Source organism: Gobio gobio (genome assembly GCF_949357685.1).
Source record: "Gobio gobio genome assembly, chromosome: 25".
In the NCBI taxonomy this organism is placed as follows: Eukaryota; Metazoa; Chordata; class Actinopteri; order Cypriniformes; family Gobionidae; genus Gobio; species Gobio gobio.
In genome coordinates this window covers 1-143,756 of record NC_137121.1, presented here as the reverse complement: position 1 = coordinate 143,756, position 143,756 = coordinate 1, and the positions used below count along the sequence as shown (strand labels likewise).

Below are 143,756 nucleotides of genomic sequence, written 5' to 3'. Positions count from 1 at the left end.
AGGGAGATTATTGATTTATGTTAAAATTTGTCATCTGATGCTTTATAAATATATTCACAGTGCCATTACACACCTTGACAAAAAATATAATTACTGATTAATGTGATTTAATATAATATTATGAAGCATTTATAGCTTATTTTTGTTAATGTCCCACACCTGTGGTCTCAATGTTGAGATGCATAAAATGAGCTAATTTAATTACAATTTGACATGATTTCAAATGGAATTGTTTAATATACAGATTCAGCAGCATCTTAAAAATCTTTGTATTATTTACTGATCATATTGATTTTTTTTAACTAAATGTGCCTGTTCCACACTTTTGAGTGCTTACCGCAACAATGAACAAAAGCTTTTATTATGAAATTATCAAACACAAACAAGTCTAGTTTCTATGGAAACAGAAATGACTGGGGCACATTACCTCACTCACAAGATACCAAAAAAATAAGCTCAACATCATCTTTTCTGCTCTAGTATTTATTGTGCATCCTTTAATAAATGTGTATTTTGAACTACATTTGAAAAATAAATCTATATTACTGTTGAATTCATGTATATTAAGATGCCAAGAGTCAAAACTAATATAGTAGCCAATTAGCTAAAATATTAGCAAAAATGTAATTACCGAAACATGTCTATTTCTATTTTTTTTTTTTTTTTACATTTTCATTTGCAAAAAAATATTTTAACACTTCAGATGAGATGATTTACACATTGAAATCGCAACATCTGAAATGTTTTATTTTGTGTGTATGGAAACTATCTAAGGTTACAGTAAAATGTTTACATGTCATAGAAAAAAAACATGAAATTTTGTATATAATTTTTTTTATATCACTACTTACAAAACTGCATAAAATTTGAAAAATCCATTTAAATATATTATTGAAATTAATAAAGAAAAATGTATCAAATAAGGATTTTTTTTAAGATAACCAATAAACATGTTCCAGATTAAAATCCTAAAGACTGCGTTCAATTTTGTGTAGATTTGTATATGTATTACAGACTGTGATGGTACAATTTAAATTCATAGAGGTTGATTTTTTAAATTGTGATAGTCAAAAGTGCCTGTAGTTGCAGAAACTCAATAACACAACACATGTAATAGTCTCTTATTGTTCTGATTAACCAGAAAGCAGTTATAATCATACAGACTCTTCATGTTTGATGGTATTAGATGATTTGCTCATTGTGTTTAATACATTAGGTAGAGGGTTTAGTATCATCTGTGTTTCCAGTGTTCTGACCAGGGGTCCAGACAGACTCGATGGAAAGGGAAAACTGAACATAAAGCAGTTCTCAAGCTCTTCACAAGCTCTTCAGTGCTTCCTGTCTGTCTGCAGGATGATTTTAATAAACAATGCAACGGGCCATTAAAGGAAAAGTGCAACAGTTCAGGTGTATTGAGTGTGTTAGGAATACACTAAAGTAATAAACCTCTGATCAGGCCTCATTTATAAAACTGTGTGTAGGATCTCTACTAAAAGTTTACGTGCACCGAAAAGCCAAAAATGGCGTACGCCAAAAAATATTCCGATTTATAAAACCGATTCAGTTAAAATACTTTTCAAACATCAATTCGCCAACATTCATCATGGCTTTACTGTGGTAACACCTGTAACCGTGGTCATTTGTCAGAAATGTAGGTTAATATCTCATTTTATTTAATTTGTAATGTAGACATGTATTAAATGAGGCCAAATTGCAGACTTTTTGTCATAAACGTGCAGTTTTGTGCATTTGTATTTATATGTTTATAGACTATACCTTTAGCCATTCTAGATATAGAAATATATATATATATATATATATATATATATATATATATATATATATATATATATATATTACTGTTTGCCTTGTGCACTGCAAAACATGCTGTCATTTATTAATTTTCTTGTCTTGTTTTAGTCTAAATATATCTAAAAATTCTTAAATCAAGATGCATTTACTAGATCAGTTAAATGACATTAGATATTTTTTCTTGTTTTCTGGAAAATAAAATGAAATTGAAGCGAGTTTTTGTCTAAAACAAGCAAATATATCTGCCAATGGGGTGAGAACAATAATGTGTCTGTTTGGAATCTTTATTGTTTATTGTGTCCCAAACAGAAACAAGATTATTTTTCTAATCCATTAGCAGATCATTTAGTTTGTTTTAAGCAAAAACTCAATTCATTTTGATTTTTTCCCCCAGGAATAAAAAAAAATATGTAATTTTCCTTAGTAAAAGCATCTTGATTTAAGAATTATTTGATATTTGGACTGGAAAAAAGACAGAAATACCAAGTAAGAAAAGCATTCTTTTGCAGTGTGGTTTTACCTAAATAGAGCACTTATTAAATGTAAAAAAAATAGAGTTCTAACTCAGTAATATATATATATATATATATATATATATATATATATATATATATATATATATATATATATATATATATATATATATATATATATTTCCCCTAATAAAAGATGGGGCCTTTATTTACCTGAACTGCAGAAGGTCACAGGCTTTTATTAGGGGCAGGCCTGTATTTCGAATTCCATCTATTTGAAAAATAATTGTTTTAAATAAACCGTTTTAAATGAAAAGCGATAGCGTTCCAGAGGATAGATAGCCTATCATCAGGGGCGTGGGAAGGGGTGGTTCCAAAGGATTTCAAATGCAATGCAAATTTGTTCATTTTATTCATTTTTAGAATTTAATAATTTATTTGTAATAAACATTTTAAGTGGCCCATTAAAACGTATTATTTATAAGTTGAATTGTGTTTTTAAACATATATGAGGTCATATTGTGTTGCGGTGTTTGCGTTTCTGGAGATTCAGCCCATTTCTGAAGCTCATTCCACTCAGCACCACCACTCTACCCAGAACTCCCTCTGGACATGCTGGAGCAAATATAGGGTATCTGAAATAAATAGTTAGGGCTGCCCCTGACTAAAGTTTTTTTTTTTTTTTTCTATAGTTGTTTATTTAAGCCGTTGATCACGCTGCGCCGCCGCCTCCATGTCATTGTCTGTTTAGGGTAGGTCATTGGCTATTTGCTTATTATTTATTAAATCATTAGATACAATTTATACAAAACGAAATTCACTTTAAAGAAAGGCTTTTCTGATATATTTGTTGTTCTTTCGTGACTCGATGTAAACACTATAATTTCGCTATTTTTCTAACCCAACTAATGTGCTTTCTATATTCCACGTGAGGGAAAAAAGCTTCCTTCCACTTAAGTCCACTTGTGTTCCTTTAAGCACTTTTTATTTTAATATATATTATATATATATTTTCTACTTAAACCCCCCCCCCCCCCCACCATAACTATTTTTCTAACTCAACTAATGCGTGCACTTTTCTCAATCCATTCTGGAGCTATTCAATTTTGATTTTGCATATTGTTTTTTAAACGTTTGTTCGTGTAGTTCAAATGACCACTTTACAATATTTTAATAACATAATTTTATTTTGAAGCCTATGCTGTTTTCTTGTACAAAATAAAATAATTAAGATAAATGCAGAGTAAGATGTGTAAAAAAGACAAGAGGCTATGAGATTGTCAAGATCATTATTTGTGTAGCAAAAGCAGAGTGGAATCGGAAAAGCAAACCGAGCCGAGCTGTACCAGTCGAAAAGCGCCATTAATAAATCTAAAAAGTGTGTTAATTGCAGCAAAAGCGGCGCAGCATGGCACGCGAGCACCACAGTGGAGATTCAGCTCCTAAAACCAAAACATCTCTGAGTCCTTGATGAGGAGGGAGTTCACCAGCAGGGGAACGTTAAGCCACTACAGAATCCCACTTTTGTTCCGTTCTGAAGTGAGGCGCGTGCCGTTCCTCCAGTCGCTCTTCTGGTGTTTACACGTTATCCAGCTGGACTAGCATGACGAGTTAGCGTTAGCTTGTTAATAACAGCAGTAAAGCAGGGGTGTTTACAAGACTAAAGACACGTTTCTATTCACTTGCCTTTTTTGGCCCATTCATTTTTCAATCTGTTGCTATGTTCATTACGTTGACCAATAATTGGTCAATATTTTAATCAACAATATTTTTCACAGACAAAAATCAAAACCAGCTTTGAATGACAAAAACTATTGTCATTTTCGGTCTTAAAGTGACAGCAGTCCATTAACCTGCTTCCATTTGTGCTCTTAATATTAATCAAACAACAAAAGACAGAGAAAATCACCTCTTTAGTTTTAATAAGGATTCATTATATTTATTATACATTAATTATTTAATCCATATTTAATCTATAAGGAATGTTGTTATAAAGAATGCATATCAATCATTATGTTCTTCTTTAGGAGGAGTAGTTTTATTTAATTGCTACATAATATTTGTTTATACGTCACAGCAGTTAAATCTGTGTCTGTATTGCATGTTTAAACTTTAATATCATTCATATTAATAGGTTAATACAGTAGATGATGTTTCTCCAGGAGTATATCATGGGTTTGGACATTTTAGAGAAATTCTTAATGCATTAATTTAACTAAACCCATTAAGTGTTGTTTGTTTGTGTGTGCATCTGAGTGTAGTGTAGAGAGCAAGTTCTAACATCCTGTTAAGTTTTCTGATTAGTATTTTTCTTTATAAAAAAAATAAAAAAAAAGATGTATAGATTTATTGTAGCAACCTGTGCACTTTCTGAAGATTTTGTGCACTGAATTTGCACTGTCAGTTCTGTTTTTGAATAAAAGATTGGACATTAAAAAAAAAAAATCCAATTCATTGATTAATCGAAAAAAATAATCAACAGATTAATCGATTATTAAAATGATCGTTAATTGCAGCCCTATCGTCAACTGTGTCAGTGGGACAGAACGGACAGTTGCAGAATTAAAGAAAAAATGGTCCGACCTGAAGGTATACCAATTTTTTTACCAACATATTACATTTGTGTTTTATTAGGCTATATATATATATATATATATATATATATATATATAAATACCAATATTGATTTTCAAAAAGTTTTATTTACATGTGCTGACAGTATGAAAAATATGTGAAATAAAGATTCTCATTCATTCAAGGTGGAGGCAAAGAGAAAACTGTCCTCCCACCGCCAGAGCGTGGCTGCAACTGTACAGCTGATCTCACATCAGTGGACATCAGGAGGGAGAGGAATACCGTTCCTCAGTGCAATATGTGCAAAACACCACACGCCTGACAATCTTGCACACTTTTGCTGGATGGTATAAAAGTCCCGAGGCATCCAGAGCACACATCTGCATTTCAGGATGGCGATGGCATGAGTGGACCTCATTATCATGAGTTTCCTCCAGAGGAGCAGCGTCTCAGGGGGGAGCCACTGTCACCTGCAGGTTATAATTATATTAGAAACTACATTTTTACATTTTCTACTTCTTAATATTGTTAACCCTCTGGGGTTCTTCATTTATGGGTCACACAGGACCTTCGGCTCAAAAATAACCCGGAACGTGGGATTAAGATAAAAAAGATTTGAGTAAAATCAATGAACTATATTTTTGTTCAATAATATTTTCTCTTTTTTGGTGTTTTGAAGATCATTTTATGATTTATAATTAATATTTATGCAATAATGATGACCCATTTTTTCCCATTGAATATAATACATATATATATATACATATTTTTATTTTTTTTTTAAACTGTATTTCATTTTAGAGTCAAACCTAGGCCTCATGAAAGCAATTTTTTTAATATGATCGGTGCCATCCGGTGGACACATTGAGCATTTTTATCACACAATAGCACATTTTTACCACTATTGTGGATCTTGTGTTTTATAAAAACCTTCGGATCCAAAATGACCCTCATAGGAAATGAGTGGGAAATTGGCAAACATATGAAAATACAGTTTTTTTGTGCATACAATCTACGAATCAGCCAGGATGCAGAAAAAAAGACTCAACAGTGAAGGAGTGAATCTCTAAAACATCAAGAGTGCAGAACAGACACACACACACACACACACACACACACACAATGTACCGTGGTTTTGCACAAATTCTCCAAAGAACATTATACCATGGTCTTAAAAACTTTCCTAATTTCCAGTAGTAGGCTAAAGCATAATCGAGTGATTCTGGTAAGCCCTATAAAAGCATTGTCGCATAAGTTTTGTAGTATCGCTAAAAAAATCTGCCGATTCCACATAATTTAACTTTTAGCAAATTATCTCAAATTATCTTTCGTGTCCTAAATATTTGTCAAATTTAGAGATTAATGAGAAGGTTGAAATGTGCTTACTATTTTCAGAATAATAGGATTATTACTAACTGATGAGATATGAGTCAGAAGATGATGGAGAAGTGACAGGACTGTAATAACTGCACCCGTTTCTGAATATTGTTTAAATATTGATCTAATCAGTGTTTATAATGAAGTAAAAAAACATGACGCTTATTAATAAATATTTTATGTATAGGGCCTACAACTTAATATAATATCGTTTTGTTTCAAAATGGATGCCATAATTAAATGCCATAATTACGATTTCATGGGCAGGATCTGCTACTTGACCAATCAAAATCACAAACATCACATGTTAATAAAATAATTTATAAATACAATTTATGTAAAATAATTATCTAAAAACTAATAAATAAATAAAAATTGTTGAATGGAAAAAGCTCTAAGTGGATTTTAGGATTAAAAAATTTACAAAGTGAAATATAGGCTCCACAAATAAAAGTGTGTGTTCCAGCTGCATCTCTGAGGAAAAGAATGATCAGCAATTTGATGTTTCTGATGGATTTGATGTTATTGAACTGAATATCTTTGTTTGGTTTGAATGATCTGAATATGTTCTCGGTCAAACCGTGACGAGCTTGACTGCATGTTCAAAGATTGTTGCTAAATGACCAAACATTTTACTGGACCAATCTTTATATGGATAGTAAATGTTGCAAACAGGACAGTTGAGCTGCTCTGTGTCCCGAGCCGGATTAAATAAATGGACTACACTTGTCAGGGTTCTGTCACTTCGGTCTAATTTACTCTTGGTTTGTGACAGAGCCCTGACACTCCTGTATTGTTTGTCTTGTCTTGTGTGAGCGCGCAGCTTTGAGCATGCTCGAGCTGCGTGCTCTTCTGTCCTTGTGTTTTGTGTGCGGGCGTGGTGTTCGGATCCCAGCACTTCAGTCTAGTTTGGGTTTCAGTTTTGTGTTGGGATTCGGACATTCATGCTCCGCGTGTTTGTTTTGTCATGTGAGCGTGTGCTCTTCTGTCTGTGTAGCACACGGTTCATGTTTACATCGGCCGTGTGCTTTCATGTTTTGTCTTATGTTGTGTAGCACGTGGTTGGTGTTTTTCACTGGCTACGTGCTACGTCATGTCATGTTTTGTGTGAACATGCAGCTGGTGAGTTCTCATTAGCTGCATGTTCATGTCATGTTTGGTGTGAGCACATGTCTTGTTAAGCGTTTCTTTGTGCCATGTGCTCGAGTCCATTGTCTAACCCCGCCCACCTTGTTTCCTGATTATTGGTTCATTTGCCCCACCTGTCTTCCCTCGTTACCCTCTTTTGTTTGTTCCCTATTTAATCTCCTTGTGTTTGCAGTCCAGTGCTTAATCGTCGTCGTATGTACCTCCTGTTTCCCTGCTCCCATCAAGTCAAGTCAAGTCAAGTCAAGTCAAGTCAAGTCAAGTCAAGTCAAGTCAAGTCAAGTCAAGTCAAGTCAAGTCAAGTCAAGTCAAGTCAAGTCAAGTCAAGTCAAGTCAAGTCAAGTCAAGTCAAGCCAAGTCAAGTCTGTTTTTCCCCCTCGGGGTAGTTTGTTTTGTCTTGTTTTTTTGTTTTATTATTATCATTAAAAGCCCATATCCTCTGCATCTGAGTCCTCACTCCTTTCCCTTCACCAACCCTGACTACACTAGGCAGGCTGCATTTTTTGGGCCCCCCTCCATCGATGTTATTTATGAATTGAAATCTGAAACTTACCAAAGTTACTAATAAAAGTGAATTCACATTTTACATAGCCTAGTCTTTGGTTACAAATTGTTGTATATTAAACAGTCCATCAGACTATTTTTTTGATATTCATTATTTATACGTCATTACACGGCTCTATTAAATGCTATTAAATGATCCTCATCCATTGGGGGTGTCATTGTTAAGGCAGTAGTACCAGTAAATAACCAATAGGTATCAGTAAACTATGTAAACAGAGCAAATAAGTTTATCTTATTTGCTCTGTTTACATTTAATCAACACATTTAATTAAGATTTTCTGCAAAATGCAATAGCTTACAACATTTATAAATGTTGTAATTAAGATTTTCTGCAAAATACAATAGCTTACAACATTTATAAATGTTGTAATTAACAACAAGAAGGCAAACATGACCCCTTCACATTCATCAAGACCATTTAGAAACTGTCTAACAATAAATAATAATAAATATAAGGATGGAGGATTTAAACTATGGAAAACTAAAGGTATTCAGACTATTAAAGACTTGTATATGGATGGTATACTTCTTACATTTCAAGAATTGTGTGATAAACACCAGATTCCCTCAAAACATTTAAAAAAAAAATATTCACAGCTTAAAAGTTTTATGTCTTCCAGGTCTACAGATATTATGTACATTCCCAAACTGTCATTAATTGAGGAAATAATTGAAAAAAGAGGTGAAAAGGGCCAATTGTCAAAATATTATAATTTAATAATGTCTAACTATAAAGAGTCTGCTGTAGACAAATTAAACGCATGGAGGAAAGCCATTCAAGAATAAATAGAGGAATTTGAATGGACTGAAGCATGTTTAAAAGCGCAAAAACAAATCATAAACACGCGGCTTAAATTATTACAGTATAAATGGTTGACAAGGGTTTATATAACACCTGAAAAACTCAATCATATGTCTAGCAATATTCCTGATATATGTACAAAATGCCAAAATTATAAAGGAACTCTAATTCACTGTCTATGGGAATGTTCTGATATACAGAACTTCTGGAAGGATGTCATAAAATGTTTGTCAAAACGGTTTAATCTTAAAATACCACATTGTGCCAAACTTTGTGTACTGGGAATATCCTACAGGTTTCTCACAAACAAAGAAACACACTAGACTATTGGACTTTGGATTGTTACAAGCCAGAAGAGCCATTGCTGAACTGGAAGAGCATGGAAGCACCTTCTATAAAACAATGGATAAAAGAACTTTCAGAGTGCATTGGACTGGAAAGGCTGACTTATATCTCCAAGAGTAAAATAAAGGACTTTGTACAATTATGGGAGCCATACATGATGATTATTATATCATATGTAAAGTAGGGCCATGCCATTATTCTTTTATTGATTTATTTCTTTTTTTACATTTGTTTTTATCTTTTATTATCATTTTGAATTAGATTTTCTTGTAACGTATGCTGCCTTCACGTGCTCTCGGAATTATCGTAAATACGAGTTTCCTAGGTAAACATTGCACATGAACGCCCTCACATTTTGAATCTTGAATGCAATGCGCTCGTAATCACGACTTCAGAAGTCGGAATCATCAAATTTCCGATAGCACGTGAATGCAGCATTAATGCTGCGTTCCGCGCGAAACGCGCCTTCCGCGCCGCGGGACCTCCAGACGGGCGTTAACGCGCCTTTCCATTGACTTAACATTGAAATCACTCGCGCCCAGGGGCGGGGCCAGAGGGGGGCCTGGGGTGGCACGGGCCACCCCCAAAATGTAATTGGCCACCCCAAGTGCCCCCCCACCCATCAGAGTCGGAAGGTAATATGTTGTTGGACTTGTCAGTATTAATTCTTTACAAGTAGTTACAGCGGTTTTCTTAACTAAAACTAATATTTTACAGAGCATTGATTTATTTATATTTTATTGTATGCATGCAAGTGGCCACTGCACTCATCCCCCTGTTGTTGTTGTGGTTGTGGAGCGCCTCTGCACTGGAGAGGAACCACTCTACCGTCACGTGTTGTTATCGGAGTAAATAGTGGGCGCAAACGCACGGCGAAGTGCGGTGGTTGGTTTCTCTACTTTAAAGCTTATAAAAAAAACATTTGAGCACAAAAATAAACTAAAACTAAGCCAATTCAGGAGCTAGAAGACGCGAATGAGAAGTTGTGCGCGCTGTGAGAAGAGTGTGTGTGTGTGTGTGTGTGTGTGTGTGTGTGTGTGTGCTCATCTGAAGCGCGCAAACCCGCGTCTCAGATAGCGAGCAAATATTGAGTTCTCTTTAAAGTCTTCCGCCTAAACGGACAAATTCACACAAAAATTGTCAACATGATCGTCTTGAGTATTCTAGCAAACTAATATTCCTGCTGTCTGTGTTTTTAATGTTAATCAAACTACAAAAGACAAGGAAATCACTCACTGCTTTAGCTTTTATAACTTTAATAACAGTCTTTAATTTATACAGTCAAATAGGCTATGCAATTTTACATTTGATTACTGATATTCCATTTCTGAGAACTAATGTTAGATCTACCAGAAAAACCTGAAAAGCACTGTTTATTTTATAAGTATCTTTGCTCTGATTGTATTTATCTGTGCTTTTGTATAGTTAGATTATTTGTTTTTATTTTCTTTATTTTTATTTGACAGTAGTTATTTTTTCCCTGAATATAGCACATACAGACTGAACCATGAGTAATTTGAACAGTTAGACCCTATAGCCTAAATATTCACATAATAAATATGTATTACAGGCCCCCACTAATTATTCTAGAAATAAGTTAATTCAGTGAAGGTAACCTCTTTTGCTGTATATTTTTGATGGTTTGAATGCATACTCTCCATGTTTTACCATTTATGAACTATCATTTATGTGCCCTATACCATCACCATTCATATCTATGCAACCAATAAATAAATTACTACTAAAGTACAAAATTGTTTACAAAAAACACATTTCTTTATGGATCTAGTCACTTAATTTTTCTCTCAAAATGCACCAGATTTATGCATTTAAATTTAAAATGAACAATTTTCTTTTGGGGAGCAACCCCTAGCCTAGAGGGACCAATGTCTACCCAGCATAGTCTCAAAAAATCCTGTGGGAAACAAATATAATATATTTATAATGTAATATAAATATGAATAAACACTGCTACAGCTTCTTGTTGAGCTCAAAAGCCTTTCTACTCTTGTCAATTATGTTGGTCCATCTTGTTTACAACTATATACAATTATGATGGAAAAAAATCATGCTTGCATTGCATTTACCACAACCCATGTTCTTCTACTACTGTTGAGTTATTTGTTATTTCATATCAAATTTGAAGTTACTCATTTTTAATTCATTTTCACTCATTATAATACGTTTTGTTATCAATAATATACAGTATTATTATTACCTCCAGTGTAGGGCTATTTATACTGGTTCACTGTTTACATGTATTTAAATGTGCCACCCCTCTCTGAGTCTGTGCCCCAGCCTGGCCCCCCCACGAAAAATTGTCTAGACCCGCCCCTGCTCGCGCCAGACGCTCTATTCGCGTTTGGTGCGAACGCAGCATAAAACTTGACACGGAAATGATGTTTTACTTATTTTCCGCCGCATCTTCCACCGCGTCTTCGGGCCGTGTCTCCGGGCATGGCTCGGCCTCTGGCTCTGCTGACTCGAGCAGGTTCACAGCTGCCCGACAGAAACTTCTATAAAGCCCCCCGCTGACTGTCTCTTCTTTTGTTCCTCTTCATTTTTTTTCTTTTTACGTTTTGCCGCACCCGAAAGCATCTTGAATGTTAGCCTACTCAAAACACCTGCCTGCTAGCTTTGTTGTCCCGCTCTGACCTGATTATAATAAATACAGGCAGGGCCGGCCCGTGGCATAGGCGGAATAGGCAAATGCTAGGGGCGCCACTCATCCATAGGGGCGCCAAAATGTATTATTGATACTATTTTATTCATATTAATTTGAAATATGACCAAATAAAGCGCAAAAAACCTTAACTAAGTCCCCCGCCTCTTCCCGGTCCGCCTCATCGATCTCCCCCGCCGAGCTACTTGAAGTGCGTCAGAAATATAACGCGTGATCAGTTTAACTTATGGAATTTGTTGTGTCGCGTCGCCTCTCGCCGCATCTAATGTAGACAGGATTGATTTCATTTTTTAAGGGTGTTGGCCGCTCGCTCCAGGTGTAGACACGGTGAAAGTTGCCTGATAATTTATGACGGATTGCCGAAATGTAGTGTCATAAAAAACAGAAGCCATCTGATGCAGGCAAGATAAGGGAAACACTGCAAAAATGCTCTTCTTATGTAGTATTTTTGTCTTGTTTCTAGTCTAAATATCTAAAAATTCTTAAACCAAGATGCATTTACTAGATAAGTAAAATAATATTTTTTCTTAAGTGAGTTCATGCTTAAAACAAGCTAAATTATCTGCCAATGGGGTGAGAAAAATAATCTTGTTTCTGATTAAAATCTTATTTCTGTCCCAAACAGAAATAAGATAATTCTTCTCACCCCATTTGGCAGATAATTGTGCTAGTTTTAAGCTAAAACTCACTTCATTTTGATTTCCCCCCCCAGAAAACAAGGACAAAATTATCTAATGTCATTTTACTAGTAAATACATCTTGATTTAAGAATTTTTTGATGTTTAGACTGGACACAAGAAAAAAAAAACGAAATAAGAAGAAATTTTTTTGCAGTGTAAAGACAGAGGTAAAGTGATGTGATGAATGAACAGTTTATTTAATTGTATAGTAGTAAAATACTAATGTACGCTAATTAATTCCAGTTTTACCTTAAGTTTTCTGGGTTCTCCAGTGGCCACAGATAGTGTATTTTGTCAAAAAAAAATTATATCTGATTGTTAAACGCATGTAAAATCACTTTTTTAATAGCCTAATGTTTTCATTCTACAGTTGTGCAGTTTTAAGGGGACATATGGACAATTTAAAAAGTATTTGCCGAAATTAGTAATGATATTTATATACAGGTTTATTTAAAATAGCAACATTTTATGTAAATTTCACATTAAATATCTAAATTTCTCAGTTTAATTCATGGTGAAAACATGAATGTGCATATTAGTGGAAGTTTGCTGCCATCTACTGGAAAACAAACACTTTTGCTAGTTCTCAATAGTCTGTGCATGAATGCTAGATGCAATTACTTGTTATTTGTGTTTAGGCTGTAATGTGGCGTAGATGCTATTTTTGTATAGTTTAACCATCATCAGCCTTTTAAAAAAATTAAATAATAATAATATCATGAACATAATGACGGGGTAGAATGGACTGGACATCATATAAAACAACAACAATAAAAATGAAAAAACATCAATGCATTAAAAAAATAAAAGTACCAGTGTTTCCGCAACTTAGACTGATAACGTGTAGTGCTAAACCTTGATACAAGGGGCACCAAGTAAAATCTTGCCAAGGGCAGCAAATTGGTCAGGGCCGGCCCTGTAAGCGCTGCCCAGTTCAGTTTGTGATTCAGAGTGAAGACGCTATCATTGTAAAATCATACAGGGACACATTACAATAATTAAAATATTTTTACAATGCTAATAAAGTTGTGACTGCTGATGTGTATATTTAATGCTATATGCTAGTTATGGTTTAGGCTGAAGTTCTGTATGGACGTAATGATTGTGCAGGTTCCTAATTAAAATAAAGACTTAACTCACCATTCAGAAGCGTTCATTTCCAATCTCAAAACATGTTGTTCCTCAAAATCTGCATCTTCATCAGAAACAGCTCAAACATATAAGGTTGAATGCCTAATCTCTCCATCGTCAAGATGGTCAGCTATCATTAAGCCGCAGTGAAACAGCCAATCAGAGCAGAACTCTGCATTAATATTCATGAGCCTTCCAAATAAGGCAAAAACGGAAGATTTCTAGAGTTGTAAATGGTCCTGTAAAACCGTATCTGGACAATTATTGACCTTAAATAAGCCATATACCCTCTATGTAGATACCAGAGAACAATTTCAAATGTTGTTTCAAATCATTCTAGGGCACCTTTAACATCATTTGTCCAACAGAGATTGTAGTTATTTTGGCCTTGATTTATTGTATTCTATTATCTATGTAAATAAACCTTATGTTGCAAAACCTCACCAACCTACTATGTCCTCCACTTTTTGTCACGGCTTTGAGCCGGTCGTGACATATGGGGCTCGTCCAGCCAATTTGTTAAAAGGTTTGTTCATTATTTGACGATTATGTGGACTGGTCCGACAAATATAAATACATGTCCGTGTTAACTGATAAATGTTTGTTTGGTTGGTTTGATTAGGTCTATGTTTAAACTTTTTCTGTTTGGTAAGAAACTAATTTGGGCATTAAATTGCTCCGGTTTAATGTGATTTGGAAAGAAGTTGCTTTGCTTATATTTCGTTAATTTACTCATTCATTCGTTCAATTTGTTTTTCTTTGATAATATTCAAAATATTTCTGGAGGTTTATAGTGGTTGGTTGTTGTTTGTTTCGTGGGAGTTTGAGCTCAAGTATGGTAAGTATGGCTACTCTTTGTATATTTGAGGGAAGGGTTGTTTTGGATTAGACTTCTCCATGGTTAGGTTTAGCGGTAATCCTTAACCGGATACTCCAATCTTTTTTTATTTTAGTTTGTGTTTGTATGGTGAAAGCAGTTGGAGCATTTGCCTCGGGAACACATCCGTGTTTTGTAATGGTGACTCATTAATCGGTTGCTTTTGCAAACGCTGGTTTATAGTGTATAAAAACCCACTGCAAGTAACTGTACGAAGATTAGGGGTGAGTTTAGGTAGTTTCTAAATTTAGTTAGAGGGAATTGTCCAATTTCTTCACCTCAAATATTTTTTCCCCTCACATTCTCCCGTCAAATGTTTTTTATAGATCACCACCTTTGTGTGGGAAGTGGCCCTGTTTTGTGTGCACGCTTTATAAATGAGACCCCAGGTGCAGTAAGAGTTGTGTTCCTGTAGCTACACCAGCTTTAAATACATAGGAAACCAGTCTCTGATTCGTCTGTTTCTGCTCTGTGTTTTTTTGATTTCATTATGATAAGTTGATCATTTACTGTGGGATATGTTTTGGTGTTATGTACGCATCTACAGTGGACACACATTTCTTCTCGAGGACAAATAAAAGCAAACATATCAATAATAATCCTCATACTAATTATGTCTCACACATTTGTAAATGAAACCCCACGAGTAACTTTCAGCTTTGTCGATCAATTGAACCACTAATTCTTTTATCATTGTTGTGGTGAGCTTGAAGAATTGAACTAAACCTTGTGAAAGTGCTGCAGGGTTGATAATTTCACCCTCTCTCTATGTTTCTGACCATCAAGAGCACTGTGTGTTTTGTGGGAAGAGATGAAGGTTTACATGCTCTAATTCATGCATGTCAAAAACATAATCATTTCTCAGTGTTTTAATACTAATGTCTGGTTGAAGTTATGCAGGCTATCACATGAGAAAGCAATAGGAGATTCTGTGAGTTTACAGCTGTGACAAAGACACTCCAGCACAGTAGGTGGCGCTGTGAACCTTTGATTGTTTGCCTCCCGTCAGCAAACACAAAAGAAGAAACACAGATGAAGAACAAGAGAGAAACAATGGAGCATCTGGTGTCAAAGGTCTTTACTTACGGCCAGAGGAATGGCCTTCAGGGCCGGTACCATGATGGCAGTTTAATAAACTCAGGGTTACAGGATTAGTTTCGAAACCAATCTATTCAGGCTTTGTTGGTCCCATGATACTGATCATCTTTCTCTGTCAACTCAGGCTTTGATCCTGAGTTTAGCTGTGACGTCATCAGTGAACAGCCAATCACACGCTGTGGATCAATGAAACTGAGATTCACTTCTCGCGATTCATCTCTCTCTTCTGCAGAATATTACATGATTGAAAAATATTAAGAATGAAAACAAATTTACACAGGAAGAAGAAAAGATCTGTCTATGAAAGTGGACAACTTTAAGAAAAATCTTTCTTAGTCTGTGCAAGTAAACGTTCTAAAGTTAGTTTAGTTGATATATAGAGAGAATTGAACATGTAAGCTCACATGTAGTCATTTTTATAGCTTTATTAATTGATTTTAAAGCTTATTTGTATGACCTTTATATAGACTATTTATATTAATTTTAACTATGAGCCTATTAATGATTGATTAACTAAAATGATACATGTGTAATTGATTATGGGTATTATTACATAAATAATATCTAAATCATTCAAAATTATTATAATAAATAAGCATTGTTAAAAGCCAGACACTTTAGTCTTTAATAGCCATTTGCTAAGTAGTGACCTTTAATGTGGAGTAGAAACAGGGGGCGTGGCTTCATTGCATCAGAGGTGTGTCACTTTGCTCACAGCTGATTGGTCTACTTTCAGTTTGAGCTCTTATCCAGAAAGCTAGCCTTGGAGTGTAAGTTACTATGGAGATGAACAGTAAAGCCAAACCACTTTCATGGTACCAAAAACCCAGGATTGGCACAAACTAAGCTTAAACACATCTGGCTAGCCAGCTAAACCGGCTTCATGGTACAGGCCCCAGGTCTCCTTCGTTAGCCAGGGCCGGACTGGACCGGCCCACATGTCAAGGTAACACATCTAGAGATGAATTTGCTCAACTTTGAGAGTTTCTCCACAGCTGCTGTTTCTGTGAGTTTACAAAGACACTCCAGCACAGTAGGTGGCGCTGTGATCCTAGAACCTTTGATTGTTTGCCTCCCGCCAGTAAACACATAAAAGAAGAAACACAGACGAAGAACAAGAGAGAAACAATTTACTCTTATGGTCAGAGGAAGGGCCTGAGAGAGTGTTTCGTTCACCAGGGCCGGACAGGCCCGGCACATTGTGCAAGGTAACACATCTAATGAGGAAGTCTCAACTTTGAGTTTTTGGTTCGACCACAGACTCAGACTGGATGGATTTTCTATGAAAAATGGACACACATGGACAAAATGGATCAAATCTTCTTCTTTTTGTGTTTGTGTACTTGCAAAAATATACACACGTACCTATTAAGGAATACATGGGTAAAAGTTCAGTATTACTCAAGTATTTTATTGGTCAAACTGGTTTAAAAGTGAAGTATGCATTAGAAAAACCTTGAAGACATTGATCTAAACATGACCTTTAAGCTCATGCCATACAGTGAACCTTCTGTATGCGTGCTCCTCCAGTTCTCCTCTGGCCAATCAACACACAGAGTGTGATTATGATTCAGGCAACATTACAGGTCAGAGGTCAGATTTGATCAGAATATTTATCCAGTTCCAGCTGATTGAGTATCGGACTCAACCCGCCGGAGACGGGCTTGCTCCAGCAGCTGGAGTTTGTTTATTGAGCGAGCATCACAATAATCTAGAGCTCATGAACACATGGACGAACTGCTCCACACTTTGCCTTGAGAGCATGTGTCAGAGTTTGGATATATTTCTAAGATGGAAGAAAGCGGTTTTACAGATGTTAGAAACGTGTCTTTCAAACGAGAGATTGGTATCACTGACCACGAGGACTGGACATTTCTAGTCATCCAATTCTTTATATCGGCTATGCATTCTGTTAATCTCGTGAATTGGTAAGTTTTGAAGAAATATCTAATATCTACTCTAACTTGAATTCAGAATAAGGTTTAGCTTATTACCTCCAGAGGAAATACTGTTCATCTTTCCATAAGATAACTCTCATAGTAACATCAACTCAATCTCTTGCTTTCGTCAGTCTTTGTGCACTTTATCCATTCTGGAGTTGTTGGTTAATCTCGTCTATCCTTTTGTTAATTAAATCCTTTTATTACACTAATACAGTAAGAGGCTCTACAAGTTAACAATATCATAAATCCTTCAGATTGGTCAGATGACAACTTCCTACAGTTTATAATTGTAATTCAGTCAGTCTCCCATGATTGTTATTTATTGTCACGGTGAAATTCCTTGGCTGGTGTCCTGTAATAGAGGACGGGATCCTCTCCGTAGGGGACGTCTGACCAAAAACTCAATATTAACATTCATATTTAAGACCATACGTTACAATCTTCATGAGGTCTGGAGGATCTGCTGTGACGGACGTCTCTCATCTTTCTCTCTGTTAGATTAGAGTCAGGGTTAAGATTGGGGAGGAACAACATTTGCTGTTAACCAGGGTCTCTCAATAGTACCTGTGGAGAAGGATTGTGTGTCGTTTTAATAAAATCAACCTTCTATACTCTGGCTTCTAGTTCATTTAATTGAACCACCTGTGTTTAGAAAATATCCTGATTAGGGTATCCCCCCCCCATCCTGTAAAAGTGGGGATAGCGTAGTCTATTTGGTCGACATCCTTAAACCGCCATAAAGTCGGTAACAATGAGGTCTGGAGGATCTGCTGTGACTGATGTCTTCCTCCTTCTTCATCATCTTTTTCTGTTAGATTCACGGTACGGGTCCGGCTCGGGGAGGAGGATTCCCGCCAGTGTTCATTTCACAGCAGATTCTGATTTAGTTTTAGTCATATTTTAGTCACCTGAATTGTTTTTAGTTTTAGTCTAGTTTTAGATCTACAGTATTTAGTCTCCTAAAATCTAATGAGTTTAGTTAAATTGTAATACATTAAGCATTTGTATTGCACTAAATATCCAAATAAATTAATTATTAAACTAAATTACTGATCTAAAGCCCACACTGCCACTGTATGATAATTGAAATGAGCTGATGACATCACCGTTTTCTCCAGAACGGCTGAATAAAATTATGTGTTATTATTTTCCTGTTTAACTCTGTAAAGCTGCTCTGAGACAATCTACATTGTTAAAAGCGCTATATAAATAAAGTTGACTTGACATTTAAGTATTACATAACTGACTGACACTTGAACTGACATAATTTTGTTTTTGACATTAAAAATACACGAAAGAGCTCAATTCACTTTTGTGTTTTTAAAAACATCTCTATAGTTTTTATAACTTTATTTCGGTTTTAGTCAGTATATCATGTTAAGCTAAAGCTTCAAATAAGTTTTTTAATTTTTTTAATTTCAAGTAATGAAGTTTTTTAATGATTTTAGTGAACTATTATAACCCTGATACTTTATTGAATATGTGTCGAATACTGGTCTTTCCTCCTGACTATGAATTAAATGGGAATTAAATTAAATACAGTTTATTTTGTGAGCAAAAACGAATATATAATGCGTGACTTTTAATGATAAAGCAGCTGGAAACACACCGGGACTCTTATTTTGAAATGTCTACGCCTCTATTGCAGTTGCAGGAGCTCATTCAAGTTCAGATGAGGAGATCAAATATGCATTATTACAACCGTCTAAAACACATTACTATATAAACATGGTAAAGTAAACACTCATTACTCATTAGCATTAGCTCATAAACAATGGTCTGGCATAAGTGTGTGTGATTGATTGAGCCGCTCTGGAGCTGGATTGGGGGGGTGTGTGCCTGTAGGCCGTGTGTTCTCCAGCGGTTAGATCAGCTCATCTGATACACAGGACATCAGTTCTGACCCCATCTCTGCCCTAATCCACCCTCACTAACATTATCCTCTCGCTTTTATTTGTTGACGAAAATGACAGTAAGTTTTCCTCATAGTTTGTCATCCAACACTAGTTTTTATTTAGTTATCGTCTCGTTTTCTTCACTGAAAAAATGTTGATGAAAATTATTTGTCAACGAAATGAACACTAGTTCCCGGAGGGCGTGGGACTCAGTAAGAAGGCGGTGAGAGAAGCACTGACACCACAGAATCGTTGACTCAAACCTCTTTCAGCGGTCGGGACGAGTAGAGCACAGCCTGGACAGTTTACAGTTGCAGATGTCCTGATCACAGCAGGCACATGACGATGGACAGATATCATAGTCCCATATTCCCTTTCAATTGAGTTGGTGATATTTATAAAGAGAGTCCTCTCCCAGCACAGGTGTAATGCACGTTTTGAGAGTTGGGTCAGTCTTCCGCTCTTTACCGTAGACACAACGTACTGTATATTTATGCTGCTTTGGCATAGCAGTCACTGGAATATACACAGCCTCAAGTTTTCAGAGGATAGATCGATAAGCAGACAGTTTGCCTCGTGCATTCAGTTTAACAGCAAGCCAAAAGAGGGCAAGGTTTCAACTGAACTAAACACTTCTAGCTCTGTCCACGCACGTTCTTAAATGAGAGGTTTTCTAGCTCATTAAACTTGGCATGAATCAAATCTAAATTCAGAGCTGTATATTAATATTTACAAGATACATATTCACGAAGATACAACTCATAATTCTCAACTTAATAGCACGCAAATATTTTCCTTAATAATTCCTAAAAGATCTCGTCACATGATCTGATGGAGAGTTTGTCTGGGTCCTAGAGACCAATCAGAGGACTGGCAGGGCTGCAGGCTCCGCCCCTCTACAGCCTGCAAATGTTTGCGTGCGCTCGTGGGGAGGAGCTCACCTTTACCTTCTTGGAGGAAACGCCCCCCCCATTCACGGAGGTACACACACGCATGGATCTCATCTCACTGTGTCTTCACAGTCACATAGATCACATGTCACACACCTGTCTCTTCTCACAGTCTCTGTTTCAGGCACACACACACACACACACACACACACACACAGAGATCAGTCACTTCATAATCAGATCATATGGCCGGGATACAATGCAAGGACTTGTTGAACATCAGTTTATGCCCATTTGGCAATAAGTCGCCCTTGCAAAAGTTAATAAATGGTGTAAAACTATATATAGTTAGTTCATGCAGTATCTACTGTCATCAAATGATTCCTTTATTGTGAAGTGTTACAGATGCTTTTTAATTGCGTCATCACAAAGATCGCTTTGAAGACTGAAGACTTTGCTACTACTAGACAACTGCTAGTGTATAATGATGTGTATAAAACAATTATTGATATATTTAAAGCCCTTTTGTGAGATCAGCTAATCACATGGTGACCCCAAAAGGAAGCGTCCCCAGAGGAAAGAGGAAGAATGAGCTCTAGCTGCTCCAGCAGAGGTGTGTCTGCTCCACTGAAAGAACCTCAGGCAATCAAAGTCAAGCTTCCATGCATTACCAAGGAGGACTAGAATTACATTTACTTTATCATCATGGGATGGATTATGGCATTCTGTTTATTATGAGCGTGAACTGAAGTTGTTGCCCGTCTTAAACACTCAAGCTCTTTAAAATCAGGTGGCTTCTGATTGGCTGTCCATATTGAGGTTTTGCGCCAATTCTGGACAAGATTCAAAGCCAGAATTGTCACTTTAATAATAGTGATTTGATTTAATCGGGAGAAATAATAAAACAGGAGGGGGATTGGTGTGAAATACAGGAGAGAGTTGACAGGTGTGATTAGTCCTGAACTCTGGGGAAAGTTATGCCACTACAATAATGATTCACATGAGCCAAACCTGTTGGCAAAGGCAAGCTTGTGTTACATGTATTATAATAAACTTATTCATTTTGATGGCCTAAAACATCATTTCATTTGTCTTTACATTTCTTCACTGAGCACAAAGATGTGTTTGTCCTTCAGAAAGTCATTGTGTGTAACCCTTGCATGTCACAGCCTGTTCTGTAAATGTGTATCTGATCAAATAATGTGTTTTTCTTTTACTGATTTGCAGTGGGATGAAATGGACGGACCCCTGGGATCCAAACAATCATTCTTCCCAGAATAAGGATCATGTCCCCGTCCATGTGTCTGTTTATTCTGATTTCATGAATGAATTGTGCTGCTTTTTCAGAAAACATTTGCTTGGTCAAAAGATGTGAGTAGAGCTGCTCAATGATCTGGGATCAGTGTTGATCACACTCACGCTGGAGTCTCTTATATTGGAAAACATGTGTGATGAAAGTCTGAACTTCCTCAAAACATAAAGAGACGCATCTCTACTGAATCCACAAAACACACTAAGCAGAGCCCTAAAAATAACACCACCTTTCAGACTCTTTTCCTTCATTCATCTTCTCTTTCTTCAAACACACATTGACTCTCATTCCTCCATCACACTCTCAGACTCTTTTCTCTTCCAGTCAGAAACAAGTGGAGCTTTTCTAACGTCTCTCACTGATGTCAAACACCTGCCCGCACTGATTAAGCACTGTTCCTCAGGTGCATGTGCCAAAATACATTTCTTTTTGTTTTAGTCTGAGGCCAAACTTTTCTTCATGTAGATTGTTAGCTGGACAAAAACTCTTGAGCTAATGGGTAAGAGACTCAAAATGGTTGTGTAAAAGGTTTCCCCCATAATCAGCCCAACATAGAGACCCAAACTGATAAAAACCCAGCACAACAAAAAGCCCAGAAGAGACTGGAGCTGAAAGAAGGAAACATTATATTACCATACCGCAGGGAGGAAAATCAGAGAGATAGAGAGATCTGAGCGAGCGTCAGAGAGACACTGACTCACCACAAGAGCTTTTCAAAGCTTCTGTACCCCCTTGCAGCTGTGATCAATGAGTCTTCCAGCGTTCTGATTGGAGGAGGAGGACGAGTGGGAGGAGCCGAGAGTAATTAGGCCTTGAGTGAGTGATCAATGAGTCTTCCAGCATTCTGATTGGAGGAGGAGGATGAGTGGGAGGAGCCGGGAGTAATCAGGCCTTGAGTGAGTGATCAGCTCCTTTACTGTCTCTCTCTCTCTGAAGCCAATAAATCAATCAGTAAAAAAAATACATGAATAAATTTTTTTAATCAAGAAAATAATTAAGACAATAAAATACATAATAATAATAACAATAATAACAAGCAGCATTTATCGGGGTTCAAGCAAGGCTTTTAAGCACATATGCATAAACAGATATTATGTTTTATTTAGCAAGCATGTAACCACTTTGAAAACCAAAAGTAACTTATAAACGATCATATAAGAGATTCAAAGGGTACAGCCAACAGAACTGGGAGGAAGGAGCAATGGGAGGTCAATTGCAAATTACGAATTTAAGTAATGAAAATTAATAGGAAAAAGAAAATAATGTTTTATGTTGCTTTAAAATAAGTGAATGTTAATATGATCAATAAGTTTGCTAATGGTTCTTAGCAAAGTGTTGGAAACAATAGTTTGTGAGCAAATGTAAGTCTTTAGTAATTTTCAGCAGGACCTCAACACGAACATCATTAACACAGATGACAGATGATTGCTTAGCACAGATTGAGGAAAATAAATTAGGAGCAGTATTGTTATATTTTATTTCACAATTACTTTTCATACTGTACATTGATTTGAAAGTGATCTGTTTAATAGGGTATTATATTGGAAGTTTTCAGTTGTGAAAGAGTTGCAATGTGGTGTACCTCAAGGAAGTTGACCATTACTATTTTCTATTTTACCAGTAAACTTCCTCTTGTTTTAAAGTGTGCATGGACAGTCACGGACAGTGTGTTTTTTACTGGTTGGGACCTCAGGAAGAGTAACCACTGCCTAGGGATTGGCTAATGGGGATCCAAAGAAATAAATAAACTTAGATCATAGATGAAAAAAGATAATTTACAGCCAATTTACCAAGGAATACTTTTTTAATGAACGTTTTTAAAAGTTTTTTGGCAGTTATAGCACCACGTCTTGCCCAATCTCCACTACTTTTTAAAGTGTCCTCAGAGTGTGTCCATACATCTGTGTGTCAAATTTGTTATAAATATCTCACTTAATTTTGAGGTTATAGACCAGGGGTGTCCAAAGTCGGTCCTCGAGGGCCACTGTCCTGCAGAGTCTAGCTCCAAGTTGCCTCAACACCCCTGTCTGAGAGTCTCTAGTATGCCTAATAAGACCTGTTTAATTGGAGTTGGAGCTAAACTCTGCAGGACAGTGGCCCTCCAGGAGCAGAATTGGACACCCCATTATTATAGACACTTACAGTATATTTATGAGAGCATAAAAATGACCCTTGGGCATCATTGATTGGATTTCACTTCCTATCATAGTTTTGACATTTGGACATTGTTTAGCTATTGACCTATGTTATCAAATTTCCTGTGATGATTTTGTCTCAATTGGACTAGCAGTTTCGAAGATAATAGCAAAAGTTTTTAAAGGTTAAATACACTGTTACACAAACCATAAAGAAAAACCTGCCATGTTTGGTATTGTTGGACTCAGCAAGGATTCAGGAGTCTAAGGAGGTGACTTTTGTGAAAAACATTGGCTTGAAACTTCTTAGGCTCCTTCAAGGCATTGTGCCGATATGCAAACTGAGTTTTTTGAGATACGCCAATGTTCTCAGACTATCATGGCACCCTGGACAAAGACACTGCATGCCAATTATTATCAGACTAATGGTTGGGTGTGGTTATAGCCATTTTCATGACAATTTTTTCTTCTTACAGCGCCACCAAGTGGCCAATCATCACAATTTTTTAAAAGTAATTGAAGTTTGAGCTCATAGACATGTGACCCGAGTTATAGTCATTTTAGTAAAAGTGGCCCCTGACACGTTGAACATTTTGGATCCCCTTAGCGACTATGAATTGAAAAATTATTATTTTTTCAAAATTATTAATAGTCTCTCTCCAAAGAACATTCCTACAGTGGTTTGGTTCTGATCAGGGAAAAAATGTGGGAGTAGTTGGCAAAAAGTAGGTTTTTAAAAAAACTCAAAATTTCTCGAAAGTGGCGCCTGAAGGGCGAGCCAATCCGAGGCATGCATGTTGTCCGCCTTGAGCCAAGGATTCCAAGGATATAAGACACTTGAGCCCACGCCTAAGGGTTTAGGAGTTATAAGCCATTTTGTACTTTTGCTTGCTGTAGCGCCCCCGTCAGGCCGGTCGGGGCGTGCCTCGGTGACGCTGGTAGTCGTTGTGAGTACTACCAGCCCTGAAAGTTTCATGTCTCTACGACTTACGGTTTGGTCTGCCCGATCAGTTTTAGATGGAGAATGATGCATCATGGGAGAATTAACAATTACAATAGGGTTTCAGCCTTTCAGGCTTGAACCCCTAATAAAAGAGGGCATAAAAAGGGCCTTCAAAAGCCTATAAAAAATAAAGTATAGGGTCTCAGAGCTTGATTTTTGAGCTGCTGGTTACAAAAACTTTATCAAGCGTTTCGACATGCGCATCGGAGAGGTCAGAGGTCGATTTTCGCATTTTCAGCTCATTTATCATGGAAATGCTGTGTTTTTTTAAAACCTTTTAAACTGTAGTACCTCTACTGGTGGCCCGATCTCCACAAAAGTTTGCACGCTTCTTTAGAATAATATGGCGCACGTGCTCAGCTAGTTTTGCGCAGAGCAGACCCTTTTTCAGTCATTTAATGGTCATTTTTCATTGGATCATATAGAGCATTTTTTCACCTTTATAGGAGTTAAACCACCATTAATGGCCATAACAGTTTGCAAGCTTCTTTGGGATCACGTGATGCATGTGCATGCCCGATTTGGTGAAGGTGTATGCAAATCAGGCCGGAAGAGGGCCGCTTTCAGCCATATAATGGGATTTTCCAATTAAATACATAATTTTGACCCCTCTTTAACCGTTATAGCGCCACCAAGTGGCCAGTCGCTGCGTCCTTTTTCACGCAACCACAAAATGAGCTCATACATAGGCATGCTGAGTTTGGTGAAAATATCTCGTTCCGTTGACGAGTTATGGCCAGTGAAGTAAAAGTGGCTCCTCCCACCTCAAGCGTTTTGGCGGCCCTTAGGGACCATGAACCCAAATTTGCACTTTTTTTGATAACTTTTGACATTCAGACTCCAGAGAATCTTGCTGCACTGGTTTGGTTCCGGTCGGACCAAAAACCTAGGACTAGTTCGCAAAAGTAGGTTTTTGGAAAAAGCCAAAATACCCAACATTTTTCCAAGGGTGATGAGCCAATCCGAGGCATACATGTTGTCCGCCTTGAGCCAAGGATTCCAAGGATATAAGACACTTGAGCCCACGCCTAACGGTTTAGGAGTTATAAGCCATTTTGTACTTTTGCTTGCAGTAGCGCCCCCGTCAGGCCGGTCAGGGCGTGCCTCGGTGACGCTGGTAGTCGTTGTGAGTACTACCAGCCCTGAAAGTTTCATGTCTCTATGACTTACGGTTTGGTCTGCCCGATCAGTTTTAGATGGAGAATGATGCATCATGGGAAAATTTCTGACTTTAGTTTTGTCCACTGGCAGTTTACTTCAGTTTACTTTTAGGACAACCTTGTCTGACTCCTCGTTTTTGGTAGAAAAATTCTCTCTCTCTCTGAACTTCAGTTTCAGGTTAAAGAATTTTCATAGGCTATGTTCAGACTGCTAGCTAAAGACTGGACAGTGAAAAACACACAGTTGTATTTAACATACAGTTGAAGTGTGTTTGAAAGAGCAGCTCTTCAAACCCTTCTGGGGCTTAAAAACTATCCGTTCAACAGTCTCCTTCACCATAGCCGTTTGGCTTTTGGGTGAATATCCACCACCGTGACCAACATTTGAGGGAATTCACCAGGCAAATAAGAAAGCAGCTCAATATCATGGCCACACGAGTTCTCCCTTCAATAACTGAACTGCAGCACTAATGTAGACACAAACGCCTCCTCCTTGACTTTCACCTGGAATAAGTCAAGTCAAAAGAGGAATAAACGTCCATGTTAATACACCAAATTACATGTTGTTTTGACTTCATCTGTCACACTCCAGGGGCCCGTTTCAGAAAGGAGGTTAAGTGAAAACTCTGAGTAGGTTAACCCTGAAATAAGGGAAACTCTGGGTTTTCTGTTTCAGAATAGGAGGTATGTCAAACCCGAGAAAGCAGGGTAAGCCAAGACCGTTTCTGAAAGAGAGGTAACTTATACTCAGAGTCAGTTACCAGGGTCACTCTTACTCTGTGAACCTAACCTGGTCAGAAGCAGGTTTTCTTTGGTAAACCCAGAGTTTGTTTCGTTCTCCTCCCCTTTTTAAAGCACCAGCAGTGTTTAAATACTTTATTCATTCATTCAAACGCCACAAATGCTTTTCTTACTGAGTATTTTGGTCGTATTTCAAGTATAAATATAAAACAAATTATAAATTTAATCTAAATCTAAAGTAAGCAAAGTTTACTTAAAACAAATTAAATTATCTGACACTTGACAAAAATACAAAGTAATAAAAGCATTCTTTGCAGGAACATTCATTGCTCATATTTTCATCATGAGGACACTGTCAAAGTGACAAAAATGGCATGTCCTTTTATTCAGGATCCTGACGTTCACTTGATAATCCTCTAGAAGTATCCTAATAATTAGAATTTCCTTTAGGATTTCCAGTGGTTGGACGCATTTATGACACTCATATACCCATCATCACACTTTCTGAAAACGGATTATTGTATGGAATGGATTCAATGGAAGGATGCTGCCAGATGGTAGTACAAGATAACCACCACCACAGCTGTTAAATACATTTATTTACATTTTTATAGTCATCTTTATTTCCTATAAATACTTTATTCTTTTTCCTGTTGGATGTTAATATTCTTCCTCCATCTCCTCTTCATCTGTCAGTGGTGCTGGTGTAGAAGTCAAATGTTAATGTCATTACCCTGATTAATAAATGTAACAGGTGGGATTAACATTTCATTATGTGAAAGAGCACAGACCCTTTTCACATTTCTGGGTTTCCGAAGCTGAAGTTGTCATAGTTGGGTTAACTCTTATAGCGGTGAATGAGAGAATACATTAAATATATATTTTTGTGTCTCCATTTGCTCAGATAGCAAAAGAAAAACTCCACAATAGTGATTTCACAACTTTCAAAAAGATGGAAAAATTAAAGTGAGATTGATAACTGCAGTGAAAAGAGAGAAAGATGTTAATTTTAACTATCACTCCCATAGACGCTGTATTAGAAACACTCTCACAGCAGCGGTAACTTGATTTTTGTAATTTGATGCAAAAGTAATATAATACAAAGTATTAGTGTTATAAATGTACATACATAATTTTTTTTTACAAAAAACGTTGCAGGATTTACGATATTGATGACCATTAAAACACGTCATCACTGTGAAAAGGGTCTGTGTGGGAAAAGCTGCTGCTCATTGGACACTGAATGATATTTATTAATATGTCAAATGTATGTAAAGTCATTAAACCCACACCCATGAACATTTTATGCTTAAAGCTTTTCCTGATTGAATTATGTTTTTATTATTTATATTTTTAGCTGCTGCCACATTCTTTGTTTGCCTTTTGGATACCATGAAAATTAAACTTAATTAAAATAATTAAGAATTAAACTTGTGTATTGACCCGGAAGTATGCAAACGTCTTTTTGTTGGGTGCTGTTGCCATGGTGAATCGTAATTTCGGAGCTCCATTGATCGTGGCTTTTCATAGTTTGAGTGCATGAGCTTAACTCAGAGTCAGTCTACTCAGAGTTGATTGAACTGCCTCAATTCAGCTGTTCAGAAACCCAAAACTCAGAGTTTCCCATCTCAGAGTAAGTCAACTCAGAGTTCAGGTTTAAACTCAGAGTTGGTTGAACCTCCTTTCTGAAACAGGCCCCAGCACAGTAGATGTAGCTTTAATACTGATCATAATAATTGTATTGTTTGTGAATCTGAGATTAAAACAACAACTCATTTATTTTCAGCTGCTCAAACAGCAGTGGCTTTTGCTCTGACATGTTCGCTTTCACATTTCAATTAATTTTAATCACTTTACTAGAATTGACATGCACATTCAGTTGTTCTTGAGCAATATTTTTTATAATTTCAATTTATATTTCTACATTTAAGTGCCTAAAAAAAAAAAAAAAATTCTGGAATTTTTGCACCTGCTTCATATGTGTAACCAGGTCAGGAATATCCTGGTATTTGACCAAGTTCACCAGTAATTTACTCTCATGTGTGCATGAAGATGATATTTGTGCAAAAAAAAACATCCAAACATTTTGATCAGGATGGCTCACACGATGACAATAATTATTTTTATTTTGGTGGCATTGGCCAATTTACTGACACAATAACTGGTTTTGAAGCATGAATGCAGTGTTAAGTGTGAGTAACTTCATTCTGCAGATGTGCTTTAGAGTTCTGATGCTTCAGCAAACAGTTCTGACCATTGAGCTTACAGTTCAAATGGGGCACCAGGCGTGTGTGTGAGTGAGTTAGTGTTCTTAATAGAAAATCAGAGATGCAGTCTGGACCTGTGGTCTTATTGACATTGATTTGCTTAAGGACCTTGTTGATGGATTTATGGTCAATCTCTAGCCTATCAGCATCATCCATAGCAATAATATCAAGCACCATGTCACATTCAGCTGAGAAATCATGATTGTCAAACATGATAAAATAAATTCAACTAATCTGCTTTTGCCAGTTCATCTACAACATGCAAAGATTTCTAAATGTGGGTTTCATGTTGGTGGCTATTCTGACCAAGTCCCATAGTGTTTTAGTTTGGAGTTTGTCTGTAAAGTTTTTAAGTTGTAAGTGGCCATTGGTCGTAAATATCTTTTTTTTTTTTTCTGTTAATACAGTCCTTCACCTCCTTTGTGATATAAGGTTTGTTGTTGGGGTAGACGGCAGCAATCTATTTTGTAAAAAGTGCTGTATAAATGAAGGTGACGACTTTTATTTTCCATTTTGGGTTCACAGTGTCAACAGAACTTTGTGTAATCTGTGGTATCTTCTGTGGCATTATGCAGGCTTGCCTCCCTAGAGAAAATATCCCAGTCCGTGCATAAAAACAACCATTCTTTGTTTCGATGCTATCTTCTGACCATGCATTTATAGGTTTAACTGAGGGTTTATAACTCTTTAGGGCTGTCTTGTGTGTAGGGATGAGATGCACAGGATTATGGTCAGAGTTAGACAGGGGTGGTTTAGCTATGGTTGTGTACGCATGTTTTAAATGACCATAGCCTTTGTCCAAAGTCCTATTCTTGCTGGTCTCACATTTAATACTGTTCAAAGCCTGGCAATTCAGTATTTAAATTACAATGATTAAAACCTTCCATGATGAAAGTAGGGGCATTTAGTTGTAGTTGTTCATTAACACTGTGTCGCAGCCCTTGAGGCATTGCCGTTGGGTGATACATAAACAGAGCAAATGAGGACATTATCAAACTCTCAGGGTAGAACGGCCTGAGAGTTACATGTAACATATCTACATCAGGGTTACAGATTTTCTACTGGACTTTCTCTCGCACTTGTCATTTATGTACATGCAGAGCCTTTTTCCTGACAACACGCTCCTATCCATGCGAATGTGTGAGAACCCCTCTATTTCAACAGGACTATCAGGGATCTCTGGGTGTAACCAAGTCTCAGTGAAAAGCATAATACTGGACTCAAAGCATCTCCTTGTTAGGATTTAAAGTTCGTCCCTCTTATTCCTCAGCAACCTTGTGTTACTCAGGATCATAGATGAGTTCTACAGCAGAGCGATGACATCTCAGATCATTATCTAGTCTTGTGTATACTTAATTTAGCTAAGGCTGCAAAACTGACTCCCTGTTACAAATATGGTAGAACTATCACTTCGACCACTAAAGATTGCTTTTTAAATAATCATCCTCATCAGTTTCATCTCCTCAGCATCCCAGATAGCTTAAAAGAACTCAATGTTGAAACAGAAACTATTGACTCTCTCTTTTCCAGCACTTTAGACACAGTTGCTCCCCTGCGCTTAAAGAAGATTAAAGAAAATAGTCCAACATCGTTAGAGTTGGGCATCATTTTGATTTGAACGATTCTGATTCCGATTCTTACTTTCGATTTCGGTTCTTTTCGATTCCGATTCTTTGAGGGGTGGAGTCAAAACATGTCACAGGCTCATTTCACAAAGGAAATTTTTATTTTGATTCAATAATGAGTTTTAGTTTTGGCACTTTCTAGTCTTCTGTCTCACCTAAGGCACACCTTACCACTGTCCTACTGCTCTCATACATATCCTGCACCACTCTAACACTTCTCTGCCACTCCAGACCTCCTCATACAATACCACAGCTCCTCTCTTGGCACCCTGTCATATGCTTTCTCCAGATCTACAAAGACACAATGCAGCTCTTTCTGACCCTCTCTGTACTTCTCCATCAACATTCTCAAAGCAAATAATGCATCTGTAGTGCTCTTTCTTGGCATGAAACCATACTGCTGCTCACAAATGTTCACTTCTCCCCTTAGCCTTGCTTCCACTACTCTCTCACACAGCTTCATTGTTTGGCTCATCAGCTTAATACCTCTGTAGCTTTCACAGCTCTGCATATCTCCCTTGTTTTTAAAAACCGGCACCAAAACACTTCTCCTCCATTCCTCAGGCATCCTCTCACTCTCTAAGACCTCGTTGCACAACCTAGTTAAAAACTCTACTGCCATCTCTCCTAGACACTTCCATACCTCCACTGGTATGTCATCAGGACCAACTGCCTTTCCTCTCTTCATCCTCTTCAAAGCTCTCCTAACTTCACCCTTATTAATCCTTTCTACTTCCTGCTCAACAATATTTGCCTCTAAAACTCTTCTCTCCCTGTCATTTTCCTCATTCATCAGTTCCTCAAAGTACTCCTTCCATCTTTCCCTCACCCTCCTGTCTCCTGTCAACACATTTCCATCTCTATCTTTAATCACTCACATCCTTTCCATCTCTATCCCTATGCCTCGCCAACCGATACACATCCCTCTCACCTTCCTTACTATCTAACCTTGTATACATGTCCTCATAAGCTTTCTGTTTGGCCTTTGCTACCTCTATCTTAACCTCACGCTGCATCACCCTATATTCCTGTCTACTTTCCTCCATCCTCTCACTGTCCCACTTCTTCCTAGCTAACCTCTTCCTCTGGATACTCTCCTGGATTTCCTCATTCCACCACCAAGTCTCCTTGTCTTCTTTCCTCCTTCCAGATGACACACCTAGCACCTTCCTACCCGTCTCCCTGATCACTTTGGCTGTAGTAGTCCAGTCATCTGGAGGCACCTCCTGACCACCTAAAGCTTGTCTCAACTCCTCCCTGAAAATCACACAGCACTTTTCCTTTTCAACTTCCACCACTTTGTCTTCTGCACTGCCTTTGCTCTTTTCATCTTTCTCACCACCAGAGTCATCTTACACACCACCATCCTGTGCTGTCTAGCTACACTCTCACCTACCACTACTTTACAATCGCTAATCTCCATCAGATTACAGCGTCTACATAAGATATAGTCCACCTGTGGTCTCCTGCCACTACTCTTATATGTTACCCTGTGTTCCTGCCTCTTCTGAAAGTATGTGTTCACCACAGCCATCTCCATAATTTTAGCAAAGTCTACCAACCTCTGTCCTTCTGGGTTCCTTTCCTGAAGACCAAACCTGCCCATCACTTCCTCGCCCCCACTATTCCCTTCTGTCACAGTGTCTGGTTGTGTTTCCCTGGGTTGTCACTAGAGGTCCTCGTTCTCACGGTGTCTTTCACATTTTGACTACATTTCCCAGCATTCTGTCTGTCACTCATCAGTTCATTGCACTCAGCTGTTTCCCATCACCTTGTTAGATCTGTGTGTGTATATATACCCTGTCTGTTTTAGTATGTGTCACGGAGTCCTTGTTTATATCACCCCACTTCTGAGTTCTGTTCTGGCCGTTGGTTTGTTCCTGTTTATGTTTTGATTTATTTGTTGGTTATCGACCTATGCCTGGATTGACCACTGAGTTTGGATTACCCTTAATTAGTGATGGGCAGACCGAGGCTTCGTGAAGCACTGAAGCAGTTGAAGCAAATGTGCCATATTGTTTCGAAGCTTCGAATCAATCTGACACCCGTCTCTACGGCGCCATCTAGTGGTCATTTCCATGTGTTGATCTGAAATACCTTGACAATGATCCATGTAAAAAAAATGTTTTTAACATCTGTCTGACAACTATGATCTTGGTTTTGTAACCTGTAGCCTCGTCATTGTAAAGAACTATATATTTTTTGTTTGTTATACAAAATGAACATTAATAAAATAAATAAAGCCACAATGTGTCACATTTGTCACAAAACATTTTTATTCAAAAATATGAATTGCTCTGCTGTTGAAGGAGTTAGCTGACTTCTTTTTTTACATATAATTTCTCCAGCCTTTGAAAAAATCCTCTCACAAGGGACACTTGTTGCTGGCATGCACAAATATTTTTGGATGATGTAAATACATGGATGATGTATTGTTGCAGAAGGCTAGCTGCCTATCACAATACACACATCTCACTTTATTTGGTGCTTCCAAATGGAAATGCTCCCACACCACAGATGTACGGCATCTCTTGCGTGCAGCCTCCATTTTTATATATTCAATTAATATATCTATCTATATATCACCTATGAATCTATATCTATATAATTCTATATATCTAACTTATGCTGTGCTATCTATCTGTCACTATCTAACTTAGCCTATATGAATGTGTCACTATATCTATCCTAACTATATGTCACTGTCTATACCTATCAGTCAATATATCTAATTTAAATCTAGCCTAAATATAACTAACCAAAGCGCACTATAAATCTCACTGCTATCACAAAATCACTCTCCTCTCACAAAAACCCACGAGGTGAAGATGGATTTACTTCACTTTTAAACTGTGGTGAATTAGGTTTATGTGTGACTGTGTGGTTTGTTCCCGCCCCCTTTAATCAACGCAGTTTCGGAAGGCGCCACCTGATGAAACACTCAAAGCTTCATTTAGCCATAGTCACGTGACACGGGTGTTTCGAATCACAGTTCGGAGCAGTGTTTCAAAACATCTGCGCTTCGGGATCTCGGCAAAGCCCCGAAACGTCTGTTTCGCGTCTGCCATCCCTACCCTTAATAAATATTATACATACTGCATTTGGATCTTCTCTCTTTTCCGTGTGTGGGATCGTGACAGAAGGACTCCGTCAACCCTAGATCCAGCAGTATGTATTCCAACTTCTCCTCCCCGGCCACCGAGCAAGAGAGGAGAGATATGTTTGAGGGAACGCGCCTAGTCATTTTTCGTGGGACTCGGGGAGGTCGCAGAGGAGGTGGTGGTCGAGAGGAAGTCCAATACCACTTTCCACCATGGCCCCCATTCGACCCAGGGCTCGTGAAAGACGGACCGGAACCACCATCTCGCCGTTACGGACGGAGAAGAGGGACGAGGAACACGTCTGCCAATTTAGAGACTGTTCAAGTCCCGTCTGCCCAGTCAGAGACCGCTCACGTCACGTCTGCCGAGAGAGAGACTGTTCAAGTCCCGTCTGCCCAGTCAGAGACCGCTCACGTCACGTCTGCCGAGAGAGAGACTGTTCAAGTCCCGTCTGCCCAGTCAGAGACCGCTCATGTCACGTCTGCCGAGAGAGAGACTGTTCAAGTCCCGTCTGCCCAGTCAGAGACTGCTCACGTCACGTCTGCCGAGCCAGAGACTGTTCATGTCCCATCTGTCCAGTCAGAGATGGTTCAAGCCACGTCTGCCCAGTCGGAGACAGATCGGGAGATGCCCATTCTCAGGGCCGGGGGGGGCACTGCTCGGCTATTTAGAGCGTTTAGCTCGGATCCTGGAGACACCCTTCAAACCTTCAGGGTTGTCTGTTCCCGAGCCGGAGCCAGTGTCTGTTCCCGAGCCGGAGCCAGTGTCTGTTCCCGAGCCGGAGCCAGTGTCTGTTCCCGAGCCGGAGCCAGTGTCTGTTCCCGAGCCGGAGCCAGTGTCTGTTCCCGAGCCGGAGCCAGTGTCTGTTCCCGAGCCGGAGCCAGTGTCTGTTCCCGAGCCGGGGCCAGTGTCTGTTCCCGAGCCGGGGCCAGTGTCTGTTCCCGAGCCGGGGCCAGTGTCTGTTCCTGAGCCGGGGCCAGTGTCTGTTCCTGAGCCGGGGCCAGTGTCTGTTCCTGTTCCAGTTCCTGAGCCGGAGCCAGTGCCTGTTTCTGTTCCAGTTCCTGAGCCGGAGCCAGTGCCTGTTCCTGAGCCAGAGCCAGTGTCTGTGTCTGTTCCAGTTCCTGAGCCGGAGCCAGTGTCTGTTCCTGAGCCAGTGTCTGTTCCTGAGCCTGAGCCAGTGTCTGTTGCTGAGCCGGAGCCAGATCGGGAGATGCCCATTCTCATGGCCGGGGGGGCACTGATCGGTTATTTAGAGCGTTTAGCTCGGATCCTGGAGACGCCCTTCAAACCTTTAGTGTTGTCTGTTCCTGAGCCGGAGCCAGTGTCTGTTCCTGAACCAGAGCCAGTGTCTGTGTCTGTTCCAGTTCCTGAACCAGAGCCAGAGCCAGTGTCTGTGTCTGTTCCAGTTCCTGAGCCGGAGCCAGTGTCTGTTCCTGAGCCGGAGCCAGTGTCAGTTCCTGAGTCTGTGCCTGTGCTTGTGTCTGTTTCTGTGTCTGTTTCTGAGCCGGTGATGTCTGTTCCTGAGCCGGAGCCGGAGGCGTCTGTTCCTGAGGCCTCAGTGACCGCGACACTGGCCATTATGGCCACAGCCATGTGGTGTGTGTGGGCCACGCACACACTTGGACCGGTGGTGTCTGTTCCTGGACCGGTGGTGCCAGTTCCAGTTCCCGAGCCGGTGGTGCCAGTTCCAGTTCCCGAGCCGGTGGTGCCAGTTCCAGTGCCCGAGCCGGCGGTGCCAGTTCCAGTGCCTGAGCCGGCGGTGCCAGTTCCAGTGCCCGAGCCGGTGGTGCCAGTTCCAGTGCCTGAGCCGGCGGTGCCTGTTCCTGAGCCTGAGCCGGTGGTGTCTGTGTCTGAGCCGGTGGTGTCTGTTCCTGGACCGGTGGTGCCAGTTCCAGTTCCCGAGCCGGTGGTGCCAGTTCCAGTTCCCGAGCCGGTGGTGCCAGTTCCAGTTCCCGAGCCGGTGGTGCCAGTTCCAGTGCCCGAGCCGGTGGTGCCAGTTCCAGTGCCTGAGCCGGCGGTGCCTGTTCCTGAGCCTGAGCCGGTGGTGTCTGTGTCTGAGCCGGTGGTGTCTGTTCCAGTGCCTGAGCCGGTGGTGTTTGTTCCAGTGCCTGAGCCGGTGGTGTCTGTTCCAGTGCCTGAGCCGGTGGTGTCTGTTCCAGTGCCTGAGCCGGTGGTGTCTGTTCCAGTGCCTGAGCCGGTGTCGGTTCCAGTGCCGTGGCTGCCTGAACTCCGCGGGCCGCTCTGGCCGCCTGAACTCCGCGGGCCGCCCTGGCCGCCTGAACTTTTTGTTTCCCCGTTCCCTTCCTGGTCTGTTTCCCCCTTCCCTTCCTGGTCTGTTTCCCCCTTCCCTTCCTGGTCTCTTTCCCCGTTCTGCCCTGGCCGCCTGAAGGGTCGTCTGCTCCGCCCTGGCCGCCAGATGAACTGTCATCTCCATCCTGGCCGCCAGTTAAGCCATTACCCCCTGTCCTGGTTCCTCGCCATGGACCTGGCCCACCATCCCTCCCCCTGATCCTCCACCTTTCCACCTCCCTCCTGAACTCTTTGTGTTGTGTGTAGTTACGTCTTGGAGCGTCTGGTAGCCGCTCCGTAGGGAGGGGGTACTGTCACAGTGTCTGGTTGTGTTTCCCTGGGTTGTCACTAGAGGTCCTCGTTCTCACGGTGTCTTTCACATTTTGACTACATTTCCCAGCATTCTGTCTGTCACTCATCAGTTCATTGCACTCAGCTGTTTCCCATCACCTTGTTAGATCTGTGTGTGTATATATACCCTGTCTGTTTTAGTATGTGTCACGGAGTCCTTGTTTGTATCACCCCACTTCTGAGTTCTGTTCTGGCCGTTGGTTTGTTCCTGTTTATGTTTTGATTTATTTGTTGGTTATCGACCTATGCCTGGATTGACCACTGAGTTTGGATTACCCTTAATAAATATTATACATACTGCATTTGGATCTTCTCTCTTTTCCGTGTGTGGGATCGTGACACCTTCACCAACATGTCCATTAAAATCTGCCCCTATCACCACTCTCTCATGGATCACCTGGAAGTCGTACTCTACCAGTTTTTCCAGCCAGCGAGCGAGCGAGCTGGCCCTCAGGCTCCCTCATCTGAGTCAACCAGTGCAGGCTGCTGTGGTCAGTCCGTATGATGAATGATCTCCCCAGCAGGTACTGCCAGAAAGGAGAGGTGAACTAGACAGCTGCCAGAAGTTCTCATCTGGTGGTGCAATAGTTTTGCTCAGTGGCTGGCAATCTCCTACTCACATAGGCGAGTAATCTCTCCTCACCTTTTTGCACTTGGGAAAGTACTGCTCCGATTCCCCAGTCTCTAGCGTCTGTGTCGAGGAGAAACTTGCCACTGTCGAGGGGATAGCCCAGCACATGTGCGGATGTCAGCTGGCTTTTCAGTTGTTCAAAAGCCTCCTGGCATTCGTCCATCCAGTTAAAGCGTGCATACTTTTTGGTGAGTTCATGGAGGGGCTTCGCAACGGAGGCGAAATCTTTAAAAGATCCAAAAGGTGGCTGGGTGGCCCGCACCCCAAAATATATCTGAAGTGCGTCAGTTTGTAGGCCTGGCTTCGTATTACAGATGCTTTGACAAAGCATCTGTAATACGAAGCCAGGCCTACAAACTGACGCACTTCAGATATATTTTGGGGTGCGGGCCACCCAGCCACCTTTTGGATCTTTTGGGGGTTGGTGGTGACACCTTTGGCGGAGACGATGTGCCCCAAGTAAGCCACTTGCTCTCGGAACAGGACACACTTAGACGGTTTAAGTTTCAGCAGCATGACGAAGGTGGGCGGTGCCAGGTGCTACATACTCAAAAAAAATTATGAAATAATGTTGGTGATCTCATGTTTTTTTGTTCTTACTGAGAATCATCCATAAAAAAGTAAGCTACATTTTTATTTTGCAGGGTATAAAGTGGAATAACATTCATAGCATAATACTCACTACTCACTACTCTTGAGTACTTTTAAAAGGGATACTTTTTATTCCTACTTTGAGTAGTATTTAGGACAGGTACTTTTACTCTACTAGCACTACATTTTTTGACAAGTAACAGTACTTTTACTTGAGTATGCTTTTTCAGTACTCTTTCCATCACTGGTGAGATTCAACAAAGCAGACTCAGTACTATGTAGCTCTCTAAAACCGGACTGGAATCTGTCAAAAATACTAAAAAGCACTCAGATACAAATAAATCTGAGAGTAGACAACTTTTTCCAAAACCTTGGATATAAAGGATGATTTAGAAATGGGTCTGTAATTATTCATGTCATGCTGATCTAAATAAGTATTTTTTTTATTTTTATTTTTACAACGGCTGTACAGTAGCATGTTTGAACTTGGTAGGTACCATCCCATTGACTAATGAACTATTAATAATAGTAGTTAGAACTGCACTAAGAGCTGAAATAACCTATTTAAAAATGTGTGACGCAAAAAAAAACGGAAGGGCCAACAGAAGATTTCATACAAAAAGTTGTGAGGGCAACACTGGTTGAAAAAAAAGAAAGAGCACTATCACAAGGGGGCATTTCTAGAGATGAAAAACTATGAGATTAAATATTATAGAAGGAATATGCTCAACTGTATGAATAAAATGTGTTTAAATTGATCACACAGGTCAGTAGAAGCATAAGATGGAGCACTAGAAGAGGGATTTAGAAGAGCATTAATTGTGATAAAAAGAACCTTTGGCCTGTGAGAATTTTGTGAAATTAAAGCTCCCTAACAGCTTTCTGATACTGCTCCCTGAAAATTTCATAAGAAATGTGAAGTTTGTCCCCCCCCACCTGCGTTCAGCATGCCTACACTCTTGTCTGAGGGCACGAGTTTAACCATTTAGCCAGGGCTAAACTTTCTTTTCTAAAGGTTCACAAACCATGTGATCATATGAACCCCAAATGTGTTTGAGAACTTTAAGGGTATTGGTGGAAGAGTGGAGTAACTGGCAGATCCTTTGTTTCTAGCATCTGTTAAACTGTATTCTTCCATCTTAAAAATATACATAAATATATCTGAGCTGTAGATTATTGTAATGCTCTACTGGGTGGTTGCCCTGCTCGCTTAATAAATAAACTCCAGCTGGTCCAAAACGCAGCAGCTCCAGTTCTTACTGGAACCAGGAAGTATGACCATATTAGCCCAGTTCTGTCAACACTGCACTGGCTGCCTATTAAACATCGCATACATTTTAAAATCTTTCTTATTACTTACTAAGCACATCCTTATCCAGAGATTACCGCAACCACAATGCAGCCCTGAAGTGTCAGCGAGTCAACTAGACTCTCTCCTGTGAAGGCCTCATCTACATTAGAGCCAGTGGCACAGATCCTCAGCAGAGACACAAGAACCGCACAGACCCTATGGCTAGCTTTAGCTCCATACCGGTACTATGAATCTGATCTTCAAGCAAAAGGAACTGGATGAATATTTGAATGCTACCGATCCCGACATAATCTCTGACCTGTAATTGCATTTAATAATTATTTAATAGACTCTACAAAGTCTTTGGTTCAGAAATTACCTAAATTAAATGATTTAGTCACATCTATACATTTGAATGCTCCAATTTAGAATTTTAGAGAATTGACTAATTCTAAAGTACATATGATTATTTAATCTCTTAATAGTTCAAAGGCAAAGGATGTATATGGGATGGATACAATGTATATCAAAACTTGTAAAGAGGCACTTATTCCTTGCATTAAAAAAATTGTTAATTGGTCTATAAATGAAGGAGCGTTTCCATGTGTTTGGAAAACTGCAATAATTACACCAGTGTTCAAATCAGGGGATCACATGGCTATAGCAATTATAGACCAATTAATATCCTACTAGCAGTACTAAAATAGCAGAAAAATGGATTTCTGAACAAATATTTCTTTTGAATAGTACTCCATTATCATTACATCCAATGCGATTTGGGTTTTTGAAAGTATCACAGAAACTGAAAATTGTTTTTGTTTAGAAAATCTAAAATTGGACAAAGGTGTGGTGGGAATTGTCTATCTAGATTTAAAGAGAGCCTTTGATACAGTGAATCATGAGATTTTAATGAATACGTTATCAAATTATAATTTCTCACCAGAGGTAATTAAATGGGTAAGATCATATCTTGCTGATAGAAAACAGTGTGACCGGGTAAGCAATAAGACTTCATGAATAGTTTTGTTGGTGTGCCCCAGGGTTCAATATTGGGTCCGTTGTTGTTCATTTTGTACATTAAGGACCTGCCGGACGGAAAGGCAAAAGGCAAGCTGCAGAACAATTATCAGCTGCAATGGCCAATGTCTCTAATTGGTTAATAAATTCATGTTTACATCTTAATGTTAGTAAAACTGCATGTATGTTTTTATCAATGTCTGCAAATAGAGATCCAGATCCAGGCATTATAGTAGCAGGAAGGAAATTATCAATCATCCATGAGTATAGATATTTAGGCATAATAATATATTCACAACTTACATTTAAAAAAACAAGTTAAAAAAGTTGGGAATAGAATTAAACTAAATCTGGTCAATTTTAGACACATCAGAAATAATTGAACCACTGAGGCCTCAAAGTTATATATTAATGGCATGATCTTTTCACATATGAATTACTGTATAACGAGCTGGACGCAGACTGGGGGGACTGCATTACAAACAATAGAAAGACTCTATAAGCAGGCTTTGAAAATACTGGATAAAAGGTCTAATTTATATCATCATTGTAACATTTTAAGTAAATATTATAAAATAAAATAAATCTGATTAAATTAGCAGATATTTTACTTGTGTATAAGACCTTGAATGGTATGGCCTCACCTCCACTTCATGAGTTTATGAGACAAACTCATAGGCCTAACTCATCTACTAGAGCCACTACGAGAGGGGATTGTGCTCATAGAAGAAGTTATTTTGGCCAGCCAGCCCTTTCTTATAGAGCTGCACATACCTAACCCTATACCTACAAAAGTAAGAAATATTACATATTTTACTTCCTTTCTGCATCGATAAAACAGTGTTTTTTGGATAACCAATCATGTCCTCCAAAAACAAAAATCATAATCCCAGACTGTGTGTCCGTTGGCCAGAGGAGAACTGAGCGACTGAGTCTGGTTTCTCCCGAGGGTTTTCCTCCGTTCTGTCACTGATGGAGTTTGGGTTCTAGCCACTGTCTCCTCTGGCTATCTTAGGAGCTTATTATTCAACAGTATTATAGATATGACTGTAGTGATGATGTTGTATGAGAACTAACCTGGGCTGCGTTTCCCAAAAGCATCGTAAGCCTAAGTTGATCGTAAAAACGATCGTACGAATGATCTTAATATTAAGGTCTGTTTCCCAAAAGCATCGTAACTTAAGTAGCACTTGAAAATGATCGTAGATCTACGAGTGCTCTGGAGTAATCGTAAAGCTCTAAGTGTATCGTAAGAAGACAGAGTTATGAGGTCACCTACAGGACAACCGGCAGATTACACCATTAACTCTATTAAGTGCATTGTGATAATACTATAAGGTTTTGATTGTACTTTATTGTACACTTTTTTATTATTATTTTTATTTTAATATTCTCATTATTATCAATGTTGATAAAAAAAAAACAGTTCTGCTGCTTAATATTTTTGTGGAAACTGACTTTATGATCACTGGATTTTTTTTTTTTTTTTTTGAGGGCAGGTAACAAACAAAAAAATTATAATTACACATCTGAATTAAATGAGGATATTTATTTTGTCTTTTTGAAATGTATCTTTTCGTGTTTTTTTTTTGTTCTGCCATTTTGTCAGTGCCTCAGCCTGTAGGTAGTTGCTTTATATAGCCTAGACGTGTTTTGATTGCTAATCCACATCAGATGACAATTATTAGGTGAAACGTTCAGAGGAAACGATTCCATATAAGGTTATATTTCAGCACTTCGCAAATGGACAGCGACTCTTAAGTAGCACTTAGACCGCGTTTTCGCGCGTTCATGTTAAGTACATTTTTGGGAAACGCACGTGGAATTGCTGCGAGTGATCGTAACTTCGCTAGTAGAATGCGCTCTTTAGAGCTAAGATACATCGTTATTGGGAAACCCGGCCCTGATCTGGACGGTGACATCAGATTTTGATAGAACTGCTGTATAGAGGAAATGGGAATCAACACTGAACTGACTTTAGCTGAACAACAGCCAAAATACTTTTTTTCTTTATCATGTAAATCTACTTTGATACAATATGTATATTGTATAAAGCACTATATAAATAAAGGTGATTTGACTTGATCAACCTCCAGTTTCTTTAAAGCAGACACTGCTACTAACCCATATGCCATACATCCATAATCAATATTACAGCTAATGATTCCCCCAGATATCATCATTAATATATCCCTATTTTCTCTCTGATCAGTTCCAACTAAACACCATATAGTGATGACTTCCTTACATTTTTAAAGTATTTGATCTATATGTACCCTCCATGTGAATCATCTATGTGTGATATAATGTAATATAACATGCTGTAATATATTACACTGTAACAACGGATTCATAAATGACCAGCAGATGGAGCCGTGACTCAAGAAAACACACTTTAGATAAAACTGAGACACGTGTTGATTCATTATATATGGCATATGATATCATATCATAAATGTGTGTGTGTGTGTATATATATATATATATATATATATATATATATATATATATATATATATATATATATATATATATATATATATATATATAAGCAGGGTATTTTGTCATTGTTTACTTGGAAACATTTACTTTATGTGAGCATAGATCTTTCTTAATATTAATGCCAATAACTCTTTAACTCATGTTTGATATGAGAAGTGTTTGCTTTTGAAGAACATTGATATACTGTATTTGATTTGACGCTCATGCCAACATTGAGTTTTTCCCTGTTCTGAAAGGAAATTTAAATTGCATTGATGCTGATTTAGTGAAGACTTCGGCATGATTACTTTGTGGCAGCATGTTTGTCTTTTTCATGAGCAACAGTTCAACTACACAATATTCTCCAAAATGGCCCTAAAAAAAGAAAAATCAAACAAAACAATATGAACGAATGTGACATCATCATTTTCAAGCAAAATCACGCCACATGTTGTAAATTTAGATGAGTTATTATCTGTGTGTAAAATATCAATAATGGTTCAAAATCTTTCCTTCAAAGCAAAATAAGCATGATTGAAGGTCATGTTTTTGACCGATTTCTTCAGTGAAAATGAAGCTTATGAGCCTGTTTGCCCTGTTCTGATTATCTGGAAACATTTCTGTATCTGTCAACGTCCATGAGACTCATCAGCATCAGGGCGGAGACATGAAAGATTGCACAACAGAACACAATGTGCTTTCTCTTTCATTTGTTGACATGATATAGTTCAGTTATAATGGCCGATATTATTTATTAGTTTGATATAATGCAATAATTGCCATATTTATAACAATTATATGTTTAAAATGTATTAAGTCAATTATTAGAAGTCAGAATCGATCTATCATTACTGGTTTATAATTAAATGTAATGAGTAGACGTGAAATAAATGAGTTTGAACTCATGAAAGTATCAGATTCAAAGTTTGTCCTGTTCTGCCAGTTTATTTTTATGAGAATCATAACCTGCATAGTTTCCTTGCGTGAGACTGAACAACAATCTTGTTCTAGGCGTTCACAAGATTCATATATTTCCTCAAAACTAAACTGTTAAGCGTCAGTCAGTGATAATGTTAGGAATGAGGATATATGAGGAGTACTGAAACATTGAGCACTCAAACAAGAGTGTCAAGAGTGTTTTTCTGTTCTGCAAGGATTCATATTTATGCTTAATCTTTCTTCAGGGGAAATTCTGTTCAATGCTACTATAAATAATGGACAGAAACAAATATAGAGCCATCAGCCACACTGTGTGATTAAACAAACTAATCGGAAGAAAAGATCATGAAGCAAGGACACAGTTCTCCTCTGGCCAATTAACAAACAGCGTATTATTATTATTATTATTCTGGCAACTTTACAGGTCAGAGGTCATAATAGATCGGAATAATCGAAGGATCGGAGTCATCTCGCTGGAGACGGGTTTATTGAGATGCCGTGTCGATGAGGCAGTTGCAGGGGGAGTCTAATCACGGTCTCTCAGACACTTCGGGGTCCTGTGTTGGTCTTCTCTGGGCGCAGGTCCAGAATCTGATCTGGATACGGCCCGGATCCAGCTGACTGCAGTAAACCTCGGGATAAAACAGAGAGACTATCATTAGCGTAGATGCCATTCTTCTGATGATGTAACGAGTACATCAGGTGTTATGGGAAGTGTTCCCGGTTCCGGCTGACCTAGTTAATGCAGCCTAACAATCATTTCATTGAAAAAGTGTTTTATGTGTATGCCACAGTAAAGAGATGTGTTTTTAGTCTAGATTTAAACTGACAGAGTGTGTCTGCTTCCCGAACAATGTTAGGAAGACTGTTACAGAGTTTAGGTGCTAAATAGGAAAAGGATCGACCGCCTGCAGTTGATTTGGATATTCTCGGTATGATCAACTGGCCAGAATTTTGAGACCGCAGTAGACGTGATGGAGTATAATATGTTAAGAGCTCGCTCAAGTATTGGGGAGCTAAACCATTTAGTGCTTTTTAAGTAATAAGCAAGATTTTAAAATGTATGCGATGTTTAATAGGCAGCCAGTGCAGTGTTGACAGAACTGGGCTAATATGGTCATACTTCCTGGTTCTAGTAAGAACTCGAGCTGCTGCGTTTTGGACCAGCTGGAGTTTATTTATTAAGCAAGCAGGGCAACCACCCAGTAGAGCATTACAATAATCTAACCTTGAGGTCATGAACACATGAACTAACTGTTCAGCATTTTGCATTGAGAGCATGTGCCGTAATTTAGATATATTTTTAAGATGGTAGAAAGCAGTTTTACAGATGCTAGAAACGTGGCTTTCAAACGAAAGATTGGTATCAAAGAGCACACCCAGGTTCCTCACTGACGACGAGGACTTGACAGAACAGCCATCAAGTGTTAGACAGTATTCTAGGTCACTACTTGTGGAGCTTTTTTGTCCAATAATTAAAAATTCAGTTTTTTCTGAATTGAGTTGCAGGAAATTACCGGTCATCCAGTGTTTTATATCAACTATGCATTCCGTTAATCTTGTGAATTGGTAAGTGTAGTAGTTTTTGGTTCATGTGGGTGTGGGAAGGAAGAAGACAAGGGTCGGCTTTCTGGGACTCGTAAGTGCTCTTTTTATTTTCTCCTTCGGTCACTCAATAAACTGTGTGCACATCGCACAAAAACATAAAACAATAATCAAACTCTCTTTTCACTTCGTCGGTTTTATCAGCAGTTCCTCTCTGCGTGGCTGTGTGCATACGAGTCCCAGTGAGTCTCTCTCTCTCTCATCTCTCTCTGTGCTGCAGCTTATAAGCAGTCTCTCCAGCCAATTACTGCAATAAGAGACAGGTGTTACTCATTTGCACTTGACCCACTTACCAACCGCTCGGCCCTGCTCTCTCTCTCCCGCTACAGACCTCGCAAAACCACGCCCCCTCCGCCACATACCCCCACCGCCCGACTCAGGCCGGGGAGCCATCCGGCCTGCAGCCCCCCCCCCCCCCCCCCCCCCCCCCCTCCTGGAGAGGAAGTCAGCCACAGCCATCTGAGCACCCGGCCTGTGGACTACCTTGAACTTAAATGGCTGTAAAGCTAGATACCAACGGGTGATCCGCGTGTTGGTATCCTTCATGCGGTGGAGCCACTGCAAGGGGGCGTGGTCCGAACAGAGGGTGAACTCCCGCCCCAGGAGGTAATAGCGAAGGGTGAGAACGGCCCACCTGATGGCCAAACACTCCTTCTCAATGGTGCTGTGCATCGTCTCTCTCTTAGAGAGCTTGCGACTGATGTACAGCACCGGCCGCTCCTCACCCTCCACCTCCTGGGACAGGACTGCGCCCAACCCTCTGTCCGAGGCGTCAGTCTGTAGAAGAAAAGGGAGAGAAAAGTTAGGAGCCTGTAAGAGCGGTCCACCACACAGAGCAGCCTTTATCTGAGTAAAAGCCTGCTGGCACCGCTCCGTCCACTGAACCGTATCTGGTACCTCTTTTTTAGTTAGATCAGTCAGCGGGCTAGCGAGGTCCGAATAATTAGGTACAAACCTCCTGTAATATCCCGCTAGCCCCAGGAACTGTCTAACCTCCTTTTTGGTCTTGGGTCTCGGACAGGCCGCAACAGCTGCGGTCTTGTCAATTTGGGGACGCACCTGCCCATGACCCAAGTGGAAGCCCAGATACTTTACTTCCACCCGCCCAATTGCACACTTCTTCGGGTTGGCGGTAAGCCCCGCCCTTCTCAGCGACTTCAGGACAGCTCGCAAGTGCTGCATATGACGCTGCCAGTCTGCACTGTAGATGATGATATCATCCAGATAGGCAGCGGCATATGCAGCATGTGGCCGGAGAATTCTGTCCATCAGACGCTGGAAGGTTGCGGGAGCCCCGAACAGGCCGAAAGGAAGGGTGACGAATTGGTGTAATCCAAACGGCGTGGTGAAAGCGGTCTTTTCTTTGGTCATTGGAGACAAGGGGATCTGCCAATAACCCTTAGTCAAGTCCAGCGTTGAATAAAAACGAGCAGTCCCTAGCCGATCAAGCAATTCGTCAATCCTTGGCATTGGATAAGCATCAAATTTCGACACCGCGTTCACCTTACGATAATCCACACAGAAACGGACCGAGCCGTCAGGTTTAGGCACTAAAACATCGGGCTCGCCCAGTCACTGTTGGATTCTTCTATCACACCCATGTCAAGCATAGCCTCTAATTCTTCCTGAACCACTTTTTTCTTATGTTCAGGCAAGCGGTACGGCCGGCTGCGAACCACAACTCCCGGCTCAGTCTCAACGTGGTGCTGGATGAGATCGGTGCGACCAGGTAGGGGCGAGAACACGTCAGCAAACTCCGCTTGTAAATGTTTTACGTCAGTGAGCTGCGAGGGCGAGAGGTGGTCTCCCCCCGGGGCCAGAGCGAGAGATTGAGGTTTTTGAACCGCCTCCGGCCCGAGATCCTCCTCTCCGCTCACCACCGTCGCGAGCATCACTGACTCCGCCTCAGACCATTTCTTTAGCAGGTTGAGGTGGTAAATTTGACGTGCCCCGTCCTTATTTGATCGAATCACCTCATAGTTGAGATCGCTAACTCGCCGTGTGACCTCAAAGGGTCCTTGCCACTTTGCAAGTAATTTCGAGCTCGACGTAGGGAGTAATACAAGTACCTTCTCTCCCGGAGTGAATTGACGAAGCCTAGCGCCTCTGTTGTATAGCTGTCTCTGTTTGTCCTGAGCCTGTAACAAATTCTCCATTGACAGCCGCCCCAAAGTGTGGAGTTTTGTTCTCAGGTCCAGGACATACTGAATTTCATTTTTACTCGCTGAAGGTCCTTCCTCCCAAGCCTCCCTAAGGACATCCAGCACCCCCCGGGGCTGGCGCCCATAGAGAAGCTATGGGAAGGTCCCGTGGAGGCTTGCGGGACCTCGCGAACAGCAAACATCAGAGGTTCTAGCCATTTATCCCAATTTTTAGCGTCCTCGTGAACGAACTTACGAATCATGGATTTCAACGTGCGATTAAACCGTTCCACCAAGCCATCTGTTTGTGGGTGATAGACGCTTGTGCGAACCCATTTAACGCCCAACAACTCGTAAAGTTCGCGAATCGTTCGTGACATGAACGCCGTGCCTTGATCAGTGAGAATCTCTTTTGGGATTCCCACCCGGGAGATTAAGGAAAACAGAGCGCTCGCAACACTTTTCGCCGAAATAGTGCGGAGCGGGACTGCTTCCGGGTATCGCGTTGCATAGTCTACCATAACTAATGCAAAGCGATGCCCGCGTGCTGACCGCTCTAATGGCCCGATGAGGTCCATACCAATTCTCTCGAAGGGGACCTGCACTAGCGGGAGAGGGCACAATGGTGCTTTTGGGGTGGCCGGTGGATTCACCAACTGACATTCACGACAAGACGCACACCATCTGCGTACATTCTCGTGAATGCCCGGCCAGAAGAAACGGGCCATTAGACGGTTGAGTGTAGCCGTTTGTCCTAAATGCCCGGCCATAGGATTAGAATGAGTTTTAGGTACTAACAACTGGGTTGTATCCTGCTTTGACTGGGTGTCTTGGGTCACGCGATACAACCTATCCTTTAAAATACAAAAATAGGGATAAGAGAGCGGCTGGTCAGGCTGGAGGAGGTGGCCGTCGATGGAACGGACCTGATTAAACGCGTTTTTCAGCGACTCATCCCGGGACTGTTCCAGGGGAAAGTCATCGCGGTCTGTGAGAACGGGCATCTCCAGACCGCTCTGTTCCCCCGGACCGGCCCCCGGAGGTCCCGAATCCACCTCTCCCGACTGAGCAACCGTCTCTTTCCCCTTTACACGTTTTCCCCAAGAAGCATCCGCACACAAATGCCCCAACAATTTATTAAATGCTGGCCAATTGGTCCCCAAAATTAGCGGATGCTGGAGGTGCGGGTTAACTGCTACCTCCACACTATGCTTTTGTCCCCGAAATTGAATATCCACGGGCAACACCGGATAATTCACCACTTCCCCGTGCACACACCTCACCTTAACCATGCGGCGGTTATCCAACACCTTAGACTGAATCAGGCTTTGATGGATGGAGGTCTGGTTACAACCCGAATCCACCAAAGCCTGATAAGTACCCCCCTCGATACTCACAGGTATCTGGTACAGGCCAGCTTGATCGGGGGCGGCTTGTGGCGCGTCGGGGACCCGGATCAGTGTCCTCACCTCCCTCACTGGACACCGATTGATGAAATAGCCGGGGTCCCCACAGCGCCAGCAAGCCGGCCCAGGCTTCCCCGCCGCCCTAGTGGCTGGAAGTGGGTCGGGGAATTGGCATGGAGAGAGTGCTGGAGAAGATGAGGAGGGGAACGGGTCGGTTGACGCTCCCCCTCCCCGGGGCGCCGGTCTGGGAGCCGCCGTGGCCTCGGGCGGAACCCCCGACCTCCACCTCAGCGCCGGTCTGGGTATCGTCCTGCGCCGCGACCTGGGAAGGGGGACAGGTTTGGGGAGAGAGGGGGAAGAAACAACAGGGGAGAGAGAGAGAGAGAGAGAGAAGCGGATGGAAGGGGTTCGCCGACCCCGGAGCACGCCACCATTTGGTCCTCCGCCAGCTGGATGGCCTGGTCTAGCAACGTCGGGCGGTGGCACTGGACCCACTGGGCAGTTGTCTTCGGTAGCCGGGCGACGAACTTTCCAGTACCACACGATCGATCATTCCCTCGACGTCACACCCATCGGCCATCAGCCATTTGCGGCAGGAGTCCCGGAGCTGTTGGGCGAAGACGAAGGGCCGGCCGGACTCTTCGAGGCCCAGGGTCCGGAACCTCTGACGGTGTTGTTCTGGGGTCCGGCCGACCCGCTGAAGGATGGCCCGCTTCAGGTCCTGATAGACCAGGAGGTTCTGGACTGGCAGTTGGTGGGCGGCTACTTGTGCCTCTCCGGACAGCAAGGGAAGTAGCCGCATTGGCCAGTCCGCGGTGGGCCACCCCCAGACCTCGGCGGACTTCTCAAATAAGTCCAAGAACGCCTCGGGGTCGTCCTGGGGACCCATCTTGGCGAGTCTCAGAGAAGCCGCCGAGTCAGATGGTGCGTGGGGGGCGGCCTCAGCCTCCCGGTCTATCCAGCTCCGGAACAGCTGGCGGTCTTCATACTGGCCCTGGAGGAGCACCTCGAACCTCTTGTCCTGCTCCTCCCTCATGGCCAGTAGCTGCTGGTGTTGCTCTTGGTGAAGACCAGCCAGCGAGTTGATAATCTGCGCAAATGGCGTTCCTGGCGGGGATTGCATGGCGGCAGCGTTCTTCTCCCTTCCCGGGTTTCGGCACCAGTGTAGTAGTTTTTGGTTCATGTGGGTGTGGGAAGGAAGAAGACAAGGGTCGGCTTTCTGGGACTCGTAAGTGCTCTTTTTATTTTCTCCTTCGGTCACTCAATAAACTGTGTGCACATCGCACATCGCACAAAAACATAAAACAATAATCAAACTCTCTTTCCACTTCGTCAGTTTTATCAGCAGTTCCTCTCTGCGTGGCTGTGTGCATACGAGTCCCAGTGAGTCTCTCTCTCTGGGACTAGCTCTGGCTCTGAATTAGCTCTGGCTCTGCTTTGGTGGAAAAGGGGTATATGATTACGAGCCAATAACCATTTTTGATGCCATATAGAACCTTTTTTTTAGAGTGTACAGTGTGTACTTTTTCCTAGTTTTCCCAAGAAAGAATGGAAGTGAAATGTGACAACATGCCCCATAGGTGGGGTCACATGACCATATGATTAAAATATTATCTGATATAATCAAAAAATATAAAAGATGAACTAAAATATTTTGTCAATAAAATACAATTATTCACTATTTTAAAATAAAATAATGGCATTTTTAAATCATTAAAAATAAACACATTTTTGAGTTTGACAACAAACAAATCGCTAAATACAGCTGAACAGCATAATTAAAAACATAATAATGAATAACTTCTGAATATTGAATCTCAGTCATTATTCACCCTTTTCTCATGTTTTTTCTCAAAATAATTAATAAAAGTATAGAATATAATAGTGTAGTTCTAATGGGGCCCAATGTAGTGCAGTGTTACAACACACCCCACCTGCACAACTGGGATTAACTCCGGCTCGTGTCTTCTGCTGTTAGATCATTAAAGAACATCTCAACTCTTAATAACTGATAGAGATTAATATAATATGAGATTTGTTTTATTTTAAATAAACACAAAAAACAGAGATGAAAAATAAGCTTAAGTACGAAATTTACTTTTGCTATGGTTAAATAAATGCTCAGTGATATCTCACAAAGATATTTTAATTTTGCTGCAATGTTTTTTCTAAATAATGTTGATATGGCAACTAGTAAATACACAAAGTTTGTTCATCCTGGCTTGTGTGGAAAGTGGTTGGTACATGTTGGTTAATACATTAAGTTAACTAATGTTAACTAATGAAACCTTATAGTAAAGTGTTACCACTTCATTTATAATATAATATTACATTAGGTTCAGCGAAATGTAACTGTTTTATTTGCTATTCAATCTTTACCTTGTTGCAGACACATTTCTTGAAATAGACCTACTAAAGATTGTGCAATGGATTAGTTGCACATATACAATATGCATGCATAACGTGACGCCTCGTGGTCTTTAACATTAGGCCACACCTTTAAATTATATAGTTATTATCACTGTCTTCACTCTTATAGGATTTACATTGGCTTTATGTATTTTATGTAATAATTCATAGTAAGCTTGGTGGATACGTTTAGTTTAAGGGGTCACTTTATCATTATAATTTATAAGCAATGCATCTAGTATCTAAACAAAGAGTCTACATTTAATTATAATTAACACAGTTTAGAAAAATATTCATTTTTAGACATCTGATTTTTTACTATATGAACTTCTTCTCCACGTGTCAAGCATTGGGCCCTCATGACTATTACATGTATTGCTTGGGCAATACAATTTTCCTTATTTATTTTTGCTGTCTGTAGAGCACACTGGCTCATTTTCTCTTGAAAACAGAAACTTGAATTTCATGATATGAAATTTCATTAATTGCACTAATCATTCACTTATATCAGCTACAAATCACTGTCCTTTATTTATTTACTTAGATGTTAATTTATATTATTTTATATGCATTCAATATTAAAACAGATAAATTACAATACATAAATTAATAAAACAACAAAGGATATTTAAGAATAATATGATATAAAAAGGATATTATTAACTGAGTAATACATAAATATTGCATACAGTGTAAGCATGGCAGCATTATATGATTATTATTGGTGTAATGCTGTAGTTGTCCAGCGGGTGACATCACAAGTCTCTCTATGATGATTGTCATTTACTCCAGAGAACTGAGGATTATGGAGTCTAATTCATTTACTTGAAGGACCAGTGTGACAATACTGTGATATTTACATTTACCTTTCCTGAAAGCTTGAAACACACAGAAAATAATATATGTATGGAGGATGAATTTCATTTTATGTTTTATTGCCAACTGTATAACAATTTACGAATTGGTTTGTATAATATGATGCAACAGAAAAACCCAGATCTGTTTTGGCTGCCTAAAGGTGAAATTATGTTTTGGTTATTTGAAAATTATTTTTTTTGTATGGCAACCTTTGTTGAGAAGGCATGGACATAAAGACAAAAGACTTTGTACCCTGAGATGAGGTGATTTAGTTGTGATTATGTCAGGATGTTGTGGCTTAATATATTGTTTTATTGTATGTATATAATACAATTTTGATGGACATCTTTCCTAATCACTGATAGTGAAGCCCATGTGGGCTGGGCACCATGAGTGCATGACACTTAAATAAAAATATTCATTCATTCATTCATATGTAATTTAGATAGGCTACATTTAAATAGACAAACATGCCATATAATATTTTCCTTCAACATAAAACGATTTAAAATGTAGGCTATAATTTAAAATAATGGAAGCCATGCTTCCAGTGAAGTTACTGCTGCTCCGAAACAGAATCTATTTGCCTTGGTGCCAGTTTGCATGGCTGATCGTCATAGTCATGGCCAGGCTCTAAACAAATAATGCAAAACTCATTGTCACATTGAGGACATTCCATGTTATTACATCCATTATTAGTGTGTTCAATCAGCATGTCACAAGATGGGCATGTACGAATTTTTGGACACTGTACTGCATTATTAAAGTATATTAAAGAGATCATTGGGCAGTCTTTCAGCAGTGTCCGGTCAATGGTGCATCCCTCATTCCCACACTGATCACCACGGATTTGAGATCCGTTCCACTCTTGTAAACAGTTCCAGCAGAACTCATAGGTTTCTCCAGTCTTTTCTGTGCAAATGGAGCACTCCACAGAGAGACTGGAAGCATTCAACCTTTCAATGAAGCTGCCACAACCAGGACACTGAACATGGACAGAGAAAACACAGACGCACAGGGTCAGAAAATCTGGGTGTAATACTTGACACATCACTAACATTATCGCCCTTATAGGTGTTTTACTACATCTGCAAGACCGAAATGTCCTTACCTCCCTGAAGTTGACTAACTTCTTAGCAGTGTTTGTCCCGAGCTTTTCCTCAAAACTGGATTTCTCTTCAATTGTGAGTTTGGCCAGTTTTCTGACTTCATTATACGGCCATTCTTCCTCACACAGCGGACATGTGAACTCAGTCTCTCCCTGAAATTACACACCAGAGCTCACCGGTTAATTTTCATAGCATTAATATGACGTAGACCTAAAAATGAAATGAAATTTGCACAGATTGACTCACATAGTCCAGTTGAGCTTTGCAACAGTCTGTCAGAGACTCAGGATCAGTGACGTGACCACAGGATAACACAGCTCTCAACACACTCGGGTCATCGTCACAATAATCTGAAAGGGTTACAAAGCTTTCACTAAAATTTGCTACATGTAGGTCACACTGAAATCTAAGTAGACCAAGCTAAGAATAGTCCACTATTATTTATTTTACATTTTCGTTTCACTTTTTATTAAGGAATATAAATTGATTATTTCTGTTCAGTCCACGGAAGCCTGGCTGTTAAGTTGGATGACTGTACCTGTTTAAAACAAACTATGGTGTTTATTATTAAAAACAACAGCCTTAACCACAGCTGTCGTTGTTGTAAATAAATTGGTGAATAAAAACGACATTTGATGCATTTAAGGTATTATTGGTATTGAATTTAAGTTACGTAATTTGACCCATTTTGATCGTGTTTGTCTCTTTGTATTGTTACGTTTATTTAACTTTTTTTTCCACAATACTGTGATTTATATGAGGAAATCTCTAGTCTTGGATTTAGAGTAGAACAAATATACATGGACAAATATACACTAGAAGGTACGTTTCACAGTGACGAACAGGAAAATAACAACCAATGATTCAAACTTTATCAAATATAAGACACATTCAGATTCAGCTGTAAAGCAGTTCTACTGAAAGCAAATGAGCCATTATTCTGATAAACTCAGATCAACTTTTGTTCTCATCTGATAGTGTCAATGCTGTCAGATCAATAATATTACTTAAATCCAAACGAATCAATCTAGAGGCGATAGTGGCAAGGAACCCAAACTAAATCAGGAGACATCAATGGAGGGAAAACAATAGCCTAAATAATAATAATAACGTTAAATTATTTATATTCATTATTCGTCATCATTCGTGTGTTTGGCTATTTGTCGGTTATTAAACAAGTTATTAATTCAGTTAACAGCAATTGATACCCTCCCTTACGAAACAAAAATATATTGCAGTATATTGGAAAATATCATGTAATACATTAGGCGATATATTCCCATATATGGGATTTAATATTTATATTTTCCAATATATTGCAATATATTGAAAGCGGCAATCATTTGTATATTTTGCAATATACTGCAATATATTACATATATTGTATATATGTACCATCAATATATTAACAATATATTATAATATATTTCAAGTAGCCTAATATATTGGTAAATATATTTTCCTTCCGTAAGGGCTATATCAAAGTCCCAAGTTAAATCAAACGTTTAAGCAAGCGTTCATGTGTTATTTGTTTACAGCCTTTTATTTTGGCGCTAATATATGAAGAAAGCGCGCACTTACCGAAATCATTTGCTTTTGACACCAGTTTAATACCTTTGTCGCGCGGGGTGAATTTCTTCATGTTTTCAGACATTTTCTGTCCTTTAACTTCCATGTTGTCAGCGTCAACTCTCAGTGTGTTTAGTAGCCTAGTACAACACAACCACTAAGTTACGTGTGAAAGGACACGTGACACCGGCTTTGTATTTTCATAGTTTACAGTCTCCGGCTATATGTAAAAGAAGGTTATTGTTTTACATTGTTTTAAGTTGTATTAGGAGTCAATAAATTACATGCTACCCCAGCTTAGGGTTACAGAGCTAGGTAAGCTATACACTGAGAAGTCGTTCTTTCTTCTTCATGAAGCCTACATTTCACGTCTGTCTATTTGAGAAATGTTGGACCTTATTCATGTTGTCTGTGACGTTGCCGAACGTTGCGCGAGCGTCACTATACGGGACGCAGAATTTTGTCAAAAAACGTGTTGATTGGGCAATAGCAGCCTCAACTAGATGACTCACAATCTGGCAGAGGAACAAAACACTGTAACCCACACAGATCATATCTGTTTTGTTTAAATTTGGATGCTTAGGTTTTGTTTACAAATTTGCCTATACTAGCTAGTTCATACTCTTTAAAACAGTGTAGCTGTTAAACCCATTCCTGAACTGTGAAATGAAACATGAAATGTTTTTTTGAAATAATGAGGTTTGTAGTTTACATGTAGCCTATCATATTGTCTAATTATACTTAGTTGGTACTTTTATTTGAAATATTGGGTGACAATTGAAAGGGACTGAAATGCATTTTCATTCTTTTTATTTTGTAATCATTTTTAGAGAATGTATACTGAAATAAAGGCAGGCACTTTTTTAATTTAAGGAAATGTTCTAAATCTGAAGGAAAAGTGCATAAAATCATTGATTTACATTGGCATTTGTTAATGTAAAGCACATTGTCAATTGTCTCATAGGTACATATTCAGAATGTGCCTTCAACTGTCTAAAATATACATTTCTAAATACTGAATAGAAATTTTCATTTTTGGGGGAGCTGGAAGGAAAGAGATAAAAGGTGGAACCTGTTGACTTAAAACAAATAAGTAAATCCAACCTATCATTTTTTTTGTGTGAAAATCAACAGTCCCTGATTGGAGATTCAGCCCTGTGGTTTTCTTCAGCAGAGATGGAATGGGAGTTTTGTTTTGGTTTAATACAGAAGATTTGAGTTGATAACTGACAGGTTAGTCTTTTCTACATAGTCTAGTTAAAGAGTCTCACAAGTTTAGCTCCACAATGAAGATCAGTTCATTCACTTTATGGAACTGATCAAATTAATCATTTTATACAAACATTCCGATTATCTAGAATTTATTCTGAACTGTGGAAAGGGACAAAATATCATACAGCATCAGTAACGTTACTCCAAGTGTAATTAAAGGGTAACTTCAGTGATTTAGCATTAAGCTTTGTATTTAAACAGGGTCATTTATGCAGTAGAAATGTGAAATTATTTTTTAATTTGGTGCCTTCTAGACTGAGAAAAGACAGAAAATGTATTTTTGCCTCATGTGGATGAAAGACAACAACTCCCAGAATGCACTTGCTTCGCTGCCCTATGAGGCCACTCCGTCGTTTTGATCTTCATAGTAATACAATCATTTCGTTCAGTTAGATAATAAACACTACAATTAAAAACTGAACATGTCTTTTCAATAAAGTGTGAGTGAGCTGAACGAAAATGAAAGTGGGTATCCATAAAATGCTTAAAGGAATGTCCCATGAGTTATTAATTCTTATCAGAGCTGTGTTAGATTGGAAATTATACGTGAAATATTCACATGCTAAATGATCTAAAAAGTCTATTTATACAGGCTGACTTATACAGACACATATCAATGAATACCACAAAACATCAAAACATTCTCTTAATGCATTGATAATACATTCTGATTTAATTTCAGAATGTCATTTCCTGGAAGATGATGAACATACTTTTTATTTTAAAGCCATTAAAAAGGACAGGGACACTGTAAATCAAAATGGGTTAGTCCTTTTTCTGCAGCAACAATGAGGTTTACATCCAGTGACCAGGCTTTACCCAGCTTAGCTTCAGTGGATGAGTCGAGTTCATGCATTTCCCGGAAATCAAACCTGTGTTCAACTGCTTGAGCTAAAGAAATGTTTAGCAACTACTAGGTTTTGTTACACTGACAGAATTAACACTGTCAAAGTAATACACGTTCTTTAAACCACTGTTAAATTAAATTCACATGCTTCTGTTAAATAACATGGACAAGAGATTATTAGTTATTACAACTAACAACAGTGAAGGTTTTTAGTCAAGATCCAAAGGGTAGTTTTATGATTTAAACAATGTGATGTATAATGAAAAATATAATGAAATATATTTGATATATGAAATCTATAATGAAAAAGTGCTTTTAAAACATTTAAATATATCATAATACCTTGTCTAACCTTTAAGATTAGACCCCCCACCCCCCAAAAACCCCCAACAAAACTGAAACTAAGTGATCAGCAACTATTCTAACAGCACTCAAATAACCCTAGAGGTTGGAAATGATGAATGGATAAGGCATGATGAAGGTAACATTTTATTGACATATTTCTACAGCTATGACGATAGTCATAGTCAACCATTTCCTTTTCCTACTATTATACACAAAGATAAAAATATATCATGCATATTATACATATGTATATACACCACAAAACATGTATTACTATATTATATTATTCTAACATTTGAGTCCCCAGTCCAAAAAGTTCCCCTTGAACATTTGTGGTGCACTTTTATTCAACATACACTGAAAAAAATGATTATGGCCCGATTAAATTAAGCATAATTAATTTGTGCTCGTTTAAATAATTTAAATTTAGTTTTTTGATTTAATTTTAAAAAAATTAATTGGTTTTATGGGAATTGCATGTGTTTTTGTTTAAATTGAGATAAAATAAATTGATTGCGACCACTTACGATAACATTTTTTAGTAAATTCAACAAATCATTTTTTTCAGTGTATCCTTTAGCAAAACATGTTTATTAATTATAATATTTTGACATTTGTTTCAGATATTGTGAATTTAAAACTTATCTGTAAACATACATTAGTATTCATCACAAAATTAGACTACAAGCATCTTCAAAAGATCTGTTTTAAATTAAGCATGAGTAAAAAGAGTAAAAAGAGAGAATTATAAACTTTCTCAAAATGTGTTGGGAACTGAGAGAAACTCCTTAGGTGTATTTTCTGGTCTTTAGAGTACATTATTTTCTGAGGCTCGAACATGAGTTGTGTAAAGTGCTGCTGTGTGACAAGGCTAAGGCTCCAGCCACAGGACATCTTCAAAGGAATCTAATAATAATAATAATAATAATAACAAAGATTAGTGTGGAACAGGGTGACGTCTTTATCAGGATATCTCTAATATTCAAGTTTAAGTTGATTTATAAAGCACATTTAAAAACAAAAAACAGTGAATCAAAGTGCTGTACAATTAGGAAAATACAGTAAAAGAAAAATAATAATAACCTGAAATAGATAAATTAACAGTAAGAGTAAGATAGAAAGATTATTTGAGAATGATCCCTCTATATTTACTGTTTTTCATTTAGCAGATGTTTTTATTCAAACTCACATGTTATGAGTTTAGATAGACAGATAAAGGAAAACTGTCCAAAAAGTAACAGCTGTATAAGCTCTGATGACGTCACAGCTGTGTCGGCTGGATTCACAGATGACTCACCTTCAGTTCAGTTCAGAACTCTGTTTTTATAACAGGAAACACTACTTTCATGTAATCCTCCTTGTATATTGTGTCATGTTATCAACATAAAACTGATAAAACAATATAGACCTACGTTTGTGATATTTAAATAGTATCTATTTACTATCTATTTGACATCACCACAAACTCAATACTAGCTGGAAACAGGGCCAGTGGGCCACATTGATTTTGTGTTAGTTTTATATTCTGACCCCCATTTCTTTGGATAGCAAAGGGTGTATTGTAGAAGTGTTGTAAAAAGAAATGTGATCTGGATCTCTCAAGATGATTATATCTCAAGGTGTAATAGCATAATGCCTAATATGCCATGATTATCTCATCATTTACTCTCCCTCATGTCTTTCAAAACCGGTATGATTTTGCAACCCGAGGGAGAGTAAATCAGAATGACAGAATGTAAATTTTTTGGTGAACTATCCCTTTAAGAGATTAAGCAATTTATGTGCATTTTGCGATGAATACTGTACCTCTTCCTCCAGGCATCCTGAGGACAACGACCAGGAGAGATAGATGTTCAATATCGCAAGATTCAAAGGTTTGATCGTCTTCAAGCTCAGTTTGACCAAATATCACCCTCAGTCTTTCTGGATCTGACAAGAAAATGAAACCAAAATTCAGACGGAGTAAATGGGTAAAATAATAGATTTTTATAACCCCTGTGAAAGAAACCTTCAACCTACCATCTACTCCAGGGAACAAACTTAATGCCTCTTCCTTTAGCTTTCCAATGGTGAAGTTCTCAAACTCTTCACTTGATGACGCCACTGATAATACATTAACCGTATTTTTATTAATCCTGACACGGACCTGAAAGGCCATTGTGGTGCTGTTCCAGGAAGGAATTCTGACTGAAACATCAAGTTATCAGACCAGGAAATATAACCACCACACCAACAGCTTTCTCTTTCATTTGCAAAAAAACTACAGGCAGGGGCGTTGACTTTTCCTTTTAATCCCTAATAGCCACAGCCATACAGGGCAAGAATACTAAACGAAAACTAGACGTAATCATATGCCACGTTGAAAATCACATTTTCTGCTTCACATTTATATATTGCTCTAATGAATTAAAGGCAACACAAAACAAATGAATATATTAATAGTCACAAATTCAAAATGCAAAACTAGAAATATTTACGCATTTGGCGGACGCTTTTATCCAAAGCGACTTACAGTGCCCGTATTTCAGGGACAATCCCCCTGGACCAACATGGAGTAAAGAGCCTTGCTCAAGGACACACTGGTGGGCTGGGCAAATATATTGTCCGTTTCACTTTCTTGCTAAATTGAATCGGTTAACTTATTTCACATTGTTTTAAGCAAATTTGTTTTAACACGTTTGAGCTTGTTGGATGGAATTTAACTTAATTTAATTGTTCATTATTAAATCATCCCCATACTTGGCCAAGCATTCCTAATTTAGCTCTTTACTGTGGAAAAGGTGTTAGTGTTGATGTTGTTGAACCCACTTCATTAGATCTCTTCTTTGAATTACAACAGTACATTTAATGCACATTTATTTAGCTATTGAAAGAATCCTGTTTGCTTTACTCAGTCAGTCATGTGGCAACAATATAATTAATAAAACAATTATAGTGTATTTATTATGAGTCAGTCAATTAAAAAAACAGAGTTAAATTTCTTACAAATAGTTAAGTTCAACAGTAAAGTTTTGAGAGATAATATTATTTAGAACAGTTGAGAATACATATTCCTTAAATAAACTTGTATCTGGCTTTACATTGAGCACGAGGTTGTAAATTAAGGATTTCAAATGAAGATTTGTTTTTCCTTTCCACAATGGCCAATGCATGTATTTGTCTGCAACAGTCACACTTTTACCTATTCCAACTGTGTAACCCATATTTTATTAACTTAATTTATTAATTTATATTATATTATGTATTTGTTGATAAGTATATAGATTCCTACATGACTGAATACATTTATAAAAAGCAAACAAAGGACATTTGTTATGTGTGGCTGTATAAATAAGGTGCAAAACAAAGAAATTCAACAAGAAGTAGTTTTAATCCAAAAAATAGCAAACACTCAGGAGCAACAACCACTTAAACTCAAACATAAGTAGATGTACAAACAGACAGGATAATTAACAGGAACTGAAAACGTGTATTAACTAAAGATATGGAACATGGAAACAAGAACAAACAAAACCAAGACAGAATGAACCTGTTAGAATATTAAACAATAATATAATAGTAAACAAATATATAACAGAGCAAATAAAGTTGCATTGTGTACAGCATACAGTGTAAACCTGGTAACGTTGCATGGATTAAATGTTGGATGAGTCAGTTTAGTCACATGTAGTTATAACGCATTACAGTAATTCCAGAGCACTCACAATTATGGACAAGCATGTGACAATGCTGATATTTTACACCTTTATTTGCTAAAAAAGTTTTGAAATACACAGAAAAATTGTATATGTAACCGATGTTCACTTTCTAAAATCTGCCACCCTTCATCTCACCTTCTGACACCATCACAACTTTTGTTGTTGTTTTTTTATCAAAAACTACATTTTCTATGATATATTGTTCTTTTCTGCATATCCCTAGTCTAGTGTATAATTTAAATGTGTCATTGTGTAATGCATAGTGTTGCTCGTGAGAAATTGCTTGTGATAAAGCTGCTTTGGATAAAAGTATCTGCTAAATATATAAATGGAAATGTCAACCAAAAAAAATCATCTTTTTTTTATTGAAGAGAAGTCAGTGTAGTCTTGAAGCAGTCACCGCTATAGTTGGACGTGTTCTTACATGTCAGAATTGATTTGCCTCGGTGCGACACCAGCTGAGCATAGAATGAAATGGGTGGAGGTTTGTAAGCACTCACTGGCGGGTTTCAAACAAACAAAGCAAAACTGCTTCTTACATTCGCGACATGACATGATTTTACATCCCTCATTATGTTCTATTAACACACTACAGAACGGACAGGCGCGAATGGCTGGACACTGGACATGATCATCAGAGCCCTGATTTAAAACAACAGATGATAAAGAGATCATGGGACAGTCTCTCAGCAGGTCCTGGTCACGGCGTTTACATCCCACATTCCCACACTGATCCGCTCGAGGTCGAGGTCCTTTCCACTCTCTCTCACACTGCCAGCAGAACTCAAAGATCCGTCCGGTCTTCACTGAGCAAACGGAGCACTCGACACAGAGATTGAAATCATCTGCCCTTTCAGTGAAGGTGCCACAGCCTGGACACTGAACACAGACAGAGGAATGGAGAGATGCAGTGTTAGAAAAACGGTGTCACATTTGACCCATAATGTTAACTTCTTTATTAAGACGAGTTGTATTTTTACTTCTGCAGTACTATAAATCACAAGATCAAAGCAAGAAATGCCCTTACATCCTTGAAGTTGACTATCTTCTTAGCAGTGTTCGTCCCGAGCTGTTCCTCGAAACTCAGTTTCTCTTCTGTTGTGAGTTTGGCCAGTTTTCTGACTTCATCATACGGCCATTTCTTGTTGCACAGCGGACATCTGAACTCAGTCTCTCCCTGAAACCAGAGCTCTCAGTTAATCTTCGTAACATTCATATGCTATTCATAATAACATTGATATTATAATTACTTTGATGAATATAAACACCAGTGAAATGTTCACAGATGGACTCACATCTTTAAGTTGAGCTCTGCAACAGTCAGCCAGTGTCTCTGGATCAATGACATGGCCGCAAGACAGCTGAGCCCTTAAAATGCTTGGGTCGTCATCATAATAATCTGAAAGGGTTACAACCCTAGTTTTAAATTCCTCCAAAATATGCTATAATCATCATGAAGCCCACATTGAAAAGTTATTCCAGTTATTTAGTCAACAGACTATTTGTAGGGTGAGAAAACTTTTCTGAAATGCATTGTATTTTTAGTTTATATATGTAAAAGTTTGTTATTATTCTTAACTTTATCACTTTATTATTAAGGCCTGTTTACATTCAAGCATTAGAAGTAACTACAGTGGTTCAAACCACAACAGCAGTCCAACATGTTAAACTTTAACGACTAAACTGTCGCAGTTGTTTAAGAAAAAGAAAGAACATGTTTAAATTCTCCCACCTTATTTGATATGAATTTACAAGCTTTCAAAAGAAAAAAAAAAATTACCACAGAGTTATTATAGTAAATGCGTTGTGATGTGTAAAGTAATAGGAGTCCTCGTTTGTCGATGTTTAAGGCAGGGCCAGCGCTTCGAGAGTCATATAAAGCCATTCAGAATAAAACCTGGGGCTTTATGATATGAGGAAATCTCTGAACTAGAAATGAGTGACTAAAGTCAGCTCGCGCACAAAGAAATACACACACACATACAAATATAAATCTTACCGAGATCGCTTGGTCTTGACACCAACCTGATGCCTTTGTCGAATGGAGTAAATTTTTTGTCTTCAGACATTTTAAACAACGTCGATGTCGTGTAATAGACTAGTGTGTTCTCAGCGTCAACTCTCCGACCGCAGAGTTTATTCCACCTGTTTAAGCACCACACGTCACGTGACTCGCGCAGCCGCCCACAGTCAGCGCTTCCACCTTCAGTCTTGGGTCTGAAAAGCGCAACTAATGTGAGACTGACACGATATCACAAGGAAACATGGTATCCTATTGTTGCGTGACCATCGCGAGGATCGTCATTAAGGGTCAGAGTTAAATGGTTCTCGTTCGATGTCTTTAATTGTAAGTTTTTATTATTATTATTATTATTATTATTATTTCATTAAACAGTTAAATATTGTTTATGCATCTGTCGTCTGGTGAATTTGGTACGGAGTTGTGCTGTAATCGTTATCATCCATGTAGGGGTTGATTCTTATAATGAAAATTATTGACTGCAATTTGACTTTTACTACACAGAGTAAATTTTATATTTGATGTTTTGATCTGCTGCTATCTTAAAATATTCTGACATTGTGTTAGCCTATATATTTGGTCATGCAATTGTATACTCATTTATGAAGGTAAAATGATGCCATAAAGAATTGCATGTGCGGGGTATGATTTGTGAAAGTGTAAATAAAATTGTAAGCGTAAACTAAATGTGCATGCGCAAGAGAGGCTTTGTGAAGGTGTAAATCGCCTTTCATACAATATTTGCAGCATTTTACTGTTATTCGTAAGTGTAATTCATGTATTGTGAAACTGCAGCTTCGCTTGCTAACGCAACCTAAATATGATCTGTATTGTTCTGACTTCCATTTTTCTGCACTTACACTTTTGACACGTTACTTTCCTCAAAATATGGCAAAAAGCATTGCAAGCCTGTGAACATCGATTTGCAAGTGAAAACAACAGAGTCAGGAACTGCAAAACAGATTGACCGGGTAAAACCAACCTTTGTGTAAAAAAATTATCTGTTGCAAATGTCTAAGGCTTAATTTACACTGCAGGTCTTGATGCACAATTCCAATTCGGTGACAATATCCGATTTTTTTGATGACCCGCTTACATCATCTTTTAAAATGGACCCATATCCGATATTTGCATTTACACAATACACTGGTCTTTAAAATTTCATTTTATGAGGTTTTTTAACATTAATATGAGCTCCTCTAGCCTGTATATGATCCCCAAGTGGCTAGAAATATTGATGGGTGTAAACCGAGTTCTGGCTGTCTTTCTCTGCCTTTGAGAAAATGCAGCTCAGACAAGCTGATCTGGAATTTTCCTGTTATGACGTCATACCAGGAAAGGTTACCTCCCCTTCCTCTGCTATAATCAATAATCCAGCACTCAGAGAAAATGGATTCAATTTATGTCAGCACAGGCTTTACAAACAGACTTTACGATATGGATTCGACAGCACCGCGACAAACAGTGAGTAACAGTGTTCATTAATGCCTGATCTGTGATCAGTGATTTCTGATGTGGAGCTAATCATTCAAGTTCACACAGATTTTCTTTCTAGATCGTTTAATGATCGCCGTCTTGATGCCCTAAGCGTAATGCATCAGTGAATCAAGCCAGTGACTAAAACCATCGTTAGTAGCATGAAACAAATCCGTTTTTTAAGTGATTAAACTACAGAGAGCGATCAAAGAACACTCTTTATAATGGCTGAAGCTGTCAATCACACATTGCGAGTGTGTCTGCACACTTGCCCAAACTGCCGTTATAATGAATGACACTGTAATGCTGCACAAAGCTCTTACTGTATTCATGTCCATGTCGTTTTTGCTGTTAGTTGTGGTGAAAGCATTTTGTGAGAGAAAACGCGTTGCAATGACGAGATCACTGCATTCACTGATCAACAGTCTGTGTACTCAATGCTCATCACTGCAGCCTTTAATGTGATAGGAATAGATCATAAAATAATGCTATAATCTACACTTTGACGATTCGTTCATCTCGACAGCTGTAATGGTACATTACATGTGTTACAAAGGTGGAAGACAGAGAGTCGAAGTGACTGGGACTGTTTATTCAGAACTCTCAGATACAAATAAGCTCGCGCAAATAGTATAGCGCTCTCAACAACTCAGTACAATAAAACTTCCTCCAGCTCTCCGTGGTTCACGAATGCCCAGTCAGTGTCTCTCTCTCCTGCAGTGCCTGCAGTGCCTCGCTAAACCACGCCCCCTCCACAACATAATCTAACACTCATTTCAAATGCAAAGATGTCAGCCAATCACATCAGTGGGCGTTTTCACTGAAGTCTCACAGCAGACACGCCCCTTGAAACAGGGCATTCAGCCAGAGGGGTAATAACAGTATAGAAAAATGCCTTTTATTTCTAAATTAGGAATTTTTTTATGTAAAAATCATACTAACAATATAATTAAACCTCAGGAAACATTATAAAATAATAGAAAAATGCCATGCCATGGGACCTTTACAGGTCAAAAAAACATTGCTCTCGTAAGGCGGAGAAAAAAGAGGAGAGCCCTTGATCGCAGTTCGTGTCCTGAGTTGACGTCATTCGCCTCCGTCCCTTTTTCAATGATGTAGGACTCGCATTTACTGGGGAAAATCCAATTTGACCGCTTACATGGCAGACGCAAACGCATGTATCCAAATCATATCTGATTTATTACCACATATGAGTGAGGCCTGAATCCGATCGGAGGATATCAGAATTCATGCAGTTTTTTCCTGCTTACACGTTCACATGTAATTTCCGATCTGTGTTACATGAGAGGGAAAAATTGGAATTGGGTCACTTGAACCATGCAGTGTAAAGGGGGCCTAAATGACTTGTTGTGTACGTAGGGTAAAAAGTTACCAAAGTAAATCGTTTTGCACAGTTCCGTCTTTTTTTCTCTGCATGATTCTCTCACTCACTGAGGGTCCACCTTCTTCATGTAGCCAATCAAATAAGACTCTGGCCTGACTCTTGATTTTCTCTTATCTTATTGGTTCAATAAACACGCCAGAGGCCAAAACACAATAGGCTTGTTGGACTTCATGCAGCGATGCGCAGACCGATCGGCCGCTGATTAAGGCAGCGGCGACGCCACGTGACTGTGACGTATGTCAACAAAGTGCCGCGAGAGCGATTCGAGAGCAGCCACTAATACAGCCGGTGCAGTTTCTCTAGAGCGGCTGCACAGACTCTGATGACGACACAGCTGATCCACCTGTGATTCAAATAACAGGATTATCATTATAATAATATGGGCCTCTGCAGTTACTGTTGAAAACCAGATGCACATACAGACTGCTATTTTATGAATAATCAAATAATCCAGGATTAGTAGGCTCAGTACACTACATTGGATAAAGCATTTGCCAAATGCATAAATGTTAAAGCGACTTACAGAAGAATAACGCATTCATCAAAGAGCCAACAATAGTTTTAGTACACTATGCCAGGTTTATTAGACAACTAGATTAGGAGACCAGCTAGAGAAGACATGCAGAGTTGTGTGTGCGAGTGCGTGTGTGTGTGTGTGTGTGTGTGTGCGCGTGTAGGTGTGTGCATAAGTTTAAGAGTGTGAGGTTATTAAGTGTGTAACGTTGTTGGTTCGTGTGGGTGTAGGAAGGAAGAAGACGGGGTCGGCTTACTGGGACTGCTCTCTCTTTATTTGGTTCACCTTTTCTCAAATTCACACGCACGATGGCGATTTAACTCAAAACATTCACACTGACGCTCCACGTCAGTCTCAAACTCAGTTTCTCTCAAATTCAGTCTCTCTTTTCGTATCTGGCAGTGAGGTGTCTGCTCGCAGTCCCAGTCTCGATCTCTCTCTCCTCTCTCTCTCTACTGAGCGGCTTTTACGGTCTCTCCACGCCAATCACTGGAATCAGACACAGGTGTTAGTGATCTGCACTTGACCTACTTACTCACCGCTCGTCTCCGTCTTTGCTCGCTCCCGCTACAGACCTCGCAGAACCACGCCCCCTCCGCCACAAAGTGCTTGTGGAAGAGGCATGTCTTCAGCTGCTTCTTGAAAGATGTGATGTTCTCAGAGGTTCGGGTGGAGGTTGGCAGCTCTTTCCACCAGAGAGAGTGAAGGTTTTGGAGAGTGACTTGTTAACTTGTTGCCTTGTTGTGATGGAACAAAAAGACGTTGCTCATTCAGTGACCTGAGCTGCTGGGATGAAGCATGCATTTTTAGTAGTGGGTTGAGCTGTTGCAGTGCTAGTCCTAAAAACCAGTGTTGCGTATTCTGACAGGAAGGTTCTGATTTTCCTGATGTTGTAGAGCTGCATGACTGGGTCATTGTCGAGATGTGGCTGGAAAAGCTCAATTGGTCGTCAGACGCTAGCCCCAGGTTCCTTGCTGTCCTGGATGGTGTAAGTGTTGTGGACCCCAATTTTACAGTGATGCTGTGATGTTGTCAGGTTTAAATGAAAGACAGAGCTGTGTATCATCTGCATATCAGAGGTAGCAGAAGTCATGTGCCTTTGTGATTGTGCCCAGTGAGGTTGTTTAGATGGAGAAAAGATAAGGTCCAAGCACTGAACCTTGAGGCACCCTGTGATTACCTGATGTGACTCAGACACCTCTTCTCTCTATGAAGACCTGCCAGCATGGCCGTAGCCAGCTATTTGCACATAGGCACATAGCAGGCAACATTCAACAACCTAATCAACTCGATGTGAAGGAGTTGAATGTGTTAAACTGCGTGAGGCAAATGGTGGTTACACCAGATACGGGCCACAAATACAGTAAAACTGCACATTTTAGAGTGATTTGTGAACAATATTTGAGATAAATAGGCCTTTGGTGTACACAGAAGAAGTCTTAGATCTTTGAGTTCAGCGCATGAAAAACGGGAGCAAAAACAAAAGTGTTGCGTTTATAATTTTGTCATTTAATTGTGGCGCCCCCTGAGCACTTGGTGCCCTACGCGCAGCGCATTGTGCGCGTATAGGGAGCGGCGGCACTGCTTAACGGACACACGCATGCAGCGGCCATTGTAAGTCCTCAAGACCGAAAGTGGACATGAGTGTTCCATTTGGGACAGGGACTGTGGGTCTCCAGGAGCAGGACTGAACATTTCTGGTTTAAGATGCCTGGTTCTATATCAGTGGTTTTCAATCCTGGTACTGGGCAAATGATGCAAAACAACATGACATGCTGGGCGATGACATTACTGATTTTTCCAGAGTGGCTGTACAGATAAATTAACTAAATTAATAACTTTTTTTACAACAAAAATGAACCATCAATGACCATCAACTTACTTAAGCTGGACTATGACACAAGTTTTCTTCTAGATCTGATATACAGCCGAAACAAACATGTTGCATTATTTTCCTGTTATCACTATAAAGCTGCTTTGAAACAATCTGTACTGTAAAAAGCGCTATATAAATGAAGTTGATTTGATTTAAGAAGTCTCATGTTTTCAGTATTCTACAGAATCGGACCTCCTCTTCATATTACAGTACTGTGTGATTTCACCAATGCTGTAATTATTACATTACTGTGCATTTAAAAGCTAATCTGCCAACCTTTTCTAGTTTGCAGAGGATACAATTCTGATAGACCCAAATTCAACATGAGATTTCTCAGTATATGGACGATATTATACAATTTAGGCCTGCAAAATGTAGGCACACGGATACAATCATTACATTTGGATGCCCATCATGCATGACGTTTGGACACAAGCTTACATTTAATCAGGAAGTTAAATGTTTCACATTCACTTGTATTGGTGAGAACAGTTCACCCAAAATGCACATTGTGTCATCATTTACTCGACCTCAAGTTTTTCCAAACTATCTTTCTTTTTCCTGCTGAACACAAAAGAAGATATTTTGAAGAATGTGGGTTACCAAACAGTTTTGTGTTCAACAGAAGAAAGACATTCATACATGTTTGGAACAACTCTAGGGCGATTAAATGATGACAGAATGTGCATTTTTGGGTGAACTGTCCCTTTAATACGTAAAGCTCAGTTTACTGGTTCCTCAACACTCAAGTACAATTACTTCAATAATGACGGCTTATAGTTAGATTCTTCTGAAGAAAATAATTTCAATAACGATCTGCTTTTTCCTTGTGTGTTGCTTAAAATCCAAATCAGAATAATGTTTTTTTATTCTCCACAGTATTGTTTCGATTTTGGAACAGCCAGGAGAACAAATACACACGATGCCCTCACCACAGAAAGAGCAAAGCACTGCACAACGCACTCGTTCTAAAAAACAGAGAAAAGGTAACTCCTGTGTTATATCTGTCAATGAAACCTCCCATCCCTTGAGTAAGCATTAATCTGTTAGATCTATTATTAATTCACATTTATTATACTCTTATTTAATAGTCACATTACAGTGTTAGATTGTAACATGATTACCTCTGGGTTTTCAAGGATACACTGGATTGGTGAATCAGGGAGCCACATGTCACTTGAACACAGTTCTGCAAATGCTCTTCATGACAGAGGAGTTCAGAAAGGCTGTGGAAAGGTGTGAGTTTGTCATTGTTCTGGTGGTAACATCAGCTGATAAAACAAATCCAGTTATAACTAATGTGTTTTACAGGTACAAACCACATAACGACACTTCCAACATAAATTATCACATTGCAGAGTTATTTAACAGCTTAAAGCCTGGAAACAGAACCACTACCACCACTGAGAGAATCACAGCTGAACTCAAAATCAATGGTAGGTTTAGGATTTACTTTCAAAGTTAAAATATGATTTCTTTATTAATTTCAAAAACAAAATAAAGCCTTAAAGTAGCTATACAACCCCAGTTTCAGAAAAGTGTAAAATGCAATGACATCAAGAATTTGTGGTTTTGTTAATTCTCTTGAATCTTTATTTAGCTTACAAAAGTAAAAAAGAAAATATTTCCAATGTTTTCAATGAACAACTTGTATTTTGTAAATATGAAATTCCCCTTCAAGGGAACTCGCGATGCGTCACTGCTTTGGGAACGCCTCTCCGTGATTGCATCGTGAAGCACGTATGTCATCAGTCCAATAGAGAGACGGAACGTCAGCTTCTGTTGTCTTCAGCAAGCGCTCTGTGTCTTTTGTCATTGTCAGCTCTGTTTTTGTGTCTGAGTTCAGACTTTCTTGTTTTATTCTCAAGTTTACATTCACACTGACATATATTAGAGAGATATGGCAAGCGAACAGCAGTACAGAAAGTGTGTTCCTCCCTGTTTACGTTACATCACGAGCGGGGATACACACTTGATGTGTGTTGTTTGTCTGGGTGTCCAGCACGCGCAGCCGGCTATGAGCATGGTGAGGTGCTGCCTCTTTGTGTGCTGCTCTTCGAGGAGGGCGTCCTGGTTCGCGTTCCTTTAGCCTTCACCCGCTGGGGGGGGTTCGGTGCTGCAGCTGTCTTCCCTCTGAGGAGGTGGATATCTGCAGTATCGATGCAGGGGTTGAAGACTCGCCACTTCAAACTTCAAACCCCCGCTAGTGAGGAGCTCGTGGAGGTTTTGAGCAGGGCAGTGGCTAAACTAAACATTAACTGGCCACAAGATCAGCAGGAGCGCGCCTCAGTAAAAAGCTGGCTTGATGTGCGCTTTCTGCCCGCCCGCTCTGTTCAGCCTCCACAGTGGGGCCGAGGTGCCTAGATGGTGGAAGCGGCCCATGTCATCACGTGTGTTCAGTCCCCACAAATCAGTTTATAGTAACAACGGGTGGCTGAAAAAACATGGTTATGGTTCGATGCAGAGGGTGGAAGAGATGCTTGCGAGCCATCTCTCTCCCGAATCTGCATCGGCCATTAAAGCTCCATCTTTACTCACTAAACAAGCCACAGAACTGAACTCGAAAACATCTTAAGCTATGGCTAACATTTTCACACAACACAAGTGCAGACTCTTACTCGCAACATACAGACCCTACTCTCATCCCAGCCCCCTCATCCGTCTGCCTCTTCCTCTTACCTTCCTCCTTTTCCTATCCCCCTTACCCAGTCTAAACAAAAAATTCCATCACGTAACCACATGTACTGTACTATGTTATATTATGTTGCATGTATGTATGCTTGCAAACTGCATTTTCTAGAGAGCGTGTGGCAGCGCTTTAAATAGCTGCGACCCACAGGCTTGCTCCAAACACATTTTGTTGCATTGTACTTGTACATGTGTAATGACAATAAACTTGAATCTAATCTAATCTAATCTAATCTAAAAACTGTTACGAGCTACATCAGCGTTAGTGGGTAAAGCGTACTCAGCAGCGGGTCAGGCCGCCGCATGCCTGCACACGATGGCAATCGTGCATACATACCAGGCTGACCTGCTAAGAGATCTGGGGGAAAGTCATGAGATTGGGGCAGATATGGTCAATGAGCTCCAAACCTCAGCAGATTTAGCCCTCCGTGCCACAAAGGAGACGGCTAGATGTATGGCCGTTCTAGGGCAGCCCGGGTGGCCACGGAGAGACATCTGTGGCTAAATCTGACCAAAATAAAGGAAGTATAAGAAGTATAAGAGCTATTTGCTTGATGTGCCGCTGTCTCCTGAGGGCCTGTTCGATGATGCTGTCACCACGGTTACCGACAGGTTCCAGGAGGCAAAGAAACAATCTGCGGCACTTCCTTCCCAAGCAGTTCCTTCCCCGTAAACCCCAAGTCTCATCTGCTGCTGGCGGGAGCAGCAGGGGCCGAGTACCAGCTCCTCACACAGAGCAAAGCAAAAGCAGAGCGTTGCCACTCGCACACCCCGTCAGAAAGAATGGGGTGGTGGGCAGGGCTCTCAGGCGCCTAAGAAGTCCTGACGCCACAGTGCTCAGGGCTGTGAGGGTGGTTCCCTCTGAGGGCAGGTGGTGTTCACCTCAGCACACAGTGCCCATCCGCCTTCGGTGCCCTCACAGGGTCAATCCACCAACCCTGCCTGAGTGCCGGGGCTGGTTGACGCCCTCTGAGGAGGGAGGTGGCGCTGTCGAGCCAGTTGTTCCCTGCTGGTTCGCTGTTTCAGGGCGCTATACTCGCAGAGTACATCAGAGGCCAGTCTCGAGAGGCTGATACCCCTAGTGAAATTTTTGGCAGAGTGGGAGAATCTGCTAAATATATCTCAGTGGGTCCTGCAGTTCATAAGGAAAGGGTACGCCATTCAGTTCAGATGTCGTCCACCCAGTTTCAACGGAGTTCTGCCTACAGTGGGTGGGCCCCAAACAGGCTCTGGTTATGAATCAAGAAGTACAGACTCTGCTGAAAAAAGGGGCTATAGAAAGGGTTGCCCCGCCCGACAGGGTGTCAGGCTTTTACAGCCGGTACTTCATCGTGCCTAAGAAGAATGGAGGGCTGTGCCCTATCTTAGATCTTCGCGTCCTCAACCGCTCAGTAGCAAAGCTCAAGTTCAGCATGCTTACACTCAAATACATCGTGTCTCAAATCAGGTCTGAGGACTGGTTTGTCTCGATAGATCTCAAAGATGCATATTTCCATGTCTCCATCCTTACGCAGCACAGGAAGTACCTGAGGTTCGCTTTCAGGGGAGAAGCGTACCAATATCGGGTGCTTCCCTTCGGCCTAGCTCTTTCACCCCGCATGTTCACGAAGTGTGTGGACGCTGCGCTAGTCCCCTTGCATATGCAGGGGATTCGCATTCTCAATTATATTGACGACTGGCTGATTCTAGCACAGTCAGCTTGTCTTGCGGCTCAACATCGAGATGTTGTTCTCGCACACATGAGGAAGTTAGGGCTGAGGCTCAACTCCAAGAAGAGCCTTCTTTCTCCAGTTCAGCGAATTACGTACTTAGGCGTGAGTTGGGATTCGGTCTCTTTGCAGGCCCACTTATCAGAGCCTTGCATAGGGTCGATTCTCTCGGCTGTGAAAGGGGTGAAGCTAGACCAGTCACTCACTGTGAAACAGTATCAGAGATCGTAAGGTCTGATGGCACATGATGGTACATGAGATCTTTGCAGTGGTGGCTCAAAACCAAGGGATTTTCCCCTAGGGGAAACCATTTCCCATGATCAAGGCAACAGGGCGGTGTCTCCGCACCTTGGTCATGTGGAAGGAGCCTTGGTTCCTGGTCCAAGGCCCATTACTGGGGGGACCGTGTCAGCGGGTATCTCTGACCACAGATGCCTCCCTTACGGGATGGGGGAGGCCATGAGTGGTCGCTCGGCCCAGGGCTTGTGGGAGGAATGTCATCATTTGTTGCACATTAAGGGTCTAGAAATGCTGGCGGTGTTTCAGGCCCTGAAGCACTTCCTGCCATATCTCAGGGTCCATCATGTGCTTGTATGCACAGACAACACATCGGTGGCCTCCTATATAAACCATCAGGGAGGTCTGAGGTCTTGTCATTTATACAAGTTGGCTCGCCTTATCCTCCTCTGGGCCCATGGGAAACTGCTCTCAGTGAGGGCTATGTACATCCCAGGGCAGTTGAATGTGGAAGCAGACATCCTGTCGAGGCAGGGGCCGAGGCCCAGGGAGTGGAGACTCAACACCGAGGGGGTGGAGCTCTTTTGGGAGAGATTCGTCAGGGATCAAGTGGACCTGTTCGCCACTCACAAAAAGACACATTGTCGTCAGTGGTTCTCCCTAACGCATCCAGCTCCTCTGGGACTGGATGCTATGATACAGGAGTGGCCGAGGCTGCCCCTCTATGCATTTCCCCCGATTGCTCTGCTTCCGGGACTTCTAGAGAGAGTTTGCCGGGACGGGCCTGTCTTCTGCTAGTAGCCCCGAGTTTGGTTCTAGGACATTGTGTCTCTCCTCAACGGCTCTCCCCTGGAGATTCCATTCAGGAGGGACCTTCTCTTTCAGGCAGGCGGTGTCTTCGTACACCCTCGACCAGAGTTGTGGAAACTATGGGCTTGGCCTCTGAGGGGGCCCAGCTCATAAGTTTTGGTCTCTCAACCGAGGTTGTGGAGACCATTCTACACTCTAGAGCTCCCTCCACGAGGAATCTGTACGCTCTTAAGTGGAGACTCTTCACCTTATGGTGCAGAAATCACCTGTGGGATCCAGTTAACTGCCCTGCATGCGCAGTGCTGGAGTTCCTGCAGGATAAGTTCTCCGCTGGGTTAGCTCCCTCCATATTATAGGTGTACGTGGCGGCCTTAGCAGCTTACCACAGTTTTGGTGGTGGTGTTTCTTTGTGGCGACACTCTCTGGTTACTCGTTTCCTCCGTGGCACTTTGAGGCTGAGACCTGCAGTATGCACCAGGGTGCCGGCCTGGGACTTGGCCATTGTCCTTCAAGGCCTTTCCGAGGCTCCCTTTGCCTTTGAGCCGCTCGAGGAAGTTTCTGAGAAGTTTCTCTCTCTAAAAACTATCTTTCTTCCCGCCATATCTTTTTTTGAAGAGAATTGGGGACTTACAAGCCCTCTCTGTGGCACCCTTGTGCTTGGAATTTGCTCCCGGTATGGCCAAGTCCTTCCTTTATCCTAGGCCGGGTTATGTTCCTAAGGTTCCCACTAATCCTGTGAGACCTGTTGTATTGCAAGCCTTCTGTCCTCTGCCTTTCGTGACATCAGACCAGGAAACGACTTAATCTGCTTTGACCTGAGCTGCCCTGTCCACAGAGCTGCCCTGTGGAGGACATCAGAACAGTTGTTTGTTATGGGCCTCACTCGAGGGGGGGTCTGGCCTCAAAGCAGAGGGTGAGCAAGTGGGTAGTCGAGGCCATCTCATTTGCTTATGTGGTGGCCGGGCAGCATTCTCCTTTGGCTGTCCGGGCCCACTCTAAGAGGTGTATGGCTGCCTCTCAGTAGTGATGGGCAGACCGAGGTTTCGTGAAACACTGAAACAGTTGAAGCAAATGTGCCATATTGTTTCGAAGCTTCGAATCAATCCGACACCTGTCTCTACGGCGACATCTAGTGGTCACTTGCATGTGTTGATCTGAAATAACCTTGACAATGATCCATGTAAAAAACAATATATATATTTTTTAACATCTGTCTGACAACTACATGATCTTGGTTTTATAACCTGTAGCCTCCTCATTGTGAATAACTATAGTTTTTTTTGTTGTGGTAAATAAATAAAGCCACAATGTGTCACAGTTGTTACATAACATTTTTATGCAAAAATATTATTTGCTCTGCTGTTGAAGGAGTTAGCTGACTTCTTTTTTTACATATGATTTCTCTAGCCTTTGAAAAAATCCTCTCCACCCTCCAAAATGCCAGGTTAAGTGCTCCTCAAATGGTGCATCAAGGCTAGCTGCCTATCACAATACACACATCTCACTTTATTTGGTGTTTCCAAATGGAAATGGTCCCACACCACAAATGTAGGGCATCACTTGTAATGGATGATAAAAAAGATAACTTCCTGATTAACAACATCCTCATGCAGGGAAAATTTAATATAGCCTACACAAAAGCAAGTTCTTAAAGGTGAAACCAAGATTTTATTAATTTCATAATGAGTTTAACTCTTATACAAAAGCCCTCAAAGTTATGAAAATGCAATCAGTCTTTTTTCCATTATAGAAGATTATGATCTTCAAACAAAACCCTAGCCCCTTTAATGTTTTTTGTTTCTTTTATTTTGATTTGCCTGATATATTTTTCTACTGTACTTTCAAGCGCCTGATCTGTATTTTGTAATACAAAACTTTTCTGTTATTGCCATGCTGTTTGTAAATAATTATTTGTTCAGCAATAAAAAAAAAAAAGTGTGGCATCTCTTATGTGGAGCCTCCATTTTTATCTTTTCTATTAATATATCTATCTATATATCACCTATGAATCTATATAATTCTATATCTCTAACTTATGCTGTGCTATCTGTCCCTATCTAACTTAGCCCATATGAATGTGTCACTATATCCTATCTGTCACTGTCTATACCTATCAGTCAATATATCTCATTTAAATCTAGCCTAAATATAGCCTAACTAACTAAAGCGCACTATAAATCGCACTTCTATCACAAAATCACTGCTATCACAAAATCTCCTCTCACAAAAACCCACGAGGTGAAGATGGATTTACTTCACTTTTAAACTGTGGTGAATGATGTTCATACAGATGTGTGACTGTGTGGTTTGTTCCCGCCCCCTTTAATCAGCGCAGTTTCGACAGGCACCACCTGATGAAACACTTGAAGCTTCATTTAGCCATAGTCACGTGACATGAGTGTGTCGAATCACAGTTCGGAGCAGTGTTTCGAAACATCTGCGCTTCGGGATCTCGGCAAATCGCCGAAACATCAGTTTCGCGTCAGCCATCACTAGCTCTCAGGCACTTTTGGCAGGGGCTTCCCTGCATGATATTAGTGCCGTGGCAGGATGGTCTTCACCGCTCACTTTCGTCAGATTCTACGAGCTTGACATTAATGCTACTCCAGGGGCTCCGGTGCTCGCCTCCTAGTCAATGTCACAGACGGGCATCCGGCTCCTATGGGGACGTGGATATTCTCGTTCCCAAAGTGGTGATGCAGCACAAGTTCCTGTGAAGGGTAACGTCTCGGTTACGACTCTAACCTTAGTTCCCTGAATAGGGAACGAGATGCTGCGTCCCCACATGCCCGCATGTGTCTTGCTTTATCCATATTTCAGAAGCTAGCGGCGTGTGTTTGCTGGTATGCTTTATAGTTTCCGGGTCTACGATGTCACCCGCCTATGACGTTCCGTCTCTCTATTGGACTGATGACATACGTGCTTCACGACGCAATCACGCAGAGGCGTTCCCAAAGCAGTGACGCATCGCGAGTTCCCTATTCAGTGAACTAAGGTTACAGTTGTAACCGAGACATTTTTTATTTTTATTTTGATGGCTGCTACACACTCCAAAAACCTTGGGACGGAGGCAAAATAAAGGTGAGAAGCTTCTAGAAAATCCAAGTTAAACTGTTTTGAAACAGTCCACAATGATCAGGTGAACTGGTAATGGGTGACGTGATTGGGTGTAAAAGGAGCTTCTCTGCTTTTGCAAGTCAAGTCAAGTCAAGTCAACTTTATTTATATAGCGCTTTTAACAATGTAGATTGTTTCAAAGCAGCTTTACAGTGTTAAACAGGAAAATAATGCAGCATAATTTTATTCAGCTGTATAGCCATTCTGGAAAAATTTCAAGTATCATACAGTGACAGTGTGGGCTTTAGATCAATAATTTGATCAGTAATTTAGTTTAAATGGTTAATTTAGTTTATTATTTAGATGTATTTCGATGTTTAGTTGAAAAATTTAGTGTCCCCAACTGAGCACGCCAAGCCAGAGGCAACAGTGGCAAGGAAACCAAAACCCCATTAGGTGACCTAATGGAGAAAAATAAACCTTGGGAGAAACCAGGCTCAGTCGGGGTGCCAGTTCTCCTCTGGCCAATTAACAAACAGCGTATTATTATTATTATTCTGGCAGTTTTACAGCTCGGAGGTCATAATAGATCAGAATATTCGAGGGACCGGGGGCAACATGCTGGAGACGGGTTTATTGAGGATGATGTTGATTAAATAATTATTAAAGTGCAATATTCGAATGATCGGAGGCAACACGCAGGAGACGGGTTTATTGAGATGCCGTGTCGATGAGGCAGTTTCAGGGGGAGTCTAATCACGGTCTCCCAGACACTTCGGGGTCCTGTGTTGGTCTTCTCTGGGCGCAGGTCCACCATCTGATCTGGATACGGCCCGGATCCAGCTGACTGCAGTAAACCTCGGGATAAAACAGAGAGACTATCATTAGCGTAGATGCCATTCTTCTGATGATGTAACGAGTACATCAGGTGTTATGGGAAGTGTTCCCGGTTCCGGCTGACCTAGTTAATGCAGCCTAACAATCATTTCATTGAAAAAGTGTTTTATGTGTATGCCACAGTAAAGAGATGTGTTTTTAGTCTAGATTTAAACTGACAGAGTGTGTCTGCTTCCCGAACAATGTTAGGAAGACTGTTCCAGAGTTTAGGTGCTAAATAGGAAAACGATCGACCGCCTGCAGTTGATTTGGATATTCTCGGTATGATCAACTGGCCAGAATTTTGAGACCGCAGTAGACGTGATGGAGTATAATATGTTAAGAGCTCGCTCAAGTATTGGGGAGCTAAACCATTTAGTGCTTTGTAAGTAATAAGTAAGATTTTAAAATTTATGCGATGTTTAATAGGCAGCCAGTGCAGTGTTGTCAGAACTGGGCTAATATGGTCATACTTCCTGGTTCTAGTAAGAACTCGAGCTGCTGCGTTTTGGACCAGCTGGAGTTTATTTATTAAGCAAGCAGGGCAACCACCCAGTAGAGCATTACAATAATCTAACCTTGAGGTCATGAACGCATGAACTAACTGTTCAGCATTTTGCATTGAGAGCATGTGCCGTAATTTAGATATATTTTTAAGATGGTAGAAAGCAGTTTTACAGATGCTAGAAACGTGGCTTTCAAACGAAAGATTGGTATCAAAGAGCACACCCAGGTTCCTCACTGACGACGAGGACTTGACAGAACAGCCATCAAGTGTTAGACAGTATTCTAGGTTACTACTTGTGGAGCTTTTTTGTCCAATAATTAAAAATTCAGTTTTTTCTGAATTGAGTTGCAGGAAATTACCAGTCATCCAATGTTTTATATCAGCTATGCATTCCGTTAATCTTGTGAATTGGTAAGTTTCTTTAGGGCGTGAAGAAATATAGAGCTGAGTATCGTCAGCATAACAATGAAAACTAACGCCATGCTTCCTAATGATATCTCCCAGTGGTAGCATGTACAGGGTGAAGAGTAGCGGTCCTAGCACTGAGCCTTGCGGTACTCCATACTGAACTTGCGATCGGTGTGACATATCTTCATTTACTACTACAGACTGATAACGGTCGCATAGGTATGATTTAAACCATGATAATGCAATTCCACTAATACCTACATAATTTTCGAGTCTATTCAAAAGAATGTTGTGGTCGATAGTATCAAATGCAGCGCTAAGATCGAGTAACACTAATAGAGAGATACAGCCACGATCGGATGATAAGAGCAAATCATTTGTAACTCTGACGAGAGCAGTCTCAGTGCTATGATACGGTCTAAATCCTGACTGGAAATCCTCACAGATACCATTTCTTTCTAAAAAGGAACATAATTGTGAAGACACTGCCTTTTCAAGTATTTTTGACAGAAAGGGTAGATTTGAGATTGGTCTATAATTGACTAAATCTGTAGGATCAAGTTGCGGTTTTTTAATAAGTGGTTTAATAATTGCCAACTTAAAAGTTTTCGGTACATATCCTAATGACAAAGATGAATTAATGATATTAAGAAGAGGATCTATGACCTCTGGTAGCATCTCTTTTAATAGCCTAGTTGGTATAGGGTCGAGCATACATGTTGTCGATTTTGATGATTTAACGAGTTTAGCCAATTCTTCTTCTCCTATAGCAGTGAATGAGTGTAATTTTTCCTCAGTGACACTACAATGCTCTGTCTGATGTGATGCTGTATTAGACGGCTGCATGGTTAAAATTTTTTTCCTAATATTATCAATCTTACATGTGAAGAAGTTCATAAAGTCATTACTGCTGTGCTGTTTACAATCATCAGAAGTTGAAGCTTTATTTTTGGTTAATTTAGCCACTGTATCGAATAAATACCTTGGGTTGTGTTTGTTTTCTTCCAAGAGAGTTGAGAAATAAGCAGATCTAGCAGTTTTTACAGCCTTTCTGTATGTGATCATGTGCTCTTTCCACGAATTACGAAATACCTTCCAGCTGCGCTCCATTTTTCTGGCTGCTGTTTTAAGGGCCCGGGTGTGCTCGTTGTACCACGGCGTTGGACTATTTTCTTTAATCTTCTTTAAGCGCAGGGGAGCAACTGTGTCTAAAGTACTGCAAAAGAGAGAGTCAATAGTTTCTGTTGCAACATCGAGTTCTTCTATACTATCTGGGATGCTGAGCAGATGATACTGATGAGGGAGATTATTTAAAAAGCAATCTTTAGTAGCGGCAGTGATTGTCCTGCCATTTTTAAACCGAGGGGGCGGCTTTGCAACCTTAGCTAAATTAAGTATACATGATACTAAGTAATGATCTGAGATGTCATCGCTCTGCTGCAGAATTTCAACGGTATCAACATTTATTCCATGTGACAATATTAGGTCTAAAGTATGATTATGGCGATGAGTGGCTCCTGACACGTGTTGCCCAACTCCAATAGAGTTTAGTGTGTCTTTAAATGCTAATCCCAATACGTCTTTTCCGTTGTCAACATGGATATTAAAATCACCAACAATTAGTACTTTATCTACGGCCAGTACTAACTCTGATAGAAAATCAGCAAATTCTTTGATAAAGTCTGTATTATGCCCTGGTGGCCTGTATACAGTAGCTAACACAAATGTTGAACGGGTTTTATCATGTACACTACATAGCGTTACATAAAGCACCAAAACTTCGAAGGAATTATATTTGAAACTAGACTTCTGAGTAATACTGAAGATATTATTATAAATTACAGCAACCCCTCCCCCTTTACCTTTCAGACGCGGCTCATGTTTATAACAATAATCTTGGGGGGTGGACTCATTTAAGGTAATGTAGTCGTCAGGTTTTAGCCAGGTTTCTGTCAAACAGAGCACATCTAGATTATTATCTGTAATAATATCATTAACAATAAGCGCTTTTGGGGAAAGGGATCTAATATTCAGCAACCCAAGCTTTATCAATTGTTCATCTGTATTATATATTTTGTTTATTTGTTGGGCGTCAATTAAATTTTTACTGTTGAATGGTTTTGATGTTTTTTTTGTATTTACTAATTCGGGGAACAGACACAGTCTCTATATGATAATATCTAGGTGAAAGAGTCTCTATGTGCTGGGATTTATCTGACTCCGGTAACGTGAGACAGCTAGCAGACGGTCGGTTTAGCCAGTTTGTCTGCTTCCTGACCTGGGCCCTAGTGAGTCAAGGTTTAGCTCTAAGACTATGTGCCAGATTACTAGAGAGAAGAGCGGCACCACCCCAAGAGGGATGGATGCCATCCTTCAACAGGTCAGGTCTGCCCCAAAAACTTTTCCAATTGTCTATGAACCCTATGTTATTTTGCAGACACCACTTAGACAACCAGCCATTGAGTGATGATAGTCTGCTAACTATCTCATCACTCCTTTTTACCGGGAGCGGTCCAGAACAAAAAACAGCCTCAGACATCGTACTAGCGAGTTCACACACCTCTTTAATGTTAATTTTGGTGATCTCCGACTGGCGAAGTCGAACATCATTAGTGCCGACGTGAATAATAATCTTAGAGAATTTACGATTAGCTTTAGCCAGCACTTTTAAATTTGCTTTGATGTCAGGTGCTCTGGCTCCCGGTAAACAAGTGACTATGGTGGCTGGTGTCTCTATCTTCACGTTCCGTGTAATAGAATCGCCAATGACTAGGGCACTTTCAACAGGAGACTCAGTGGGTGCTTCACTGAGAGGGGAGAACCTGTTTGATGTTCTAACCGGAACGGAAAAGCGGTTCTTTGGTCTGCGACTATGCTGCCTCACTGTTACCCAGTTTCCCTGCTGCGAGGGCCCTGCAGCCGGAACCGAAGAATGTACAGAGTTCACTAAGCTATTCGCATCCAAATCAGTGTCTAAAGCTGTTACATCCTCACTACTCTCAGATAAAGTATGGATGCGTGTTTCTAATTCTGAAATCTTCTCCGTCAGCCTAACTATCTCCTTACATTTATCACATGTGAAGCCCTTTTCGCCAGCGGAGAAGCCTATACTGAACATGTGGCATGCACTGCAGGTGATAATGACAGGAGAAGACATGACTTACCGTGTTTGTTGATTAATCCAATTTACCACTTACCACAATCGTTTGCTGGACACAATTTACTAATCCAAGTTATGAACTCAGAAAAAGGGAGGCCCGGGTGCAGAGATAACAAGCTAACAGGCTAGCAAAATGCTAACGTGTGATGGTGATTTAGATTAAAAGCTAGCGATGTCAAATTTAACGTGATAGGCAATTTTTAAACAATGTATGGTGATGAGTAAGTTATATTTAGCAGTAGAAGAAAGAGGAAATATCAAAATAAAGATTCAAACGTAAGCAAGGCTCTACAGAGCTACAGACTTGAGCTACAGAGCAACAGACACAGCAGGCAGACAGCAGGCAAGCAAAGATGGGTCAAATTGGCACTTTGAGAGAATTGTCAAACAATTCAACAATCACATTTCTCAATGCAAGATTGCATACATAATATTGTGAAAAGATTCAGGGAATCCAGAGAAATCTCAGTCTGTGTAGGGCAAGGCAGGAGACCTATGTGGGCCCAAGCTCATCTCAGATGGTCGAAAACAGTGGAAATGTTTTTTTCCCCACACCTTTTTATTGATATGCATTCAATTTTATCATGTCCTCAGTGCAAAGTAATCAACTTCCACAAGAACTATAAACCATGAAATGATAAAAATCTCAAAATATTTTAGATTGTTATAGAATAGGCTAAACTACCTCTAGTTATACATATAAATCATGTGAAACTATAGTTATTTTTTTTACAATTGTCTTCATTTACTGTGTCCCTGAAGTCATCTTCCACCCTGTTAGTATGTGTTTCTCGACTTCCAAAAAAGACCACAATTTCATTGAGACAATTTTCAGGAAATTACATAATTAGTTTTTCCTGCTGGAATTCAACCGTACAAAATTAAGTAAGCTTCAACTCTCACCTCTACCTTTTTTTTAGTTTTTGAAATGTTATCCTGCTTGTCCCACTCTTAAAGTTCCACCCTGTTAGGCTCTTTTATGAAGAATGTTTGTCAGGGAATTTTTTTAAAAAACATATCGGACATAGTTATAAAAGTTCTGTTTATCTGTAGAAGGTTAGCTAGCTAAACGTTGATCCCTCAAAGAGCTACGGCTAACTTATCTTAAAATTTTCCACCCTGTTGATTCTGCCCTGTTAGATCTATAAACCTAACAGGGTGGAAATTCTAATAGAATAAAACATATTTAGTGTATATTGCAAATTCTATAAACACATATATGCATATATAAATATTATATATAAAACCATGTTATATAGGTGCAGTGCCACACATTACTGATGGTAAATCATGCAGGACAATGATGGAAAACTCCTCCACTGTTCTGGTCTTCCACCCTGTTAGGCGAGTCATTTTTAAATAATAATTTGACAGCAACGTTAAATGTTTAGCATACTTATGTTTTATTTTGGGAGGTGAGGATCATTAAAAGCATATACAATATATGTTTTTGAACACATTTTTTTATTATTTACCATCCTGTTGGCAAAAATGGGTACAAAAAGTACCTGTTCTTAATAATCAAGACTATTCAATTCTATTCATCAATAATAGTTTTGTTATTGTTTCAAGAATTAAAATTTGTTATTGTTATTGTTTAACATTTACATTATTAACATTTTGTGATAACTATGTATATGTCCCTAACAGGGTGGAACACCTTCACGGCCAGCGTCTGAACAATGAATCTACCCATAATTATTATTTTTTTAGTCCCTGAGCTTGACCAATATGTATTCCGTTTCCATTTTATTTCCATTTTGGTAGAATGCTAAAAACATGAAAATCATGTACTTTTTTTTCCCAACGTTTTTTTTCCAAGTTTTATGAAGCCACAATGTTACCGCATACCAGGAATGACCCAGCTATAGTTTCTAACTGTGTTGCTATTTGATTAGAAAAAAGAAAGACAGAAGTGAATTGGCCTGCATGGTAGCCTAATGAGGTGCCGTCAATGGTCTTGCTTTGTAAATAAACCCTTATTGTAACAAATGATATAGTTAAACAATTACAAGAACTATATGTTAGTTCTAAGGCTGAGAACAAGTTAGAAAGAGCTTTAAAATACGGACCTTCTTGAATTATTGACCAAACAATCCCCCCATAACCACGCCCCCAACAAAGCCCCGCCCCCTCTGGTGAGTACCGGCACTTTATTTTTCCCACTTCAAGCACTGTACAGCCCATCATGAAAAGGAGAATCAGACAACAACAATGACCCCAAACTATTGAGCAGATGATCAGGCCAGATTGGGTAAAAGTACCACTTGCAAAACTGCAACAATCAATATCCTCAATTCCTAAATGAATAAAAAGTGTAATCAAAAGGAAGGGTAATGTGACAGTGGTAAACAGGTTTTGGTGTTGCATCTAAATTTGTTCATATTTATAAAATACAATTAAGTTGGTCAGTGAAAACATTGGATATCTTTTCTTTGTACTTTTTGTCAGTTAAAGTTTAAAGATAATTAACAAATCACAGATTCTTGATTTTATTGCATTTTACAAAATGTCCCAACTTTTCTGGAAATAGGGTTGTTTTCATTTCAAATTTGTATCTAGTATTTTTCACACATTTGAATCATTCTTCATCATGTTATTTCATCAGTTCATAAGCAGGAAGATGCGGCAAAGTGTCTTCAGAAGATACTTAACATGGTCCATCCAAAGATATCTGAGGTGAGTTTCTAAAATGTTTTGAGTTTGCCATGTTTGATATTATAAGGATCAGGGGCGGACTAGGGCAACAAAAGTGGCCCTGGACTTTCTGGCACAAAGCTGCCATCACACCCCGGTCTGCAACACACCTCACCATAAACCCACCAGCTCATTATACACAGAGCCAGTTTAAACACAACTACATATAGATGCTATCTATACAGAAATATAAATTATATTTATTTATTTTTATTGAAATGCTTATAATAATGAATGACTGACTGACATACTTCTTTAGGTTACAATTTGTCTTTCCTGGTGCACATGGCAAATAGTATTTTTTTGTATTACATATTTTGAATTCTGTTTTCCATACACTGGTTTAATATCCCTAAGTTCAATACCTGCCATACATTCAGTCCATACAACACAATGCTATGGTAGAAGACTTAGTATGTAGTGCAGACCGTGGACTGTTTTATGGTGCCTTTCTAGTGGTTATAGTATTTGTCCTTTTAGGAGCTTGACATCTACCATTTTATGGAATAGAGCTCCAACTGTGGAAAAGAGTAAAAAAATGATATGAAATATACAGCATATGAGAATGATTTCTGAAGGATCATGTGACACTGAAGACTGGAGCAATAATGATAAATTCAGCTCTGATCACTGAATACATCACACTTATAACTCACACTTATTTATACTCGACTATATAAATTCACATAAAAACAGCTATTGGAAATGTTAATTATATTTCTTAATATTTGTGGTTTAACTGTATTTTTGATCAAATAAATTCAGCCTTTTCCTTTCAAAAACATTTGAAAAAGTCTTACATATTTAAAACTTTTGATTGCCAGTGTGTAAAATATTGCATGTGATCTATCAAATTATGTAGTTACTTTAGTATATGACACTTTCCTACACGGGACATACACTACTTAAAGGATTAGTTCACTTCAAAATGAAAATTTTAAGTTGAGTTAAAAGTTTTTTGAGGAAAACATTCCAGGATTTTTCTGCACATAATGGACTTCAATGGGAACCAACGGTTGAAGGACCAAATCAAGAGGCTCTGACCGATCCCAGATGAGGAATAGAGTCTGATCTAACTCTATCTCTATTTAACCTCAAATGCTCGACTTCGGTGTTGTTCTTCTTCAGGACGCATCACATCATCACGTCAGAAAGGTCACATTGACGAGCGCTTTTAGACCACTGAGACTGATCAGGCTAAATAGAGTTTTGAGTTTTGCCTTAGGTTAGCCGCAAGGGCCATTCATCTGGGTTGACAGATTTTACTATAATCTATAATCCTCATATATATTTACATAGCAATGGGCCCACACTGTCCAGAGTCCCACTGGGAAAACACCTGGTGCTCCAGATTGCCAGTCCGCCCCTGATAGGGATGGAGTTCCTTGTTATACATTAATTCTATCTATCTATCTATCTATCTATCTATCTATCTATCTATCTATCTATCTATCTATCTATCTATCTATCTATCTATCTATCTATCTATCTATCTATCTATCTATCTATCTATCTATCTATCTATCTATCTATCTATCTATCTATCTATCTATCTATCTATCTATCTATCTGTGTAGATATTTCAGGGAAAGATGGCACAAATCACCATTTGTATGAAACCAGCCAAAGCACATGAACCTCTGGAGCAAGTTAAAACATTTTTCATTATATCCATTTCCTTGGAGTCACAGGAGGATCATATAAATATGGTAAGCATTTAAAAATTCCAGATCCTTTTGTAGTGAGAATATAATAACCTCTGATAGGGTAATATTCATAGGGTAAAATGTCAAGTGCCCTAATGTGGTTATAAGAATACTAGAGGTTCAGTTTACCTCAGTCAACTGCATTTGTAGCGTAAAATGATTTGTTTTATGATTTATGAACTATATAATGCTGTCTGAAGCTCTTAAACCTGGAATATTACTTTAAATTCATGCGTCGTCGAGTGACAACACTCTGGGAACGCCCTCAGCGTTACGCATCTGAAGCATGAATGAAATCAAGCCAATCTGATTGGTGGTGCGTCATGACGTAGTAGATGACGGCATACCCGGAAGATACAAAAAGGAAGCTGATGCAAACACACACTAGCTCTTTTGCGATGAAGCAAAAGAGCTAGTGTGCACTCTCTCCTCAGAGAGGTAATGGCGAGGAGAAAGGCCACCTTCAGAGTCAGGTTCTTAGGCTCAGCCAGCTCCAGTGGCTCGAAGGGGGCCTCAGCCAACCCTTCCAGAACCACCGCCAGGTCCCAGGTTGGGACTCTGGAGCGAGCTACCGGCCTCATCCTCCGAGCCCCACGGAGGAACTGTACAACCAGGTGGTGCTTCCCCAAAGGTCCATCACCTAGAGGTGCGTGGAAAGCCCCAAGGGCAGCCACGTACACCTTTAGGGTGGACGGGGTAAGACCAGCGGAGAAGCGATCTTGGAGGAACTCCAGCACTGAAGCCACTGGGCAGTTAACTGGATCCACCTCACGCTCTCTACACCAAGTGGAAAATACATTCCACTTGAGGCTGTACAGTCTCCTGGTAGAAGGAGCCCTGGAGCTGAGTAAGGTCTCGACTACCTCTGCTGACAGGCCCGCCTCTAGGTACCGAGCCCCCTCAGGGGCCAGACCAAGAGGCTCCACAACTCTGGCCGGGGGTGATATATCGTGCCCCCTGCCTGAGAGAGCAGATCCCTCCTCAGAAGAACCTGCCATGGAAGGCCGTCTAGCAGAGCTATGATATCCGAGAACCATACTCGAGTGGGCCACCGGGGTGCTACTAAGAGCAGGCTGATGCCCTCCCGGCGGACCCGCTCCAGAACTCCCGGGAGCAGAGCGATCGGGGGAAATGCGTACAGACGCAGCCTCGGCCACGTCTGCATCATGGCATCCAGCTCCGTTAGGGCTGGGAGAGAACCACAGTGGACAGTGGGATGTCTCTCGAGACGCGAACAGGTCCACTTCCACTGGGCCGAATCTCTCGCACATGGCCTCCACCACCTCTGGGTGGAGTCGCCACTCCCCGGGCCTCAGCCCCTGCCTCGACAGGATGTCTGCTCCCTGATTTTGGTCCCCGGGAATGTATATCGCCCTGAGGGACGATAACTTCCCCTGGGACCACAGGAGGATTTGATGCGCCAGTCTGCATAGAGGGCGCGACCTCAAACCCCCCTGGTGATTCAGATACGCGACAACCGAAGTGTTGTCTGAGCGTATCAGGACATGGTGGCCGCGGAGGTCCGGGTAAAAGCTCCTCAGAGCTTTCCCCGCGGGGAAAACCCCTTGGCCCTCAGCCACCACTGTAGGGATCTCATGTGCAGCAGGCCAAAAGGTATCACGTTGGACGCTGCTGCCATGAGCCCCAGCAGTCTCTGGAACTGCTTCACAGTGAGGCTGCGGCCTGGCTTCACTCTGGAGACCGACGCCAGTATGGATTCCACGCGCGCGGGGGACATTTGTGCCCGCATCGACGTGGAATCCCATACAACTCCCAGGAACGTAGTCCGCTGGGAGGGCGTCAACACGCTCTTTTTCGTGTTGAGTCTCAGCCCCAAGCACCTTATGTGGGCTAGAACGACATCTCGATGCCGAACCGCCACATCGCGCGACCTGGCCAGAATGAGCCAGTCGTCGATGTAATTTAGTATACGGATGCCCTGGAGTCTCAGTGGAGCCAGTGCTGCATCCATACACTTGGTGAAGGTGCGAGGGGAGAGTGCCAGGCCGAAGGGAAGAACCCGATATTGGTACGCTTCGCCCCCGAAAGCGAACCTCAGGAACTTCCTGTGGGTTGGAAGGATGGAAATGTGGAAGTATGCGTCCTTTAGATCTATCGTGACGAACCAGTCCTCGGACTGGATCTGACTCACGATGGCTGGAATTGTGAGCATCCTGAACCTGAATCTCCTCAGAGACCGATTCAGGAGCCTGAGATCTATTATCGGACGCAACCCACCATCCTTCTTGGGAACTATGAAGTACCGGCTGTAGAACCCGGAGTCCCTGTCCGCCAAAGGAACCCGCTCTATGGCTTCCTTGGCTAACAGGGCTTGTACGAGAAGCAACGCTCTCTTTCTGCACCTGCCGGTGCGAGGAGCTAATAGACGGCCGAGACTGTCCCCTTGAGACAGCCTTCCCCGAGGAGCTGGACAGACGAGGGAGGTATTGCTGGAAGGCCGCCGCCTGTTTTCTCACCTCCTGGAACCTCTCGACGACGGTGTTAACCGCGCCGCCGAAAAGTCCAGAAGGCGAGACCGGGGAGTCTAGGAGAAAGTGTTTCTCTCTCTCCTTCATCCCTGACAGGTTTAACCAGAGATGTCTCTCCACACAAACCATGCCCGCCATGGAGCGGCCGATGGAACGGGCCGTCTCCTTGGCAATGCGGAGAGACAAATCGGTGGCCTTCCTTAATTCGAGGACATCGTCCGGAGACGGGCCCTCACCCTCATCTAGCTCCTTGAGGAGGTCGGCCTGGAAGGCCTGCAACACCGCCATAGTGTGCAGGCAGCTACCAGCCCGCCCAGCCGCCATATATGCCCTACCCACCAGCGCAGATGTATCGCGCGCTGGTTTGGTAGGCAACACCTGGGCCTTCAGGGACGAAGCGGCCTCGGGAGAGAGGTAGCTCGTGAGAGACTCCTCTACCCTTGGCAGCGTCCCATAACCCTGTTCGGCCGCCCCCAGTACGTTACCGTAGTCGAGTACTGGAGGGCTGGTAAGTCTGGCCGAATAGGGTTTGTCCCAAGACCTACACAACTCATTGTGTAGGTCCGGGAAAAAAGGAAAGACCCCGGCGTGGAGGTTGAGACCTGCGCCTGAAGTACCGTTCATCCAGCTTACTGGGCGGCTGGATTTCAGGTTCTTCTTGTGGCCAATCGATGTTCAACTTGGCCACAGCGCGGGTCAAAACCTCCACTAGCTCCTCTGGAGCGGGTGTGTGAAGCGATGGCTCAGGCTCCACATCACCCGCCTCGACACTCAGCACATCCGACTCCTCGGAGCCGAATAGCTGCAGCATCGGGTTCTCTGCCCCGCGGGAAGAAGCCGCCTCGCGGGCTTCCTCACGGGGCGGGAGAACATCGGACTCCTCGGACGAGGATAGGGAAAGTGCCTCAGCAGTCCCGTATCCTGTCACGAGGTCCCGTTGCGAGCCCCATGATCTACGGCGCCGCTGTGCCTCAGCAACAGCGGGCCCAGAACCCTGGGGCTCGCGGGCTTGGCCGGCCTCATTGAACACGGCCAGCCGTGAGCGCAACACTTTGAGCGGCAGCTTTTCACATTCGCCACAGGCGGCTCCCTCGAGAGCCGCCCTAGCTTGCTGCACACCCAGGCATTGCACACACAAAAGGTGTGTGTCCGTGCCCGAAAGGAATCGCGGACACGGATGCACACACCTCGTGAACTGTTGCCAACTAGCCATACTTCTGAGATATATTTTGTGACAAACAACACCAAATAGACAGACAAAATGACATATAGCGCTTCGCTGAAGAGCAAAAAGCTAGTGTGTGTTTGCATCAGCTTCCTTTTTGTATCTTCCGGGTATGCCGTCATCTACTACGTCACGACGCACCACCAATCAGATTGGCTTGATTTCATTCATGCTTCAGATGCGTAACGCTGAGGGCGTTCCCAGAGTGTTGTCACTCGACGACGCAGTGCGAGTTCCCTCGAAGGGGAACTCACCAGGTTAGCATGGACATTGTTTCAATAACCTTTATTTTGTATTTCAGCAAAGCTGTTTTGATTCATACTTTAAACCAATCCCCATGTTTGGGGAAGGCCAACAAATATACTGTAAAGAGTGTGAAATGCCAATGGACACAGAAATGGTGAGTGCAGTATATAAATATGTTAACTTCTCTTTAAATACAACAACCTAAAGTTCTACTGGATCAAATGGATCTGCCAGCAATACATAATGTTTCACATGGTTGAGGAGGTTAATAATATAAAAATACATCTATAAATGTGAGTTTATAAAAGTATCTTTCCTTTCAGCGCTGCAGTTTGCAGAAGGTTCCTTCAGTTCTGGTTCTGCATCTGGAGAGGTTTGAACTGGATTATGACACCATGTGCTGTGTGAAGAATCACTCATCAGTGCAAATCCCTGCTCAATTATCAGTCAAAGTAAGATCAATTTGTGATTTAAGGTATTCAATATGAATTATTTAACAGAAAAAGATTTTAGCACAGCTAAAATAAAATAAAACACCCTGCCATTTAATTCCCTTCATGTGGTATCAAAAACCTGTGACTGACTGACTTCAGTAGAACATAGAAGATATTTTGAAGACTCTTAATGCAGAAAAAAAAAATATATATATATTAAGTCATATATTAAGTATTAAGTATTATATTAAGTGTCTACTATGTAGTGCTATTAAGAGCTGAAATTAATTTACTTTTATAATTACACTTTTGATGTTCCCTTAAACAACCACACTTGTCCCTAACATTATCTGTATTTCACCTCAATAAAGCTCAAAGTATACTTCGTTTTTTACATGTACACGAGTGTACACACACAGTCGAACACACAGCCTTGCAAAGTATAGCCTACTTCTTATGACATGTACACGTACACAGGTGTTCAACACATGCACAGTTTGGAACAATCTCTCACCATGAGTTACAACTCCTGTAAATAATGCAAAAAAATAAAATGCGCATGTGCGATCTGAGCGTACAAAGTATGCACGGTTTTAAAAAGTCCAGCGGTGTGCGTGTTCAGTACAGCGTGTACTCTACTGATGAAGAAGTGTACACTCACCCTCACGAATGCGTCAAAACTGAAGTATACTTTAGGTTTAACATTACATATCACTTTTACTGTAATATGAAAACAATAAGTACATTTTCTTTACATAGTAGTTAAAAACAATATAAAGTGTGACCAGACATATTTTTATTGAAAATCTTCTTCTTCATTGAGATGTTGAACTGAGAACTGCTGTGAACAGATCATTGAGTCAATGCTAAGAAATTGTTCATGATCTGGATCATCTTCATCACTGAAAACACTTTTCATCTTTGAGTTAACTTTCTTTCAGTAGTGAATGAGTAAAACAGTGTCTCATCATGTGTGTTTTCAGGATGAGTCTGGTGATAATCACAGGTATGATCTGTACGCTATAGCCAACCATTCTGGCTCTCTCAGTGGTGGACACTACTACGCTGACATCAGATCCTTTGAGGACCAGCGGTGGTATCGATTTAATGACTGCTCTGTACACCAGGTGAACCATCTTTGTTTTTGGATATTTTGACTAGACTGACTATTATAATGTTCTTGGCAGTCAAACTGAATACTTTTTGTGCAGATGTTGCATTGAGAAATACATTTACTGTGTAGCTTTACGGCTGAAATTTGTATGTCTCGTGATGATTTGTGATATAGATTGTGTTTGTTTCATTCCTTTACTGTATAGTCTTTACTCTTATTTTTCAGATCCCTGGTTTGAAGTGTGATCTGAACAATCCCTTATCCAGTGAGAAGGCATACCTTCTTTTGTACAAAAAACGTGAGTTAATATTGAAATGTTCAATTAAGGAAATATGTGGGATCTGAAATCTTAACATTAGCTGTATTTACATGGAGCATTGCATTCAGATTACAAGTGTGTTTTAAAAGTCCAATCCAAATGAAACTGCCCAAGCTGACTGGAGAAGGGTGGGATAAACCAATTCCAATCCGTTAGGACATGTAAACACTTCCCAAACTATCCCACACTAGACACTTTAAAGTGGGAAAAAGAGAGGAGGACAACACAAAACTTTGGATGGACAGTGATACAGAAAGACACTGACAACTCATTTCAGTTCCGAATTCACTTTCCCCCCCCCCACTAAAACAGCTGTTTTAACAGGCGTTACTTTTTATATTCACTCTACATACCCTTTTCTTATAGACAATGCCAAAGCTATAAATATTATCTCTAAACCACTGATCAAGTCAAAAATCAGAATATATATATATATATATATATATATATATATATATATATATATATATATATATATATATATATATATATATATATATATATATATATATATATATATATAAATTAATTAATTGCTAACCCTAAAACCCTTTTCAAGTTCACAAGTTCAGTTCCAGCTTCAATAAGTTGTAGCCGTTTCACTTTCCTGTGGAAGTAGCAAAGCCTATGCTTCATACACCCCTCGTGGCCTAGAGTCGGACTTGTAACCCGAAGGTTGCGGGTTCGAGTCTCAGGTCCGGCAGGAATTGTCGGTGGGGGGAGTGAATAACCAGCGCTCTCCTCCATCTTCAATACCACGACTGAGGTGAGACCCTTGAGCAAGGCACCGAACCCCCAACTGTTCCCCGGGCGCCACAGCAATATGGCTGCCCACTGCTCTGGGTGTGTGTTCACTACTGTGTGTGTGCACTTAGATGGGTTAAATGCAGAGCACAAATTCCAAGTATGGGTCACCATACTTGGCCACAGGTCACTTCACTTCACAAGAACCAAAAAATGTAAATTGCTGAATTTTTACAAAAAAACTTTTGAATAGACTGAAACAGAAGCATCTGCTATATTCTGCTAACTGATTTAAGCAGTTTATTTAACAGAATTTGATTCGACTGTACATCCTCTCTGGAGAAAACAGTGACGTCATCAGCTCAGTTCAGTTCTCATATAGTGACAATGCGGGCCGATCAGTGATAGAGTTGAATATTTAGGGTCGCCAACTGAGCAAGCCAAAAGCCAAAGGCGACAGAGGCGACGGTGACAAGAACCCAAACTCCATCAGTCAAGTCAAGTCAAGTCAAGTCAACTTTATTTATATAGCGCTTTTCACAAAGTAGATTGTTTCAAAGCAGCTTTACAGTGTTAAACAGGAAAATAATGCAGCATAATTTTATTCAGCCGCATAGCCACTCCGGAAAAAACGCTGATGTCATCAGCCCATCTCAACCATCACACAGCGACAGTGTGGGCTTTAGATCAATAATTCGATCAGTAATTTAGTTTAAATGGTTAATTTAGTTTATTATTTAGATTTATTTCGATGTTTATTTGAAAAATTTAGTGTCCCCAACTGAGCACGCCAAGCCAGAGGCAACAGTGGCAAGGAAACCAAAACCCCATCAGGTGACCTAATGGATCAGAGACAGAATGAAGAAAAAAACCTTGGGAAGAACTAGGCTCAGTCACTCAGTTTTCCTCTGGCCAACGAACACACAGTGTGGGATTATGATTCTGGCAGCATTACAGGTCAGAGGTCAGATTAGATTGCAATATTCAGTATTGGAGTATTCAAGCGGCTGGCTGACGTATTTGTTTTCAATGGGAGCGCCACGTTTTTATAACGCCATGAGCGTAATGAGGCACTGAGCGAGTATTTCACGCTCAAGCGCTGAGTGTTCAGTGTTTTTTACCAGTCGCCTAGAGTTGAAGAATGTTCAACTTTGAGTAAAACGCAGCGCTCATCATTGTCACTTTTCACCCAGCCATCCAATCACAGTGGAGGAGGGGCAGGACAAATAAAACACCCACCAACCACCACATTCTGCTTGTACTGTACAACGTCAACAGATGACAACAAGCAGTATAATAACGGAACTAAATTATTTAAAACAAGATCCAGAGCAAATACTTTACATTGTATCAGCGTTTTTATATTTTTTTTTTAGATTAGATTCAACTTTATTGTCATTACACAAGTACAAGGCAACGAAATGCAGTTTAGGTCTAACCAGAAGTGCAATAGCAGCAAGTGCAGGATATATACAATGGTTGCGTAAGTGCAGGACATAAAAATGTTCTGAATATATATAAATATGTATAAGTAGAGAGATGGTTATTACTATAAGCAGAACTGAATTTACAGATGAATATATACAGTGAATAAATATACAGATGGCTATTACTATAAACAGAATTTACAGGTGAATATGTACTAGAATATAATATACAGATGGCTATTACTATAAACAGAATTTACAGGTGAATATGTACTATGAATATAATATACAGATGGCTATTACTATAAACAGAATTTACAGGTGACTATGTACTATGAATAAATATACAGACGGCTATTACTTTGAACAGAATTTTACAGTTAGAGGTATACAATAATATGTTAGGCTAATATGAGGAATATAGCAGTGGATTAAGTTAGTACAATAAATTATGGACAGAGCTATCCGAAAGAAAGTGTAAAAGTGCAGTGGAAAGTGGTTGCATATTACAGTTAAAATGCAAAATGCAAATGTAAACATTGTTACTGTAAATACAGTCGGCAGTGCAGATGAGCATAATCCAGTTACGGTATGGTGGTGCAGAATGCATAAGTAAACAGTTGTTACTGTAATAAACAGTCAGTAGTGCAAATAACAAAGTGAAGGCAGATGTGAGGTAGGAGAGTTCGCAGTTTATGAGGGAAGTGGATCAACGGGGGTTTGAGTTCAGTAAAGAGACAGCTCTGGGGAAAAAACTGATATATAAAAGACTTATATAGAATCAATACAGAAACAATCTTTGAACTGAGATACTAGTAACACTTCCGCGGATATTCCATATCATAACAAGCAAAGAGTCTCAACTGAAAAAAACCGCTGCGCTGCCAAAACGCTCTCAAGCGCCCACAGGGAGGCGTTTTCAGCGGAGCGCCTAGCACTTCCAGTCAGCTAAAACCGCTTTGGTGGACATACGGCCTAACGTTAGCGTAGATGCTATTCTTCTGATGATGTCACGAGTACATCAGGTGTTATGGGAAGTGTTCCCGGTTCCGGCTGACCTAGTTAATGCAGCCTAACAATCATTTCATTGAAAAAGTGTTTTATGTGTATGCCACAGTAAAGAGATGTGTTTTTAGTCTAGATTTAAACTGACAGAGTGTGTCTGCTTCCCGAACAATGTTAGGAAGAGTTCCAGAGTTTAGGTGCTAAAAAGGAAAAGGATCGAGCGCCTGCAGTTGATTTGGATATTCTTGGTATGATCAAGGTATGATGAAGGTGGCGCCGCCGTGCTCGGTCGCCGTTCAGGTCGCTCCGCTAAGACTTTGCTTTTATTTATTATTCTACTCTCTTTTACTCTCTATTTTTTCCAACGGATCATCTGCTTTGATCTGTTACGACAGCAAAACACTTCTGGAAATTGGTTACCGCTACACTGACCTGTTTCAGGACACTTTCTCCAATCTTCCATCTGAGATTCGCCGGGACGCCGAGTTGAACAATGGCCACTCGAGTCGACGGCGAAGATTCAAAAAACACAGCGGGAAACGCGCTGGGATCCGCAACAGACTGAGAAAAAGAGCATTCAGTCCTCCTCTCCCGAGCATTTTGCTCGCAAATGTCCAATCCTTGGAGAATAAGATGGACGATCTTAGAGCCAGGATAAGTTTTCAACGGGACATGAGAGACTGCAACATCTATTGTCTGTCCGAAACATGGCTCACGCCAGCGGTCCCGGATACAGCCGTGACGCCGTCCGAGAACTTCTCTGTTTTTCGGATGGACAGAACAGCCGAGGCCGGGAAATCTAAAGGCGGTGGAGTGTGTTTCATGATAAACAAGAAATGGTGCGATCCTAGGAACATCTCCATTCTTTCGCGATCCTGCTCGCCTCACTTGGAACATTTAACTCTCATGTGCCGGCCTTTCTACCTACCGAGGGAGTTTTCCTCGGTCATCGCCACTGCCGTTTATATTCCACCACAGGCAGACACGGGGCTGGCTTTATCTGCCCTCCATGATGTGACCAGCGGCTTCATAAACAAACACCCCGACGCTGCTTTCATCGTCGCGGGTGATTTTAACAAAGCTAACCTAAAGAAAGTATTGCCAAACTTTCACCAGCATGTCTCCTGTCCCACACGAGGAGCAAACACACTGGATCATTGCTACTCTCCGTTTAAGAACGCCTACAAAGCTCGTTCACAGCCAGCTTTTGGCAAATCGGACCATGCCGCCATTTTCCTCACACCGGAATATAAACAAAGGCTCGTTCAAGAGCCCCCGGTGAGGAGGGAAGTCAAACGCTGGTCATCCCATTCAGAGATCACGCTACAGGCAGCTCTTGATGACGTCGACTGGGACATGTTCCGCGCGAGTTCTGAAGACGTCAGCGAGTTCACAGAAGTGGCGCTCTGCTTTATCAACACACTGACAGAGCAAGCCACACAAACAATAACTATAACGTCCTTCCCTAATCAGAAACCGTGGGTGGACAGTTCAATCCGCACTGCAGTTAACACGCGCACTATCGCGTACAATGCCGGTCTCCAAACGGGGGATATGAGGGAGTACAAAGCTTCATGTTACGCCCTCCGGCGCGCCGTTAAAGCCGCAAAACTCCGCTATAAAGACCGAGTGGAATCTCATTTCCAACTCAACGACTCCCGGCGGATGTGGCAGGGACTGAGGACCATCTGTGCTTTTGGAACTAAATCCTCTGCAGAGGTGAGAGCTGATCCGTTGCTGGTGAACGAGTTAAACTCTTTCTACGCTCGCTTTGATGGTAATCGCGGCAGCGCGACTCCGGCGAGTGACGCGTCAGAGAGAGTCCCTCAGAGCAGCAACGGTCACGTGATCTCTGTCTCGGAGGACGAGGTTCGGAGGGCACTCAAACGTGTGGATGTCAGGAAAGCTGCTGGGCCGGATGGTATTTCAGGTCGTGTTCTGCGGTCCTGTGCTGATCAGCTCGCAGGGCTCTTTACATCCATATTTAACGAGTCCCTTGCTACATCTGTTGTCCCCACCTCCTTCAAACGATCCTCCATCATCCCTGTACCTAAGATCAGTAAACCCTCTTGCCTAAATGACTATCGTCCAGTGGCTCTCACATCTTTAGTCATGAAGGTCTTTGAGAGACTCATTAAAAACAACATTTGCTCCTCCATTCCTGACACTTTGGACCCTCTTCAGTTTGCCTATCGTCCCAATAGATCGACTGAAGATGCCATCTCTCACGTCCTTCACTCCTGCCTCACTCACATCGACAGCAAAAGTGGGAACTATGTCAGGCTGCTATTTATTGACTATAGCTCAGCCTTTAACACCATAGTTCCCATTAAGCTAACACACAAACTCCTGGATCTAGGCCTGAATTCTTCTCTCTGCCTCTGGATTGAAGATTTCCTCACTGGCAGACCCCAGGCGGTGAGAGTAGGCCAGTTCACCTCCACCTCCATCACCCTGAGTGTTGGAGCTCCACAGGGCTGTGTGCTGAGTCCCCTGCTCTACTCTCTCTACACCCATGACTGTTTGTCCACACACAGCTCCACCTCGATCATCAAGTTTGCTGATGATACTGTTGTCCTGGGTCTCATCTCCAACAACAATGAGACGGCATACTTGGACGAAGTGGAGCAACTGACATCATGGTGCCAGGACAACTGTCTCTCTCTGAATGTTAACAAGACCAAAGAACTGATTGTGGACTTCAGGAAGAGACAGCATCGGTCATACTCCCCTCTCATGATCAGCGGGACACCGGTAGAGAGAGTGAGCAGCTTCAAATACCTGGGTGTGAACATCTCCGAGGATCTGACCTGGACTACACACATCCAGACACAGGTGAAAAAAGCCAGGCAAAGACTGTACCACCTGCGCCAGCTGAGGAAATTCAGGGTTTCACCAGCCATCCTGAAAACTTTCTATCGAGGGGCGATAGAAAGTGTCCTGACTCAGTGCATCACAGCGTGGTACGGGAACAGCACCAGTCACGATTCCAAAGCCCTGCAAAGAGTGGTGCGCTTATCCGAGCGCATCTCAGGCTCAGCTCTCCCGTCTCTGCAGGACATCTACACCAAACGCTGCAGAGGTAGAGCTACTAAAATCATCAGAGACATTAATCACCCTGCAAACTCTCACTTCACCCAATAAACCTTGCACATTATACTTCTTTATATATACATATATATATATTTATGTTAACCACTTATTTCTAAGTCTACAGTTTCTCACTTATCATATCCACTTATTTTTTTTATTTATATTTTTATATTTTAATTTTTATATTTTATTTTTATCTTATTTCCTATTTTTATCTTTTACTTGATTTATTTATAATTCTACTTATGTTAATACTTTTTATTCTAATTTTATTCTATTTCTATTTTAATTTCTTGTAACTGTTATTTGCACTGTCCATGGAGCGGACCTGTTTACATTTCACTGCCAGTTGTATATTGTGTATATAACTGTGTATGTGACAAATAAAACTCTTGAATCTTGAATCTTGAATCTTGATCAACTGGCCAGAGTTTAGAGAGCGCAGTAGACGTGATGGAGGATAATGTGTTAAGAGCTCGCTCAAGTACTGGAGATAAACCATTTAGTGGTTTAATCAAATCTTCGAACCATGAGAAAGTGGGAGGAGACTTAGAAGACTTCCATTGCAATAAAATATGTGACCAATCACGGAAAGTAGGTAAAGAAAACTGTTACATTTCAATCAGTTTGGGGGTTACCAGTTGGGGACTAGTTCACCACAGATGTCCGGTTAGAGACATGAAGAAGCAGTAGGATTTCAAGTTCTTTGCTCTTTATTTCCAGCACATTGCTGGTTCCATATGTTTGTCTATGTGTGTGGTCTAAAACAAAGCATACAATAAATAATCAATATAACATAACAAAAACAATTAATCAACTAGATAAATGTATTGAGAGGTAACAGAAACACTTAAAGCACCATCTAGTGAATACATGAACACAAATGAATCATTACTTCAATGGAAAGTATCATTTAAACAAGGGATTTCAACCAAACATAATAAATTCAGTTCATCAAACAGTTAACATAAGCTTCATAGTAAGTACATAAATCAACTTACTTCATACAATATACGCACACAAAAGGTGAAGCAAGCACAGAGTCCGTTTGAAACACTCACGCCATGCTTAGCTATTCACTAGCATCAATCAACGCCACCTGCTGGAGATGGGCGGAGCATAGTTTCTGCTGCTTAGACAGCGCGCTCTGACATTGGTCTCACAGACACAACTTTCAAAATACAAGTCCCAATGGGCCTTTTTAACAGCCGCCCCCAGATTTCTAAAGACTGAGGAAATCTGCCCATTATAAAAAGGTTAAAGTCCAATTTTAGTCTGGAATCTCAGGTAGCTGTATCACCATAGCCACGCACATAAAACTTGTCCTTAATTCTCACTTCAACAGTCCTGATTCTGTTATCCACCCCAGGGAATACTTGAGAGATCTGCCCAATGGGCCACAGGGCTCTGGTGAATTGAGGGTCCACAATCATAACTGTAGTTCCCACCTTTATATCCGGTGACTCTACTTGCCACTTGCTACAAGTCTGAAGACCAGGCAAATAAAACTTGATAAACCGCTTCCAAAAGTGATCTGCTAGGACTTGGCTATGACGCCACCTACGTCGACTCAATAGTTCACTTTGAGGGTATATCACTTGAGGAAGGGACGAATCAGGCCGCCCCATAAGGAGCGAATTAGGAGTGATAGGATCTGGATCAGAGGCATTAGAGGAGGTATACCCTAGGGGTTTAGAATTTAAGATCCCTTCAATCTCAATGAGTGTAGTGAGAAGAGTTTCCTCTGGTATCGGCTGAGTTCCCAGAGTGACTTGTAGAGCTTGTTTCAGGGACCGGATCTCCCTTTCCCAGCACCCACCGAAATGTGGGGCATGAGGTGGGTTGAAGCGGAAGATAATCTACTGGCTGGCAAGCTGTTCCTGAAGCTCTGGAACTAGTTCAGCAAATGTCTGTTGCAGCTCCCTTTCCCCTCCTTTAAAATTGGTACCCTGATCAGATAAAATTTCCATAGGTGTCCCACGTCGGGCTATAAAACGCCTGAGGGCCATAAGGAAGGAGTCTGTATCAAGTCTAGGCAGGAGGTCAATATACACTGCACTTGAACAGAATACCCCATCGCTTTTCACTTCTGCACCCAATCTTTACCAAGAATGGCCCAAAACAGTCAATGCCAGTAGAATAAAAGGCCGGTTTGAATAGACGTAGCCTGGCTGGAGGCAGATCGGCCATTCTGGGGATCTGTGGATTTTTACGAAACTTCTGACATTCTGGACAATCTTTGCGTTGATAACGTCGGATTGCTTCCCTACCCCGAAGGATCCAGTATTTTCTACGCATTTCCGCAAGTACTCTCTCAGGTCCTGGGTGAAGCAGCTTTGCATCATAGTCCTTGATGAGAAGCGAAGTGACAGGATGATGGGGATCAAGCACAATAGGATGCATAAACTCAGGCTCAATCTCTTCACAGCGACAAAGGTGACCTCCTATCCTAAGGAGTTTACTTGCAGAGTCAAGTTCAGGAGCGAGGCTAAGGAGTCGACTGTGGTTATGTTGTTGTTTTCCCGCTGTCAGCTGTGTCACATCGGAGGGAAATCTTTCCCATTGAGCTTGCTGAAAGATAGCCATTTCAGCCCGTCGAAAGTCTTCAGCTGAGAGATTGGCCCCATTTTCCCTGAGAGATTCTGCAGTGGCTGTCAGTAACTCTTGAAAGGTCAGAAACTTGCTGGGATCTGGTATGGACAAGCGATGTGCAGTATTCATCAGACCACAGTATGTGGGTCTTAGTTTCTTAGTTCATCACTGTCAATAAGAGAGGATGTGGGTGTAACCGGCCACTGGTCAGGTGAGAGATGAATGAATGGTGGCCCTGTATTCCATCAACTTTGTGGCCCTAGTTCTGCCAGCCTTTTAACTCTGGTGATATCATCTGCCGGGTTACTATCGGAGTCCACATAGCGCCATTCACAGTGGCTGGTAAGGTCCTGAATCTCAGTATCTCGTGTACCAACGAAAACCTTGAATCGACAGGATTCTGAATAAATCCAAGTTAAAACTGTGGTGGAATCAGTCCAAAGGAAAACTTCTTGATTGGGCAAAGTCAGTTCATTCTGCAGGATCCTGGCCAACTGGGCACCTGTTAGGGCTGCACATAGTTCTAGACGAGGGATTGACAGACGTTTTTTGGGAGCCACTCTTGATCTGGCCACAATGAATGTGACCTCCACTTCTCCCTGCTGGTCTTCTGTTCGAAGATAAGCGACCGACCCATAAGCTGACTCTGACGCGTCACAGAAGATATGAATATCTCGTTGGCTGGATACATCATCCTTTGGTGCACTGCAATAGCATCTGGGTAAGACTATCTTTTGTAGATTACCGAGCTCCTCTGCCCATCTGTTCCATGCATTCACTAAATTATCGGGTTACATGGGATCATCCCAATCTCTCTTTTTGTCCCATAGTCTCTGCACTATTACCTTGGCACATGTGATGTATGGGATGATGTAGCCAAGAGGATCATATTGGCTGGCAATCACTTTATAGATGTTGCGCATAGTAACTTTATGGCACTCTATAGCACGGAGCTTATATGACAAGGTATCATCTTGACAGTTCCACTGGAGTCCAAGCACTGATTCATGATTTAAAACACTACCCTTGGCGATCCATTGCTCAGCACTGTCAGACCTGGATGCCACTGGTAAGTGACTGATGGTGGAAGGTGCATTACTGGCCCATTGCCTGAGTTCGAATCCTCCTTCTGCCAAGACACTCTGAAACTGGTCTACCATGTGCCTTGCTTCATCTACAGAGGGCAGACTTTGCAGGTAATTGTCAACATAAAATGCCTTGTGTACAGCATCATGTACCTTTTCACCAGGCTGACTGTTTTCCAGGATATGCTTTTGCAAAGCAGAGACAGCGCAACATGGACTACTAGTGGTCCCAAAGGGAAGGACTTGCCATTCATAGACTCTGGGCTGCACTTCTCTTTCTTGATCTCTCCATAAAAAAACGGAGAAGGGGTCGATCTTCGGGAAGGAGTCTTATCTGGTGGAACATTCCTTTAATGTCGCTGCTGATGGCGATTGAATGTTCTCTGAATCTTAGTAGCACAGCCAGTAACAAGGAAGTCAGAGTAGGTCCTGGAAGTAGCAGTTCATTAAGGTTGTTTCCTTGGAACTGGAATGAACAGTTGAAAACCACCCTATGTTTCCCGTTATGTTCAACCATATGGTGTGGGATATACCAACTCACTGGAGTGTCTTCTCCTGACTGTAGTTCAGCAATGTAACCTGCCTGCTCCAGTCGTTTAATTTCAGCCTGGTAGATAGCTGCTTGATCAGCAGACTTACTGAGGCGACGCTCTAGGCTTCTAAGATGAGGCATTAATGCTGTTTTAGGTGCATGAAGAGGGGGCATATTTTGAACTCTGAGCAGTGGGGTAGCATATCGCTGAATCCCATCGACTTCAACTCTGATAGTTTTTTTGTTCCAGCAATTTTAGTGACTGCTGGTCTTGTACTGATCGAGTACTCGTCTTCGCATCCCTCCATGGAAGGACATCCATTTGCCAGAGTCTTTCAACTTGTTCATGCAGAGTAGCAGAAGGTGACAAACTTGTGAACAGACATTGCTGCTCTGTGAAGCGATGTTGCAAAGCTTGAACTGGTCCTTGTAAAGTCCATCCAAGGAGAGTCCTAATTGCAGCAGGACCACCTGGTGGTCCCAAGCGAAACGGTTCAACTGGGGTAATTAAATGAGGGTAGTCTGATCCAATGAGCAAAACTGGATGAGCTGCTTCAATGTTTTGGAGGGGAAGTCCTTTAAGCTGACGGTACCTTTTCCGTAGAGCCTTAACAGGATGTCAGTGTATTCCAAGCCCCAGCTCTGATGCAGTGAAAGCTCCACTGATTGGATATACTTTGTTTGGTTGACAGGCTGGTGAAAGATTGAAGGAAACAGCCGCCCCATGCAGGACCTTTAACTCTTGCCTGACTGTGCGCAGGGGCAGGTCCTCTGGCTTCCCTTTTAATTTCAGCTGGTTAGCTGCAGCGTGCAACAAGATGCTCCTTTCTGAGCCATCATCAAGAATGGCATAAGCATTTATGGATCGATCTCAATTTCTCAGAATTACTTTACACATTTTCAACAGTACCTTCCGACTTCCTAGGGGCTTGTCAATGAATAATACATCGTTGGCGGCTTCCCCCATCATAGGGTTTGCAGATGTATCCTCTCCTTCCACTACTTTGTCCTTGTTCCTAACATTAACCTCATGAAAAACAAGCAAGCAAGTGGTCAACCTTTACATGATTTGCAGCGCATCTTGAGGTTACACTCTGATGATCTATGGCCCGTCCACAGCGCCAGCATCTGTTGTGCCCCTTTATCCAATTTTGTCTCTGAGATTTGGAGAGTTGAGAGAAATTGGCGCAGTTATTCAAAGAGTGTTTGTTGTTATCACAGTAAGGACAGTAAGGTTTTGCCATTGAGGTCTTAACTGTGACAGGTGATGGAGGTGCAGAAGGGTATTTATCAGTGCTGAGTAGGACTTCTGTCCCTTTGTGGAATGGGTTTACCTTCCTTGGTGGGTCGCAAGATGATCTGGTTGAGTACCCTCTACTTGAGCGGCTTGCATATCTTGTGGAATCTTCTTGCCTTTGGATTTCATATTCTAACCAGTCTGAGAAGTCAAGGAGGTTAGGAATCTTCACATTCAAGGGATAGATGAATCTTCTGAAACTGCTTCGCAGATCATGTGGCAATCTACTCAGTAGTCTGGACACATGAGATCCACATCTTAATTCCCCATTGCCAGGCTTACTTAGTTGTCGCAACATTCCCACCAAGGATCTCACCCTCAGAGCATACATCCGGAAAGTTTTGATGTCTCCAGTGTTGATGCTCGGTCCCTCCATCAGTTCCACTATGCGCTGTAATGCCAATTGATGTGGCTGGCCATACTGCTTATTGAGGGCATCCATGGTGTGGGTATAAAGATGACGTTAACTGCTGTATGATTCAGCAATTAGCTGTGCTTCCTCAAGCTTCAGATGTTCTAGCAGAATATGGAATTTGAAGCGCTCTGTGGTATAAGCTGGCAGAATGTTTTCCAAAGCAATCTTAAGCCTTGCAAACTCTCTGGGGTTCGGGTGAATCAGGTCGGGAATCGTAGGAGTAGGTCCACGATATACTCTTTCTTGGTCAACCAATGAACTTGGAGAGTGGTGGTGCCTTCTCCTACTCTTAGATGATAGCTTATGCTGTTGCCTGGAGGAAGATTGTTGAGGCGGAGATCGGACATGACTTCTCGGAACCATGTTGGCTTCATGTCCCCCATCTTGCCTCCTACTAGTCGTTCTTCCAGTTGGTGGACTGGGGTTAACCTTTTGTTGCCTGGTTGAGCTCAGGTGCAGGTTTCTCATGCCATCATCGACAGAAGAGAAAAGACTTTCTTGACTGCTTGAATACTCAGAACTTTCCCAACTTTCCACTGAGCTACTACATTGTGATGTATCATGAGAGGCTTGTGCATCGCTTGGATTCAACCCCGGGCCCGTTACTTTTGGCCTCCGTGGGGCTGGTACTGGTCTAGGGCGGTCTAGGGTCTTTGATGGACCAGGTACAGGAAGTGGAGTTAATCTTTGAGGGAGTTGCAGCTGCTGAGTTTGCCAACTTAACAACTGTTTTACCTCTGCTTGTAGTTGAGACATCTGTGACGTGAACTTACTGTTGGCCTTCTTAAAATCATCTCTTTCCTCCTTCAGCTGCTGAACTGTGGTAATCAGGTCACAGTGGAGTTTCCTTAAATCAGCATTTTCAGCATCAGCACTTCAGCTGATGGTTGCTTCTCCATAACTCTGGAAAACTCTGGCTCCGGCTCGAAGGAACATAAAGAAAACTGTTAAATTTAAATCAGTTTGGGGGTTGCCAGTTGGGGACTAGTTCACCACAGATGTCCGGTTAGAGACATGAAGAAGCAGTAGGGTTTCTTTGCTCTTTATTTCCAGCACATTGCTGGTTCCATATGTTTGTCTATGTGTGTGGTCTAAAACAAAGCATACAAAAAATAATCAATATAACATAACAGAAACAATTAATCAACTAGATAAATGTATTGAGTGGTAACAGAAACACTTAAAGCACCATCATGTTAATACATGAACACAAATTTATCATTACTTCAATGGAAAGTATAATTTAAACAAGGGATATCAACCAGACATAAATTCAGTTCATCAAACAGTTAACATAAGCTTCATAGTAAGTACATAAATCAACTTACTTCATACAATATACGCACACAAAAGGTGAAGCAAGCACAGAGTCCGTTTGAAACACTCACGCCATGCAGAGCTATTCACTAGCATTAATTAACGCCACCTGCTGGAGATGGGCGGAGCATAGTGTCTGCTGCTAAGACAGCGCGTTCTGACATTGGCTGATTGCCAGAGAAAGTCTCACAGACACAACTTTCAAAATACAAGTCCCAATGGGCCTTTTTAACTGTAGGGACACAAGTCGGTTCTGGGGTATTTTGAGTTATTCACAGATTCTGAAAGTGTAGTCTCCAAGCATTCCAACAATGTGTAACACATGGAAATCAGATAATATTTGGAGAAGTTGTGTTCATTTGAAAGTAGGCACTCAAAAAAGGTCAAAAGGGAGAAATCGACCTCTAAAGACTGTGCAGTTCTCACCTGTTCTCACCTGCTGGGAGTGACAATAGGGCTCATTTACATCTCATTTAGATAAGCCATAACCCCTGTAAAGCTCCCCCCTGTAAAACTGCATGGTTGCAATCGGACCGCATACTATTAATAATAAAGGATAATGTGCATTGTAAATGTCAGTAATTTATCTTTTTTGACTAAAAATAATTTAGAGGCTGAAATATGCAAGTTTTATCTTTTTATAAAACCTTTTTTGTCAAAACTCTATTTGAACTTGTGCATTGTAGATAACATGTTGCAAGACAATCCTTTAAAATCTGGCCATCATTTTTAATGTTATTATTTTAATGTTTATGTACACAAAAAGTACATATTGATGCTAATTTTATTTGTTATTTGCTGGTTTTCTACATAAAACTTGGTGAATTTATTTAATTGTGTAGCATTAGTACTTTTTGAACAGGATTCTGTGATAACCGTGATCATTTTAGTCACTATAATCATGAAATGAAATGTTCATGCCATTTCATCTCTAGTTATGATCAACTATGATAAACTAAAATCAACTATAATTATGTGTTTTCATAGTATATAAAATAGTATAGTATATATAGTATTCTATTTGTCATATTTCTGTTTTGCATAAAACTGAAGAATATTTGGTACATCCTATACTGTATTCTAAAATGATCTGATATTAACTTTTGCAATATTTCACGGTGTGTCTGAAACGCTGAGGTAGAGTATAGTTTTGTGTGTGCTTGAACATCATGGCAATGTACAACACAAAGTACCTCACGCGGGAAACACTTAACGTAACGCGTAAATGCAAGTAGCAGATGTTAACATTACCATCTAAAAGCCCATTATAGTAATGGGGGTTTTTGGCAAGTGATACGATGCCAACGATTACAATTAAAACAACAGTCCTGAGCTAGCTAATAACAATAGGTAGGTATGGGAAGGTCTAAACATGGACTAAACATTAGATAACGTGTACGTGTTCTTAGAATGAACACAAAACAACAAACTTTGATGTTTATGGAAACTCACCCCATAAGAAACAGAAAAGTATTCTTGCAGATCTCGTTGCCTCCAATGAAAGAAGTCGTTCGGGCACACTTTCTCTTTGTCGGAGTCTTCTTGTTTATGGATGTAACCATCTCCGAAGTTTGCACTGTGCGTCTGTTTGCCTCTAAATGTCCAATAATTTGCATGTCCTGCCACTCTTTTTCCGCAGCTAAAGAATCCAGCCGTATGTTTGTACATAATGTCTGGAGAAAGCTTCTGGCTACAGGACTGTCTCCCATGTAGAGAGTTATTTTAAGCATTTACAGTCAAAATTACGGATTTTATCCCCATCAAATGTTACTCGTCTGACGCTAGGAAGCCCAACTCGTCTGACGCTAGAGCCGGCCAGAGCTGCATAACTATGTAGCCACGCTTCCCTTGGAGGGCGGGGGCAATAACAAAAGAAACACTCCTCTACTGCATGCTAGAATCTCCGAAAAACAAGCCGATTTCAACTTCAAAATGTACGCTTTTAAATATACCAATACTGCTATCTCAAACACGGAGAGGCTTCTTCGTGATCTGAACTAACAGATTCTGCAAAAAAGCAAAACGCTTCTTTCTCATTTCGCTCGAAAGTTGTGCTGCCAACTTGTATCACTGGTTTACGTGACGGGTCACATATGTCTGTGAGTTGTCAGTGATGCAAAGGCAAGACCATTAGCATACTTTTTTTGTATACTCATCCAGAACTGCTGGGACACCAAAGAGAGCAATCAAAGGGCATGGTTCAAGGGAAATGTTAACGGTGTTTGAAAAAGTATCAACAAACGAATACCAAAAGAAAAAGAAGTAAAAAACATATGGGTGTGATCAGCAGGAGCCAGAGAGAAACTCTTGCTTTATTGTGTTATTCTTGTTTCTTTTTTCAGATTCAGGAAGTACAGAGGACATGTTCTTTGAGGACAATGAGTCAGAAAGAAAAAGAGCAAACACTGGGTCACAAGAAGATTATCCAAAGCATCAAAAACGTCGAAGAGACAGTGAACCTGACGGAAATCAGAAAACTGACCACATCACTATCATCACTGAAACCCATCCTGACTCTCAGTCTACAGCAGACAGAGGAATACAGTCACCTGATGCTGATACTGACCATCAGCCAACACCAAATGCTCCTTCAAGTCATGACCAGAGTCACACTGACCACACCACTATCATCACTGAAACCCATCCTGACTCTCAGTCTACAGCAGACAGAGGAATACAGTCACCTGATGCTGATACTGACCATCAGCCAACACCAAATGATCCTTCAAGACATGACCAGAGTCACACTGAACACATCACTATCATCACTGAAACCCATCCTGACTCTCAGTCTACAGCAGACAGAGGAATACAGTCACCTGATGATGATACTGACCATCAGCCAACACCAAATGCTCCTTCAAGACATGACCAGAGTCACACTGACCACATCACTATCATCACTGAAACCCATCATGACTCTCAGTCTACAGCAGACAGAGGAATACAGTCACCTGATGCTGATACTGACCATCAGCCAACACCAAATGCTCCTTCAAGGCATGACCAGAGTCACACTGAACACACCACTATCATCACTGAAACCCATCATGACTCTCAGTCTACAGCAGACAGAGGAATACAGTCACCTGATGCTGATACTGACCATCAGCCAACACCAAATGCTCCTTCAAGACATGACTATAGTCACACTGACCACACCAGTATCATCACTGAAACCCATCCTGACTCTCAGTCTACAGCAGACAGAGGAATACAGTCACCTGATGCTGATACTGACCATCAGCCAACACCAAATGCTCCTTCAAGACAAGACCAGAGTCACACTGACCACACCACTATCATCACTGAAACCCATCCTGACTCTCAGTCTACAGCAGACGGAGGAATACAGTCACCTGATGCTGATACTGACCATCAGACAACACCAAATGCTCCTTCAAGACATGACTATAGTCACACTGACCACACCACTATCATCACTGAAACCCATCCTGACTCTCAGTCTACAGCAGACAGAGGAATACAGTCACCTGATGATGATACTGACCATCAGCCAACACCAAATGATCCTTCAACACATGACCAGAGTCACACTGACCACACCACTATCATCACTGAAACCCATCCTGACTCTCAGTCTACAGTGAGCGATCAGCAGGATCAAATTATCAACTGTGATTTTAACTTTAAAACTGAAACAAAGCCCTCAAAACCCCTGGCAGATGAATCTACACCATCAATTGAACTCAGTAATCACAATCAGTTAAAGTCAGTCATTTTATCTGATGTGATGGACTGTCAGTTCAGCAAAAGGGAGTTAAACAACGAGTCAGAAACAGGGAGAGAAGAGAAAGATGTGCAGGATGACCTGAACAACAGTGATTTTAACTCTGATACTGATCATCAGTCAGAACCCAATGTTTCTTCAAGTCATGATAATAGACACACTGAACATATTAATATTAATACAAAAAATTATCACGACTCTCAGTCTGTAGTGATCAACTGTAATTTTAACTCTGAGACTGAAGCAATGCTCTCACAAACCAGGAATGATGGTGATGGTGACAGTCAGGCTAGTGCAGACAGAGTCTCAGAACAAAACAAGTGTTCAGATGTAAATGTGGAACTTGAGCCTTTAAATGAAGATAGTAAAGCACAGGCAAACACAAACAATAATAAGACAAGAGGAGCATGTTTCACAAACTGTTCAACCAGGATATTATTAGCATTATTAATAGTTTTTCTGCTCCTTATTATTATCAATGTGATTATATTCAATATTGTCAAATAGGCGCCTTGTTGGCAGAGGCTATTTACACTAGCTCCGCCCACCACTGTCTGATTGATCCAGATATGTTTTGAAAAGAATCCGATGGTAACAGGAACACTTTAACAGATAATCTGATAACAGGGTCACTGGTGTGGTGAGTTAGGTGGGTGGTGACAAATCTGTGTTCATTTTGCTGTGTTCAATTTGCTCTTTTCCAAACTCATTCTTCTCCAATCCAATATCCGACTGCAATTTTTTTTATAGAATTTAAGAAAATATTCGAAAAGGGGAAATAAAGGGCCTAATGGATATTTAAAGGGATAGGTCACCCAAAAATAAAAATTAGCCCATAATTTACTCACCCTCAAGTCATTCGAGGTGTGTGTGACATTCTTCTTTCAGACTAATCAAAAAAAGTTATATTACAAAAGTCCAGGCTAATCCAAGCATTAGAATTGGATTTATAGTTGCTCTGTTTTTGAAGTCCATAAAAAGTGCATCTGTCCGTCATATAACAGCTCCACGCGGCTCTGGGGTGTTAATAAAGGCCTTCTGAAGCGAATCGACGCGTTTGTGTTAGAAAAATATCCATATTTTTGTAAAAATATCCATAACCGGAGAAAGTGTTGAAAGTTCCCCAGCCGGTCGAAAGACTAACGCTCAGCTCCGCTCGTCATGACATCACGAACGCATCTTGAGTTTCACTTTCAACATTCAACACTTTTCCACAGAAGGCGGTCGGCTGAAACTTTACTTGATAAAGTTTTAAATATAGATCATTTTCTTACACAAACGCATCGATTTCGCTTCAGAAGGCCTTTATTAACACCCCAGAGCCACAGGGAGCAGTTATATGACGCACAGATGCACTTGTTATGGACTTCAAAAACAGAGCAACTATGAATCACATTCTAATGCTTGAATTAGCCTGGACTTTTGTAATATAACTCAGATTGTGTTCATCTGAAAGAAGAATGTCATACACACCTAGGATGACTTGAGGGAGAGTAAATTATGGGCTAATTTTAATTTTTGGGTGAACTATCCCTTTAATAGTGGAAAATAGTGTTTATCTTGTGTTTAATAGTGGGAATAAAGTGTTTATCAGGTTGGGTTAGCTGTTGATGTAGGGGAGGCCTTTATTGCCCCAATATTGCCCCATTTGATGATTTTAATCATTTTAATCATATACACTCATTTGTTGTTGCATACTGTTTTATAATATACTACAATAAACTGAGGCAGAAATATTATATGCTACTATTTGCACTAAGTAGCCTATAAATAGCATCTAACAACCATTTACACTTAGTGAAAAAAAGGATTCTGCCTATTCTTCTTCTTCTTCCTCCTCCTCTTATTTATCTTCTTCCTCTGGCCAAAATGTTTGAATCTTACTTGCTCCCCACTATGTTTATTGAATGCAGGCATTATTTATGGCTCTAATCACAGAGGTGTTATATGACATTAATAAGCCACCTTACGAGGTGAAGAGAAAATCCCATGTATTTAATACTGACACATGGTCTCTTGTGTAATTAATTTTGTTCAAGGAAGGTGCAGAAGTGCATCCATTGATGTCTTTTTTGAGTCAATCCTTTCATTCGTGTCTTTAGACTATCATACATTTGTTCCTCACAGAATTGTGATTTATTAAATTGTAACCCTGTATGGCAGTGTTGCCAGTTTGAGCGATATAAATAAAGGAATAGTTGTTCTTCATTTATTTATATATTTTTTAAAATATTATTTTGTCCAACACATTTCAATATTACTGGTTCTACAAAGTGCTCATTAAAGGTGTATGGCAATGAGTTTATGGCTCATGTTCCCTTTCAGTTTGTCACTCTTGATGTACGTCAGAGACAAGCCGATGAAATGGGATCACGCAAAGGAGACCAATCCTCTCAGAGTGTAACTAAATGAGCCAATGAACATTGGCATGTGGTCTTTGCGTCCAGTGCTCCGCACACACAATGCAGGTATAAATACGGAAGCGGGTGCCCACATCAGATTGCACTTCACTTCGGAGTAGAGTGGTTCATGTCTTTATTGTTCTCAGACCAGTGTTTTATCAATAGTCATCTGACTTTTGGTAGAAGCCTGCTTCTCTTCATGTTGGTGTGGCGATTGTAACTCAGCCGATCAAAAGCTGTTTTTACAGATGGTTGGTGCGCTGATGAGAGTGCTCAAGAGCTGTCCTCACAGCTGGTAAGAGTTCTGACTGTGCGTTCACACCAGACACAACTTGTGCGAATAATTTGCGTGTAGTTGGACGCTTGAACATTTTGAGTTTACTTGCTTCATTCGCACGTGACATTCAATTCACAATCAAGAGGGTGTGGGACATGCAGGCATTTTCGGTCGACGAATCGTGCCTGGAGTTCGGGCCGGCTGACTCTCACGTGATCCTGAGACCCTGGCTTGGATATGTGCCCAAGGTTCCTACCACTCCGTTTAGAAACCAGGTAATGAACCTGCAAGCGCTACCCTCGGAGGAAGCCCAGCCCTAGCTTTTCTCTGTCCCATCAACACTCTGCAGGGCTACATGGACAGTATGCAAAGCTTCAGGACCTTAGAGCAGCTCTTTGTCTGTTACGAAGGCCAGCAGAAGGGAAATGCTGTCTGCAAGCAGAGGTTAGCCCACTAGATAGTGGATTCTGTTGTCTTGGCATACCAAGCCCAAGACACGCCTTGCCTGTTTGGGTTGCGAGCACACTCAACTATGAATGTTTCTTCCTCCTGGGACCTTGCTCAAAAATCACAAGTTCACTAGATCCTATAGCCTTTGTGTAGAGCTGGGTTCCTCCCGTGTACTCACCTCCAGCAGCCAGTAGTGCAGGGAGATCGCTCAAGTGTCGGCTTGCTGCACCATTCTTGCTGTCAGGCTATATACGTGTGCTCATCACTCCAGTTGGTTACCCAGTAATGGCTAATCAGCTGAGTTCCTCCGTCACCCTCCGAGGCCTATTACTTTTTTTTACTCGATTAGGCTGGGTGCCCATATGCACTGCAGTGGTCCCTGTGGCGACCTCATATGTGTATTTCCACAGTACTGCTACCCTGATGGCTAGCCAGTGTCTTTCCCTTGACAGAGTACACTCTGTCATCTCTGACGGTGCGCTCTCCACCTCAGAACCATCCCAGAGAAATGCCATATGTTGCAATACCCTAGACTGGCTAGTGCATATGTGTATTCCCACATGATACCTCCATTCGGGCAGGATGTGGCTCCGCAGCAATCCCTTTCTCCAAAGGGGCACGCTTTCCCAACGTTATCCAATATTCACTGAGTGGGTCATGCGAAACGTCAGTGATGACTCTCCTTGCATAAGCATCTCCGGCCCAGAGGTATGGGGGTTTAAGGGGCTTATGCAGGGCGCTGGAAGGGCCAGCAGCATGGCTCTTCATTAGGGATCCTATTTCATCGGATCATCGCTGACCTTCAGGGAACGAGTGTTACCATATGTAACCGATACATTTTCCCCATTTACCTGTTAATAAAGGAGATGGAATAAATAAACAATGTTTTGGTTAATATTTTTGTGTTGTCATTGAGTGATGACAACAACTTCTTTGACTGACAACTAAACAAAAGCTGAAAGGTGTATTCAGTAAAGTTGGGTATTGCTTAGAAATCAGTGATAACATTGGGAATCCATGCTTCCTGGTTCTTCATCTTTCCATTTCAATGATTGACATAATAAACTGTCTCTCTTTACAGTAGAAACAGTTTTGCCTTGAGAATCATTTGATTTACAAAAATAGTTTATTATGGGAGAAGAAGCTGAACAGGGTGTGACTGTCTTTGGTGTGGCTCATCTCATCTTTAAGAGATACACCAAAGATGATTAACAAGTTTCTCTTCTGAGAACCAAAAGACAGAATTCACCTTGAGTAAATGTTTACCATAGTGGTCATCATTCAAGCTTTTTTTAGCTAAGATTATCTGATCATCTCTCCTGCTCAATTACTGCGTACTTTACAAATGCATTCCCATTTGCAATTACATTGTTATCATGCAATGAGAGGGACGTCTCTCAAATAAATTACATTTGCATTAATACAGTACTTGTTCAAAACAATCACTTTAGCAAAGTTTGTACTATTTTCTTTTAATTTTTGTTGAATACTGTAAATATACTGTCACTAAAATATGTTAAAAAAAAATTAAATACTGAAACAAAATCAAGTAAAAAAGTAAAGATTCTGAAAGCATTGAAAGAGATCCCATAATAATTTAATATAGATTTACAGTAGTAACAATAAATTATATTTTATTATATGATATGATTAATATCACATTTTTAAATCTGATGGTTTCATTATAATCTCTAAGGTAGACACACAACTTAATATATGATTTTACAATCTGAATCTGACCATGTCATGTCATCAAATGTTAAAGTCAGCGGCTGTTTATGATCATGTTAAATATGGTGCTTTTTACCCCAAATATCATACTTTTACACATTCTTCCATTATTCAGAAACTGTTGCTTTAATTACCTTGAACAAAACTGACAAACATTAACAAGACCTTTGTCTCAAAATACATTCAATAATTTTAACAATTCTCATCTATGACATTTTAAAAATGTCTCGGTTACGTATGTAACCCTCGTTCCCTGAAGGAGGGAACGGAGACGTACGTCGGAACTGACCGACGAATTGGGATCCAATGCTTGATCATTGCTTTCTATTTCGGAGCCGAACAGTGGTTACATACGTAACCGAGACGTTCCCTTTCAGTTGGTCACGTTCGACGTACGTCGGAACCGTTTCCGGGGAACACAACTGGAGACAAAATAGACGCACGTATCCGAAGAGGTCCCATATCAGCTGGACCGCCTGGGGATGGAGTAGCCACTCTCCCAGAGGTGTCGGCTGCCATGAGAGCTCGTCGGCTGTCTGGTTGAGCGCACCTGGGAGGTGACTGAGCACCATGTCCCTGTGTTCGCACAACTGCTCCCGAGACTGGGCGAGTATGAGCCAGTCGTCGAGATAGATGAGGATGCGAACGCCGCGTTCTCTGAGCGGAACAATGGCTGCCTCTGTGACTTTCGTAAAGACGTGAGGCGACAGGGACAGCCCGAAGGGCAGGATATGTACTGATATGCCTTCCCCTCGAACGCAAAGCGTAGGAACGGTCTGTGTCGAGGAAGGATAGAGATATGAAAGTACGCGTCCTTCAGGTCGATCGCTGCGAACCAATCTTGGGGATGGATGCATTCGAAAATGCGTTTCTGCATTAGCATTCGCAACGGGAGCTTGTGCAGGGCCCGATTCAGGATACGCAGGTCCAAGATTGGCCGTAACCCACCACCTTTCTTGGGTACAATGAAGTAGGGGCTGTAGAACCCCGCCTTCATATCGGCTGGAGGAACCGGCTCGACCTCGTCCTTCGCCAGTAGGACATCGATCTCTGACCGCAAGATCGTCGGAACTACCCTTGTGCAATTCCTTAAGCGCCTTGGCCTGGTGGACCTGCAGGAGCGCCATGGCATGCAGAGATGATGCGGCTTCCCCACAGGCGGTGTAAGCCTTGCCCGTTAGTGCGGACGAGAACTTACACGCCCGGGAGGGGAGACGCGGGTCTCCTCAGCGGTCTTGGGACACAGCTGCATCGCCACAGACCGCTCAACTGGGGGGATTCCCTCATAACCCTTCGCCGCACCATCATCGAGGGTAGTGAGGACGGAGGAGTCAGTTGATTGGTTTCGAGCGTTGTAAGGCGCTGTCCACGACTTCGTGATCTCCTGATGCACTTCCGGGAAGAATGGCACCGGGGCAGGGCGCTGAGAACCAGCACGGGCCGTCCCGAGATACCAATTATCCAACCGCGAGGGTTCGGGACACGGTGGAGGGTTCCACTCGAGCCCGACACTCATGGCGGCCCGGGAAAGCATAGCTTTGGCTCTGATAGCATAGCTCTGGGTCAGACTCAGGCAACGCTGTCACACCTGAAGGGGGCAGCGCAGCCGAATCTTCATCCTCATAGCCCATTAGCTCGTCCCCCGATGCTGCAACCGACATCATATCCTCAGCCGGAGCCCCAAAAGAAACGACTGGGACCCCCCGAGAGGGGCCAGCACGCTCTCTTGGAAGCTCCACCGGCGCAGCGGGGGCAGAGGAGCCGTTTGACCCATCGGGGATGCCCTCACCGTCACCCACAGGTCGTCACCAAAGTCATCAGCTTTGCAGCGGGAGGGCCACTAGATCGGTGGATGCGCAATGGCACTCCACCTCTTTCGAGGTATTGGAGTCTGAACCGCAAAAACTGCGATGGTCATGTTCCCGCAGTGGGAACATGAGTCATTTGCGAAGGCTGCCTCAGTTCGCTGAACGCCCAAACACGTGAGACAGCGATCGTGCCCGTCAACTGGAGATAGATACCGATGGCATCCAGAAACATACGGTTTGAATGACATCTTGAAAAAGACGCAGGGTCAAACCGTGTTGCTCTTTCAGAAAGCAAACTGCTCTTTTTATATGCTGGAGCACTCAGGGAGATGACCGCGGCACCACACAGTACAAAGGTGCAAGTCTGTGTGTGCACTCAAAAACGGAAACGCCCAGCGAACCAACACTTGATCTCCGTTGAAGCTGCACCCGCTGAGACGCGCCGTCAAACCCGCACTGGAAGCAGCAGTCGTTCCTCTCACGAGACTCGTAGTCACACTCTTCGTAGAAACAGGAAACATTCACTGTTCGGCTCCGAAATAGAAAGCAATGATCAAGCATTCCACTTCCTTATTTATACCCGCACCGCGGGGCGGAGCATGGAATGCGTGGATCGCATGCCAATCTCCATTGGCTCGTTTTTAACACACTCGAAGTAGATTGGTCTCTGAGATCAGATCCCAATTCGTTGGTCATTTCCAACGTACGTCGAACGTGACCGACTGAAAGGGAACATCAAATATTAGATCAAATGATTTGATCAGAATCATCTTTGCACTGCTGCCTGAGATCGGTCAAAGATCAGATACATTTCCACGAGCATCTTGAAAAGCGGATATTTTGGAAAAATTAAATCAATAAAATCAAAGACGCCTTTGTAAGGTCGCTGAAATCGCTCCAAGGATCGGTAGCAATAGCGACTCGAAGGCCGTTTGCGCGTTCGTGTTTCAGCTGGGCAAAATGGATTGAATTATAATATTCTCTATCTGACTCCATTTATCATATTGTCGAATTTAGGATAGAATGCCAATGGGTTGTTTGGTCATTTATATCTAATAGTTAATCATACATTTAATCATTCCGTTTTAACCTTTTGTTGCAGCTCCGTTCTGGAGATAATTAATAATTACAGAGTAATTCAGAAAGGATCAAAATAACAATTTTATTAACAGTCAGGTAAATGTATAATGCCAATTACATAATCAATTCAAAGATAATTCATACATAACATCAAATATTCCGAAATAGCTTAAAGAGTGAAAGATTTCCTGACTTCTTGATTATTACATAACACAGAGCATTTTCTGTGTTACGGGCCAACCTTGTTAATAGTAGTGAGCCCCGAACTCATTGCTGCATCGCTTTAAATAACTCCGACCAGACCACAAACTGTTTCAAATGGAAATACATGCAAACAAAGGGAATTTAAATTGAGTTGAATTCCCATTTGGCTCGATTGAAAGGAAACCAAATGGCTCTAACAGCCACACCCACCATCATAAGTAAAATAGGTCTAAGCTCTAAAAACTCTTATTAACTTGTATATTTCTGTGCTTATGCGATTTTTGTACCATTCGCACTGAGACATTTCAAACGATACCAAACACAAATAATATTGTATAGTGAGAATTGACATTGAAATATACTCAAAATCTATTGGATTTTGTGATCTCCCATGAGAGGGTATCAGGAGTTTGGGGGAAGCTTGGGACAAGGTAAATACATGCAAATGAAGCCATTCTCAGTTGATTCACTCGGTGGGACGTTGTCTCAGATGAGAGTGATAATTGTATGAGTGGATTCAGAGGTTAATCTCTTTCATTTCTTTTCAGACAGTTTTTATGAAAATTCCTCATCCAGAATATTTTGCCTGGTTCTTTACATTCTTACACCTTTTACCCCGTGGAGGGTGTGGCTAAACACAGTCTTCACAAGACAGGGAAACAGAGGCTGGGATCATGACAATTATGTTATATAGTAGCATTTAACAGAATTTCCCTGCAAAAACAGTAAGCATCAACATGACATGATTTCAGTACTCAAGAAAAAACACATATATCCTCATTCCTGTTAACATTAGTTTTGACTCATGCTTAGTGTAGTAATTGTTGGCAGCACAAATGTAAATCATGTGAATGTCTAGAACAAAAGGTTGTTGTTCAGTGTCACGCAAGGAAACTATGCAAATCTATGCAAACGGATACTGGCAGAACAGGACAAACTTTCTGACACTTTCACTTTCGTTTGGGGAGAAACACTGTCATTTTTAGTTTATAGACTAATTTATGTAATTCAATAAGTGCATATGTGAAAATAAACATTTGGTTACACCACAGTCATTAAAATTTGATAAAAGATTTTCACCCATCATCTCAGCTTAATTGAGCGTCAGCGTCAGTTCTGCCAGGCCAAGTAGTCAAGACATTCTCATCAGCTGATTTGCATCAGCTGTTTCAACTCCCCTCGCTGCTAATGGCTACGCTAAAAGCAGGGCGCCTATTTAAAGCAGATTCAGTTTGCTCCTACTACTTGCTGCTCACTGCTTTGCAACCAGGCACCTCCTGTCGTGTATAACGTGGCATTTACTATGTCATCGTTGCTGCTCTGTTCAAAGGGGGAATAGTTAAGCTCTCCCAGTCCTAAACTGTGTGAGCATTCCCTAATGCTGCTGCTGTCCTCTGACTCTTTGCTATTTCATGAAAGGTCAGAAGACTCCCTGAACAGAGCCATACCGCCAAAAACAAATTTAATTCAGAATTCATCAACTGATTGCAATTCAATAAAAATTTAGTTGGTCAAACTAGTCCACCCAAACGTCCGGGCGTCCAGATGTCCGGCCCATCTCAAACCCAATTCACAAGGATACATTAAACAACAGACAGACATTCCTTTGTTTCACAAACAATGATTACTTGTGGAGTGCCCGGGAGGTACCCGACTCGCAGCTGCCACAATTTATCATCCCGGCGTAAAGTAACGAAATTACCTGGACCCAATAGAGTGCTAAACGCTTCCTGAATGGGCAATTAGCAAGCATTCAGGAGATCCCAAAAACATGAGTTAAAACACACTCCCCTTCCTTTGACAATGACTATTTCTCAAAGACCCTCTTCGTAATCCAAATACAAAGACTTCTATGTAACCGACTAGGAACTGAACTACATGAATCACCCACAATGACTTTGTCCAGGGTCAAACAATTTCAGTGCCACCGATTTTTAAATGATTCTCCTTTTCAAATATATGTTTTAGTAGCGGGGAAATCACTAAGAAATCTCCTGACAACGTGTATCAATGTATTATGTATGTCTCATAGGATCTGCGGAGTGTTATATACAGTGAGGAAAATAAGTATTTGAACACACTGCTATTTTGCAAGTTCTCCCACTTAGAAATCATGGAGGGGTCTGAAACTGTCATCGTAGGTGGATGTCCACTGTGAGAGACATAATCTAAAAAAAAAATCCAGAAATCACAATGTATGATTTTTTAACTATTTATTTGTATGATACAGCTGCAAATAAGTATTTGAACACCTGAGAAAATCAATGTTAATATTTGGTACAGTAGCCTTTGTTTGCAATTACAGAGGTCAAACGTTTCCTGTAGTTTTTCACCAGGTTTGCACTGCAGGAGGGATTTTGGCCCACTCCTCCACACAGATCTTCTCTAGATCAGTCAGGTTTCTGGCCTATCGCTGAGAAACACGGAGTTTGAGCTCCCTCCAAAGATTCTCTATTGGGTTTAGGTCTGGAGACTGGCTAGGCCACGCCAGAACCTTGATATGCTTCTTACAGAGCCACTCCTTGGTTCTCCTGGCTGTGTGCTTCGGGTCATTGTCATGTTGGAAGACCCAGCCTCGACCCATCTTCAATGCTCTAACTGAGGGAAGGAGGTTGTTCCCCAAAATCTGGCAATACATGGCCCCGGTCATCCTCTCCTTAATACAGTGCAGTCGCCCTGTCCCATGTGCAGAAAACCCCCCCCACAGCATGATGCTGCCACCCCCATGCTTCACAGTAGGGATGGTGTTCTTGGGATGGTACTCATCATTCTTCTTCCTCCAAACACGTTTTGTGGAATTATGACCAAAAAGTTATATTTCGGTCTCATCTGACCACATGACTTTCTGCCATGACTCCTCTGGATCATCCAAATGGTCATTGGCAAACTTAAGACAGGCCTGGACATGTGCTGGTTTAAGCAGGGGAACCTTCCGTGCCATGCATGATTTCAAACCATGACGTCTTAGTGTATTACCAACAGTAACCTTGGAAACGGTGGTCCCAGCTCTTTTCAGGTCATTGACCAGCTCCTCCTGTGTAGTTCTGGGCTGATTTCTCACCTTTCTTAGGATTATTGAGACCCCACGAGGTGAGATCTTGCATGGAGCCCCAGTCCGAGGGAGATTGAGAGTCATGTTTAGCTTCTTCCATTTTCTAATGATTGCTCCAACAGTGGCTGTTGGACCAAGCTGCTTGGCAATTTCCCCGTAGCCCTTTCCAGCCTTGTGGAGGTGTACAATTTTGTCTCTAGTATCTTTGGACAGCTCTTTGGTCTTGGCCATGTCAGTAGTTGGACTCTTACTGATTGTATGGGGTGGACAGGTGTCTTTATGCAGCCAACCACCTCAAACAGGTGCATCTAATTTAGGATAATAAATGGAGTGGAGGTGGACATTTTAAAGGCAGACTAACAGGTCTTTGAGGGTCAGAATTCTAGCTGATAGACAGGTGTTCAAATACTTATTTGCAGCTGTATCATACAAATAAATTGTTAAAAAAATCATACATTTTTTAGATTATGTCTCTCACAGTGGACATGCACCTACGATGACAATTTCAGACCCCTCCATGATTTCCAAGTGGGAGAACTTGAAAAATAGCAGGGTGTTCAAATACTTGTTTTCCTCACTGTAACTAGACAGTTACCCCATCATAATCGCTATCATCATGCCCTCCATATATGGGAAACACGTGCTGTTTGGTATGTATGAAATAGTTAAATGATGACCCATATTTCTGTCCAGAGCACGGTTCTGTATAATGTACCATATATGTGCAATATGAAAATGATGCGTTTGAAATGCGCGTCAGAAGCCAGCGGAATCTGCTATCACTTATCACATGAGGCAAAACGCTAATGATATGCGAGAACAGGAGCACTGGGCGGGAGACCCGCCCACAACAATATCTGATGGATGGCTGGAACACCTCCAGGGGCGGACCAAATGGATCTGTTAATACAGGGATCAACAGTTGATACTTTGCTTTTCGCTTGAGACATTGTTTTGTGCGTCTAGCCACTGTTTGCAGTGACAATGCTACAGCTGACTCGTGCTGGCTTCATCATCTTCTTGCCTGCACGTTTCACCAGCACTAAGAGCCACCAAAGCTCTTTCCGAACTCGACAACTCCATTTGAACCTCGCCTACAAACTTCAGTGAGCGCCTCCAGCAGTTGAGCCATGAGACGCAGAGAAAGCCTGTTGTGCAGCAACGACGAAGCCTTACTCAGCGCAACCCGGAACCGGAGACAAGCTCCTCCCGGCGGAGACAACCAGAGCACCCAGCCGCAAACGCAACGACCGCCCGACAGCCAACCAGCGCTGCAGCCCTTCCTCACGAAAAGAGCCCGCGCTTCAAAGAGCAGTCAGACGACGCAGGTACAAATTTCATTTCTGGCCGAGCTGATGGAAATTGTATCGAGCAGACACACTAAGGGCCCTATTTTAACGATCTGAAACGCAAGTGTCAAAGCGCGAAGCGCAAGTAACTTTGTGGGCGGGTCTCGGCGCTGTTGCTATTTTCCCGGCGGGATAAATGGCTCTTGCGCCCGGCGCAAATCTAAAATGGGTTGGTCTGAAGTAGCTTCATTATTCATAGGTGTGGTTTGGGCGTAACGTGAATAAACCAATCCGAGCGTCATCCAACATTCCCTTTAAAAGCAGGTGCGCAAGTTCCATTATGGATTGCTATTATTATGGCGTATTTACCAGGCGCACTCCAGGAGCGGTTCACAGCCGAGGAGACTGATGTTCTTGTAAGAGCAGTGAAAGACAGAGAAGTGAAGTTGTAATGTTGTACATTATGGTAAAGGTGATTTCACAGTCTTTTTTTTTTCAGTCTTTCAGTTTTTTCAGTTTTTCAGTCGATTTTTTTTCCTGGTTCTTGACGGACAAACCAATTTGTCAGATGTCCTTATATACATATATGTCTTGCCACTATTGGGCAAACAGGTCTTATCCTTAATTATTACAATTAGCCTGAATCATTTGTAAGCTAGATTTATGCCTATTTTTTCACATCTTCGTGGCACACCACAATGATTTCCGTCATCTCATGTGTTAATATTTTTTTAGTGTAACAATTTATGATTTGCAAAAATAACTGTTGCATCTGTGTAGATTACATGAGCAAAGTGTATGCGCGTTGTGCACGCTATACATTATGGTCAAGCATGCGCCCTTAAAATAGCATAATGAACAACGCGCAACGCGCCACTGACTTTAGACTAGGTTTTTTCTGGTCAGTGGCGCAATTGTTTAATGGAACAGCAAAATAGCACCAGGGATTGTTTGCGCCGGAACACGCCTCCTTTTTTGCGCTGAACTGCCCAGGAAACGCAAGTTCATTCACTAGTTTAGCAACGTGCTTCTGTGGAGGGAAAAGCGCGCTTTGCGCGGGTGCAAAATAGGAATGACACATGCGTCGGTGTACAAAGTCAATTGCGCTGGGTGCAAGATAGGGCCCTAAGGGTTTAATTACTTGATTCTCTCAGGTCGAGTTTTAAGAAATAGTTGCTAAAGCTAGAAGGTTGGGACTCAACTCCTCTCACAAATATTACCCTTTTCCTGCAAACTGTATGAATGAGTATGTGTGTGTTTTCATTAGTTTAGATTGTATGTCTTAGAATAGCTCAATAAAGTCTTGTATTCATTTTTCACCTAAACGTGTCTTGTGCTTCATGCTCATAAGTTGTTGCATTAAACTGTTGATCGTACGTTACCGTGCTCATATGTTCATGGATATGACTCATATCAATGAACATAAAATTAATGATATTATTTCCGATGGCCAGGGAGTAATATTCTGACCAGAATTGATAAGATAACTCTAATATCGACGTATCACTGCACAAATAGTTGATGAGGTGTTGAATATTAATTCTGAATTATTCATATACGTGATTCGGTTCTTTTAACTGTGAATCAATTCCCCAAACGAGTTATTTGATCCGAATATCCCTTGCAGTCGTTATGGGGTAGAATTGTCTTGGATACAATTCAATTAAAGAGCCTGTTGTCTGTCCTACTTTATTGTTTAAATGAGCTGTTAAAGTTCATTTTGTTTACCAGAATTGCTTATCTCTTAGGGTTCTGGACTATCAGCTGTGGAGGTTATTTAGTCCTGCAGGGGCATTTTTATCATCATATTGATGATAATAAAACAAAGTGATTTTGCTTTCCATTTCTTTTCAAGTGTATCTGATAACTCTTTAAACATTAAATGTCTCTGATGATAATGAAATGACCTTTGATTTCTTTACTGTAAATAAGAAAGTAGAGCACATCACATATTGATAATAAAGGTGATGATGTGGCAAGCCTTACAACTGAAGGTAACAGGTTTAAAGTGTATATATGAAGTATAAACTCATCAATAGCATTTATTAGAGACAATCCAATGAAATATGCTTAATAGTATCTTTCAGAAATCACATGTTGGCGAAAGTGAAAACTTCAAGTTATGAACTATACTAAAACAATAGAACAATAAATGTTGTTTCACACAGATATACATGAAATGGTGTTGTACCCATTCTCTGTTAAACGCTCATGTATAGTGAATAGCTAAACATCAGACATGAACATGTGAGACTAGACTCTTATTTACAGAGAACAGGGAAACAGGAAGACTTCTCATTTCTGGCCCAAGGCTGACTCCAGCTGGTGGACAGAAAATACACACATTACATTTCTAACTATTTTTTTTATTTTCTTAAATTGTCTGTTCACTTTAATATAAATAAGTATTGTGTTTCTCTGTTTTAAGGAGTCACATTACTTGTTGATAAGATTATATTTTACTGTCGTGATGATTATGAGTTTAGTTGTAATTTCTCATGTTTATTCCAGTGGCGTATCCAGAGGGGCATTGGCCCCAGCTGAAATCTGATTGGCCCCTGAAGTGCCCCTGTGCTGATCTATGTCAATCCAACCCACCTAAACAAAGCTCATTTAAAGATGTGCGTTTATTGCATGGACGGCGCAAAAGCATAAGATTTAGCAAAAAGGACTATTATTATAAATAATTGGATAGGTATAAGAGTAATACTCAAGCAACATGGAAAATACTTAATAGTATCATTTTAAAAAATACTGGAAAAATAGATTACCCAAATTATTAGGTAAATAACGATTCAAGAATTATAAAAAAAAGTAGAGTATTTTGTGAATATTGGATATAATTTAACTGAAGAGATTGTAGAACAGAACCGAGGATAGGGTAGATGAAGTGAATATTTAGGAAGTTACTCTGAAGTAATATTCCTTCAATATTTATAAGGGGAGCTGATGAAAAAGAAATGCTTGACATTGTTAATAACTGTAAGAGTAAAAAGTCTACTGATTGTTATGATATTGACATCATTATTTACAAAAAAGTATAGAATATATAGTAGAACCATTTACACATATTTGTAGTCAGTCATTTTTTACAGGTATATTTCCAAATAATATGAAAACAGCTAAAGTTATTCCTATTTTAAAAGTGGGGATAGACATCTTTCTTCCAACTATAGACGAATCTCTCTGCTTTCCCAGTTCTCGAATGTTTGAGAAATTATTTGTGCACAGACTTGATAATTTTATACACAAACACAAACTCTTGAATGAACATCAGTATGGCTTTTGAGAAAATAGGTCGACCTCAATGGCAGTGATGGAACTGGTAGAAGAGATTTCCGCTTCAATGGATAATAATTAATATACTGTGGGGGTGTTTGTAGATTTAAAAAAAAGTCTTTGACACTATTTATCATGGCTTATTAATGATGAAATTAGAAATATATGGTATAAGAGGAATTGCTTACTCATGGTTAAAAAGTTACCTTGATGGCAGATATCAATTTGAACAAATAAATAATGTTAAATCAGATCTTGTGAATGTCACTTGTGGTGTTGGTCAGCTCGTACATAAGGAAGTGGCTTGGCCTTCCCAGGTGCCTCAGCAGAATCGGGCTCTACGGCAAAGGGATGTTACACCTGCCCATTTCCAGTCTGACAGAGGAATACAAGTGCGCCAAAGTCAGACTGGAGATGATGCTACAGGATTCAAGTGATCCATTTGTAGCCCAAACTGCCCCAACTCTGGCCACCGGGAGGAAGTGGACCCCATTGGCTGCAACTGAGCAGGCAAAGGCAGCACTCAGACACAAGGACATTGTGGGCCGAGTGCAGGAGGGGAGAAGTGGTCTTGGCACTGTGGCTAGTACACCAGCGTGGAGCAAGGCCTCTACATCTCAGAGACGCAAGTTGGTGGTCCAGGAGGTACGATGGGAGGAGGAAGCAGGAAGGTGCGCCCAAGCGGTGGCGCAGGCAAAGCAAGGGCAGTGGATGGCATGGAAAGGAGTGGAGAAGAGGAAAATCTCCTGGAATGAGTTGTGGGAGATGGAGGCATTCAGGGCAAGTTTTACCATCAGGGCTGCCTACGATGTATTGCCTTCCCCCGCAAACCTAAACCAGTGGTATGCCAAAGCCTCACCCAAGGCCGTTATACCTGGTGGCACAACCAGGTGCTAAAGTGCCTAGCAGCAGTGCTGGAAAGTCGACGGACAAGTGTAAATGCCCTTCCTCTACCGTCTTCCCGGTGGCAACCGACAGCATTTGTTCGGGAGGGTGAGGGTCAAGCCAGCCACACCATCACAAGACCAGACACTGGGCAGCTGGGTGGAGCACGGGACTGGAAGCTGCTGGCAGACTTGGGAAAGAAACTCTGCTTTCCAGCTGAGATCGCAGTTACCAACCAGCGACCAGACCTCGTTCTGTGGTCAGCCTCACTCAAGCTTGTGTACATCATCGAGCTCACTGTGTCCTGGGAGGGTGCAGTGGAAGAGGCCTATGAACGGAAAAGGCTGAGGTACGCTGAGCTTGCAGCGGATGCACAACAACATGGCTGGAAAGCTAATGTGCGCCCAGTGGAGGTAGGCTGCAGAGGCTGCATAGCCACTTCAACATCTAGGCTACTCAAGGAGATGGGAGTGCGTGGAAAGGCCCATCGGCAGGCAGTCAAAGACCTCTCTAGGGCCGCTGAAAAGGGGAGCCAGTGGCTGTGGATGAAAAGAATGGACTCTATTTGGGCCTTCAAGTGAGTTGATGGCACCTAGGGAGTGAACCTAGGACGCTGGGATTCACTGCTGAGCCTTGCTTACGTTTGAATCTTTATCTTGATATTTCCTCTTTCTTCTACTGCTAAATATAACTTACTCATCACCATACATTGTTTAAAAATTGCCTATCACGTTAAATTTGACATCGCTAGCTTTTAATCTAAATCACCATCACACGTTAGCATTTTGCTAGCCTGTTAGCTTGTTATCTCTGCACCCGGGTCTCCCTTTTTCTGAGTTCATAACTTGGATTAGTAAATTGTGTCCAGCAAACGATTGTGGTAAGTGGTAAATTGGATTAATCAACAAACACGGTAAGTCATGTCTTCTCCTGTCATTATCACCTGCACTGCATGCTGCATGTTTAGTGTAGGCTTCTCCGCTGGCAAACAGGGCTTCACATGTGATAAATGTAAGGAGATAGTTAGGCTGACGGAGAAGATTTCAGAATTAGAAACACGCATCCATACTTTATCTGAGAGTAGTGAGGATTTAACAGCTTTAGACACTGATTTGGATGCGAATAGCTTAGTGAACTCTGTACATTCTTCGGTTCCGGCTGCAGGGCCCTCGCAGCAGGGAAACTGGGTAACAGTGAGGCAGCATAGTCGCAGACCAAAGAACCGCTTTTCCGTTCCGGTTAGAACATCAAACAGGTTCTCCCCTCTCAGTGAAGCACCCACTGAGTATCCTGTTGAAAGTGCCCTAGTCATTGGCGATTCTATTACACGGAACGTGAAGATAGAGACACCAGCCACCATAGTCACTTGTTTACCGGGAGCCAGAGCACCTGACATCAAAGCAAATTTAAAAGTGCTGGCTAAAGCTAATCGTAAATTCTCTAAGATTATTATTCACGTCGGCACTAATGATGTTCGACTTCGCCAGTCGGAGATCACCAGAATTAACATTAAAGAGGTGTGTGAACTCGCTAGTACGATGTCTGAGGCTGTTTTTTGTTCTGGACCGCTCCCGGTAAAAAGGAGTGATGAGATAGTTAGCAGACTATCATCACTCAATGGCTGGTTGTCTAAGTGGTGTCTGCAAAATAACATAGGGTTCATAGACAATTGGAAATGTTTTTGGGGCAGACCTGACCTGTTGAAGGATGGCATCCATCCCTCTTGGGGTGGTTCCGCTCTTCTCTCTAGTCATCTGGCACATAGTCTTAGAGCTAAACCTTGACTCACTAGGGCCCAGGTCAGGAAGCAGACAAACTGGCTAAACCGACCGTCTGCTAGCTGTCTCACGTTACCGGAGTCAGATAAATCCCAGCACATAGAGACTCTTTCACCTAGATATTATCATATAGAGACTGTGTCTGTTCCCCGAATTAGTAAATACAAAAAAACATCAAAACCATTCAACAGTAAAAATTTAATTGACGTCCAACAAATAAACAAAAGATATAATACAGATGAACAATTGATAAAGATTGGGTTGCTGAATATTAGATCCCTTTCCCCAAAAGCGCTTATTGTTAATGATATTATTACAGATAATAATCTAGATGTGCTCTGTTTGACAGAAACCTGGCTAAAACCTGACGACTACATTACCTTAAATGAGTCCACCCCCCAAGATTATTGTTATAAACATGAGCCGCGTCTGAAAGGTAAAGGGGGAGGGGTTGCTGTAATTTATAATAATATCTTCAGTATTACTCAGAAGTCTAGTTTCAAATATAATTCCTTAGAAGTTTTGGTGCTTTATGTAACGCTATGTAGTGTACATGACAAAACCCGTTCAACATTTGTGTTAGCTACTGTATACAGGCCACCAGGGCATAATACAGACTTTATCAAAGAATTTGCTGATTTTCTATCAGAGTTAGTACTGGCCGTAGATAAAGTACTAATTGTTGGTGATTTTAATATCCATGTAGACAACGGAAAAGACGTATTGGGATTAGCATTTAAAGACACACTAAACTCTATTGGAGTTAGGCAACACGTGTCAGGACCCACTCATCGCCATAATCATACTTAAGACCTAATATTGTCACATGGAATAAATGTTGATACCGTTGAAATTCTGCAGCAGAGCGATGACATCTCAGATCATTACTTAGTATCATGTATACTTAATTTAGCTAAGGTTGCAAAGCCGCCCCCTCGCTTTAAAAATGGCAGGACAATCACTGCCGCTACTAAAGATTGCTTTTTAAATAATCTCCCTCATCAGTATCATCTGCTCAGCATCCCAGATAGTATAGAAGAACTCGATGTTGCAACAGAAACTATTGACTCTCTCTTTTCCAGTACTTTAGACACAGTTGCTCCTCTGCGCTTAAAGAAGATTAAAGAAAATAGTCCAACGCCATGGTACAACGAGCACACACACACACACACACACACACACACACACACACACACACCCGGGCCCTTAAAACAGCAGCCAGAAAAATGGAGCGCAGCTGGAAGAAAACAAAATTAGAGGTATTTCGTAATTTGTGGAAAGAGCACATGATCACATACAGAAAGGCTGTAAAAACTGCTAGATCTGCTTATTTCTCAACTCTCTTGGAAGAAAGCAAACACAACCCAAGGTATTTATTCGATACAGTGGCTAAATTAACCAAAAATAAAGCTTCAACTTCTGATGATTGTAAACAGCACAGCAGTAATGACTTTATGAACTTCTTCACATGTAAGATTGATAATATTAGGAAAAATGTTTTAACCATGCAGCCGTCTAATACAGCATCACATCAGACAGAGCATTGTAGTGTCACTGAGGAAAAATTACACTCATTCACTGCAATAGGAGAAGAAGAATTGGCTAAACTCGTTAAATCATCAAAATCGACAACATGTATGCTCGACCCTATACCAACTAGGCTATTAAAAGAGATGCTACCAGAGGTCATAGATCCTCTTCTTAATATCATTAATTCATCTTTGTCATTAGGATATGTACCGAAAACTTTTAAGTTGGCTATTATTAAACCACTTATTAAAAAACCGCAACTTGATCCTACAGATTTAGTCAATTATAGACCAATCTCAAATCTACCCTTTCTGTCAAAAATACTTGAAAAGGCAGTGTCTTCACAATTATGTTCCTTTTTAGAAAGAAATGGTATCTGTGAGGATTTCCAGTCAGGATTTAGACCGTATCATAGCACTGAGACTGCTCTCGTCAGTGTTACAAATGATTTGCTCTTATCATCCGATCGTGGCTGTATCTCTCTATTAGTGTTACTCGATCTTAGCGCTGCATTTGATACTATCGACCACAACATTCTTTTGAATAGACTCGAAAATTATGTAGGTATTAGTGGAATTGCATTATCATGGTTTAAATCATACCTATGCGACCGTTATCAGTTTGTAGTAGTAAATGAAGATATGTCACACCGATCGCAAGTTCAGTATGGAGTACCACAAGGCTCAGTGCTAGGACCGCTACTCTTCACCCTGTACATGCTACCACTGGGAGATATCATTAGGAAGCATGGCGTTAGTTTTCATTGTTATGCTGACGATACTCAGCTCTATATTTCTTCACGCCCTGAAGAAACTTACCAATTCACAAGATTAACGGAATGCATAGCTGATATAAAACATTGGATGACTGGTAATTTCCTGCAACTCAATTCAGAAAAAACTGAATTTTTAATTATTGGACAAAAAAGCTCCACAAGTAGTAACCTAGAATACTGTCTAACACTTGATGGCTGTTCTGTCAAGTCCTCGTCGTCAGTGAGGAACCTGGGTGTGCTCTTTGATACCAATCTTTCGTTTGAAAGCCACGTTTCTAGCATCTGTAAAACTGCTTTCTACCATCTTAAAAATATATCTAAATTACGGCACATGCTCTCAATGCAAAATGCTGAACAGTTAGTTCATGCGTTCATGACCTCAAGGTTAGATTATTGTAATGCTCTACTGGGTGGTTGCCCTGCTCGCTTCATAAATAAACTCCAGCTGGTCCAAAACGCAGCAGCTCGAGTTCTTACTAGAACCAGGAAGTATGACCATATTAGCCCAGTTCTGACAACACTGCACTGGCTGCCTATTAAACATCGCATACATTTTAAAATCTTACTTATTACTTACAAAGCACTAAATGGTTTAGCTCCCCAATACTTGAGCGAGCTCTTAACATATTATACTCCATCACGTCTACTGCGGTCTCAAAATTCTGGCCAGTTGATCATACCGAGAATATCCAAATCAACTGCAGGCGGTCGATCCTTTTCCTATTTAGCACCTAAACTCTGTAACAGTCTTCCTAACATTGTTCGGGAAGCAGACACACTCTGTCAGTTTAAATCTAGACTAAAAACACATCTCTTTACTGTGGCATACACATAAAACACTTTTTCAATGAAATGATTGTTAGGCTGCATTAACTAGGTCAGCCGGAACCGGGAACACTTCCCATAACACCTGATGTACTCGTTACATCATCAGAAGAATGGCATCTACGCTAATGATAGTCTCTCTGTTTTATCCCGAGGTTTACTGCAGTCAGCCGGATCCGGGCCGTATCCAGTTCAGATGGTGGACCTGCGCCCAGAGAAGACCAACACAGGACCCCGAAGTGTCTGGGAGACCGTGATTAGACGCCCCCTGCAACTGCCTCATCGACACGGCATCTCAATAAACCCGTCTCCGGCGTGTTGACTCAGATTGTTCGAATATTACAATTAAATAATACTTAAATCGATATATCATCCTCAATAAACCCGTCTCCAGCGTGTTGCCTCCGATCATTCGAATATTGCACTTTAATAATTATTTAATCAACATCATCCTCAATAAACCCGTCTCCAGCATGTTGCCCCCGGTCCCTCGAATATTCTGATCTATTATGACCTCCGAGCTGTAAAACTGCCAGAATAATAATAATAATACGCTGTTTGTTAATTGGCCAGAGGAGAACTGGCACCCCGACTGAGCCTGGTTTCTCCCAAGGTTTATTTTTCTCCATTAGGTCACCTAATGGGGTTTTGGTTTCCTTGCCACTGTTGCCTCTGGCTTGGCGTGCTCAGTTGGGGACACTAAATTTTTCAACTAAACATCGAAATACATCTAAATAATTAAACTAAATTAACCATTTAAACTAAATTACTGGTCAAATTATTGATCTAAAGCCCACACTGTCACTGTACGATACTTGAAATTTTTCCAGAATGGCTATACAGCTGAATAAAATTATGCTGCATTATTTTCCTGTTTAACACTGTAAAGCTGCTTTGAAACAATCTACATTGTTAAAAGCGCTATATAAATAAAGTTGACTTGACTTGACTTGACTGCTGAACCCTCTGGAGTTGTCGTGGGTCCATCAGCGAAACACCGAAGAAGGAGGGAGCCCACTTGACAACCCAAAGGGTGCCATCACTCATTTGACCATCCCACAGAGTCTCGTCGGTGCCACAGTTTGATGCCCTGAGAAAACCCGTTCAACATTTGTGTTAGCTACTGTATACAGGCCACCAGGGCATAATACAGACTTTATCAAAGAATTTGCTGATTTTCTATCAGAGTTAGTACTGGCCGTAGATAAAGTACTAATTGTTGGTGATTTTAATATCCATGTAGACAACGGAAAAGACGTATTGGGATTAGCATTTAAAGACACACTAAACTCTATTGGAGTTAGGCAACACGTGTCAGGACCCACTCATCGCCATAATCATACTTAAGACCTAATATTGTCACATGGAATAAATGTTGATACCGTTGAAATTCTGCAGCAGAGCGATGACATCTCAGATCATTACTTAGTATCATGTATACTTAATTTAGCTAAGGTTGCAAAGCCGCCCCCTCGCTTTAAAAATGGCAGGACAATCACTGCCGCTACTAAAGATTGCTTTTTAAATAATCTCCCTCATCAGTATCATCTGCTCAGCATCCCAGATAGTATAGAAGAACTCGATGTTGCAACAGAAACTATTGACTCTCTCTTTTCCAGTACTTTAGACACAGTTGCTCCTCTGCGCTTAAAGAAGATTAAAGAAAATAGTCCAACGCCATGGTACAACGAGCACACACACACACACACACACACACACACACACACACACACACACACACACACACACCCGGGCCCTTAAAACAGCAGCCAGAAAAATGGAGCGCAGCTGGAAGAAAACAAAATTAGAGGTATTTCGTAATTTGTGGAAAGAGCACATGATCACATACAGAAAGGCTGTAAAAACTGCTAGATCTGCTTATTTCTCAACTCTCTTGGAAGAAAGCAAACACAACCCAAGGTATTTATTCGATACAGTGGCTAAATTAACCAAAAATAAAGCTTCAACTTCTGATGATTGTAAACAGCACAGCAGTAATGACTTTATGAACTTCTTCACATGTAAGATTGATAATATTAGGAAAAATTTTTTAACCATGCAGCCGTCTAATACAGCATCACATCAGACAGAGCATTGTAGTGTCACTGAGGAAAAATTACACTCATTCACTGCTATAGGAGAAGAAGAATTGGCTAAACTCGTTAAATCATCAAAATCGACAACATGTATGCTCGACCCTATACCAACTAGGCTATTAAAAGAGATGCTACCAGAGGTCATAGATCCTCTTCTTAATATCATTAATTCATCTTTGTCATTAGGATATGTACCGAAAACTTTTAAGTTGGCTATTATTAAACCACTTATTAAAAAACCGCAACTTGATCCTACAGATTTAGTCAATTATAGACCAATCTCAAATCTACCCTTTCTGTCAAAAATACTTGAAAAGGCAGTGTCTTCACAATTATGTTCCTTTTTAGAAAGAAATGGTATCTGTGAGGATTTCCAGTCAGGATTTAGAGCGTATCATAGCACTGAGACTGCTCTCGTCAGTGTTACAAATGATTTGCTCTTATCATCCGATCGTGGCTGTATCTCTCTATTAGTGTTACTCGATCTTAGCGCTGCATTTGATACTATCGACCACAACATTCTTTTGAATAGACTCGAAAATTATGTAGGTATTAGTGGAATTGCATTATCATGGTTTAAATCATACCTATGCGACCGTTATCAGTTTGTAGTAGTAAATGAAGATATGTCACACCGATCGCAAGTTCAGTATGGAGTACCACAAGGCTCAGTGCTAGGACCGCTACTCTTCACCCTGTACATGCTACCACTGGGAGATATCATTAGGAAGCATGGCGTTAGTTTTCATTGTTATGCTGACGATACTCAGCTCTATATTTCTTCACGCCCTGAAGAAACTTACCAATTCACAAGATTAACGGAATGCATAGCTGATATAAAACATTGGATGACTGGTAATTTCCTGCAACTCAATTCAGAAAAAACTGAATTTTTAATTATTGGACAAAAAAGCTCCACAAGTAGTAACCTAGAATACTGTCTAACACTTGATGGCTGTTCTGTCAAGTCCTCGTCGTCAGTGAGGAACCTGGGTGTGCTCTTTGATACCAATCTTTCGTTTGAAAGCCACGTTTCTAGCATCTGTAAAACTGCTTTCTACCATCTTAAAAATATATCTAAATTACGGCACATGCTCTCAATGCAAAATGCTGAACAGTTAGTTCATGCGTTCATGACCTCAAGGTTAGATTATTGTAATGCTCTACTGGGTGGTTGCCCTGCTCGCTTCATAAATAAACTCCAGCTGGTCCAAAACGCAGCAGCTCGAGTTCTTACTAGAACCAGGAAGTATGACCATATTAGCCCAGTTCTGACAACACTGCACTGGCTGCCTATTAAACATCGCATACATTTTAAAATCTTACTTATTACTTACAAAGCACTAAATGGTTTAGCTCCCCAATACTTGAGCGAGCTCTTAACATATTATACTCCATCACGTCTACTGCGGTCTCAAAATTCTGGCCAGTTGATCATACCGAGAATATCCAAATCAACTGCAGGCGGTCGATCCTTTTCCTATTTAGCACCTAAACTCTGTAACAGTCTTCCTAACATTGTTCGGGAAGCAGACACACTCTGTCAGTTTAAATCTAGACTAAAAACACATCTCTTTACTGTGGCATACACATAAAACACTTTTTCAATGAAATGATTGTTAGGCTGCATTAACTAGGTCAGCCGGAACCGGGAACACTTCCCATAACACCTGATGTACTCGTTACATCATCAGAAGAATGGCATCTACGCTAATGATAGTCTCTCTGTTTTATCCCGAGGTTTACTGCAGTCAGCCGGATCCGGGCCGTATCCAGTTCAGATGGTGGACCTGCGCCCAGAGAAGACCAACACAGGACCCCGAAGTGTCTGGGAGACCGTGATTAGACGCCCCCTGCAACTGCCTCATCGACACGGCATCTCAATAAACCCGTCTCCGGCGTGTTGACTCAGATTGTTCGAATATTACAATTAAATAATACTTAAATCGATATATCATCCTCAATAAACCCGTCTCCAGCGTGTTGCCTCCGATCATTCGAATATTGCACTTTAATAATTATTTAATCAACATCATCCTCAATAAACCCGTCTCCAGCATGTTGCCCCCGGTCCCTCGAATATTCTGATCTATTATGACCTCCGAGCTGTAAAACTGCCAGAATAATAATAATAATACGCTGTTTGTTAATTGGCCAGAGGAGAACTGGCACCCCGACTGAGCCTGGTTTCTCCCAAGGTTTATTTTTCTCCATTAGGTCACCTAATGGGGTTTTGGTTTCCTTGCCACTGTTGCCTCTGGCTTGGCGTGCTCAGTTGGGGACACTAAATTTTTCAACTAAACATCGAAATACATCTAAATAATTAAACTAAATTAACCATTTAAACTAAATTACTGGTCAAATTATTGATCTAAAGCCCACACTGTCACTGTACGATACTTGAAATTTTTCCAGAATGGCTATACAGCTGAATAAAATTATGCTGCATTATTTTCCTGTTTAACACTGTAAAGCTGCTTTGAAACAATCTACATTGTTAAAAGCGCTATATAAATAAAGTTGACTTGACTTGACTTGACTGCTGAACCCTCTGGAGTTGTCGTGGGTCCATCAGCGAAACACCGAAGAAGGAGGGAGCCCACTTGACAACCCAAAGGGTGCCATCACTCATTTGACCATCCCACAGAGTCTCGTCGGTGCCACAGTTTGATGCCCTGAGAAAACCCGTTCAACATTTGTGTTAGCTACTGTATACAGGCCACCAGGGCATAATACAGACTTTATCAAAGAATTTGCTGATTTTCTATCAGAGTTAGTACTGGCCGTAGATAAAGTACTAATTGTTGGTGATTTTAATATCCATGTAGACAACGGAAAAGACGTATTGGGATTAGCATTTAAAGACACACTAAACTCTATTGGAGTTAGGCAACACGTGTCAGGACCCACTCATCGCCATAATCATACTTAAGACCTAATATTGTCACATGGAATAAATGTTGATACCGTTGAAATTCTGCAGCAGAGCGATGACATCTCAGATCATTACTTAGTATCATGTATACTTAATTTAGCTAAGGTTGCAAAGCCGCCCCCTCGCTTTAAAAATGGCAGGACAATCACTGCCGCTACTAAAGATTGCTTTTTAAATAATCTCCCTCATCAGTATCATCTGCTCAGCATCCCAGATAGTATAGAAGAACTCGATGTTGCAACAGAAACTATTGACTCTCTCTTTTCCAGTACTTTAGACACAGTTGCTCCTCTGCGCTTAAAGAAGATTAAAGAAAATAGTCCAACGCCATGGTACAACGAGCACACACACACACACACACACACACACACACACACACACACACACACACACACACACACACACACACACACACACACACACACACACACACACACACACACCCGGGCCCTTAAAACAGCAGCCAGAAAAATGGAGCGCAGCTGGAAGAAAACAAAATTAGAGGTATTTCGTAATTTGTGGAAAGAGCACATGATCACATACAGAAAGGCTGTAAAAACTGCTAGATCTGCTTATTTCTCAACTCTCTTGGAAGAAAACAAACACAACCCAAGGTATTTATTCGATACAGTGGCTAAATTAACCAAAAATAAAGCTTCAACTTCTGATGATTGTAAACAGCACAGCAGTAATGACTTTATGAACTTCTTCACATGTAAGATTGATAATATTAGGAAAAATTTTTTAACCATGCAGCCGTCTAATACAGCATCACATCAGACAGAGCATTGTAGTGTCACTGAGGAAAAATTACACTCATTCACTGCTATAGGAGAAGAAGAATTGGCTAAACTCGTTAAATCATCAAAATCGACAACATGTATGCTCGACCCTATACCAACTAGGCTATTAAAAGAGATGCTACCAGAGGTCATAGATCCTCTTCTTAATATCATTAATTCATCTTTGTCATTAGGATATGTACCGAAAACTTTTAAGTTGGCTATTATTAAACCACTTATTAAAAAACCGCAACTTGATCCTACAGATTTAGTCAATTATAGACCAATCTCAAATCTACCCTTTCTGTCAAAAATACTTGAAAAGGCAGTGTCTTCACAATTATGTTCCTTTTTAGAAAGAAATGGTATCTGTGAGGATTTCCAGTCAGGATTTAGACCGTATCATAGCACTGAGACTGCTCTCGTCAGTGTTACAAATGATTTGCTCTTATCATCCGATCGTGGCTGTATCTCTCTATTAGTGTTACTCGATCTTAGCGCTGCATTTGATACTATCGACCACAACATTCTTTTGAATAGACTCGAAAATTATGTAGGTATTAGTGGAATTGCATTATCATGGTTTAAATCATACCTATGCGACCGTTATCAGTTTGTAGTAGTAAATGAAGATATGTCACACCGATCGCAAGTTCAGTATGGAGTACCACAAGGCTCAGTGCTAGGACCGCTACTCTTCACCCTGTACATGCTACCACTGGGAGATATCATTAGGAAGCATGGCGTTAGTTTTCATTGTTATGCTGACGATACTCAGCTCTATATTTCTTCACGCCCTGAAGAAACTTACCAATTCACAAGATTAACGGAATGCATAGCTGATATAAAACATTGGATGACTGGTAATTTCCTGCAACTCAATTCAGAAAAAACTGAATTTTTAATTATTGGACAAAAAAGCTCCACAAGTAGTAACCTAGAATACTGTCTAACACTTGATGGCTGTTCTGTCAAGTCCTCGTCGTCAGTGAGGAACCTGGGTGTGCTCTTTGATACCAATCTTTCGTTTGAAAGCCACGTTTCTAGCATCTGTAAAACTGCTTTCTACCATCTTAAAAATATATCTAAATTACGGCACATGCTCTCAATGCAAAATGCTGAACAGTGAGTTCATGCGTTCATGACCTCAAGGTTAGATTATTGTAATGCTCTACTGGGTGGTTGCCCTGCTCGCTTCATAAATAAACTCCAGCTGGTCCAAAACGCAGCAGCTCGAGTTCTTACTAGAACCAGGAAGTATGACCATATTAGCCCAGTTCTGACAACACTGCACTGGCTGCCTATTAAACATCGCATAAATTTTAAAATCTTACTTATTACTTACAAAGCACTAAATGGTTTAGCTCCCCAATACTTGAGCGAGCTCTTAACATATTATACTCCATCACGTCTACTGCGGTCTCAAAATTCTGGCCAGTTGATCATACCGAGAATATCCAAATCAACTGCAGGCGGTCGATCGTTTTCCTATTTAGCACCTAAACTCTGGAACAGTCTTCCTAGCATTGTTCGGGAAGCAGACACACTCTGTCAGTTTAAATCTAGACTAAAAACACATCTCTTTACTGTGGCATACACATAAAACACTTTTTCAATGAAATGATTGTTAGGCTGCATTAACTAGGTCAGCCGGAACCGGGAACACTTCCCATAACACCTGATGTACTCGTTACATCATCAGAAGAATGGCATCTACGCTAATGATAGTCTCTCTGTTTTATCCCGAGGTTTACTGCAGTCAGCCGGATCCGGGCCGTATCCAGTTCAGATGGTGGACCTGCGCCCAGAGAAGACCAACACAGGACCCCGAAGTGTCTGGGAGACCGTGATTAGACGCCCCCTGCAACTGCCTCATCGACACGGCATCTCAATAAACCCGTCTCCGGCGTGTTGACTCAGATTGTTCGAATATTACAATTAAATAATACTTAAATCGATATATCATCCTCAATAAACCCGTCTCCAGCGTGTTGCCTCCGATCATTCGAATATTGCACTTTAATAATTATTTAATCAACATCATCCTCAATAAACCCGTCTCCAGCATGTTGCCCCCGGTCCCTCGAATATTCTGATCTATTATGACCTCCGAGCTGTAAAACTGCCAGAATAATAATAATAATACGCTGTTTGTTAATTGGCCAGAGGAGAACTGGCACCCCGACTGAGCCTGGTTTCTCCCAAGGTTTATTTTTCTCCATTAGGTCACCTAATGGGGTTTTGGTTTCCTTGCCACTGTTGCCTCTGGCTTGGCGTGCTCAGTTGGGGACACTAAATTTTTCAACTAAACATCGAAATACATCTAAATAATTAAACTAAATTAACCATTTAAACTAAATTACTGGTCAAATTATTGATCTAAAGCCCACACTGTCACTGTACGATACTTGAAATTTTTCCAGAATGGCTATACAGCTGAATAAAATTATGCTGCATTATTTTCCTGTTTAACACTGTAAAGCTGCTTTGAAACAATCTACATTGTTAAAAGCGCTATATAAATAAAGTTGACTTGACTTGACTTGACTGCTGAACCCTCTGGAGTTGTCGTGGGTCCATCAGCGAAACACCGAAGAAGGAGGGAGCCCACTTGACAACCCAAAGGGTGCCATCACTCATTTGACCATCCCACAGAGTCTCGTTGGTGCCACACATTTGAATTTAATAAGGGATATTAACATCTAGTCCTATACAACAGACCTGAACAAATAAATAATGTTAAATCAGATCTTTTGAATGTCACTTGTGGTGTTCCACAAGGTTCAGTGCTAGGCCTGAAATTGTTGTACTAAATATAAATGATATTTGTAAATGGTTTTGTTTGCTGATGACACAAATTTGTGTTGTTCAGGGAAAATTTTGGAACAGCTTCTGAACATAGTGGAAAGTGAACTGAGGATTTTTAAAAAATGGTTTGATGATAATAGACTTTCACTGAATTTAACTAAAACAAAGTTCATAATATTTAGTAATTGACAAAGTAATAACAAAGCTAAAATTAGGATTTATAATGAGGAAATTGAAAGAGTGTATGGAAATACATTTCTGGGTGTTATAACAAAGCACTAGACACTAACAGTAAAGCACTAGATACTAACGGTGCTACTGATACTCTTTGCTCCACTCTAACATCTTGCTTAGACAACTTTTGTCCCAACTTTTGTCTCCTCTGGCTGTCTGATGCTCTCCGCGAACATCGCTCTGGATTGCGGGCGGCAGAGAGGAAGTGGCGCAAAACTAATAAAGCTACTGACCTTACCCTTTATCAGTCTCTTCTCACTTCTTTCTCTGCAAATGTCTCCACTGCTAAAACTACATACTATCACAACAAAATCAACAATTCCTCTGACTCTCGCACACTTTTCAAAACTTCTCTTCGCTCCTTTGTCCTCCTCCTTCCCCTCCTTCATCAACGCTTACAGCTGAAGACTTTGCATAATTTTTCACAAACAAAACCTCCTCCATCAGCAGCCAATTCTCCACACCACAAACCGACACACATCTCAACAACCATCGCACACACGCTCCCCTCCTTCTCTCTGCTCTCCAAAGCAGATGTCTCCAAACTCATCCTTTCCAATCATCCCACTACCTGTCCGCTTGATCCTATCCCCACCCACCTCCTTCAGGCCATTTCTTCTTCTGTTACTCCTGCACTCACTCACATTGTCAACACCTCTCTTCACACCGGGACCTTCCCCACAGCATTTAAGCAGGCTCGGGTAACCCCACTGCTTAAGAAACCCTCTCTAAACCCAGCACTTTTAGAAAACTACAGACCGGTATCCCTTCTGCTTTTCATTGCAAAGACACTTGAGCGAGTTGTGTTCAACAAGCTCTCTACGTTTCTTGAACAGAACAACCTCCTTGACAACAACCAATCCGGCTTCAAAAGCGGCCACTCCACTGAGACTGCCCTGCTCTCAGTTACGGACGCACTGAGACAGGCAAGAGCAGCCTCCAAATCCACAGTACTTATCTTACTGAATTTGTCTGCTGCTTTTGACACAGTTAACCACCAGATCCTCCTGTCAACTCTCATGAAGATCTCAGGAACTGCTCTCCAGTGGTTCAAGTCTTACCTCTCAGGTAGGTCCTTCAGGGTGTCATGGGGAGGTGAAGTGTATAAGTCACATCATCTAGCCACTGGAGTTCCACAGGGCTCAGTGCTTGGACCACTTCTCTTCATTCGTCATTAAGAAACATGGCTTTTCCTATCACTGATATGCCGACGACACTCAACTCTACTTCTCATTTCAACCACATGATCCCACGGTTGGTGTTCGTATCGCTGCCTGCCTAACAGACATTTCTGCCTGGATGAAGGAACATCACCTGCAACTCAACCTTGCAAAGACAGAACTGCTTGTGGTCTCAGCCAACCCAGCACTTCACCACAATCTCTCCATTCAGCTCGGTTCATCAACCATAACTCTAAAATTCACTGACCACATCACTCCAACAACCCGGTCCTGCAGATTTGCACTATTCAACATTAGGAAGATTAGACCCTTCCTATCAGAGCAAGCCACACAACTACTGGTCCAAACTCTTGTTCTCTCCAGACTGGACTACTGTAATGCTCTTCTAGCGGGCCTTCCGGCATGCACTATCAAACCCTTGCAACTGATCCAGAATGCAGCGGCGAGGGTGGTCTTTAATGAGCCAAAGAGAGCACACGTCTCGCCTCTCTTCATCAGTCTGCACTGGCTGCCAATAACCGCTCGCATCAAATTCAAGGCACTGGTGCTCGCCTTCGAAGCAACCACTGGCTCTGCACCAATATACCTAAATTCACTCGTTCAGACTTGCACACCTCTCCATGTGCCTCGCTCTCGCCGGTGAAGTTCACCCAGGAGGAATAGCGCCCCTCACCTGCAGTGGCCTGTTCCGTCTCTTTTTGGGGACCAGTAGGTGACGAAGAAGAGGGGGAGGACAGCCTTTCACTGGCTGCATCTGGCAGCGAGTGGTCAGACTCTGTCTCGGAGCCCGCTTCGACGCAGACTGCCTCTAACGCCAAAGCCAGCTTTGACTCGGAGATGGTCCGGGTGCTCACTAAGGCCATGGAGGACCTCGGGCTCGAGTGGTCCCACTCAACTGAAGCGCCACGGAGTAGGCTGGACGAGTGGTACCTACAAAGTCGTCGCCTTTCCTCTCCTCAAAAGCCCGCCCCCTTCTTCCCGGAGGTTCACGACGAGATGACGAAGGCTTGGAAAGCCCCCTACTCGTCGCGTGCTAAGTCCGCCTTTTCTTCAGCGCTCTCCTCTGTTGACGGCGCTAAGGAAAAACGATACGAGGGTTTTCCTCCCCTCGAGGAAGTGGTCGCTGCGCACCTTTGTCCGCCCTCCTCCAGAAGATGGCAGACCAGGGCTCAACACCCCTCCAAACCATGTCGCTCCACCTCAGCTTTCGCCAGTCGACCATACACCTCCGCTGGCCAAGCTGCTTCAGCGCTCCACACCATGGCTGTCCTTCAAGTGTATCAGGCCAAACTTCTCCGCTCTCTGTACGATTCTGTCCCTGATTCTGAGATCTTGAGGGACCTGCGCAGCGCCACTGATTTAGCCCTGCGCGCAACCAAGGCTAACGCGCAGGCTATCGGAAGGACTATGGCCAACCTGACCGTTCTGGAGCGCCACTTGTGGCTGAACCTCACTGACATGAAGGATGTGGACAAAGCCTCCTTTCTGGATGCTCCCATTACCTCCTCCGGTTTGTTCGGTCCGGCGGTCGTTGGCTTCGCCGAGCGTTTCACCGAGGCTCAGAAAGCGTCGCAAGCCATGAAACACTTTCTGCCCAAACGCTCCAGCTCTTCCTCTGGCCGCCACAAAGCACCGCCCCCTCAACCCGCTAAAGCAGCGCCGCCGTCCTCTCGGCCACGCTCGGGATCCAGGAACCAGCAGCGCTCACGCTCTGCAAGCCGCGGCAGGCAGCCCGAGTCCCGGGGATCTCGACCCAAAGCTGCGTCGAAACCCGACCCACCGAAGCCGTCCTAGCCGTAAGAGGGAAAAGAAGGTGGCTAGGTCCCGCTTCGGCTGGACCCCCACCACACTCTCTCAGTCTCACAGTTCCCTGCAACCAGGTGACTGCCGACTCAGTTTTCGCAGCCAACGAGCCCATTATCAAAAGCGCTCGCCTGCACACAAACGGCGTTTTCACGGCGACCCAAATAAATCTCAAAAAGAGCTTTTTCTATGTAGACCATGTGCCCACTGTACAGTCAGCACCCCAACACTCAAGAACCCCCCACACAGCTCACACGCTGTCCTGTGCCAAAAATGTAATGCGCGCGCCCACTACACAGTGCACGCCGCCAAACATAAACACTATCCCCACAGTGTTGCAAGCACAAAACATACGGGTTACCGGGTCCCTATCACTAAGCGGCCCGCCCCCGATCCAAATTCAACCCCTGGCTTCACGGGCCCAGGCCTGGCAGGCCATCCCCGGTATATCAGATTGGGTGTTGAACATAATAAAACGAGGTTACTCACTACAGTTCGCTCGCAGACCCCCGCGCTTTCGCGCCGTGGTCGAGACCTCAGTGAAAGGCAGCGTGAGTCACGTGCTCCGCGCCGAGGTATCGAAACTGTTAGAGAAAGGAGCGGTGGAAACCGTGCACCCGACTCAAAGCGAGTCAGGCTTTTACAGTCGTTACTTTCTCGTTCCAAAAAAGGATGGCGGCCTCCGGCCCATCCTAGACCTCTGAACAAAGCGCTTATGACACGCTCGTTCAAGATGCTGACAGTGAAACAAATCCTCGCGCACATTCGCCGGGGGATTGGTTTTTCACGGTCGATCTGAAAGACGCATACTTTCACATTCGGATAGCGCCCCGTCACAGGCCATTCTTGAGATTCGCCTTCGAGGGTCAGGCTTATCAATACACAGTTCTGCCATTCGGTTTATTACTTTTACGAAGTGCATGGACGCAGCCATAGCCGCGCTGAGGCTGAAAGGCATGCGGATACTCAACTACCTCGACGATTGGCTTGTCATAGCCCAGTCAGAGGCACAGTTGACGATACACAAGTCCTGGCTCCTCAACCATCTAGAATGTTTGGGCCTCAGGATCAATATCGCCAAAATAAACTCCCGCATTCCGGCTCACGCATGGCGATCAGGCCAGTTTCGCATCAAAGTGAACCACAGCTGTGTCAAAGCTCTGGCTCCTTGGAAGGCGACCACCTGGTATCAAACAGGTGTTATGATGGGTACAGTTACGAAACGGAAAGTGGTCTCGACAGACGCGTCCAACCTAGGTTGGGGCGCCCTACACGAGGGCAAGCCAGTCTCTGGCCAGTGGGCGATTACAGAGAAAAGGCTACACATAAACTGTCTAGAGATGAAAGCGGTCATCCTATCGCTGAAAGCTTTCCTTCCGTACATAAAGGGTCACCATGTCTTGGTCCGAACGGACAACATGTCAGTGGTATCCTATATAAATCGCCAGGGCGGGCTGAAATCACGCTCCCTACATTCCATGGCGAATCACCTCCTTTTATGGGCAGAGCACTTCCTGAGCTCCCTGAGGGCGGCTCACATGCCAGGTATCCTGAATCAGGGTCCGGATATGTTATCCAGAGGCGGTATTCCCCCCGGGGAGTGGTCTCTTCACACGCAAACGATTCAGTTGATATGGAGCACCTTCGGCGAAGTGAAAGTAGACCTTTTCGCCTCAGAAGACACTGCCCAATATTTTTCTCCAAACGCAGAGATGCGCTGGCCCACGTCTGGCCCAGTCTTCCTCTGTATGCTTTTCCTCCGATCGCGATGTTGCCGCAGGCCATCAAATAGATCAGGGAAACTAATTCCACAGTGCTCTTAATAGCCCCTTTGTGG

General features: G+C 41.3%; 3 protein-coding genes and 1 long non-coding RNA gene across 4 annotated transcripts; 1 reads left to right on the top strand and 3 right to left on the bottom strand.

Annotated features, from left to right (window-relative positions):
- Positions 1-51,722: 51,722 nt before the first annotated feature.
- LOC307122273 (putative E3 ubiquitin-protein ligase RNF144A) lies at positions 51,723-54,719 on the bottom strand. Its single transcript, XM_079810300.1, has 4 exons — positions 54,334-54,719; positions 52,999-53,102; positions 52,755-52,904; positions 51,723-52,628 (listed from the first exon to the last, which is right to left on the bottom strand). Exons 1-4 carry the CDS (start codon positions 54,425-54,427, stop codon positions 52,200-52,202), a joined length of 777 nt encoding a protein of 258 aa, XP_079666426.1. The 5' UTR covers positions 54,428-54,719; the 3' UTR covers positions 51,723-52,199.
- Positions 54,720-56,917: 2,198 nt separating this feature from the next.
- Positions 56,918-59,038, bottom strand: LOC307121402. The gene is made up of 3 exons (XR_013815945.1): positions 58,805-59,038; positions 58,592-58,714; positions 56,918-57,691 (listed from the first exon to the last, which is right to left on the bottom strand). It is a non-coding gene; the product is annotated as an uncharacterized lncRNA (long non-coding RNA).
- A 1,100-nt stretch (positions 59,039-60,138) lies between these two features.
- Positions 60,139-62,646, bottom strand: LOC307122272 (putative E3 ubiquitin-protein ligase RNF144A-A). The gene is made up of 4 exons (XM_079810299.1): positions 62,483-62,646; positions 61,779-61,882; positions 61,511-61,660; positions 60,139-61,362 (listed from the first exon to the last, which is right to left on the bottom strand). Exons 1-4 carry the CDS (start codon positions 62,550-62,552, stop codon positions 60,904-60,906), a joined length of 783 nt encoding a protein of 260 aa, XP_079666425.1. The 5' UTR covers positions 62,553-62,646; the 3' UTR covers positions 60,139-60,903.
- A 6,050-nt stretch (positions 62,647-68,696) lies between these two features.
- Positions 68,697-100,339, top strand: LOC307121772 (ubiquitin carboxyl-terminal hydrolase 47-like; the record flags this gene model as incomplete). The annotated part of the gene is made up of 10 exons (XM_079809529.1): positions 68,697-68,760; positions 68,914-69,010; positions 69,086-69,210; positions 83,836-83,906; positions 85,502-85,633; positions 89,646-89,744; positions 89,914-90,042; positions 91,008-91,151; positions 91,364-91,436; positions 100,155-100,339. The coding sequence occupies 10 exons, from the start codon at positions 68,697-68,699 to the stop codon at positions 100,337-100,339; spliced, it is 1,119 nt and encodes a 372-aa protein (XP_079665655.1).
- Positions 100,340-143,756: the final 43,417 nt, after the last annotated feature.

What these genes read in the sequence shown, in the direction of transcription:
- LOC307122273 (XM_079810300.1), bottom strand. Translation starts at nt 54,427, where the DNA reads ATGGAAGTTAAAGGACAGAAAATGTCTGAAAACATGAAGAAATTCACC. An exon ending in GTCAAAAGCAAATGATTTCG is followed by an intron (nt 53,103 to 54,333) that starts GTAAGTGCGCGC and finishes TAACCCTTTCAG; the next exon opens with ATTATTGTGACGATGACCCG. An exon ending in GCAAAGCTCAACTGGACTAT is followed by an intron (nt 52,905 to 52,998) that starts GTGAGTCAATCT and finishes GTGTAATTTCAG; the next exon opens with GGAGAGACTGAGTTCACATG.
- LOC307122272 (XM_079810299.1), bottom strand. Translation starts at nt 62,552, where the DNA reads ATGTCTGAAGACAAAAAATTTACTCCATTCGACAAAGGCATCAGGTTG. An exon ending in GTCAAGACCAAGCGATCTCG is followed by an intron (nt 61,883 to 62,482) that starts GTAAGATTTATA and finishes TAACCCTTTCAG; the next exon opens with ATTATTATGATGACGACCCA. An exon ending in AGATAGTCAACTTCAAGGAT is followed by an intron (nt 61,363 to 61,510) that starts GTAAGGGCATTT and finishes GTCTGTGTTCAG; the next exon opens with TGTCCAGGCTGTGGCACCTT.